General features: G+C 43.2%; 2 protein-coding genes across 2 annotated transcripts; one reads left to right on the top strand and one right to left on the bottom strand.

Annotated features, from left to right (window-relative positions):
* Positions 1-67,403: 67,403 nt before the first annotated feature.
* Positions 67,404-101,305, bottom strand: Slc18a1 (solute carrier family 18 member A1). Its single transcript, XM_057752837.1, has 15 exons — positions 101,182-101,305; positions 99,683-100,037; positions 98,472-98,530; positions 94,149-94,232; positions 93,235-93,327; positions 91,657-91,746; positions 91,391-91,434; positions 89,197-89,257; positions 89,022-89,117; positions 78,989-79,067; positions 77,732-77,783; positions 76,038-76,101; positions 75,658-75,777; positions 75,310-75,443; positions 67,404-67,514 (listed from the first exon to the last, which is right to left on the bottom strand). Exons 1-15 carry the CDS (start codon positions 101,303-101,305, stop codon positions 67,404-67,406), a joined length of 1,566 nt encoding a protein of 521 aa, XP_057608820.1.
* Positions 101,306-112,349: 11,044 nt separating this feature from the next.
* Positions 112,350-136,781, top strand: Atp6v1b2 (ATPase H+ transporting V1 subunit B2). Its single transcript, XM_057752872.1, has 14 exons — positions 112,350-112,526; positions 119,555-119,610; positions 124,075-124,173; positions 124,608-124,701; positions 124,835-124,912; positions 125,504-125,643; positions 125,894-125,995; positions 126,310-126,407; positions 126,968-127,091; positions 129,210-129,360; positions 131,072-131,154; positions 131,978-132,082; positions 133,434-133,563; positions 135,507-136,781. The coding sequence occupies exons 1-14, from the start codon at positions 112,391-112,393 to the stop codon at positions 135,644-135,646; spliced, it is 1,536 nt and encodes a 511-aa protein (XP_057608855.1). The 5' UTR covers positions 112,350-112,390; the 3' UTR covers positions 135,647-136,781.
* The last annotated feature ends 7,398 nt before the right edge of the window (positions 136,782-144,179 follow it).

The following is a 144,179-nucleotide window of genomic DNA, read 5'->3' as shown; positions in this document are numbered from 1 at the left end:
TGAGTTTGTGACCAGCGGAGGCGGAAGCAGCCCTGGACAGGGAACTCTGAAGTTCCTCATCCCCCTCCCTATACTCCCTGGGCTCCCTGCAGGGGCTCTACCCCCCCATACTGCCTCTCTCTTCTTGTCCCACCCAGCTTGCATCCAGAACCCTTCTTCCTTCTGCCCCCTTTCCTCTTTGGGCACATAACACCATCCAGCTCAGTCTGTCTGGCGCTGGGGGCAAATCCTCAGGGCAAGCAGGCAGGCGAGACCTCCTTTGTCTCACTGGCCCGCCTGCACCAACCAAGGTAGGCGCTTTGTTTACGAACTACCCAACCTGCACGGAGATCTGATCTCGGCACCAGGAGAGACAGCAGTGAGGTGAGTTTGTGACCAGCGGAGGCGGAAGCAGCCCTGGAAAGGGAACTCTGAAGTTCCTCATCCCCCTCCCTATACTCCCTGGGCTCCCTGCAGGGGCTCTATACCCCGCATACTGCCTCTCTCTTCTTGTCCCACCCAGCTTGCATCCAGAACCCTTCTTCCTTCTGCCCCCTTTCCTCTTTGGGCACATAACACCATCCAGCTCAGTCTGTCTGGCGCTGGGGGCAAATCCTCAGGGCAAGTAGGCAGGCGAGACTTCCTTTGTTTCACTGGCCTGCCTGCAACAAGCAAGGAGAGACATCACTAGAACACCAGGAGAGCTAGCACTGCAGAGAGCCATCACTGGGAAGGTACATCAGTAGGCAAGGAGACCTGATCCGGTAAAAGAACATCCAGAGGGGAGCATTCGGAGAAAGAGATGGGCAGGCGCCAATGCAAGAATTCACCTAACAATCTGAAAAACTATATGAAACCACCAGAACCCAGCAACCTCCCAACAGGTGGACATGAACACCTTAATCATGAAGAGGTAGATAAAATTGACTTTATGAAAGTGATTGACGCCCTTAAACAACATGTAAAAAAATGCCCTTATAGAAATGGATGAGAAGTATAACAGAAAGTTTGAAGAATTGAGTAAATCAGTGAATGATACCCTAGGAAACCAAGGAAAAACAATCAAACAGATAATGGAAACAGTTCAAGACTTAAAAACTGAAATGGAGGCAAAGAAGAAAACACAAACAGAAGGCCAGCTGGACAGGGAAAATCTAGGTAAACGAATAGAGACTACAGAAGCAAGCATAACCAACAGAATACAAGAGATAGAAGAAAGAATCTCAGATTCTGAAGATACCATAGAGAAAATAAACACGCTGATCAAAGAAAACAGCAAGGCCAACAAATTCTCATCACAAAACATTCAGGAAATATGGGACACAATAAAAAGACCAAACCTAAGAATAATAGGAATAGAAGAAGGAGAAGAAGCGCAGCTCAACGGTCCAGAAAATATATTTAATAAAAATTATAGAAGAAAACTTTCCCAACCTAAAGAAAGATATACCTATGAAGGTTCAAGAAGCATACAGAACACCGAATAGGCTGGATCAAAAAAAAACATCCTCTCGCCATATAATAATCAAAACACAAAGCATACAGAATAAAGAAAGAATACTAAGAGCAGCAAAGGAAAAAGGCCAAGTTACTTATAAAGGTAAACCTATCAGACTTACACCTGACTTCTCTATGGAAACCATGAAAGCCAGAAGGTCCTGGATAGATGTACTGCAGAAACTAAGAGACCATGGATGCAAGCCCAGACTACTATACCCAGCCAAGCTTTCGTTCACTATAAATGGAGAAAACAAAATTTTCCAGGATAAAAACAAATTTAAACAATACGTAACCACAAATCCAGCCTTACAGAAAGTAATAGAAGGAAAATCACTAACCAAGGAGTCCAACAATGACCACAATATCTCAGACAACTAGAGACCCTTCACCAGCGCAACACAAAGAAGGGGAACACACAAAATTTACAACTTAAAAAATGACCGGAGTTAACAACCACTGGTCATTAATATCACTTAATGTCAATGGACTCAACTCTCCTATAAAAAGGCACAGACTAAGAGACTGGATACGAAAACAGGATCCAACATTCTGCTGTTTACAAGAAACACACCTCAACCACAAAGACAGGCACTTACTCAGAGTAAAGGGTTGGGATAAGGCTTATCAAGTAAATGGACCTAAGAAACAAGCAGGGGTGGCCATACTAATTTCTAACAAAGTTGACTTCAAACTTAAATCAATCAGGAGAGATGGAGAGGGACATTTTCTACTCATAACAGGAACAATTCATCAGGATGAAGTCTCAATCCTGAATATCTATGCCCCTAATATAAAAGCACCCACGTACGTAAAAGAAACATTGTTAAAACTCAAGGCAGCCATCAAACCGCACACATTAATAGTAGGAGACTTTAATACTCCTCTCTCACCAATGGACAGGTCAAGTAGACAGAAACCTAACAGAGAAATAAGAGAATTAATGGAGGTAATGAATCAAATGGACTTAACAGACATCTATAGAATATTCCACCCAAATAGGAAAGAATATACCTTCTTCTCTGCAGCTCATGGAACCTTCTCAAAAATCGACCACATACTCGGTAACAAAGCAAACATCCACAGTTACAAAAAAATATTAATAACCACCTGTATCTTATCAGATCACCATGGATTAAAGCTAGAATTCAGCAACAATGCTACCCCCAGAAAGCCTACAAACTCATGGAAACTGAATAGTCAACTACTGAACCATACCTGGATTAAGGAAGAAATAAAGAAAGAAATTAAACTCTTCCGTGAAGACAATGAAAATAAAGAAACAACATACTCAAACCTATGGGACACTATGAAAGCAGTTCTGAGAGGAAAGTTCATAGCACTAACTGCCCACTTAAGGAAAACAGAGAAAGCACACATTGGAGACTTAACAGCCCACCTGAAAGCTCTAGAAAAAAAAGAAGCAGACTCACCTAGAAGGGGTAGAAGACTGGAAATAATCAAACTGAGGGCTGAAATCAACAAAATAGAAACACAGAAAACAATTGAAAGAATCAATGAATCAAAAAGCTGGTTCCTGGAGAAAATCAACAAGATTGATAAACCCCTATCCAAACTAATCAAACGGCAGAGAGAGAATTTGCAAATTAATAAGATCAGAAATGAAAAGGGAGACATAACCACAGACACAGAGGAAATTCAGAGAATCATTAGATCTTACTACAAAAGCCTGTATGCCACAAAACTGGAAAATGTAAAAGAAATGGACGCTTTTTTAGATAAATACCATTTACCAAAGTTAAACCAGGACCAGGTGAACAACCTAAATAGACCTGTTAGTCGTGAAGAATTAGAAGCTGTTATCAAAAACCTCCCTTCCAAAAAAAGTCCAGGACCAGATGGTTTCAATGCGGAATTCTACCAGAACTTCCAAGAAGACCTAATACCTATTCTCCTTAATGTATTTCACAATATAGAAACAGAAGAGTCATTGCCAAATTCCTTTTATGAAGCTACAGTAACTCTGATACCAAAACCACACAAAGACCCAACCAAGAAAGAGAATTACAGGCAAATCTCACTCATGAACATCGACGCAAAAATCCTCAACAAAATTCTGGCAAACCGAATCCAAGAACACATTAGAAAAATTATCCATTATGATCAAGTAGGCTTCATACCAGAGATGCAGGGCTGGTTTAACATACGCAAATCTATCAATGTAATCCATCATATAAATAAACTGAAAGAAAAAAACCATATGATCGTTTCATTAGATGCTGAAAAAGCATTTGACAAAATTCAACATCCCTTTATGATAAAAGTCTTAGAGAGATTAGGGATACAAGGGTCATACCTAAATATAATTAAAGCTATATACAGCAAGCCGACAGCTAATATCAAATTAAATGGAGAGAAACTTAAAGCCATTCCACTAAAATCAGGAACACGCCAAGGCTGTCCACTCTCTCCATACCTCTTCAATATAGTTCTCGAAGTTTTAGCAATAGCAATAAGACAACATAAGGGGATAAAGGGGATTCAAATTGGAAAGGAAGAAGTTAAACTTGCATTATTTGCAGATGATATGATAGTGTACATGAGCGACCCCAAAAACTCATCCAAAGAACTCCTACAGCTGATAAACGCCTTTAGTAATGTGGCAGGATACAAGATCAACTCCAAAAAATCAGTCGCCCTCTTATACACAAAGGATCTGGAAGCAGAGAGAGAAATAAGAGAATCATCACCTTTCACGATAGCCACAAACAGCATAAAATATCTTGGGGTAACTCTAACCAAGGAAGTGAAAGATCTATTTGACAAAAACTTTAAGGCATTGAAGAAAGAAATTGAAGAGGATACCAGAAAATGGAAGGATCTCCCTTGCTCTTGGATTGGGAGAATCAACATAGTAAAAATGGCAATTCTACCAAGGGCAATTTATAGATTCAATGAAATCCCCATTAAAATCCCATCAAAATTCTTCACAGATCTTGAAAGGACAATAATCAACTTTATATGGAGAAACAAAAAACCCAGGATAGCCAAAACAATCTTATACAATAAAGGAACTTCTGGAGGCATTACCATCCCTGACTTCAAACTCTATTACAGAGCTACAGTAATGAAAACAGCGTGGTACTGGCATAAAAACAGAGAAGTCGACCAATGGAATCGTATAGAAGACCAGGATTTTAACCCACAAACCTATGAACAACTGATTTTTGATAAAGGAGCTAAAAGTATACAATGGAAGAAAGAAAGCATCTTCAACAAATGGTGCTGGCACAATTGGATGTCAACCTGTAGAAGAATGAAAATAGACCCATATCTATCACCATGCACAAAACTCAAGTCCAAATGAATCAAAGACCTCAATATCAATCTGAACACACTGAACCTGATAGAAGAGAAAATGGGAAGTACCCTACAACATATGGGCACTGGAGATCGCTTCCTATGTATAACCCCAGCAGCACAGACATTAAGGGCAACATTGAATAAATGGGACCTCCTGAAACTGAGAAGCTTCTGTAAAGCAAAGGACACTGTCATTAAGACAAAAAGGCAGCCTACTGACTGGGAGAAGATCTTCACCAACCCCGCAACAGACAAAGGTCTGATCTCCAAAATATATAAAGAACTCAAGAAACTAGACTTTAAAAGGATAATTAACCCAATTAAAAAATGGGGCACTGAACTGAACAGAGAATTCTCAACAGAAGAAGTTAAAATGGCCAAAAGATACTTAAGGTCATGCTCAACCTCCTTAGCGATCAGAGAAATGCAAATCAAAACAACTTTGAGATATCATCTTACACCTGTCAGAATGGCTAAAATCAAAAACACCAAGGATAGCCTTTGCTGGAGAGGTTGTGGAGAAAGGGGTACCCTCATCCATTGCTGGTGGGACTGCAAACTTGTGCAAACACTTTGGAAATCAGTGTGGCGGTTTCTCAGAAAAATTGGGATCAACCTACCCCTGGACCCAGCAATACCACTCTTGGGAATATACCCAAGAGATGCCCTATCATATGACAAAAGCATTTGTCCAACTATGTTCATAGCAGCATTATTTGTAATAGCCAGAACCTGGAAGCAACCTAGATGCCCTTCAATGGAAGAATGGATGAAGAAATTGTGGAATATATACACATTAGAGTACTACTCTGCGGTAAAAAACAATGACTTCTCGAATTTTGCATGCAAATGGATGGAAATAGAAAATACGATCCTTAGTGAGGTAACCCAGACCCAAAAAGAAGAACATGGGGTGTACTCACTCATAATTGGTTTCTAGCCATGGATAGGGGCCACTGAGTCTATAATTTGTGATCCTAAAGAAGCTAAACAAGAGGGTAAACCCAAGGAAAAACATATAGATATCCTCCCAGCTATGGGAAATAGACATGACTGATGGGCAAAAAATTGGAATCTTGGGGGTGGGGTGGGATGGGGATGAGGGGTGATGGGGAGAGAAAAGTGTGAAGGAGAGGATGAGGGGAACTGGGGGAATCGGGGTGATTGGGGATAAAGGAAGGTTGGATAGGGGAGCAGGGAAACTCATACCTTAGGTAAGGGAGCCACCTAAGGGGTGGCAAGAGACTTGAACTTGGAATGGCTACCAGATGCCCAGGGCAATGTCCCCAGTTAGTTCATTGGGGCACCTGAGGATAGGGAACCTGAAATGAACCTATCCTATAATCATACTGATGAATATCTTGCATATCGCCATAGAACCTTCATCTAGCGATGGATGGAGATAGAGCCAGAGACCCACACTGGAGCACCGGACTGAGCTCCCAAGGTTATAATGAGGAGCAGAAGGAGAGAGAACATGAACAAGGAAGTCAGGACCATGAGGGGTGCACCCAACCACTGAGACAGTGGGGCTGATCTATTGGGAGCTCACCAAGGTCAGCTGGACTGCTACTGAAAAAACATGGGATAAAACCGGACTCTCGGAATGTGACGGACAATGAGAGCTGACGAGAGGCCAAGGAGAATGGCACAGGAACTTTCAACTGGCGATAGATCGAGAGAGAGACAGAGACCCAAATTGGAGCAATGGTCTGAGCTCTTAAGGTCCAAATGAGGAGCAGAAGGAGGGAGAACATGACCAAGGAAATCAGGACCACGAGGCGTGCACCCACCCACTGTGACAGTGGAACTGATCTATTGGGAGCTCTTCAAGGCCAGCTGGACTGGGACTGAATAAGCATGGGTTGAAACTGGACTCTCTGAACATGGCGGACAATGAAGGCTGATGAGAAGCCAAGGACAATGGCACTAGGTTTCGATCCTAATACATGAACTGGCTTTGTGGGAGCTTAGCCTGTTTTGATGCTCACCTTCCTGGGCCTGGATGGAAGTGGGAGGACCTTGGTCTTCCTGTAGGGCAGGGAATTTGGACTGCTCTTCAGTATCGAGAGGGAGGGGGAACGGACTGGGGGGAGGAGAAGAGGAGTGGGGATGGGGGGAGGGGAGTGGGGGGAGGGGGCAATGTGTGGGAGGAGGGGAGGGAAATGGGAAACGGGGAGCAGTTGGAAATTTTAATTAAAAAAGAATAAAAAAAAAAAAGAATAAAAAAAAAAAAAGAAACCTTGTCTCGAAAAACCAAAAAGAAAAAGAGATTCATTCTATAAGTTCTGCTACTCTAGAGAACCCTAATAGAGTGACCACTAAAATTTAGTTCAATTTAGTAAATGTTGGATGCTTATCAAGTTATATATTTAACATTGTAGTTGGTGTTGTAATGCATGGACCACTACTGATTGTATGCATGTTCTTCCACATTTTTGGAGTATTTTATACGGGGAAGGAAAAGGAGAAAAGATAAATATCAATGTAATCCCATTGCGAATAATTGGATGAGACAGTTCATAAGTCCATCTGGGTACATGACAAAGGGGGCGAGAAGTTTAGCTGAAGGATTTCATGACATTTTTTGGATCTTCAAAAACAAACTATTTGAAAACAGATCATAACTTCTATATAATAAGAATTTGACTGCATTTGACTATAAAATGTAGTTCGTGTGATTCTTATCTAAAATTTTGTTGGAAGTGTCTTAACCAAACTATACCCAGATTCATTCTGGTCCCTTTCTCCACATCTTGGCCCAGTTTTGCTTTGTTAATAGTTTCTTTTAAAGTATTTTAAAATGTCTTCTTGAGACTGAACTCAAGGCAAGACACAAGCTATGGGGATAAATGAAGAAAAAAGAAGCTAAATGAACACTAAGAAGACATAGCCTGCACATTGTAGCGTGCATCTCTGATAAAGGTCTTGATATTTCATGTGCTCATAAGTTGACACCTTATATTTCATAAATTAAGGGATGAAGTTTACCTCTTGGTCCTCCACAAAAAGCGTAATGGCTGAGGCTTAAGTAGAATAATGAGCAAGAAGAATCCAGGACCACAGAATCAGAGGAGGTAAGAAGCAACTTCATTGAGAAAGGACCGAGCATCCTCAGTGAATGGCTTTAAAGTTTGATGAAGTGGCAGAAACACAGATTCACGGTAGCATAGGAAACAAACAATCTGTCTCCAAAGTCTTGGTTCTGTGGTTTCAAAGATTCTCACATTCCCCCTGCAAAGCTAGGAGTAGGAGGGAGGGCATGGGAAAGTCATGACTGCAGTCACCCTTCTGTAAACTGAAGCAACGGCAGGGACACAAAGGCCCCTGAGAAAGCAGCTGTTTTCCTCCCTAACACTTCTGACCGCCACGAGGAAGAAGTCTGTGAGAGGAAACGTGCTTTTTCCATAACCAGGTTTATTAGTTTAGCAGATCTGTTTGTTCAATAGATGACCATTCCTGAAGACTCCATTCATCGTACTGGCTAAGAGCAGTGATCTGTGGAAACACTACTGAAGGCTCTACAAAGACAGTGCATATAAAAACCGTGCAGCCCACAGTTTTGGAGAATTTGATATAAACACAAGAATCAAAGATCAGTGCTCACTGCCTGAGACTATGAACTGACTTCCTTGAAACTACATAGGGTGGGACACTGGACATATCATGAAGACTGAGATGACTTCCAGACAAGCTATGTTCTATGTAGGGGATACCAAAAGTTAAAACTGGAAGAAGGGGGCTGGAGAGATGGCTTAGTGGTTAAAAGCACTGGCTGCTCTTCCAGAGGACCCAGGTTCAATTCCCAATGCCTACATGGCAGTTTATGACTGTCTGTAACTAGTTCCAGGCATCTGACAGCATCATGCAGACATACATGCAGGCAAAACACCAATGAATATATAGCAAAATAAATATTAAAAACCTGGAAGATGGAATTCTCCCATTGAGGTCAGAGATCAAGAGAGGATCTGTATAAATGATGTTCAGTCAAAGATATATATATAACCAGTACTCCTCTGAGTCTATAGACAGTAACGTAAAATTTTAAATGAGATAATCCTTTTACAAAAGGATGGAAGATATTGTCGTTTGAGCTTGTCTCCTTAAAGCTCATGATTCAGAAACTATCATCAAAAAAGTGAGGTCCACATTGCTGGAATAGTCTTGCTATGCTTGACCCATCTCACTGCCCAATACCTTCCTCCACACTGTGATACCAGCACAATAGTCTTAGGTTTCCCAGCCTCTAGAACTGTCAGTTAAACAAATCTGTGTTCTTTATAAATTACCAGTTTGTTATGTTCAGTAATAATAAAAGAAAATACGCTGAGGTATGGAATAATTATTAAAAATAAGACTAACATTTTCTCTCCTTATTGACTATTTCTTTATAAACTTTATTATTTTATTCATTATATTACTATTAGCATTATTGTGTGATATGTGCTTGTGTAGATATGCATATGCCACAGTGCACATAGGTAGCTCAGAAGACAGCTTAATGAAATCAATTATCTCCTTTCCATGGGCTTCAGAGCAAGGAGAGCAGCTAAATGAGCTGAGAGAAGGAAGAAGGGTTGGTAGGTAAGAGAGGTAGGAAAAAGAGAGAAAGAGGGACCCTTTGTGACCTTGGAGACCATACGGACTTGTGGGCAGCTTCATCTGTCACTTAGCTGGTCCCCTTGCCATTTCTCCAGCACTTTATCCAGGTACTAGAATTGTTAGAGCCAGAGCCCAGGTGATGGCAGCTCCAACAAGCCAGGTTCAGCCCCCTATTTCCAGTAGGTGTCTTAGTTAGGGTTTTTATTGCTGTGAAGAGACACTATGACCATGACAATTCTTATAAAGGAAACAGTTAATTGGGAGGCTGGCTTACAGTTTCAGAGGTTCAGTCCATTATCATCATGACAGGGAACATGGTGGTATGCAGGCAGATGTGCTGGAAATATAGCTGAGAGTCCTACATCTCGCAGTCAACAGGAAGTCAACTAACAGTTATACTGAGGGAAGTTTGATCAAAGGGGACATCAAAGCCCACCCCCACAGTGACACACTTCTGATGTAGGAGGGTCATCTGTCTATGTGTTACTTTCATTGGTTAATAAAGAAACTGCCTTGGCTTTTTGATAGGGCAGAATTTAGATAGGTGGAGTAGACTGAACAGAATGCTGGGAGAAAGAAAGCAGAGTCAGGCAGATGCCATGATTCTCCTACCCAGGACAGACGGTAGTTAGACTCATGCCGGTAAGCAACAGTCAAGAGGCGATACACATTAATAGAAATGGGTTAATCAAGATGTGAGAGTTAGCCAGTAAGGGGTTAGAGCTAATGGGACAGGCAGTGTTTAAATGAATACAATTTGTGTGTTGTTATTTCAGGTGTAAAGCTAGTCGTCGTGCGGGAACCAGGCAGGACAAAAAGCAGGCCTGCCTGCAGCTCCTCCTACACACTTCCTCCAACAAGGCCACACCTCCTAATAGTGCCACTCCCAGTGAGGCCATGTCTTCCAAACTTCCAGTCAGTCAATTTAGAGAGACAAATGAGAGTGGGGAGCAGAAGAAGGAGTTTTATCCAATGTAGCCACCCTGGGAAGAAGGACAGAGAGGTCCATTGTACCCTCTCAGTCCACCGTCAAGATTTCGATGATAGAAAGTTTAGGTTTAAACAGAAGGCAAGAGGATGCACACCTCAGTCTGACCAAGTGTGGTCCTGCCCGCCATTGTTGCCTCAGTGTCTCCTGCAAAGAAGTCTGAGAAGTTGTTAGAACTGTGTGGTATTTCTTTTCAAGAGTCAAAAATCTCCCTCTGTTTGGCACCAGGGTTTAGTTTCTACCTTCTCCCAGCAGGATATTCCTAGGGAAATTTCACTTTCTTGGATTCTATTATCTCAAAACTCTGATAAGTAAGGGAGGATACAAACGTCTCCCTAGAATGGTTGTAACCATCCTTTCCAGAGCGGCTATATTCCTTCAGTCCCACCACACAGCTATATTCCCCCAGTCCGGGCGCCACTCCTGTGTTTTAACACAGTCTCCCCTCTGCCTAGGCATCTGCTGTAGTCTGTCAGGTTGTGTATCTCTCCCCTTCCTCTATCTTATTCAGTGTCAAAATTTCAGTGAAACTTGCCATAATGTGTGCTATTTAAAACTGCCCACTTCCTAGCCTTCCTAACCATGCACCCTAGTTTATTTTCTTTTTTTTTTTTTAACCTGAATTCATCTGTAGTTATGCTTATATCCCATTCTCTACCAATGTTTGGAAAGTATGGATTTTTGTCTGCTTTGGATTCTGAGAGGAGAATAAAGCTTAGGAAGTTGGTAGGCACTTGAGAATGTCAGATGCGTGAAAGGGGGAACTGTGAAGACACAGATTCTCCTCCTTGGCAGGAAGCCTTTTGCAATTCAGTTGCAATGCCCACAGCCAGCAAAGGATCTGGTCAGCACTTGGCTATCCACCCACCTAACTTTTGCTCTGTTTCCTTTGGAGACTGCATGGTACTTTATTAAAATTTTGATTTGTGCCCATTGGCTGCTGCCCAGGAAAGAAGATCAGGAGAAGCAAGGTCAGATGTCCGTGTTCGCTTACCTACTGGTGAAAAAAGAGACTTCAGGAGATTGGAGTTGGTTGACTGGTGTGGGATGGGCTGGCTGTGGTTGTACAGGGGAGGTGAAAAAAAAAAAAAGAAAGAAAAGAAAAAGAAAAAAACAAGGATTCCCTTCTGTGCAGATAGAGCAGAGTGTTTCCTTGGCTTCCAGTAAAACGTGTCTTGTTCATTGAAAGGAGATAACAAAGTCCACTCCCTTAGGCTTCTTTTTTTTGCTTATGGAATAGGTTGTTTGGACTCAGTGGCCTAAGGAAAGCTGTGATTGTGGCTCTGCTGTGAAGAAGATCTAGAGTTCTGCCAGCAAGAACTCTGTTTCCCACTGGGAGTCATGTTCTTGTTTGGAATTATATTCTCTTGGCCTAGTACAGCGCTAAATTGCTCTCAAATGGCTCGCTTCTAGGTCAGGTTTTACGTAAGGACGTGGTTACCTCAGCAGTTCTTGTCCAAGCCAGGCTGTGTCCACTGGGAATAAGAGGGTGATGGAACTGGGCTCTTGGGGAGCTTAAGGTCTCTAGCCTGGTGAACATGGTTTAGTCAGGGTTGGAATGCTCCCACCACATGAAATTATGTATAGGATTCAGAGGATATTCAGAGGAGCAATAAACCAGGCTTTAGAGTCAAATGGCCCTAAGGCTCATCACTGCTTGCTAGCTGCCTGACAGAGCAAATGCGCTAAACCAGGGAAGACTCCACCTCCTTCTCTCTACAGTGGGAGCAAGGCTGCCCAGGCTAGCACGCTCTGTGATGGCCACGCATGATGACCGACTCATGCAGATTCTTCTTGTTCTTGTGGTCTTCCAAGAACCCTAATGGGCCCATGCAGCCTCTACTCTCCGTCACTAAAGACTTGCCCTTCTGGTCTTTTCATATGAACTGGTTCATATCCTGTGCAGTCTTTTATGTCTGACTGCTTTCACCACCAGAAGCAGCTAATTCTCACTTACATTGGATTCACAATGAGCATGAGACAGGAGACCCGACCCTGAGTTGTTCTTGTTCCAGAATTCCTGTTCCCTCACATTTACTTGCAGGAACAACGAAAACTACCTATGTAGATTAATCTGGCCTCAAAGAGTTGTGCCTGCCTCTGCCTCCCAAGTGCTAAGATTAATGGCAAAAACCACCATGTGGGGCTGCTGCTCACGCTGGGGCCTGAGGTTTATGCTCTCTAGCAATTGGCTGGACCTGAAAGGGGAGTATGTTGTTAATAGGGTGTCAGGTTGCTGACCAATTAAAACAACTAGCTGGCCTTGTAGCTCCAGTTTCAGCTCACGCGTGGATCCTCTAATTTGACCAATTATTATGGGCTTTTTGTCTCATTTGGTTTGATTGATCTTGGTCACTTAGTGTTGCTGAAATAGAATAGCACAGACTCAGAGACTTGTAGGAACAAAAATTTAAGTTTTCTCCACGATTAAAACATTCCATCCTCCAGAGAACTTCTTTAAAGAAAAAGGTAAACAATGCAAGACAGCTTCAAGAGGTCCCCGAAACTGATGGGATCCCTTAGGCCCCTCCCTGCCAGATGGAAGAAAGAGCTGCAAAGAAGACTCTCAGACCAGACCAGCTGCCTGGAAGAATCCAAAATCAGCTGAGCTGCCTGGAAGGGCTTCAACCAACGAGGCACTGGGAAAGGGCACTCCAACCCAGGGAGCTACCTGCGGGCTGTTCAGTGTGCCCAAATTGCCAGGCTTGTCAGCTGTCATCTCTTCTGGGCTTTGGCGATGCAGCTGCCTTTGAGTCACACCTGCTCCTGTAAGTAACCCTTCATCCACATCCCTTTAAGCAATTCCAATAAAATTCATTAGTTCATCAAGTTGGACTTTGGTGGTTTCTGTACTTTGGTCTGCCATTGGTTTCCCATCTGGGGCGAGCGGACGTGTGTGTTCCATCTCCCCAGGAAAAGTTGTGCCACACGACAGTCACTCACAGATCTATCTCTGTGAGTTCAAGGCCAGCTCAGTCTACATAGTGAGTTTCAGGACAGCCAGGGCTATGCAGCGAGACCCTTTCTCAAAAAAATAACAATGAAGAATGTACAAAATTCAAGTTAGGCATCCTGGCCCATCCCAACACTCAAGAGGCTGAGAAAGGAGGACAGCAATTTCAAGGGCAGCCTGCACTACACAGCAATTGTCAGGACAGCAGGACAGGGAGGGGGCACATGAATAAAGAAATGGAAACCTGAGAGGTTACAATCGGATAAAATGACTGATGGAAGCAGAAGTGATTTGCTCAGTGTCTGTGTTTAAGAGGCCAGTGATGGGGGACAGAAACTTTCAGTGGCCCTCCTCTGATCCAGTCTCCCCCGCTTTCTCCTCTGAGGGCACTGCAACCTGATGGCGCACGTTTGCCCAGCTACCAGGCTCCAGCCAAGAATAGGCACAGTTCTTAGAACTCGCTACTTCCATATGACTCTCGCCTTATCACTTACTGCTAATCACCAACTTCCCTGCTGGCTGAACTTGCCTCCTGCCTGTGCTTTTCTGAACTCCACCTGACCTTGACGTCCATCTGAACAGCCTGGCTCCTTGTCTGGCACTGCGCCTGCAGGCAACATTCATTTCCAGCTGTTGACCAGCCCCAAGTCCCTCACATGGACTGCTCTGCCGCTACCGGGCTCTAATCTCCTCGGCCCTTCACCTGTGCCACGGTATGGGCCCGACGAGAGCCAAACTCCTCCTTGGTCCCATGCCCAGCCAACCTCACGTGTTTCCCCCCCCCCCACAGATGGCCCAGGACTGGCTGTCCCTCTCCTCAGGACGACCTGCATGCCCTAGGTCATCTGTCTTCCCTGGAAGCTTCCTCCACAGCTTGGATTGATGCATGGGGGACAGCTGGGTCAGGGCAGGAATAGACAAATGATTGTACATGCTCATTTCCTTTTCCCTGTCCTGCAGCAAGCCAGCAGCTCAGGCCGTCACTGCTACCATGGTCCTCAATCTTACCAACAAATTTTTTCTCTGATTTTTTTTCAATCTGTTGTGTCTATTTTCAGTTGCTACTGTAACAGATCACCACAAACCAGGTGGCACAGAACAACAGAAATTTACTCTTTGCTAGTTCCTGAAGCCAAGAACCTAAACTGAAGTTCAGCAGGCTTGGCTCAGCTCCGAAGCCTCTGGGGGACAATGTGTTCCAGGCCTCTCTCCCACTTTTTGGAGGCTGTTGAAAGCCTTGGCATTCCTTGGCTCCCGGAATCATATTTGTAATCTTTGCCTCTATTTTAGCATAGACCTTTCTGTGGACTGTCCTCCTCCCTCTGTGCACTGTCCTCCTCCTCCTCCCTCTGTGCACTGTCCTCCTCCTCCTCCCTCTGTGCACTGTCCTCCTCCTCCCTCTGTGCACTGTCCTCCTCCTCCCTCTGTACACTGTCCTCCTCCTCCCTCGGTGCACTGTCCTCCTCCTCCCTCTGTGCACTGTCCTCCTCCTCTCTCTGTGCACTGTCCTCCTCCCTCTGTGCACTGTCCTCCTCCTCCCTCTGTACACTGTCCTCCTCCTCCCTCGGTGCACTGTCCTCCTCCTCCCTCTGTGCACTGTCCTCCTCCTCTCTCTGTGCACTGTCCTCCTCCCTCTGTGCACTGTCCTCCTCCTCCCTCTGTGCACTGTCCTCCTCCTCTCTCTGTGCACTGTCCTCCTCCTCTCTCTGTGCACTGTCCTCCTCCTCTCTCTGTGCACTGTCCTCCTCCTCTCTCTGTGCACTGTCCTCCTCCCTCTGTGCACTGTCCTCCTCCTCCCTCTGTGCACTGTCCTCCTCCTCTCTCTGTGCACTGTCCTCCTCCTCCCTCTGTGCACTGTCCTCCTCCTCTCTCTGTGCACTGTCCTCCTCCTCCCTCTGTGCACTGTCCTCCTCCTCCTCCCTCTGTGCACTGTCCTCCTCCTCCCTCTGTGCACTGTCCTCCTCCTCCCTCGGTGCACTGTCCTCCTCCCTCTGTGTACTGTCCTCCTCCTCCCTCTGTGCACTGTCCTCCTCCTCCCTCTGTGCACTGTCCTCCTCCCTCTGTGCACTGTCCTCCTCCTCTCTCTGTGCACTGTCCTCCTCCCTCTGTGCACTGTCCTCCTCCTCCCTCTGTGCACTGTCCTCCTCCTCCCTCGGTGCACTGTCCTCCTCCTCTCTCTGTGCACTGTCCTCCTCCCTCTGTGCACTGTCCTCCTCCTCCCTCTGTGCACTGTCCTCCTCCTCTCTCTGTGCACTGTCCTCCTCCTCCCTCTGTGCACTGTCCTCCTCCCTCTGTGCACTGTCCTCCTCCTCCCTCTGTGCACTGTCCTCCTCCTCCCTCAGTGCACTGTCCTCCTCCCTCTGTGTACTGTCCTCCTCCTTCCTCTGTGCACTGTCCTCCTCCTCCCTCTGTGCACTGTCCTCCTCCCTCTGTGTACTGTCCTCCTCCCTCTGTGCACTGTCTTCCTCCCTCTGTGCACTGTCCTCCTCCTATCTCTGTGCACTGTCCTCCTCTCTCTGTGCACTGTCCTCCTCCCTCTGTGCACTGTCCTCCTCCTCCCTCTGTGCACTGTCCTCCTCCTCCCTCAGTGCACTGTCCTCCTCCTTCCTCTGTGCACTGTCCTCCTCCTTCCTCTGTGCACTGTCCTCCTCCTCCCTCTGTGTACTGTCCTCCTCCCTCTGTGCACTGTCTTCCTCCCTCTGTGCACTGTCCTCCTCCTATCTCTGTGCACTGTCCTCCTCCCTCTGTGCACTGTCCTCCTCCTCCCTCTGTGCACTGTCCTCCTCCTCCCTCTGTGCACTGTCCTCCTCCCTCTGTGTACTGTCCTCCTCCCTCTGTGCACTGTCCTCCTCCCTCTGTGCACTGTCCTCCTCCCTCTGTGCACTGTCCTCCTCCCTCTGTGTACTGTCCTCCTCTCTCTGTGCACTGTCCTCCTCCTCCCTCTGTGTACTGTCCTCCTCTCTCTGTGCACTGTCCTCCTCCCTCTGTGCACTGTCCTCCTCCCTCTGTGTACTGTCCTTATGTCTAGGTTCTGTCCAGCCCTTATATTTAGATTCTGTCCTAGTCTAATAAAAACTTATTTCTATCATTCTTACCTAATTAAACACACAAACACCCTATTTCCAAATATGAGTATATTCCTGCACATCCATATATACCCATATACCAGGGTTAGGGAGATGTGAATTCCGACAGTACACATGTTAATTTTGATCATCATGACAAATACTTCAGAATAAAAAACAACTTAGATGGAGGAAGTATTTACTTGGCTAATGATTTTAAAGTTTGTAAGCCACGGACACTTGGTCCTGTTGTTTCTAGGTCCCTGGTAAGGCACAATTAAGGAATAGTTTGCTCACCTCCTGGCAGCTGGAAAGTAAAGAGACAAACAAAGAGGAAGGGATGGAAGCAATACATACTTTCCACTGGACTGCTTACAACTAGGTCCAACCTCCTGTCATCTCTATTGCCTTCCAATAATGTCATCAAATTATGAATCAATTAACAGACTATTCCATTAGTGAAGTCAGAGCCCACAATACCCACTCTCTTCCCTAAGGCCCCTCCTCTGGACCACTGCGTGCTTCAAGGACCAAACCTTTAATACATACGCCTTTTAGAGGAGCACTTAACTTCCAGGCCATAAACTGGCCAACCCACCGACTCTTCAGAACATCTAACAAGCTGCATCCTTTCCCTTTCTCTCACCTTTCTGTCCAGGCCAGATTTCTGCTGTCTGTGGGACATGCATTGAAAAATAGCTGGGCTTTCACACTCCTTGGCTTCCACCTTAAGTGGACAGCTGGCCTTTCTTTGGGGCTTGTCTGATCCAAGAACATCTGAAGTGTTCACTTCATTCCAGTAGATTGTACTGTATTGTGGAATTCACTGATGTGGAATAACAGAATAAAATGGTTTTGATCAAATTCTGTGTTTGTATGTTTTTGCTGATATAGAATCTTGCTGTGTTGCTCAGCTGATCTCAAACACAGTATTACTATAGCATGTAGGAATATTCTAGAGTCTGAAAGCAGGAGGCAGAGCAGCAGAGAATCCTTTCAGCCACCCTAACGAATTGTGTGTTTGCCCTGAGAGCAATGGGAACAAATTAGCATATGTCTGATGAAATATTTACTCTCTGTAGAATTGTCTTATATAAATAAACTGTTGTCCTGAGACAGGAGGCGTGGCTCATTGGTTGAAGCACTTGCTGTTTGTGCTGGATAGTTTTTTTTGTTTGTTTTTGTTTGTTTTGTTTTGTTTTGTTTTTTTGGTTTTTTGGTTTTTTTTTTTTTTTTTTTTTTTTTTGGTTTTTCCAGACAGGGTTTCTCTGTGGTTTTGGAGCCTGTCCTGGAACTAGCTCTTGTAGACCAGGCTGGTCTCGAACTCACAGAGATCCGCCTGCCTCTGCCTCCCGAGTGCTGGGATTAAAGGCGTGCGCCACCACCACCCAGCATGCTGGATAGTTTTATGTCAACTTGATACAAGCGAAAATTGTCTGAGCGGAGGGAACCTCAATTAAGAAAGTGTCACCATCAGATCTGGCTGCAGGCAAGCTACAGGGCACTTTTTAAATTAGCGATTTGTGGAGGAGGGTGGAGAGCACTGTGGGTGGTGCCATCCATGGGCTGGCGACCCTGGGTTCTATAAGAAAGCAAGCTGAGCAAACCATAAGAAGCAAGCCAGTAAGTAGCATTCCTCCATGTCCTCTGTAAAAGGCTCCTGACTCAGGGTTCCCACCCTGTTTGAGTTCCTGTCTGGACTTCCTTCAATGATGAACAGTGATGTGGAAGTGTGAGCCAAATAAACCCTTTTTTCTCCAGCTTGCTTTGGTCGTGGCGTTCCACCGCAGCTATAGAAACTCTAAGGCACTGTTCTTGGAGAGGAGCCTAGTTTAGCTTCTAGGGCCCATACAAGGTGGCTCACAGCTGCCTGAAACCAGAGTTCCGGGAGATTTGACCTCCACAGGTACCCGCACCCATGTGGCAGACAAACAGACTTGTACAATACACATAAGTCAAGATAAATTTTAAAAATTGTAAAGAATTTTATTCTGCATGTGGTGTGGGAGGTCCTTCTATAGATATGTTGCTTTTATTGGTTAATGGATAAAGAAACTGCCTTGGTCTGTGATAGGGTAGAGTAGAGCTAGGTGGGGAAAACTAAACTGAATGCTGGGAGAAAAAAGGCAGAGTAAGGAGATGCCATGTAGCCACCAGAGGGGAAGGACGGGAGCTGCTAGCTGGAACCTTGCCGGGAGGCCATGAACCTCATGGTAAAATATAGAATAATGGAAATGGGTTAAATTGAGATGTAACAGCTAGCCAATAAGCCAAGCAGTGATTTAACTAATATTTTCTGTGTAATTATTTTGGGAGTCTGGGTGGCCGGGAAACAAACAAGCAGCCTCTTACAACATGTATGCAACATGGAAAAAAATTAGAGTAGGGGATTGGGGTAACTCCTAGCTGTAGAGAGCTTTGGGAGATGGTATCCTTGGATTTGGCACTCTGGGAAGAAGGAAAGAAGTATACAAAGTAAAGAAGTATGGATTCTTTAGGACGTGTTAAATTTGGTTTACTAACGAGACTGTCAAAAGAAGGTGTTGAGTCTAGCAATGTGGGTCTAGAGCTCAGGATAGAAAATTGGATTAAATAGGACAACATGTAAAACATTTACTTCAGCATTTGCACCTAGGTGCTAAGCCCATGTTGTATTTTCTCATACATAAAGCCTGTGACGCGATCAAAGTAAATTTGTAAGGCTGTCTTAGTACATTTTGAAGTACAGCCCCAAAACATTGTGAGAAGCTAATAAAGATTGGGGGGAAATAAGGAGATCAGTATAAAAAAAATGACTTTGAGAACTTCATTACAAAGGGGTGAGAATCTCCACCTGTTCTTTTTTTTTTTTTTTTTTTTTTTTTTTGATTTTTCGAGACAGGGTTTCTCTGTAGCTTTGGTGCCTGTCCTGGAACTAGCTCTTGTAGACCAGGCTGGCCTCGAACTCACAGAGATACGCCTGCCTCTGCCTGTTCTTTACAAAAGCTTGCTTGGCTTTTTTTTTCCCCCAGGTAACCGTTAACCGTTAACTGTTCAAGATATGGCCTTCTATACCGTTGGCAGTAAGAGCAGTAACTAAAGAGACAAGAGCACTGGCTCCAGCACATAGCCTGACATAGCCCCCACCCCCTTTTCAGACTGCCTTTGGGTGCCCTGGGTGAACTGTTTTAGATGACTCCCTTCAGAGTTAAATTTTTACAGCTTATTGCAAAAGTCTCAGCAGAAGCTGGGCTCTTGTCACTCAGACAGAAGGGTTCACAAAAGAGCCACCAAGGAGCCCAGGCCTGCTCAATATATCCTCCATCGCAGAGCATGGGACATCTCGGAGATGCTCCATCATCTGATAGACGGGCACCCATGTTTGCTGTGGTTACTTTTCCAGTGTTTCCTTTTCAGTCAAAGGTCGGTGGTTTCCCCACTTCCTGCCCTGAAGACTGACAGAGGAAGAAGAGAATTGCAGAAAGAGCTGGCTGAAGAGCCTGGCGCCAGGAGATAATCAGTCTATGGGCAAGGACTGAGTAAACTGGGGCACCACTCTGGGGTTCAAAACCCCTGGGACCCTAGAGTCTTGAGAAACAAGAAAGGCAGCTGACTTGAACTGCTGATGTCAGAGGTCACTTAAGTCCACACCCACCCCTGTCCCCCTCCAAGAGGAAGTAAACACTCTGAAGGAGCCTAGGTGAAGCAGAGGAACACTGTGCTCTGGTCCCAGAATTTCAGGTGGAGGGAAGGTCTGTCGGGGAGCTAGGGAGTTTACATTTCAGTTCTGCTAATGGACTCCATGGCCATAGTTGTCTTACTTGTGTAGCTTTTATTACTCCCCTGACATACCTCACCGCCTGTCTAGAAGTAGTAAGCTCACAGACAGGGGCAAAGCACAGGCCCTAACATGCAGCAAGGACTATTTCCCGACGTGCACCTGAGATTATCTCCAAAGCAAACTGTTATGATCTGAATCTGGAATGTTGCTAACAGGTTCATGTTTTCAGTGCTTATTTTCCAGCTTGTGATGTTACTTTGAAGGCTGTGGAGCCCTTAGGAGGTGAGCCCCGGTTTGCAGAAATAGGTCACTAGAAATCCTAGCCCAGTGAGGTGTGCTGGCAATCCCTGTATTAGGGAGGAGAGTCAGTAGGGTCAGAAGTTCAAGGTGAAGCTCAACTATATAAGAAGTTTGAGACCAGCCTGGGCTGTAGAGACTTTGCCTCAATAAGCAAAAACAAGAAGAAGGTCATTGGAGATTGGTCTTTTGAAAGTCCCCTCCACTCCTGGTCTTTCTGCTCAGTAGCCGTGTGATGAGCCATTGGTGAAGTTCCTCCCACCCTGCTTCTTTCATTTTGATAAACTGACATCCCTCTGAAACCGTGAACTTCTTTAAGGTATCTGACCATATCAGAAAGAATGTAACCAATGCAGAGTCATAAACTTGACCTTACCGTGTAGATCTCAACAAGAAACTTCAATGTGAGGTGTGCACTAGGGCAAAGGAAGGTTGTACTCTCTTCCTCATCCTCATTCTCACACACATGCAGTGAATCTCTTGCAGAACTCTGGTGAGATCAATTAAGGAAAAGGAGAAAGAGATACCGAGACAGAGACAGACAGACAGACAGACAGACAGACAGACAGGACTACTCTGGACTGGAACCACCAAGCTCCAGGGAGAATCATCCCTATGGAATGTTCCTTCATCAGCCACCCACAGCCCCAGAAATGTGTTTTGGATCACTGGTCCTTAGCATCGTCAATGCCGGAAGTGGTTTTGCAGCAAACAACTATCAGAACATGTGCCAGGTCATGGAATCTCCCCCAGGTCCAGTTGTTCTAGGAATTAGATCCAACCAGAGAACCAAGCTTCCTCGGCTTCGTCAAGCCTTTGGGCAAGGGACTGTCATTCCCAGAAAGAAAACGTGTCCAAGCGTTTTCAGACACTTCTTTAATTTCCCCCTTAGTGTTTACTGCTCTTTCATTATGCACCGGGCAACTGACAAACACTCTAAACCCGTGAGTACGTTTGCATCTGAAGCTAGTCAGATCGTGTGTGGCCAGACACAGAAGATCTTTCCATAACCACACTTGCACGCTCCTTAAAGAACGTGGCGGGCTATTTCCTCTTTGCTTGTTTCTCACGCTTGTGGATCTAAGAGAGTTCCCAGTATGCGCCTTGCTAACAGTACAGCTAGCAGAGCCGCTCGCGGAAAGACCCACAAGCTGTGTCCTGTGAAGACCATGGCCATGTCCAACACTCAGTTCTACCACGACAGGCTGCCTGTATCTCCAAGGCTTGTGTTGTGGAAAGATGAAGGCTCTCTGGATGACCTGTCACTAGCCCTTCCCATGCTCAGATGACCTGCACACCCCATCTGGTCCAGTTCCCTCCACGGCCTATTGCCATCCTTTAGAAAATGTCCACTTTGTTTTAAACACATCAATTTGGCCTCGGCTTCCTTAATCTAACACGGTGTTTTTCAACCCTGGTTACATGCTGCTTATTAAAATCACCTGTAAATCAAAAATGTTATTTAATAAAATATAATCTGGAGAGCATGGAAATGATACATCGATGCTTTTAAGAATTTTAAACAAGAAAAGAGGTTATTGAAGATATTGATTCATGAGTTTTTCAAGGAGAGCTGGGAGCCTGACTGGGGGGCTGAGCAGCTAGGAGGAATATTCAGCACTCCTTCTGGTAGGCTCTCCAGCAAAGGAGGTGTCTCCATTCCCACCTTCACCTGAGAACAAAGGCTGCCCCACATGTCCTCCTGCATCTTTTCCATGAAAGACCAAATATTAGCGTTACAGCAACACTGACTGCTTAGGTGACGTCAATTACATGAGTTTGAACACTGAACACGGACATCCCCACTGTCCCACACAACTCTCTTGAATTCCTGCCTCCTCACCACACACCCCTTCCCCTGTTTCTCCATCCACAACCAGTCTGCTCTGCAGCGCTGTGACCTTGTCTTCTTGACAGCAGGATATAAATGGAATGGCACGGTGCGCAACATTTGAGACCAGATTCTTCCCCCTGCCATCGTGTCCTTGAGATCACTCCTTGCTGAGGCGTGTAGCAAGTCTCTCCTTTCCACTGCAGCAGCGCAGTGTGCCCTTGTGTGCATGTTTATTCTTCAGTTCCTGTGCTGATGGATGTCTGGCTAGCTTCTGGCTCCTGCTTAGTAGTAACAGCACTGTAAACATTCACGTCTAGGTGAATCTAAGTTTTCACTTCTCTTTGTTTAATATTTTAGAGTAGGATTTCTTGTTCCTAAAGTAAGAAATTACCAGGATGTTTCTCAAAGTGGCACACCATTTCCGACTCGCCATGTGTGATAGCTATAGCTCACACCCTTGCCAGAGTTGGTTATTGTCAACGCTTTTCAGTTTGGACATGCTCATATATGTGTGGTCTTAATGTGAATTCTCTTTGCCACTTTTTAATAATCCCGTAGGATTTTATGGCGTAGATCACAAAAGAATGACAAAAACTGGATCTTGACTGACGCTGCCAAATTTACTGATGCTCCTGCCACAAATGTGCTATTTTGACCTGTTATTGTGGGTGTCCTGTCTGTTCCCACCAACTGTCCAACACTCTACCTAGATGCTGGATTTTATCTGCTCTCACACAACACAGAAGCTCTCTCTCAATTTTCTCTCTCTCTCTCTCTCTTTCTCTCTCTCTCTCTCATCATCATCATCATCGTTGTCGTCATCATTTACCCTATTAGCAGATCATTATTATCAAAAACATACAAAATTCTGTAACCCTAAACCCCCAAGTCCTGCAAAGAATGTCTCTGCTGTAAACCAGTTTTTTTTTTTTAAGGTATCATTTCAGAGAAGGAATACCAGTTTGGAGAACACTGAGAAGGGAAATTAACCATTTATGTAATGTGTTGGGTCCAAGGGTTCACACACAGAAAGGTACGCATAAATAAACACATTCTCACACACGCATGATCCCACACTCATACATAAACAATCTGGCCTTGAGATAAATACTGTTTGGTTTCCAAGTCAAAATAAATAAATAAATTGTGTTATATTTATCCTCTGGAACAAATCTTTGGCTTTTAAAATGATTTCAATTTAAAAAAAATAACAATTCAACTCCATAGGGATGTTCTTACAGAAATCAGTTGGCCAGTCCAACTTTTAAAACTGGGTCATTCGCAGTTGAGAAATAACTAAACATAGAGCACAATGGGATGGGACCAAGCACTCAAAACAAACAAACTTGTAGTTTTAAGATAACAGTTCATAAAATTCTCATGTTGATTTCTTTGTCATTTTCAAAATTTTACAATTAGATCATAACAATTTTAGAAAATTCACATTAACAGCAAATATGTTGTCCCTAGCTAAAAGTTCTATAACTCACCCCATACTAAGGTTTTTAAATCTCTCTAATATAGAGTTTACACTTCTGAGTTCAGTTCTCCTTGGAATTCTGCATAATTACACTGCTTAGGCTCTCAGAACTAATCCACAGATGTATCTGTAGGATCGTGTTTTATAGGAACAAGGTTTATAAAAGCAAACTGTTTATAAATTTTTACATTTTGCTGGGGTTTGCTTTCTTATTATTTTTTTATTAATTTGCTTACTAAATTGTTCAAATATCCTTAGGACCTTGATACCATTAGAGAAGCCCTGTTTCTTCCTCTATCCCTTTCACAAATACTGGAGCCCTGCTGTGCTATCCTCACAGAATGCTTGCCAGGTTCAAGACTATGCATGCACGTGTGCTCTTTTTTTCTTATACTTATTCTGTGTATTGCATCCATTGCCTTTCTCCATTTGACAATAAGAAAATGAGTTCCGGAGAGTTTGATACAGTTTTTCTGGTCATGTGAGTCTTTAGTCCAAAAACTATTTTTTTACTCATTGTTACACATCAATGAATAAAAACAAAGATTAATTTATAAAACAAAAAAAATCATAGAGAGTAACCAAAATTTCCTCTTTAACTCATGCTAGTTAAAAGACCCTGAGTAGATGCTATCTTCATTATGAAGCCTGACACCAAAGGACATAACACAAAATGGCAGCCTACAGAATGGGGAAAGAGCTTCACCAACCCCACATCTGACAAAGGATTGATCTCCAAAATATAAAAAGAACTCAAGAAACTAGACATCAAAACACCAAATAATCCAATTAAAAAATGGGGTACAGATTTAAACAAAATTCTCAACAGAAGAAATTCAAATGGTCGCGAGAATTGCTCAACAACTTAGTCATCAGAGAAAAGAAAATCAAGACAACCCTGAGATACCATCTTACACCTGTCAGAATGGCTAAGATCAAAAACACTGATAACAGTCTATGCTGGACAGGATGTGGAGTAACAGGAACACTCCTCAATTGTTGGTGGGAATGCAAACTTGTACAGCCACTTTGGACATCAGTGTGGCGGTTTTTCAGAAAACTGGGAATCAATCTACCTCAAGACCCAGCAATAACACTCTAGGGCAAATCTCCAAAGGATGCTCCATCCTACCAAGGACACATGCTCAAGTATGTTCTTAGCAGCATTCATAGTAGCCAGAATGTGGGAAAAAACCTAGATGCCCCTCAACCAAAGAATGGATAAAGAAAATGTGGTACGTTGTAAAGTATTACAAAAAGGAAATTTGCAGGATGGAAGTAGAAAAAAAGTCATCCTGAGTGAGGTAACCCAGACCCAGAAAGACAAACATGGTATGAACTCACTCATAAGTAGACATTAGATATAGAGCAAAAGATAAGCAGTCTACAATTCTCAGCCCCAGAGAAGCTAAGCACCAAGGAGAACACTAAGAGGGACACACGTGGATCGCCCACGGAAAGTGACATACATAGATCTCCTGCATAAACTGGGAGTGGGACGATGAGTGAAGGGGCTTGGGGTGAGAACATGAGGGAATGGGATGGTCAGTTAGGGGAGGTACTGAAAAAGGGAGAACAATGAAAGAGACATCTTGATAGGAGGAGAGTATGGTGCTAGGGAGAAACCTGATGGTAGGGAAGTTCCCAAAAATCCACAAGGATGATCCCAACTGAGATTCCTAGCAATAGTGGAGAGGGTACATGAACTGGCCTTCTTCTGTAATCACATTGTTGACTACCCTAATTGTCATCACAGAACCTTCATCCAGTAACTGATTGGAGCGGATGCAGAGGTCCTGGAGTCCAGTTGAAGAGAAGGAGGAGAGATAACATGAGCAAAGGGGTCAGTACCATGATGAGGAAACCCACAGAGACAGCTGGCCTGAGCTAGTGGGAGCTCATTGACGGAACTGACAGCTGGGGAGCCTGCATGAGACCCAACTAGGCCCTCTGAATGTGGGTGACAGCTATGAGGCTTGGTCTGTTTCTGGGACCCCTTGCAGTTGGACCAGGATTTATCCCTGGTGCATAAACTGACTTTTTGGAACCCATTCCTTATGGTGGGATATCTTACTCAGGCTAGATACAGGGGAAGGGGGGACTTGGTCCTGTGTCAACTTGATATGCCAGGCTTGGTTGACTACTCATAGGAGGCCTTACCCTCTCTGAGGAGTGGATGGGTGGGGGGAGAGGTGGGGTTCAGGAGGAGGAGAGCTAGAAGAAACTGTGATTGAGATGTAAAATGAATAAAAATTTAAAAAGAAAGTTGCTAGCTGGGCGGTGGTGGTGCACAGCTTTAATCCCAGTACTTTGGAGGCAGAGGCAGAAAGATCTCCATAAGTTTGAGGCCAACCTGGTCTACAGAGTGAGTTCCAGGATAGGAATCAAAACTACACAGAGAGACCCTGTCGAAGAAGGAGAAGAAGAAGAAGGAGGAGGAGGAGGAGGAGGAGGAGGAGGAGGAGGAGGAGGAGGAGGAGGAGGAGGAAGAGGAAGAAGAAGAAGAAGAAGAAGAAGAAGAAGAAGAAGAAGAAGAAGAAGAAGAAGAAGAAGAAGAAGAAGAAGAAGAAGAAGAAGAAGAAGGTAGAGATCTGAGGAAGAGGTGTTGTGGCTGAAGAATCCAGGCCTTGGCCTTGACAGGTGATGGATGCCAGTGTTGCTGGGAAAGTCCCAAGGATGTGGGGTGGGAGGGAAATGAGGAACATGCTGGTGAGAGGCAGAGCTCACGGGGCCATCTCGACTTTGCAAAGGATTTCAGATTTCTCTGTTTATAATTGGAAGTCACTGGGAGGGTGAATGAGATGCTGGGCTCTGACTCAGGCATTAGGAAAATCCCCCCACGGATGGTGAATTATTGAAAGCGTTAAGAGTAGAGCAGGGAAATCAGTTACAGTTGGGAGGTAACCTGTGTGAGAATTGATGATGGCAGCTTGGATGAAGACCCTCAGCAGCAGAAGTAAGAGAAATATTCAGACACAGTGCTCTTGAAGGCACATGAGACATTCACTAATATATCAATGTGTGTGGTTGCAAGAGAGCAAAGCTGTAGGTCTGAACATCCAGATACGGTGTGGTGAAATATTGGCTGGGGCAGCTATTCTATTTAACTCCTGTTTCAGGACTTGTCTAGAAGATGTCACGATGTTTCTAATTTGAGGACTTGCTTTGCACCTCCCCCAGCACCATGTAATTATTAATAATCACTCATAGCGCTGCATTTAGCTCTCTTCCATTTATTCACTTGTGCAGTCACCAGTTTCTCAGATGTGTGTGTATGTGTGATGAATGTACATGTATATGTGTGTGAATGGTGGCACACACGCCCCAGCACACCTCTGACAACCTCCATGTCTGCCTCACCTTTCACCTTGTAGAAGACATGGTCTCTCTTGTTTGCTGAGGCATAGCTAGGCTAGTTTGCCCATGGTCTTCTGGGAATTCTCTATTCTCTGCCTCCTATCTTTGTTAAGAGCATTGGGATCACACACACACACACACACACACACACACACACACTACTGCACTCAGCTTTACATGGGTCTTCTCACTTGCACAGGAAACCCTTTACCCATGGATCCCACCCCCAGCCCTATGTTCTCTGATTTTTATTACTGTCTAATATTCTGGAGTGGATATGCTTTATCCTCTCACGGAATGTGGTCAAGGGGAGCGTGGACTTTAGAATCTCTTATGCGGCATTGTGAACCATTAAAATTATGGATGGATTTGCTATTCAGCTGAACTGGCAGTGAAGAAATTCACTCCAAGCGGGGTTGGTGTGGTTATCAGGGCCCTGGGAGGAATAGAATGTGTGTCAGTGAAAGACTGAGTCAGGCAGTCGTCAGACAGACTTGAGCAAGGGTCGAGGATCATGGGTAGTTCTATAAGATTCTTCCCACAGCCTTCAGGTATGGGGATCTCCTGGCATGCTGGCATTGGCCCAGCGGAACTCTGTTTGGATATCTGACTTAGTCTAGATATGTGAGTGGATAAACCTGTGTTGTTTTAATCCATCAAGTTTGCAGTAATTTGTTAGAGTTGGGGGCATTTTGATGCTTCTTGTCTTCTGGTTTACCAGAATACAGGACTATCTCTGGACTGTATGATCAGGACTGGGTAGTTGACTTCTTGATTTTGGAAAACAGACTTTTATATGTGAAACTGAACATCTATATGATGGTGAAGTCTCTATCTCTGAAAAAGGAACTATTGCCATAATACATTTCTCTGGCCATTTATTTTGTTTCTTTTAATATACTTTTTTTCAGAAATCATATTTACTGAGCAAACATGAAGGGAATATTCGACTTTATTTTCCCATTCATTCCTTTGTTAAGCAGTTAGTGCCCATCTTCTGTGTGTCAGGTACCAGTAAGCTCCCAGGAATATGCAGAAGATCAAAGCACAGACCTCATCCCGCTTTGGTAAGGGGTTCCCACTCCTCCAAGAGACACCTGAAAACAAAATTCATGGATGTCATGTTCAGGGAGCAAAAATCAATGAAGAAAATCAAAATGCTTCAGTGATGAGGTGGGCACAGGAAAAAGCAGCATCCAAAGGAAAGCCTGCCCATCCTCAAGCTGACTCAAAATGAGCTTCAGCTTGCCAAAACCCTCCAGCGAATCATTCACTTTTTCCTGCCTCCCATGCAATCTGAGGACTTACAGTGGTTCTAGAGGATTCTGACCTCTCACTCTTTAAAGAAAATACATTTATTTTTTAAGAGGGTGTTGCATGTGCCGTGCTGCATGTGTAGACATCCAGTGGACAATCTGTAGCTCTACCTCAAGTGTGGAAGGAACCTGGGGATTAACCTGAATTGTCAGGATTGTTAGCAAGTCCTTTTACCCTCTGCGTTGTTTAGCCATCCCTGAGAGCTCACTCTGGCCAGCAAGTATTTGACAAGTCCCAGATTTGTGGTAGACAATGTGTAATGGGTGGTACCCACAAGCAGTGCATAGTCCCTGCTTCTACATAGCTTTTCATTAGGGACAGAAAAGAGGTGGTGAAAAACTTACTAGCAATTCAAGACATTAGATACTTAAAGCTTTAAATACGGCTTTTTATAAAAGATACATCAATGTAAGATTATTCCATTTTAGTCCAGAGACTAGAGAATTATGTCTATAATTTCAAATGTGTTTCCTCAGGCCCTGACAGGAATCCATGTTGTTATAGCAACTAAGAAGGACTGGTATTTCTAGCCATGACCTTAATCATTATGAAAAAGACTGTTCAATGTGGTCTATGCAAGAGGCTTTAAAGATGTATTTTAAATTGACTGACATTTAAAAGAACTAGGGTGTTTATAGTTTAGTGTTTAAATAAAATATCCTTGGAAACATCTAACTACCCCACAGATACTGAGTATATTTTGAGTATATTTGGTATACTTTGGGGGAGAGAAGGCCAAAGAAGGTTCCCCGGGAGATGGTCAAGCATTTCTGCTACTCTGGGTAACCTGACCAAGTTTAGCCCATAACCTCTGCCCTGTTGTGTAGGCTCAAGGCTCTGCTTCCCTTAAATTGTTTCCCTTGTTCGTTCCCTTTTTATTTATTATTTTTTTATTTTGGGTTTTTTTTGTTGTTGTTGCTGTTGTTGTTGCTGTTTTTCCAAGACAGGGTTTCTCTGTAGCTTTGGAGCCTATCTCAAAACTAGATCTTGTAGACCAGGCTGGCCTTGAACTCACAGAGATCTGCCTGCCTCTACCTCCTGAATGCTGGGATTAAAGGCGTGCGCCACCACCACCCGGTCCTTGTTCCCTTTTTTGTCTATCTGGAAGCAGAGTCTTACACTTCCTCCCTCACAGCCTCTAATTCCCAGCAAAGGCCTTGGGGTTGAAAGCAGGACTGAGTGGCAGGTCTAGACGAGCTTTGAGAAACGCCCCTTTCTCCTTTTCATTTTGTGTTTTCACTCAAAAGCAGAAAGACTTGGGTGGAATCTATGTACGTATCTCATTCTTGCTCATACCCACCCTTAGTGGCCTTTATTACTCATCATCTAAAGAATGGTGCTCCATTACTTCAGTGTGTGGATATTCCAGCATTTACAAGAAATTTTTTTCTTTCTAATTACTAAAACGAACTGCTATTACAAATCAGGCAACTAAAGAACAAGGGTCCATTAACCAGAGGAACATTGGGGTTTGGAGACACCCTGTGATAAAGGGGAGCTCATACCTGGCAAGCCTCAGTTTACCCTTCTGTAGAAACATAGATGGTTCATGTTTTACCTGACCCACCAGCTTGTATTGAGAATGGAGTTAAAGCAAAATTTCTATTCTTAAAAATATTTGTTCTGTGTGCATGTTGTGGAGGGTGCATATCTCTGTCACAATGTGTGTGTGAGGGTCAGAGACAACATTCGAAGAAGTTGGTTGTCTCCTTCCACCATCTATAGAGACTGAATTCAGGGCACTAGGCTCAGTGGCAAGCTCCTTTACACGCAGGCCATCCCACTGTCCCTGGAGCAGGATTTCTAAGGATTGCTTCGTTGTAAGATTTACTTCGTTGCCTGTTTTAGAAAACGCAGATTCCCCAGACTCTAATACTTCCCAAGAAACGGGTAATTCTTACCACCAGTTAAATCTGAGACCCATGAAGAAAAAGAAGGGTACAGTGTGTAGGATGAGGAATCTTTTAGGAATTTAGATTTTTCTGAATGTGCACTGTAAAATGCTACAGATCCCCAAGTGGCAGAAACACAGCAGGTCAAGAGGTGGCAGTGGGAAGCAGTCGGAGAGCAGCCAGTCCCAGGCAGGGATGGCACATGAGACCACACCTCACACTGCAGGTCTCCAAAGGCGCTTGGTCCCAGGCAGGGAACCACGCTGTGGGCAAGGGACAGAGACATGGATAGGCACGCCAAGCAAGGTGAGGTTGAATATTTATTTAGTAGGTTATGGAAGGGGAAAGGAGAGGGGGAGAAGAGCAGAGTGGCAGAGAGAGAGGGGAGGGGAGAAAGGGAGGGAGAGAGAGGGAGGGAGAGGGAGAGACAGAAGCTGCCTCTTCGAGAGTGAGATGGGAAAGAAAGAGCCTCAGGCTACAAACAGGAAGGAAGATCTGCCTGCCTCAGCAGACCAAGAGAGGGAAGAGTGGGTGTGGCTTGTCTCTTAAAGAGACAGAACAGATCATTACATGCACATGTATGGAAAACTTCTAAAATTATTTTACATGTGAGTCCTTCTCTTGACTTTGGTGTGGCTCTTGTTTGGAACCCTGGTTCTGGTATCCATCCTAATGCAAGCAAGTTGGGGAACAGTGGCTTCTCTTCTGATGACCTTGATTTCATACCTGCATGGTGACTGAATGGCTCCCTCCTGTGAGATTCTGCGCCCCCCCCACCCCCGGTAATTCCTTCCTCAGTTCCCAGGCTCTGCTGAGTAGTGTTTGACCAGTTCAGACTTCAGTCCATCACCCTTAGGAAGGAGTCATAATCCAAGCCATATAAACATGAGCAATTATTACTTATGAGACTCTGCATCCATATAAAAATCATCAAAAAACAAAGGCGCTAAAAATACTCAATAGCCTATTTGGGAGGATGAGAATTCATGAATAAGCGCGTATAAACTCACAAGAAGTCACTTGATAATTTAAAATGAGATCTATGAGTGGCATATGTTGTGGACACGGATGAGGTGGTGGCCCTGTGGACAGAGAGGCCAAAAACACTGCAGGAAACCTTCATTTGAATCATTGTCTGTGACAAAGGTTTAGTTGCTTTAAGTAAAAATTAAAAGCATGTATATTTTTTAAATCTAAAAATATTTGTATACTATACACAATATTTGATATATTTTATATATAAGAATGTAGTAAGTCATATAGCTAACATGCTTTATATGTTCACTATATAAATATAATTATATACAATGTGTTTTATCTATTTTATTATGTATATTATATACAATCTACTTTTAAAATCTAAATGACAGTAATGAAAAAGAAACTCTCTTCCCCAATTAAAGTCCTAGTCATTTCTACTTAGTAGCCAAACTGGTGGTATCAGCTTGTCATTTTCAAGAAACCTCCTCCAGGGTCTGGAGAGATTGTCCAGTGGCTACAGCACTCACACATGATTCCTAGCACCCACATGCTGGCTCACAACCATCTGTAACCTCAGCATCAGGAACCCCCATTTCCTATTCTGCCCTGAGCAGGACCAGGCATGCATCGGTACACAGACATATATGCAGCCATAACATCCATACACATAAAATAATAAAAATAAAATTAAAAAAATAGCCCGCAGTGCCCATACATATCCACAGACACGTTTTCACACATGCAGCTTTGCTTTATCTCCCTTAGTGTGTCTTATAAAGCAGTCCACACTGGCCCATATAAGCTGGCCATGTATTTCATTCCCATTGAGCTTCACCTATAATTGTACAATCAGTCATTCTGCCATTTCTCATGTTAAAAAGCATATGGAGAGGTCTCAGAAAGTTGGTATTATTTACTAAATGATAATTTAGTGACAATCATCACAAGTCCCTTGTGACATACATCCCATGTGCACCTATAAGATTCCTATAAATAGAGTGGCTGGATGCTATGGCATTATGAAGGGTACTGTGGACGCCCTTTCTTCAAAGCATAGCCAGAGTGCGCTGCCTCCCTGTATTCACTAAAACACCCTTCACATCCTTTACATACTGACAGGTAATAGTGGAGCCGGGCCATTCTGCAATGAGGCTGATCTCAAGAGCTTTGTTACAAGTTCATTTGTCCCTTGGCAATTCTTACCTGTTTGTATCACTTCTTTCTCTATTTCATTAGACTGACATGAATCTTACAGAAAGAATGAGGTTGTTGAGTGTTGCACTAAAAAAGAAAAAAAATATGGATTTCTGTCAAGGCTTGTTTCTTGAAATTTCTTGAGGACTGCAATTTGGTTCCCAGCCAGGTGTTACCTTATAATCTCATCCCTGAGGACTTGGCAGCTCAATGGAGGGAGACGTTCTACTGGCATCTAGAAGATGGCACTCTCATGCCTTGCAATGCAAGGATAGACCCCACACACAAAGCTTACCCAGCCCTCGGTGTTGACAGTGCATGAGTGTGTAGTCCCTGACTAGAAAGTTTGAGTAGCAAAGAGACCACACATGGAGGAGGCGTTTTGAGAGGCCAGCGCTGTCTGTGTGCCTCTGCTCATACCCTGATGTGGATCCAATAGCATCTCCTCCCTCATCTGCAGGACAAGAGCAAGCGGCGGCCATCGCAACCCTGATGGTCTGCGCTGACTCCCATCCCCACTTCTTTTTTTTTTAACTTACTTATTTATTATGTATACAATATTCTGTCTGTGTGTATGCCCACAGGCCAGAAGAGGGCACCAGACCCCATTACAGATGGTTGTGAGCCACCACGTGGTTGCTGGGAATTGAACTCAGGACGTTTGGAAGAGCAGGCAATGCTCTTAACCTCTGAGCCATCTCTCCAGCCCCCCCCCCCCCCATCCCCACTTCTTACAAATGAATTGTTACTTGCAAAGGTCTTGTTTAGTTACATTAAAACAAACACATGGAGAAACCTCAATCTTTTTCTTCCAGAAAAATGTCTTGAGAAATTCTGACCATAAAACTTCTTCAAAAGAGAAAACTTCTTTGTGGTGTGAAGGTTCATAACCACAAACAGTGAACTGTAGGGTGGTGGGAGCAGAGGGGAACCACGCTGGACTGATTAGAGAATGGCCTAATGTTAGGGAGCTTTTCTGGTCTTGAAAAAAAATATACAATGTTTCTTTCTGAAAAACCACATCTCTGAATGCATTGTGGCCCTCCCTTCTCAAAGTGAGCTCTATTCTGGGATCCTATGCAACCCTCAGCACATCACAGTAGGGAGTTAACAAACAAGTGACTACACATTAAGAGAAAAATAAACATACCAATGCATCCACAGGAGTGCATCAGAGTCGCTAGTGCTTACTTATAACGTTTATTTTGTGCTTTATACGGGCCACATGTAAAGTGAGTTTTCTCATAGATTCTTCACATAGCATGCTGCATCTGTGACACACCAGGAAACAAGGTGTGCAAAGGGTTTGCTGACTGACACACAGCTCCTGAGTGGGCAGACTGCAGGAAGGAGTTTGTCACCAGCACATAAGACATGGCGCTGCATCTCCACTGCGGCTTCTGCTCCTCCTGTTACACAGCTCCTGTCCTCCATCTTTTTCTAAAATGTTTCTTTCATTTTTTAAATTTTATGTGCATAAGTGCTTCACTTGCTTGTATGTGTGTGTGTATACCACATTCATGCTTGGTGTCCATGGAGGTCAAAAGAAAGATTCAAATTCCCTAAAGATTTTTCCAAACCACCATGTGGCCACTGGGAACAAAACCGTATTCCTCTGCAAGAACAGCAAATGTTCTTAACCACTGAAATATCTTTTCAACCACCCAAACATCTTTTTGCGCACCCCATCCTCTTATTCAATCTCCATTATACCGTTTTATAACCATGAACGTTTATAGATATTCATACATTTTTAATTTGCATGTAGTGATTGCACGTATGTGATAAAATACAATGTGGCTCAGATAGTGTGTGATGATCAGGTCAGGGTAATTGAAATATGCACTGCCTTGAATATTTGCCATATTTCTGCTATGCTAAAAATGGAGAAAAGCCTCTGTAGCCACAGGAGTTGGGCTCAGAGTGCCGGGGCCAGGGTCCTTGTTCCCTGTAAAATATCACATGGTGTACAATAGTTGTGACTTCATTGTCTCAGCCACCGCGTTCCCTCTCTGTGTGGGGCTGGATCATCTCCTCTCTTCTGTAGGTTGGCATTGTAGGGCTTTGTTGACAAAGGATAGCAGAAGGCACTGCCACAGGAATCTCCCTCTTCCAAATTCTGCAGTACCCCTTTCTCCTGACTCTTCCAGGGCATGATCTGGCAGACGTCTGAAAGAAGTGAGTGTCCACTTCCACAGCTCGCTCCTTCGGGGCCTAAGGTCAAGCAGCTGCCCTAGGCGCCTTCTCAGGACGCTTTGCAGCAGGCTCTGAGGCGCGCCACCTCCCCTTGTGGAGCCCTCCCTGGCACCGCAGAGGGCAGAGCTCCAGCAAGCTCTGCTAGCTTGTTGCCTATCAGCTTTATGGCTGAGTGGTGAGCCTGGTGAGCCGTGCCTGGGCTCTGAAAGCAGCCAGCATCTCAAACGTAAGAATCTAAACTGCTTTCTCAGCATATAGTCTAGAGGATTCTTTTTCTTCATTGCTGATTCCTCATGACTACAATATTTTGTTATGAGTGATAACTCTATCGTAAGGAAACTTTCTGTGTTCAGATGTCTGTATGTGGTTGGTTCCTGAATAAGCTACTTGCTGCTTTGACCGCATGGGCATTAGAGATATTTATCCAAACCGTACAGAGATGAAACACCTATGAAAGATACAAAGATTGCTTCACAAAATAGAAAAATAGAACCACCTCAAACCTTTTTTTAAAACCTATGCTTCAATTACACCTTTGAGTGTGCTAGTAAATTTTTTTTTTGTTTTTTGTTTGTTTGTTTGTTTGTTTGGGTTTTTTTGTTTTTTTGTTGTTGTTGTTGTTTTGGTTTTTTTTTTTTTTTTTGTCACTTGACATATGCTAGAATCATTTGGGAAAAGAGAACCTCAACTGAGAAATTACCTCCAACAGACTGACAGTGTGGGATATTTTCTTGTTTAATGATTGATGTGGAAGAGCCCAGCTCATTGGGGCAGTGACGCTGCTGGGCACATGGTTCTGGGTCATAGAAGAAAGCAAGCTATGCTGAGCAGACCAGTAAGAACCCTGTTATGGTCCCTGCCTCTGCTCCTTCTTAATTTCCAAACCTGAATTCCCTCAATAACGGGCTGTGATTGGGATGTGTACACCAAATACACTCTTAACTCAGCAAGTTGCTTGTGGTCGTGATGTCTATCACAGCAATAGAAAGGACACTAGCAAGGGTCCAACTCCCTGTCCTATCGGGCTGATTGCTTCCGTCATCTCTGCATCTCAGCATACCCTTCTTCTAGGATCAGAGGATCAGGAGCTATCATGACAGCGAGGCCACAGAACACGCGGATGGCATTTCACATGGGTGAAGTTTACCAACCGTGAAACTTCTCCTGGGACAGTCAGGGCAAGCTTCCTGGCCTCTTCCCGAAGAAAGAAAAGCTTGTCACTGGGAAGGTTAAATGACTCCCAAGGGCAAGTGGTGGAAGCTAAAATCTAAGACTAAGGCGGATGCTTTTTCAATTCCTCCCCACATTCCCGTTTCCTCAGCAAAGGCACTTCCCGTGCTGAGGAAGGACAGAACTCAGCAAATGGAAGTGAAGGGTGTTCTTTAGGAAGGGGCTGTAGGCTTCTTGGCACCCTCTGTCATCTTAAGCAGAAGTTGTTTTAAGTGCTGGAGCAGTTCCAACTAAGCCACAAAGGGAGAAGCAAGAACTGAGGCGAGGCCAGGACTGGGGCAGGAGGACAGTGGGGTGGATTACACATTCTGGCTGTGTCTGATAAGTCCATCCTCAGCAGGAGCTAAGTCTGTGCAGAGGAAGGAGCTGAGGTGGGTGGGTGGTAGTGGCTTTGCCCACCCTGTCCCATGGGAGATTTCCTCTTGCCATCTGAGACTGCGTTCTTGGTTTCCCTCACATAACAGCGGGGAAACAACTGCATACATCCGTGCTGAACTGGGTGAGGTATATTCTTCATCACACTAGGCTCTCTTAGGATGTGTTGACTCTTGAGAAAATGCATCTGAAATTGTTCCTTTAAAAGTAAAAGTTTGTGGACAGCCTATTAAGTGTACTCCAGGGAGCAGAATCAGAAGAAAAGGACAGGCGCTGTGTAACGGCCCCCTCCCCCATGCACGCCCACCCCCTCCCTGCCTGATGTGAACATTTGTCCTCTCTAGTCAAGCACTAGGGAGAATGATTAACTGTTCCTTGAGTCACCTTCCCATCATGGAAAACATGTTTCCTCTTCTCTCTTCCCCTAATGATTCAGCTCTTACTTCCTCCACCCACGACTTAGCAAAGCAACTAAATTCCTTCTCTAAATCTGGGCTCCTTAGATAATGAGAACGATGCACAAAAGCACATAAATAAACCTCATTTTTAATTTTTTAACAAATTGTGCTAAGAGTCAGACTCAGAGAGAAGCTGGTCACTGGGGTAAACATGTGACGATAAGAACATACTGTGCGCACCCACAGCCTCTTTCCTGTCACCAGCTTCTAACGCCCTTGATGTCCACGCTTGCGATAATCATGACAATGACTGGCAATTGTTATTAGCAGGGGCCAAATTGTTCTGTGTTTATGTGCTATTACATTTGAGTCCCAAATAGAACACAAAACACACGTGGATAAAACATGCTGCATTTGCCCAAACTGAGCAGGTCTGAGCTTCTCCCTGGAGACCTTCATCTCCAGTGTGCCACAAGCTCTGCACGGCTTCCTACCTCACTTCAGTTTAATCCCTCAAACCCGGACAAATAGTCCTCACATCTCAGAAATATTTGTGGTTTTCTTTTTTAATTATATCTTTTACTCTTTCAAACCTTTTATTGTGATATTGATTTTATTCTTTGATAAAAACTGCAAAAAATAGTATACAGATTCTGTTATAATTTGCTGGGGAGTTTAGCTCAGCTAATAAGGTTCTTGTCTTGGATGTATGAGGACCTAAGTTGAAGCCTGAGAAATCACATGATATTGTTGACCATGATGATATGTACTAGAAATCCCCGCACTGGAGGCAGAGAAGAAGGATCCCTGGAGATGGCTGGCCAGCTGGTCAGCTAGCATGATTAATGAACTCAAGGCCAATGACTCTGCTTCAAAAGATGTGGAGAACATTCCTGAGGATAGCGCCTGAAGTCTTCATGCACACACATACACACATGTGTACCAGTACATATATGAACACACACACACGAAGCCTGTTGTACACTAGAAGATTCCTCAAAGTAGCCACAGAATAGTGATAGATCATTTTGTCCCCTCCACCAATTTGTGATATGCCTCAGATGAATAACCAAATATATCGGGCCACGCTGCCCATCAGGCCGCTCTCCTTGCTGCTCTCCTCTTCTGTGCACAGCTCCTATTGGATGAGGACATGTTTATTCTGATATTTGAAAACTAAGGAGAGGGTTGCTCTTTTGCTTGATTTGGTTTTTAAGTTTGTTTTTGTAGTGGTTCTTTATTTCTCAATTAATTTTGAAGCAGGTTATGAGAGCATTATTTTTGTGAAAGAGAATAGGAACAGGAGACACCAAGGGCATCATTTCGATCACCCAACCCTACCCCACTAGCTTACTGACGTACTGATACCCTGATACCACCAAAGCTTGCATCTGAATATTTTGACCCACACTGTCAACAACTCTCAGAAATAATTTCTGGGTTTTATCTTCTAAATGTTTACACACACACACACACACACACTATAAGTGTACTAACATACCTCAAGAAAGGTAGATAAATGTTCTAAGAAGGAATCTGGTTAATCCAAAGGTAAGAGAATTACATGAAGACTGTGTAAGACAATTCCCAAATGCCACTGTGACAGGCCTGTCACATCTACACCTCCACTTGGTAGGAGTACATTCTAAGGAATGGATTGCTAGAACATGGGTCTCTAGACTGTTCAGGGCTGGGAAGAGAGACGGGTCCTGTGAACTTGATAAAATCCTATTAGATTTGTATCAGCTAGTTACATATTTTATTCATAGTCTTTTGTGAATCATGGTTTTTTGTTTTTAAAGATGGCCTATTTTGAGCCTTTGTACATTCCTGTTTTTGTGACAAAAGAAAAACTTTAACGTTATCCCAAACAGAAAAATAATGGCTATCAGGAGTATGCTTTGTTTTAACCTGAGTTACCGTTACTGTATTTGTTTATTGTAAAGGTGGACATTTAGCGTTCACTGCAGTTTTCAATAAGAAGCAGTTGAGAAAGAAAACAGAGAAATCCAAAGCCTGGCAGCACCTCCTTGCCTGCATCTGCGCCCTCTGACGTCTTGGGAATGGAGCAAAGCCCGAGTCTGCGTGATGTGTCTGAGGCAAAAGTGGGAGTTTAAGGATGGTTTTTGTTTAAAAGTAGAACAGTAAGTGAGGGAAAGTTCGCTGCTATGTGGTTTGCACGTCCAACCCCCACACCCCCATCCCTGTCCCTTTCTCCCAGTTGCTTCAGAAGTTGGAGCTAAGCAACTTTAGACTTTAATCACAAACAATGATTTTTCCACCATATAAAAACCCAGGTAAGACCATTTTTATGAATGACCGTTTTCATGGGTCAGTTACTCAGAGGAGGAAGTGGCTTCCTTTAATGGAGCCTTGTTTTTATCTTCTTTAATTTTGTATGTGTGTGCTCCTGTGTGTATGGTTGCATATCTGTATACCGCGCATGTATGTGTGTACTCCTGTGTGTATGGTTGCATATCTATATGCATACGCATGTATGTGTGTGCTCCTGTGTGTATGGTTGCATATCTGTATGCATACGCATGTATGTGTGTGCTCCTGTGTGTATGGTTGCATATCTGTATGCATACGCATGTAGGTGTGTGCTCCTGTGTGTACGGCTGCATATCTGTATGCATACACATGAATGTGTGTGCAGGTGAATGTCAGAAGTCAACCGTGGGTGTCATCACTCAAGTGCCGTTCACCTTAGTTTCTGAGACAGTCTCTCACTAACATGAAGCTTACTGACTAGGCTAGATTAACAACCCGCTGAGCCCCAAGCATTCCCCGGTCTCTGTCTCCCAAGCACCAGGACTAAGAGTGTGCACCACATCTGCTGTTCTTACATGGGTTCTGCGAATCAAACTCAGGTTCTCACATTTATGAGAGAGTGCTTTACCAATTGTGCTCTCTCCAGCCCACAGGGCTTCCTTTTTATAATGTTGGGGAAATACTGTGGATAAAGTCAGAAGACTTAGATTAACATTCTGGATCTGCCCCTCATGAACTGTGTGACCTGAGCACAACACAGAACCTTCTAGAATGTCTGTATATCTACTTACAGAGTGAATGTAAGTAGTAGATCAAATAAGATGTCTATGCTGTGAGGTACCACATACATGAAAGATTAGGCATGTCTCATTAGCAGCTTCCATCTGCATATCTTGAACTAAATCTATCTTTCTCTTAAGACCCATGAGGAATTCAGAAGAACCATAATACACTCCCTAGAGGACTTTGGATATCCCTTAAGATTCTTCCTTAGAAGCATGTAGAAATAGAACTCTTGGTCTCTACGAACACAGCTCACCACATTAAGACATGATGCTGCATCTCTGTTTCTCAGAGACCCAAGGTCTAACCAAGATGGCTGCTTGGCCATCTTCCTATCTGGAATTCATCTGAATAAGAACCACATATGAAGAGCCATCAGCTTGAGTGTTAGAAGCAAGGACATTTTTACCATATGTAGGCTGACAAGATAACAGGTTCTGGTGGAAAAATCAAGGCAAATACTTTTTGCTGTTTGATTACATATTTAATTCTTCATTTTTCTTTCCTTCTTTTTTAAAAAAAAAAATGTGTAAGGAACTTGGCTAATGAAGCTTTATCAGGTCCTCTTTCACCTAAAGGATGTGTTTAGCTGTTCTTGCCAAATAGAATGAAATTCTTTACCAGAATTCTCAGGGGGCAATTAGTCACATATTTTAGGAGCATCTGGCCCAGGGATGTGAATTGTGAAATGCTTTTCAGAGAATTATCCAGCGAGATCTAGTTTCGATGGAAAGTGAGAGTTATGTTGTTGTTGTCCTGGAGAGGAGGAACTCACACACTGTAGCATCTTAACATGTGACTTGGTGGCTCAACACTCAAATTCAGCCCAGTCTTCTGATCAGGAGAGGAGCAACCTCTCTACTTTTGTAGAAGAATGGCTTTAAAAATAGCTTAAGCTAGCCACTGTGGTATGTGTCTGTAATTTCAGCACATGGGAGGCAGAAGCAGGAGGATTGTTGTTAGCCTGAGGCCAGCCAGAACTGCATAGCAAGACCTTGTGAGAAGAAAATGATGATGGTGATGATGGTGGTGGTGATGATGAAGATGAGGATGATTCTGGCCAAGCTCTGTGCTATAGGCCTATAAATCCCAGCAATTTGGAAGGAAAGGCAGCAGGATCATGAGCATAAGTCCAGCCTGAGCTGCATAGAAAGACCCTCTCTTAAGACAGAAACAAAAGCAAGCATACAAGCATAGCTCAATGGTGCAATATTTGCCCGTCTAGAATGCTCAAGTTCAATGGCCAACACTTTAGGGAAACAATGAATAAATAAGTTCAAGGTAGCTTTTGTATTTTGAAGATTGTGTCCTAACTAGAATAGTGCTTCCTAAAAGTAGTGACTTGAGAGGCTGAAGAGATGGTTCAGGAGTTAAGGGCACTTGTTGCTCTTGCGGAAAACCCAGGTTTCATTCCCAGCATCTACACAGCGGTTCACAACTAGCTGTGGCTCAAGTTCCAGGGGATCCAATGCCCTCTTCTGGCTTCCCCAGGGCACCAGGCACACATATAGACATACACACAAGCAAAACACTCATACATATAAAATAAAATAATAACTAATAAAATCATATTATTATACTTAAGACTTCAGTGTCTGTGTTAAGATTTTTGGTTGATTTTCTCAGCAGTTGAATGTTATCCAGCCTTCCTTGCTGTTGATGATATTTTAAATTAGTTTCTCATCTCTCTGACTCATGTGAGCCCACAGCCTACCGTCTCTACATCCTGCACATGTTTCTTCCCAGCAAGAGCCTTTTCTCTATTATCATGAGGGCCAGTGCCAGCCTTTCTTTCAACTGAGCCGCTGAGATTTCCCAGGAAGCTAAGCCAGAATTCGTGAAGTTTAACACTGCAGAATTAAGTTCTTAACCCAGTCACTTTCTACAAAAGCTTTATCTGTTTTGTTTGTTTTCAATACAACCTGTCCTGCAGTTTCTCCTCCCTCCACTCCTCCCCCTCCTCCTCTCTCCTTCAGATCCATTCCTCCATTTCCCTTCAGAAATGAGCAGACTTCCTAGGAATATCCACCGAACACAGCACAAGATACAATAAAACTAGGCACATACCCTGATATCAAGCCTGGGTAGGGCAACCCAGTAGGAGAAAAAGAGTCTTTTTATATATATATATATAAAGAAAACAAACTATCCTTTTTTTAATTTATTTATTTATTACATATACTATATTCTGCACCAGATCCCATTACAGATGGTTGTGAGCCACCATGTGGTTGCTGGGAATTGAACTCAGGACCTTTGGAAGAACAGGCAGTGCTCCTAACCTCTGAGCCATCTCTCCAGCCCCCCAAACTATCCTTTTTTATTTTACATACCAATCCCAGTTCCCACTGCCTCCCCTTCTCTCATTTCCTCCACCTTACTTTCAACCCACCCACCCCCATCCACTTCTCAGAGATAATGCACATTGATTTGAGGACCAAGGCCGTCCCTATTATATCTAAGATGAGCAAGGTATCCATCTAAAGAGAATGGGCTCCCAGAAATCCAGTACAAGCAAAAGGGATAAATCCTGGTGCCCCTGCCAGTGTCTCCACAGTCTTCCCCAGCCACACAACTGTCACCCACATTCAGAGGAGCATGTTTGAACCTAAGCTGGTTCTATCCTTGTCTGGCTAAAGTTGGTGAGCTCCTATTAGCTCTGGTAAACTGTTTCAGTAGGTGAACTCATCATGGTCTTGACCTCTTTGCTCATATTCTCATTCCTCCCGCTCTTCAACTGGACTTTGGGAACTCAGCCCAGTGCTCTGCTGCAGGTCTCTGCCTCTGGGAAAAGGGTCTTAAGAGCAAACTAAAGAATCAGAGACACCCCCAATCCAACTGTTAGGGGTCCCACAAAAGTATCAAGCTAACAACCATAACATTTGATTGCTGCTTCAGTGTCTGTGAACCTTTACGAGGTCCGCTTAGTTGAAGTCTGTAGTCTGTGTTCTGCGGTTCTCAGCCCCTCTGACTCCTACAGTTCTTTCTCCCCTTCTTCCACAGAGCTCTCCAAGCTCCAAGGGGAGGGAGTTACAAGCTCCTGTGGAGAGCTTCAATTTGGGCTCTCCCTCAACCTAATGTTCGGCCGTGGGTCTCTGCATCTGTTCCCATCAGCTACCTTCAGGTAACCTCTCTGGTAACAACTAGGGTAGGTGCCCATCTATGACTATATAAGGATACTGTTAGGAATCATTCCATTGACTTTTTTTTCTATCATAGGTCTCTGGACTATCAAGCCATTGATTTCTGGGCCTTGGCTCCTTCTCATGGCATGGGCCTCAAGTCAGACCAGTCACTGAGTGGTCACTCTTAGAAGTCCTATGCCTTCATCACCCTAGTATATCTTGTGGGCAGGGTAGATCATAGGTTGGAGGTTTTATGGCTGGGTCATTGTCCCAGTCCCACTTCTGAAAGCCTTGTCTGGTTACAAAGGATGGCTCGTTCAGGCTCTGAAAAGAAAGTGGTCTGACCAAGGAGTAACCAGCACTATTTTTGTCTGCATGATGCCTTGTCCTGTCACGGTGATAATGGACTGAACCTCTGAAATGTAAACCAGCCCCAATTGAATGTTTTCCTTTATAATAGTTGCTGTGGTCATGATGTCTCTTCACAGTGATAGAAACCCGAACTAAGACATTAGTCCTCTTTCTGATGTGGATTAAGTGAAAATCTTTTCCCATTCTGTAAGGCTGCAGTTTCATGCTGTTGATGGTATCGTTTGCCTTACAGAAGTTTCTCAGTTTAATGATGTCTCATTTACTGATTGTTGATCTTAGTTCCTATGCTATGAGTGTTCTTTTCAGGAAGTTGTCTTCTTTGTCAATGCATTCGAATAGGTATAGATTATTTGCTTTCTTCTACATGCAGATATCCAGTTATACCAGCACTATTTGTGGAAGATGCTTTATTTTTTCTGTTATGTATTTCTGGCTCTTTTATTGTAAATCAGGTGTTCTTGGGTCTGTGAATTTGTGTCTGGGACTTCTATTTGATTCTATTGGTCAACATTTGATACATGGATCAATGTGTCTGTTTTTCTGTAAATACCATGTAGTTTTAATTACTATACCTCTGTGGTACAGCTTGAAATCTGGGATGTGCTACATCTGGAAGTTCTTTTATTATACAATATTTTTTGCTGTCCTGGGTTTCTTATTTTTCCATATGATATTGAATATTGTTCTTTTAAGGTGTATAAAAAATTGTGTTGGAATTTTTATAAGGATTGCATTAAATCTGTAGATTGTTTTGAATAGCATAGCCATTTTCACTATGTTGATCTTACTGATCTGTGAGCATGGGAGATCTTTCAGTCCTCTGATGTCTTCTTCAAATTCTTTCTTCAAAGACTTGAAGTTTTTATCATACAGGTCTTTTGCTTGGTTGGTTAGAGTTAAGATATGTTGTATTGTTTGTATTGTTTGTAACTATTGTGAAAGGTGTGGTTTCCCTGATTTCTTTCTCAGTTCATTTGTCATTTGTATATAGGAGGACTAATGATTTTTTTTAGTTAATCTTTTATCCATGCACTTCACTGAAGGTGTGCAGCAGCTATAGGAATACCTTACTAGAATATTTTGGGGTTGCTTGTATATATATATATATATATATATATATATATATATATATTAGCATATCATCTGTGAATAGCAATACTTTGACTTCTTTTTTCCCAATCTCTATCCCTTGACTCCCCAGTTGTCTTATTTCTCTAGCTAGGACTTCAAGTCTATATTGGATAGATAGAGAGTGGACAGCCTACTTTGTTTCTGATTTTAGTGGAACTACTTTGAGTGTTCCTCTCTATTTAATTTGATGTTAGCTGTCGGCTTGCTGTAAACAGCCTTCAATATGTTCAGGTATTTTCCTTGTATCCCTATCATGAAGGGGTGCTGGATTTTGTGAAAGACTTTTTCAGCATTCAATGAGATTATCATTTGGGTTTTTTTCATTCAGTTTGTTTATATGATAGATATTTATATTGTACATTATATTTTATATCATATTATATATTCTTATATTATACATTGACTAATTTCCATATGTTGAAACATTCTGTATCTCTGGGATGAAGCCTAAGTTGGTCATAAGGGATGATCTTTTTGATGTGTTCTTAGATTTGTTTTTTGAATATTCTTGCATCTATGTTCATAAAGGAAGTTGGTCTGTTATTCTTTTTGTTGTTGTTGTTGAGTCTTTGGGTGGTTTGGGTATCAGGGTGACTTTGGCCTCATAAATGAATATGGCAATATTCCTTCTATTTATATTTTGTAGAATAGTTTGAGGAAGGTTGGCATTTCTTTGAATTCTTTGACACTTCTCTTTTTTGAAAGTCTGGTAGAATTCTGCACTAAAACTGTCTGACTATGGGCCTTTTTGGTTGGGAAACTTTTAATGACTGCTTCTATTTCTGAAAGATCACAGGTCTATTTAAATTGTTTACCTGATCTTGGTAAGTGGTATCTATTGAGAAAATTTATCCATTTCCTTTAGATTGTCCAATTCTGTGTATAGGTTTTTAAAGTATGACCTAATGATTCTTTTGATTTTCTCAGTGTCTGTTATTATGTCCCCTTTTTACTTCTTATTTTCTTAATTTGGATAGTCTCTCTCTGTATGTGTGTCTTATAGTTAGTTTGGATCAAGGCTTATTATCTTGTTAATTTTTTCAAAGAATCATTTCTTTGTATTTTTCTCTTTGTTTCTATTTTATTGATTTCAGCCCTCAGTTTGATTATTTCCTGACATCTACTTCTGTTGGGTGTGCTTGCTACTTTTTTTTCTAGAACTTTCAGGTGTGCTGTTACGTTGCTAGATGAGATCTCTTGAATTTCTTTATGTAGGCACTTAGTGGTAAGAACTTTCCTCTTAGCATCTCTTCCCCCCCCCCCACTTCTCTTTTTTCTTTGTTTTTTGGTTTTTTGAGACAAGGTTTCTCTGTGACTTTGAAGCATTCCTGGAACTTGCTCTGTAGAGCACTTTCATTGTGTCCCAAAAGTTTGGGTATATTGTGCATTCTTTTTCACTGAATCCTGGGAAGTCTTTAATTTATTTATTTATTTCTTCCTTGACCCAGTAGTCATTAAGTAGAGAGTTGTTCAGTTTCCGTGGGTTTGTAGGCTTTCTTTTGTTTCTTTTGTTGAGATCCAGTTTTAGTCTGTGGCGGTCTGATAGGATGAAGGGGATTATTTCATTTCTTGTGTCTGTTGAGACTTAACTTATGACTGAGTATGTGGTCAACTTTGGAGAAAGTTCCATGAGGTGCTGAGAAGAACGTATACTCTTTTGTGTTTGGCTGAAATGGATCTGTTAGCCATTTTGTTTATAATGTCTGTTAGCTCCAGCATTTCTCTGTTTAATTTTATCTTGATGACCTGTCTGCTGGTGATAGTTGTTGTGAAATAATCTTTTTGTACACTGTGAAGACGTATTTCTCTCATCAGTTTAATAAGGAGCTAAATGGCCAAGAGCTAGGCAGGAAGAGGTTTGGAGGGACTTGCAGATAGAGAGAGAACTCTGGAAAGAAGGTTGGAGTTGCCAAGAGATGTAGGGAGAAGCAAAATGTAAAAAGGCACTGAGCCACGTGATAGAATGTAGATAAAATATATGGGTTAATTTAAGTTGTAAGAACTAGCTAGTAACAAGCCTAAGCTGAATATTTGTAGCTAATAGTATGTCTCTGTATGGTTTTCTGGGAGCTAGCTGGTGGGACAGAAACTTCTGCCTACGGAAAGTTGGATATTGAAGTCTCCCACTGTCAATGTGTGAGGGCCAGTGTGTGATTTAAGCTTTAGTAATATTTCTTTTACAAATGTAGGTGCCCTTGAGTTCAGGGCATAGACATTTGAAAGTGCCTTTCTCAAAGTTCTAGGGACACTAGTTTGAAAGTGACCCATACATGGAGGCCCGAATATAGACCAACAGTATTGAAATCCTTCAGAGTGCCCTCTTACTTACTCCTTTACTGCTCCTTTTCAATGGACCTCTTGCGTCTTTCCCTGTTTAGAGTCCAAGATGAGCCCCTTCTTTGAATGACAACCCAGAGTCCTAGTGGTTTATACTATGGAACTGGAGATGGTGTTCGATGTTCAGAAGATCTCCCCCCTCCTCCCCCTTTTCCCTTCAAACCCTCTTTCTCCTTCCTGCCTCTCTCTCTCTCTCTCTCCAGGCTACATCTCTCCTCTCTAGGTCATAGGTTCAGTAGATGACTGGGGCAAAAGGAACACCCCAGGGTTTTCTTACTGAGGTCCACCAAGCTTCTGCCCTGCAGGTTCCTCTGCCACACAATGACACTGGAATGAACTCAGGGTCTCCATGGCCCAACTGTCCCTGGGTAACGACATTTCTACATATACTTAATATCCTCAGCATGTGTGTTTAAATCAAGTTGCTGAATGCAACAACAAAGGCAACTCAGAGCAGCAAAGAAGAAACATTTTAAAAGGAGAATGAATTGGCAGCTAAAATTGTCAAAAGCGAAGAAGCCTTGGTAATGTGTCTATCCCACCCCTATATTTAAATACTCCCAGAACATAGAGGAAGAAAGGAAATAGAAAATAAACTCTGCTGTCTGCTGTACTGGAAGTTTGCTAGCCTGCTTCTGAAAATATGTCCGTGGATCCAGGCCATAGAGAAATAAAATTTGGAACAAATTCCCTGTAATCAAGAACCCCAAAGGACCTAATGGTGCCAGAGTCCAACAAGCTTGCTGGATGGTTATAAGTCAGTAGCCAGCTTGCCACTCCCTGCTACAGAGAGCCTTGGTTCTGGGACACAGCTTCCTGGTGGCCTTGATGATCCTGTCACCAAACATGCAGCCCAAAGGTGTGGAAGAGATTCTGGAATTTGAAGACCAGTTCGAACCTATTCCTCAGGCCTGCTGAGCTTTGCGGCCACAGATGCAGCGCAGCGTTCATCCTGCCCTGGTACCAGCACTCGTGCCGATCCAAGCCCATTTCACAGCCCCTCCATGTGCCTACAAAGTGAAAAAGACAAACCTTTCCTAGGTCCATCCAGTTCTGGAAAACCATATTCATGTCCAAATCCCCGGACAAACGCTGTTCAGAACTCAGAGACACAGACAGCACCAAAGAGTCCTACCTCCATTGCTGTTACTTTCCCCACTCTCCGCCAGCTCTACACACTACCAGCATTGCATAAAGTGTGGGTTTTGGAACCAGAGGTATAAAATGAGGATGTGACTGCTTCAAGATATGGTTGAGGGGAAGGTTTTCTTTCAGATATGAGGGGGAGTATAGTCAGAGGCATCTGGAAGAATCCAGAGCAGGGAGAGAAAGTAACAGACTAAATATGGCCAGGGGACTGCACGGGACCATGAAAGGAGCGACAGTAAGAGAGGACGGTCAAGAGAAAGGGGCCCAAAAGAGGTCGAGAGAGAGGACCACAAGGACACGTGGCTGAAATGATGGGGTTATATAGGATGAGAAGCTGGGGGGAAGGAAAGTTCATGAACGGGAGAAGTTTAGGGAAGAGAGAGGCGAGAAGAGCTGAGTAGCGCCACGGGTACTGAAAGCCAGCTTGCACTTTGACATACTAGAAGGCACCAGTTTCTTTTGGACCTGACAAGCATCTTGGAAGTTCAAGCCTCCCTGTGCTTGCTGGTTAGCTTCCTATCAACTTGGCATGAACTAGAGTCATCTGGGAAGAGGGAACCTCAACTGAAAAAATACCTCCATAAGATCACCACTGGGCAAGTCTAGTTCTTAATTGGTTAAGACTGATGTGGGAGTGTCCAGTTCACTGTGAGTGGTGCCACCTCTGGACAGGTGCTCCTGAGTGGCATAAGAAAGTAAGCTAAACATGCTAGTCAGAAACTTACTCCATGGCTTCTAGCTCAGTTCCCTCCTCAAGCCCTGCCCTGACTTTCCTTCATGATAGACTGTAAGATGAAACAAACCCTTTACTCCCCAAGTCACTTTGGGTCATAGTGTTTACCACAGCAATAGAAAGCAAACTATGACACTCCCCTTGCCCCATCCATAATTTCCTGGAAGAATTTCTGCTGCTCTCCTCACTAGGAAAAACTTGTGAGACATCACCCTCGCAGAAAGATTAAAACCACAGTTCCTAAAACTAGCAACATGTCGTTTATTGCAAGCATATGTGCTAAACCTCAGTGAATGTTGCTAGGTAGCAAGAGCTGTGTGAAGGCTGTCCAACTGTCTGCAGGGGCCTGGGCCAGTCATCTGATGTTAGGGTCCTCTTAGGTCAGTGAATCACACGGAGGACTTTGTTTCCCTCCTAATGGGAAATGCTTGATTTGCTTGCACCTAGTCTCTCTCCCCTGGCTTTCCTCTTGCCAAGCCAATAAAACGAGAGCATTCCTCAGCTTTGGTATGAGGAGATCAGGTTGTCTAGCAGTGTACTAAAGAGAGACCAAGCTAGCCACGGTGAGGAAACTTGGCCTCGATGAACCCAGCCAGAGCCACAGGTACACAAAGCAGAACCCATCTCCCCAAGCTAAAGAAACCTTGTCATCAGGAACCCCCTTCTCAGGAGAGAGGATGAAAATAAAAAATAAACATAAACTTAAGCACCACATCTCGGGTAGTACAGAGTAGGAGACTTCATGCAGCCACACGCACCTTCGTTTTCCCTGAAAAAAAGCTGAGACTCAGAGGTGACCCTGCCCTGATGTGATTACAGGCAAGGCTGGAACTGGCCCCCAGGTCTGTTTACCTCTTCCCCAGGACTCAAAGCCTTCATGCAATGCCTGTCCAAGGCTACATACGAAGCACAGGGTCATTCAGAAAAGGGGGGGGGGAGTGGCCCACGGGACAGGATTTGGGAGTTGCAACCGACTGAAGTAGCTCACAAACAACACCTGGAGCTCCGCCGCCATTTCTCCTTTGTTTAATTTGTAAATACATTTGTCTTTATTCTGTCTCTTCCCACCCACTGGTTCCTTCTCCACAGTCAGGAAAGCATTCGATCTTCACCACCTCAAAAGAACAAATTCAGTTCCCACATCTCCACCTGACTCCCTTCACAGCCTTTTTGAGGATGCAACACCTTAGAAACGGGAATGGGGACCACTGCACATTCTAAATCCTCTTTCATCCTCATCATGACTGAAGCAGGCTTTCAAGACACTCCCAAATGTGGCCAGACATGGATCTTGTCAGTCTTCTTTCTTCTTGGCCCTTTGTTCAGTGTGACTGGTCACTGCTTCCCTGAACTGTCTTCTCTGCCCCCAGCGCCTCCCTTTCTTCCTCATTTATCCTTGCTGCTCTGATTCATTCTGCTTTGTGACTTGTGCAGCACCCTGGTCTCTTAAAATCTCTCCTCTCCTGGACCAGCAGCATCAGCATAGGGCCCATCATTCAGCTGGAGGCAGGAGGCTGAACACTTTGACACCTCTTCCTGTTCCTCCTCCATATTCAATCTACAAAGTTTTACAAATCCTGCCTTCTTTTGGTCACCTCCTCTCTTACCCTTGAATGTCTCTTTTTGTTATTTACATTAAGATACCTAACTGGTCTTCCTGATCTCAAAATGAGAGATCTTTATAAAAAACACAAAGTCAGCTGTGGTGGCTCATATCTGTAACCCCAGCACTCAGGAAACTGAGACGTGAGAATTGCTGTGAATTCAAGATCAGCCTGGAATTCTACACAGTGAATTCTAAGCTATTGAGTAGTCAGTTTTAGGCTCTGTCTTTAATCCAAAAATAAAATAAAAGTATAAATATACACATTAAGGCAAAAGTAAAGCATTTAATTCAACCTTTGAAGGTGGTTCTAGGGCTCCTCTTGGCACACCAACATCCTCTGGTTCTTGAGATTCTTAAATAAAATAATATTTCCACATAACCCACAAGTATCCTCCTGCCTTCTTTGAGCTATCTCTAGATTATGGTGGTGATTAGTGTGGAGGGTGAACCAAACAGAATACAAAATTACTGAGGATACAAGCCTCTGGGCACACCTGTGAGGGAGTTTTTACATGGAGTTAGCTGAGATGAGAAGACCTACCCTAAGGGGACACAGTGCCATTCCGAGGGCTGTAACCCAAGGCTGCGTAGGAAGCAGAAAGCTGGTTAAGCACCCCAATCGTCTCCCCCTGCTTTCTGACAGCTGGTGTCATGAGACCAGCTGCTATGATGGACTGTGTCCTCAAACTGAAACAAAGTAAACTCTTCCTTGTTTACTTTGCTTTTGTCACGTATTCTAGCAGAGCAGCAGACAGGTAACAATGTAGGTATTTACACTAATACAATGTAAACAATGTGAAATCAGTGTTAGACTGTATTGCTTAGAGAAAATAACAAGAAAAAAAAAAAAAGAAAGAAAATAAGCATCTGCATGTCCAGTACAAATAGAAATCTCACAAGCTCTAACTCCCTGGCGCTCTGCTGTTGGTTGAGCTGGTGAGTGGGTTGCACAGGGCTCTATATGGGGGTTTAACTACCATCCCAACTGACCGTAAATTTAGGCCTGAACTTCCTGGGTTAGAGGCAAGCCTTTTTGGAAAGGAAATTTGCTGCTTCCCACATCTAAAGTAGCTCTAGGTGCAATGACCTGACGCCCCACCTCACCCCCACAGTCTTTGCTCCTCACCTTTCCTATCATCATACACCTATTTCATGGTGAAATATCCCTCTATCTGGGTGTCTCCCCGCCCCCGCCACATTCCTCCCAGATCAACCACTGGTCTTATGTTGGAATGCCAGGGGCTGCTATGTGTGCACATGTATAGAGGGCAGAAGATAACCTTGGTCTTCTCCACTTAGTTTTTGAGATAGGGTTTCTCAGTGGCCAAGGAGGCTCAGCTAGCTGGAGAGCAAGGCCCAGGGATCCTCCTGTCTTTCTCTCCAGTGGTGAAATTACAAACACACATACTCCACCACCACCACCACCACCATCATCATATCTCTGAATTTTTACATGGATTCTGATGATCAGACTCAGGTCCATAAGCACTTCATGACAGGACTATAATCTCCTCAGCTCTTCTTGTTCTTCTAGAGTACAGCTGTGTCTAGCATGGTAACGGATACACCCTAAGAGCTTCATAAATGATAATGGTGACCATGGAAGTAACCAAATAAGTGAGTTAGTGAGTGTAAACTGCTCTTTCCAGGATTTTCTCAAAGGAACGAAGGCAAGAGATGGGAGAAGGCCAAGGCAGAGCACACAATAGCCTACTTAAGTAAGGGAATCATCCATTGAACTCAAATGGCAGGACCTGTCAAATACTGGCCTCCTTGGGTATATCCCAGGAGGTCAGAAGTTACAGCAAGTAAATGACAGGGCCTGGACGATCAGTAAGGTCTAAACTGAAAAGTGACAGCTGATAAAATCAGCAGCCACTTCATAAATTTCCCTCAGGCCCTTTGTGAAATAACTGTCTCACAGGGTTGGTGGATTGGGATTATGAAGAGAGGAGAGGAAATCTCTGAAAGTCAGAAAGCTTTGTCCAAGAAGCTTCAACAGTGTGGTTAGGGCTCCCCCTGATGGATTTACACAGAATGATTAAAGCCTCCCACTGCATGTAATCCCAGCCTTCTCAAACTAAGTTCCAGGCCAGTCTGAACTATAACAGAAAAACAAACAAACAACAAAACTGCCAAACAAAACCACAGTATATCTAAAACAATCCCGAAGAGTCAAAGAAGTGAGGGGCTAGTACTATCCCTTATTCCATGCTGTACTACAGAGCTATTTCAAGTTGTGCTACAAATAAAAATAGCATGGCATTGACAGGAAAACAGACATGCTGATCCATGGAGTCAAACAGAAAACCCAAACATAAATCTACACACCTATGGACACCTAATTTTTCTATAAAGAAGCTAGAAACACACACTGGGAAAAAAACACAGTGTTGTTAACAAACTGTACAGCTGCATGCAGAAGAATGCAAATCGATCCACCCTTATCACCTTGCACAAAACTCAGCTTCAAATGGATCAAAGACCTTGACATAAAACCAGATACATGGGCCTGATAGAAGAGAAAGAAAGGAATAGCCTTGGCTGCATCAGCACAGGAAAAGACTTATTGAACAGAACACTGTTAACATAGGCTCTAAGATCAACCATCAATAAAAGGGACCTCATGGAATTGAGAAGCTTCTGCACAGCAAAGGACATCACCATCCAGACAAAGTGGCAGCCTACAGAGTGGAAAAAGATGTTTACCAACTACATATGTGATAGAGGACTCATATTCAAATACATAGAGAGCACAAAAAAATAGATATTAAAAAAATAACCCAATTAAAAAATGGAATACAGATCTAAAAAGAGAATTCTCAAAGGAGTAAACTCAAATAGCTAGAAAACACTTAAAGAAATTCCAGCATTTTTAGCCATCAGCAAAATTCAAATCAAAATTACTTTGAGATATCAGAATGGCTAAGATCAATAAAAACAAGTGGCATCTCACGCTATTGAGGATGTGGACTAAGGGGAACACTCATTCATTGCTGGTAGGAGTGTAAACTTGTACAGCCACTGTGGCAATCAGTTCCCCAGAAAGATGGGAATTGATCCACAAGATCCAGCTATACCACTCCTGGACATATACCCAAAAGATGCTTCATCCTTGAGACACTTGCTCAACCATGGTCATTACCGCTTCAGACATAATAGCCAGAAACTGAAAACAATCTACATGTCCCTCAACAGACTAATGGATAAAGAAAATGTGGTACATTTATGAAAAGTAGGATTACTTAGCTGTTAAAAAAAAATCATCATGAAATTTGCAGGTAAATGGATGGAACTAGAAAAAAATCACCCTGAGTGACATATCCCTGACCCAGTAAGACAAATACATGTATTTGTTTATATATGGACGTTAGCTGTGAAGTCGATGGTAAGCAAGCTTTATCCAAAGAACTACGAGGTTAAGCATAGAGTAAGCAATGGGAAATAGAATGGATGGTTATGGATGAGTGAGGGGAGTGGAATAAGAAGATCAAGTGGGGAGGGGCAGGAGAAAAGGGGATGAGGGAGGGAGTTGGGGAAGAGACAGATATATTAGAGGGCATATAAGGGGTACTATGGAAACATAATACAGTAGAAAGTTTTATGTGTGTGTATATATGTATATAGACTATCTAGATGAGATAACCAAGTAATGGGGGAGACAGAGTCCCAACTGATCATCTTTTGTCACCAAAGGATGCTTCCAGTACCAGGATTGGGTTACATTTAGATGAGTGGTTGGCCAAAGAGGTCTCATGGGAACCTCAAACAACCCAGGCTGTTGCCAATACTATCGGTTACTCTCCTCATACAAAGGCAAGGTTCCATTGCTGAAGGCAACACCTATACAGCTCATTGAACATAGAGAAATCAAGCTGATACCTACACAAAGTCTTCACCCCTATATATAGTCTAGCTTCTTTGGTATGGTAAATTACTCTTCATACTACTACAAAAAAATAAATAAATAAACACCAAACCATTGACCTACAGTGGTCTCTTGCCTGCAACATACGCTAGGGCAATGGTGGCACAAGACTTGTGGGACTAACCAGCCTGATTTGAATTAAGACCCAGTCCAGGACATGCAACTCATACCCAACACTGTCTGGGTGAGCAAGAAACTGAGACTAGACAGCCCAGAAACCTAGAGTAAAACCAAATACTATTGTTGCAGAAAAAATGTAGCAATTAAATGACTCCTGGTGATATTCTGGTATACTGAGAGATCTGTATCCTACATAGCCATCATCAGAGAAGTTTCTTCCTGCAGAAAATAGGGAAAACCAAAAACCAAACCAGAGACCCACAGACAGACATTATGAGGACAGAGACCTTGGAACACTCAGTCCTAAAGGGAAAATCTGTCAGACCCCCCACTTAGGGATCAGAGAACCCTCAGAAGAGGTGACAGAAAGACGGGATGAAGGACACCAAGAAAACAAGGCCCTCTAAAGGAGCACATGAGCTCACAGAGACTGAAGCAGCAACCACAGGGCCTGCCAGCATGGCTCTGCACCAGATGGGGTTCTAGAGCTAAAAGGAGAAATGGACACATCACCCCAGCCCAAACTCAAAAGCTATCTCTAATCGATAACCACTTGCAAATGAAAATGAAAATGTAGTTTCCGACAAGGGAGTCTCACTGGGAAAAGTAACCTCTCTTAAGGGTAGGCCGCATACCCCACAGAAGATGATCAGCAGAAAATGAATGCAAAGGCATCTTTGGAGGTTCCTTGTCTCATAATGGCATGTATAAGGTTTTCCTTTTTTTAAAAAAAAAATTATTTATTTTTTTATTTTTATTTTATTTATATTTATTTCTCTTTTTTTTATCTTACAGGTCCTTTGCACATATATTATGGCTTCCAGTTTAGTGGGTTTTGTTTTGGGTTTTTTCTTTGTTTTTGTTGTTTTGTTGGTTTTTTGGGCGGGGGGCTTTAGGAGGTGAGGCAGGCTTTCTCTGTGTAGCTCATACTGTCCTGGAATTTGCTATGTGGACCAGGCTGGCAGGTCCAGCTGCCTCTGCCTCCTGTGCACCCCCACACCTGGCCAGTTCAGTGTTTTATGGAATTCCTGAGTGTGCAAATAAAAAATGAGGACAGAGACCTTGAAACACTCAGCCCTAAAGGGAAAATCCGTCAGATGCCCCCTTAGGGATCAGAGAACCCTCAGAAGAAGTGACGGAAAGACTATGGAGGACACCAAGAAAACAAGACCCTCCAAATAAGCACATGAGCTCCTGTGCTTTTCCTCTTTTCCTTCTGTGTGTTTATTTTGTCTTGTTGTTGCACCAATGTATTAGTTTTTGTTTTAATCTTATATTTTATTATTGTCCCTTAAAAGCCTATTTGTTTTCTAATGAGGAGCGGAATGGGAGTAGATCCATCTGGGAGGGGATGTGGGGAGGAACTGAGAGGAATAAAGGGAGGGAAAACCATAATCAAGATTTATTATGTAAGAAAATAATCTATTTTCAATAAAAGAAAAATGCCAAAAATAAATATAATAAAACCAAAACAAAAAGTAAAAGTTTCTAACTCTCTGATTTTTTTTCTTATTTACGTGTGTATGTGTACCTGTATTCATTTTCTGTTGCTACCATAACAAATTGTAGAAATCTGGTAGCTTAAAACAATACTTTTTAAAAGGAAATTCTTATTGTTCTGTAGAATATAAACTCAAAATAAATATCACTGAGCTAAAATTCAAGAGAAGGCAGGAGGCGTTCTTCTGCAGGATGAGAGTTTGGGGGAATTGGTGTCCTCACATTTTCCAGCTTCTTGAGACCTCCATGCTCCACAGCTTCAGAGTCCTCGGACCCTTCCTTCTCTGGCTACACTTTCAGACTCTACCTCAGCTGGAATAGGTTCTTCTTCCATTAAAGAGTCCACCCCCAAAAAACCCAGGATAATAGTCCCACCCTACAACTCATAAACACCCCTCCAAAATCTCTTTTACCACAAAAATGTACTATATTCTCAACTTCTAAAGATTTTGATGTTGTTGGGGCTCAGGCAAGGACACCCCGGAATGGTGTTCTGACTCATGGGGGGAAGTAGCTCAGAATTTAGGCTCCTCCCATCTTGTCTGCCTTCTCTGCTGAGCACAGAAACAGGCTCACTCTGGAACTCACTTATCTGACCAAGAGGAGATAACCCCACCACCACCACCACCAAGAATCTCATCAAATAACCAGGAAAGTTTAACTACCCGGGAAAAGAGACGCTAACTTCTCCACACCTAGGACACCTGCCTAGACAGTTTTTCCAGTTTTTCTTCTCCAGACAAATGGTTGTACTCTGCCGCTGAGCTACACCTCCGTCCTCCTCACCCCTTTGACTTGTGTCTATTCTTCTGAGGGCAATTCCTGGAGATTGCTTAAGAGGCTTTATCTACCTACCTGGCCAACCTTTGTTCCTCCCTACATTCCTTTCCCTTCCTCTCCCACAGCTTGCTGACAACACCCTCCAGGGAATTCCAAGCCTCTTCCTAGCCAGTCCCCTTTCTTCTCTTTAGAAGAGGAATTATAAAAGCCACAAGCCTCAGAGTCTTTAGGAGAGATTTATCCTTTGTTCTGGTCTCGCCCAGTGCACGCACTGCCTCTTCTCCTCCTCGCAGCAACTCGGGCCAGCCAGGGAAGTTTGGTTACCCAGTCTTATGCGTAAAGGCATCTGCTCAGGCTCTTCCGGGGCCTAGGTCCTCCTAAAAGGAATTCCTCCTAAAGGGAATGTGCATTTGCTATCCCGTGGTGTGACCTAGCCAAATCTGTATCCTCAGCCTGAGATCAGGATTTCTCCTGAAATGAAAACCCAAAGGTAAGCTAACAAAAAAACACCTGGATCCTAGATGGTTGTTAGAGGGGCCAACAGAAAACCTACAAATTCATTGTAATCTAATTTCCATACTAAGTAACATACAGGGGGCATTTGTTTGAAAAACTCTGGTGCAGCAAATGTTCGCTGTTATTTTCTGCTTTGCTGTGCTTGTTTAACTCCTTTGGATCTGGCGAGCTCTGAGCGGATGGAAGCAGTATTTGCTGCACAGCCGACTCCAGGTCTCACACAAAGCTATGGCCTTCAAACACCCAGTCAGCTCCTTTTTTGGAATTGCCCCGGGAGAAGACAGACTCTGTGGAAAATAAAACCCCACCCATTTATTTGGAGAGCTGGGAGGAGGGCAGGACAAGGGCTTCAGTGGACAAAGTAGGGGCAAAGAAAATCTACAGAAAACTGCTCTAAGGACAGGAGCTGGCTTCTGCCTGTAACCCCAGCATTGGTAGAAGCAGGAAGTCTGAAAGTTTGAGGCCACCCTGAGCTGTACAGTGAGATCCAGACTGTACTGATCTACATGACAAATACCACCACTCAAAAAGTACTTTCTTACTTAAAACTTGTAGTATATAAAAAAAAATCAAGCATGTGCATACTCCACAATAATCATAATAAACAATAAACCTTCAATAAATGACCTAGTCAAGTTGATCAGAGGGATTTGTCTGGCTTCCTATTTGGTATTGCCTTTTTCAGTTTAGTGTGGAGTCTACTGTCCTCTTCTGGAAAGAATGGAAATTGAACCTTACTTGTGATTGTCACTTGGAAATCTGAGGCCAAGTTCACTGTGAGAGTGAGCTAGAACAGGCAGGCGGCTGCAGACGAAGGAGAAGCAAGATGAAAACTGATAAAGGTTGCAGTATCATGTCATAGTCCTTGAAATATAAAGGAAGATGTCTAAGGCCCATTTAAACTTGAATAATAACTCATTTAAAACATGGAACTGGCATGATGACTTGGTTCATAAAGTATAAGATGTGCAGACATGGGATCTGAGTTAAGATGTCCAGAACCCAAAAGTTGGTGTAGCTGCACAGCTGTAGTCACTGTGTTGGGGAGGCACAAAAGGAGGACTCCTGGGGTTTGCTGGTCAGACAGTCCACAGTGTCCTCCAAAAAACAAGATGGAAAGCAATGAAGAAGGTCTACCTTGCACAAACATGTGTATACACGTGTGCATGCAACTGTACACATATATATCGGGAAAACCTCTATGCATACTATTCATGAGCAGACAGCCTTTATAAGAATTCTGGCTGAACAAGGAAGGGACGCAGACTCCGGAGTCACGCTGGCCTGGGTACAATACAGGCTCTGCTCTTTGTTGTATGAGAAGTGAGGATCTGAAATCAAGTTCATCTTTTAACATCTCAGACTCAGTTTTTCGTCTGCAAAATGGTGCCGTCATGCCAAACCCAGTGGGATAATGTGAGAGGCCATTTAAGAGACCCACACATCATGAATTTCCTCTTGAGATATGTAGTTAAGGAAAATTATTAAAACCCGCAGGAAAAAAATAAAAAGGTATCTAAGTTGAAAAATGCGTGAGGTCTTTGAAAGTCAGCACAGTTAGTGGGGATAGAACAGGATTAAGGTGCTTGTAGGAGTGGTGAGTAACTGGGATAAAACAGGAAGGAAAATGTTTTCTTTCATCAGAATATATAGAATATATATATATATATATATTTATCTCCAAATTTATCAAGTACACACTTAAAACTTATACATGTTGGATGTTGTACTCCAATTTTTTTTTAAAAAGTGATGAGGAGAGAAGATGAGAAGGAGAAAAGAAAGGAAAGAAAACCATTGGGGTGGGGTGGGGAAACCTTAACTGTGCTGTCAAGACAAGGATCTCAGATCTGTAACCCTGCCCCACCACACCCCTCTAAGTGTCCTTGCACCACCTGTGGACTCTGGAGCCTAAGGAGGAGAGAGCCTCTCGCAGGAGGAATTCCTGCTGGTGCAGCCCTGGGCAGAGACAAAACGCATGAGCCTGTCACTTACTCAAGAAAAGGGAAAGTTGGTGGAGAGAGAAGGAGGCCTCTAGAGGAAACAGATTCCAGAAAAACAAAATGTGTTAGAAAAAATCTGGGGGCTGGAGAGATGGCTCAGACGTTAAGAGCACTGACTGCTCTTCCAGAGGTCCTGAGTTCAATTCCCAGCTACCACATGGTGGCTCACAACCATCTGTAATGAGGTCTGGTGCCCTCTTCTGGCATACATGGAGGCTGAACACTGTGTACATAATAAATAAATAAATCTAAAAAAAAAAATTAAATCTGGTTCTACCCCCAATTCAGCAGTTTGACATAATCATGCAACTCCCATAATATAATAATCCTTCTATAATGATAATATAATAATAATAATAAAGAATATGAAAATAGAGATTACAACAGCTATGAAAGTAGATACAGAGACCCCCCAGCCAAACATTAGGTGAATCCCTCAGAACTGGGGGAAGTAGGATTGCAGGAGCCAGAGGGGTCAAGAACACCACAAGAAAACCAACAGGATCTACTAAGCAGGGCTTGTAGGCTCAGAGACTGCGGTAACAATCAGGGAGTGTGCGCTAGGTCCTCTGCATATATGTTCATGGCTGTAGAGCTTGCTGTTCTTGTGGGACTCCTAACAGTGGGAATGGGGAGTGTCTCTATCTCACCTGCTCTTGGGACCCTTTTCCTCCTACTGCGGTACTTAGTCCAGGCTCGATATGAGGGTTTATGCCTGGTCTTATTGTAACTTGTTATCCAGTTCAGTAGATTATTCCCGGGAGGCCTGCTCTTTTCTGAAGGAAAATGGAGGAGAAGTGGATCTGGAGGAGAGGAGAGGTGGTGGTGAGGGACGGGAAGGAGTGTGGGGAGGGAAATGATGTATGAAAGACAAATAAATTTTTTTAAAAAGAAAGAAAAATAATGAAAGAAAATAGAGATGGGATCCATTAACCATAAAAAGAGGCTTAAAAACTTCTAAAATTTTGAAAGATTTTTTTAAAAATTATTTATTGTATGTATACACATCTATGTATGCTATAGGCATGCATGCAGGTGGCCATGGAGATCAAAAGCAATTGCTGAGCCTGGTGGGGGTGGTGCATGCTTTTAATTCCAGCACTTGGGAGTCAGAAGGAGGCAGATCTTTGTGAGTTCGAGGTCAGCCCGGTCTACAAGAGCTACAGAGAAACCTGTCTTAAACAAAACCAAAGAAGAAAAAAGGAAAAAAAAAAAAAAAGAGCAGATGCTGAAGTTACAGATGGTTGTGAAAACTGCCCAGGGTGGGTGCTGGGAACTGAACTTGGAATAGTGACACACTGTTATAGTATAACTAACTGCTTTCTGGTTAGATTTGAGGCCTGTTCCACAAGACGGTATCCATGCCTACTATTGTAAACCCAGTCAAAAACCCATGACTGAGGAGGTCTTGGAGGCTTAAAAATTGACATGCCCTCAAACCATCTTCTAAATATCTGTGCTCATATGAAAAACAAAGGCTCCTCTCAGCTTTAACTGAAGACAACTTCTCTTTGCTATGAGTGGAGGTGAACATGGGAACCCATGGCTGCACAAGATGCTAAGAATTAGGCTGTTGAGGTATCAGCCCTTAACAACACATCTATAACATCTCCATAAGGCTTGGTGATCATCTTGGAAGAGGAGGCAGAGAGTCTCTAAGATCTGGGAGACAGAGAGAAGGCTCTGAATTCCATCTTGTAGGCATGACAGGGCCTTGACAATCATGAACTAACAGCAGCTGTGCTTACTGGCATGAGGCTTACACAAGATTGTCATGGTCAACAGTCAGCTATTGACTGAGAAGGGCCTCATGGACCTCTACCTCTTGCTGTCGAACTACTGACAACTAACAGATTCTAGACGGGGAGGCATAGTGTCTAATTGCATACCAACTGATGCACCCATCATCCTACCCATGGTCACACAGATGGCCCTAGTTAAACTCAGCCCAAAACAAAACAAAAAGTCATGAATGAAAAGATGACATCTGTAAGTGATGGAGGAGGGTCATCTTTCTATCTGTTGCTTTCATTGGTTAATTAATAAAGAAACTGCTTGGCCTCTGATAGGGTAGAATTTAGATAGGTAGAGTAAACAGAACAGAATGCTGGGAGAAAGAAGCCAAGTCAGTGAGTCGCCATGATTCTCTCACTCCACACAGACTCAGGTTAAGATCTCCCTGGTAAGCCACCTCGTGGGGCTACACAGAATATCAGAAATGGGTTAGATCAATATGTAAGAGCTAGCCAATAAGAGGCTGGAACTAATGGGCCAAGCACCGTTTAAATGAATACAGTTTCCGTGTAATTATTCTGGGTAAAGCTAACCGGGTGGCGGGACACAGCCCCGCCGCTCCCACTTCAACATGTAAGGAAGTGGGATTCACATGGGTGGGAGTGAGATAAGAGAGACTCTGGGAGAAAATAACTATATACCATATAACATACATGAAATTGTCAAGAAACAGAAGTTATTAATAAAAATCTGGTGTATTTTTATGTGGGAGGCATTTTCTTTTTAACTCTGGTCATGCATTACTTAATAATTACAGTCTATCAATCCATTATGACAAAGGGATGTTTAGGTATTTTCCTGGCTGTGTGAACATGAACTTAGATAGAGCCTAGCCTGGTGGTATGGGCCTGTCATCTAGCTTCACAGGGTAGAGGCCGGAGGATCATAAGTTCAAGGGATGTGTAGGATATAGGATGAATTCAAGACAAGCCTGGGTAACTGAAACAAAACAAAAAGGAAGTAATAAGGACTGGAGGGACTCAGTGTATGAGTACTGAGTACTGGCTTACAAATCCTGGGTGTGGCCCAGCAGACACCCGGCAAAGCCTTCTCTGTTCCCAAGCCACAGATCTGCAGAGATCATTTCTGTAACTGAATACTGGAGACAATGGCAGAACAAGTCAAGTAACTTCAAAAGTGGTTAAACATTTGCGTACCTAAATGTACCCAAATAAACAAAATGTAGAATGCCTGTGCAGTACGAAAGCCGCAACGGCACTGCCGTAGGGGCGCTTCCCTTAATGGGGCTTACAGGGTTAGAAAATGCTCTGGGAGTCAGGGACTGGGTGAGAAGGAACTTGGAAGATGTCACCATACCGTGCTGAAGACTTGGTGAGCATTATACACATGGGCTTCACTACATTCATTTTTTAAATTATTTTAAATAATAAACTAATTTAGGGTTCTCTGATATTTTTACTTTAAAAAGATTCTAAACTTTGCCGGATTTTAAAAATATTTTTATCAAAAAATACGTAGCTAAAAACCAAGTGGCCTGTACAAGTATACAAATATGTTTTTCTAGATGAGCACAGTCATGCGTGACTGTGATTGCAGCACTCAGAAGACTGGGGCAGGACTGTTGTGAGGTCAAGGTAAACCTATGTCACTTAGGAAAACCATCTACAACGTGCCTCCAACAAACAAAAATAAGTTCTGTCTTTATGCATTTATTATATAAATTTGTTACTACTTTCAAATTTAAATTTTTATTTTAAAATCTAAACCTTTTAAAATAAAAAAATGAAGACAAAAATATATGCATTAGCCAGGCCTATGGAGGGTCAGGATCACCATATCACTGTCTTCTACCTTTTTCTCCCTGGAAGGTCTCCAGATGTAAAAACTTGGTACGGAGCTGACGTCACCACTACAATAACAATGCCTGAACCCTTCTGAACTTATCCTAAAGGACCTACCTGGAGCTGTTTTAAATATTTTAAGTAGGGGCTGCAGATGGAGTTCATATCAGATGCACAAAGCTAAGGGTCCCATCCCAGGCACCACTATAAACAAAGTGTGGTACCACGTGCCTGCAATTCCAGCACTCACTCTGGAGATTAAGGAAGGAGGATCAGAAGTTCAAGGCCAGCCTGGCTACGGGAGACCCTGTCTCAAATGTGCGTGACTGAGTGTGTGTGTGTCTGTCTGTCTCTCTCTCTCTCTCTCTGTGTGTGTGTGTGGTCTGTGTGTGGGTCTGTGTGTATCTGTGTTGGGCCCAGATTATCTCAAGGCCTGTACCTGGAGGCCTGTAGGATGGAGAAAAGCCTGGCTCGAGTTTGAAGAATAGTCTCAAAGCTACCAAGTGAGGATGAGACAGCAAAATCTAGGTAGACGCCCCTCCAGCCAGAGGGAGGGCTTGACTGACTCTCATTGGCTGGAGGTACCACCACATCACACGATGTCACTTAACCTATACAAACTGACGCTCACAGTAATAAACTGAGTTCCTGCTTTGACGTGACTCCCTATCACGTCTGATTGTCCTGTGTTGTGGGGCTGCTGAACGGGCAGATTGTGCACTCACTTTTCCCTGGGGAATAAGGCTAAGAAGGGCTGGCAAGTCTGTGTGTGTTTGTGTGTATATAATCATTATAAAAGATATACCACAGGGGCTAGAGAGATGGCTCAGTGGTTAAGAAAGGCTGCTCTTCCAGAGGACCTGAGTTGTTTTCCTTGCAACCACAAGAAGGCTCACAACCTTCTGTAACTCCAGTTTCAGAGGCTCTGATGTTCTCTTCTGGCCTCTAAGGACATCAGATGTACACATGGTACGCAGTCATACATGCAGGCAAAATAGCCATACACACAAAAATAAATAAATAAATCTTTTAAAAGTGCAACATGGTACATACATAAACCCACTAACATAGCTGTTTATTGTCATTATTAAATATCACACACATTAACTGTGCTCAACTTTGATATGGCTGGCATGGAAGCTTTATATGAACAGTATCTCCACAAACAAGTGTGACATTAAGACAGATCAAAATCACTGGGAGATGGGAATATTTGAACTTTATTATAATCTCATGGACCCACTATCATGTTGAATCCACCACTGACTAAAGTATCTTCATTCGGGGGACTGTGTAATGATTCAACCTGGAGGACAAATCTGAACAGACCGTGATCACTGTCTGCCTCTGTTGACACTGTGTTCCTCATTCTCTAGAACAAGAATAAAAGGAGGAGGAAGAGAAAGGAGAGCAGGGAGAACCAAGGGAAGGCAGGTAAGAGCAGAGGAAGAAGGAAAAGGAGACATGGAAGTACAGAGGAAGGAGAGGAGAGAAGAAAATGGGGTGGGGGTCACAACTGTGGTTCTGAGGCCTTGGTGCAGTGCTGGCTGCCTCTCAGCTTCGTTAAAGGCTCTTTCTTCACCAAGGCCCTGTCCCTGACTGTCTGAAAACCATCCCGAAAAATGACACACAGAGTAAACAGAGAAGGCCGTCTGCAGAAGGGGGTGCTTCGGCACAGAGATGGGAAAGGACAATGTCCGGGAACAGAGACAGGTAGGACAGGGAGATGTGTGAATTAGTCAACTCTCTTACACTGTGACTAACCCCTGCAAGGACCACTGAAAGTTCCTGGTCTCAGAGGGTCCCAGCCTGTGGCTAACGGCCCTACAAATGGGGCATAATGTCAGGATGGCACATGGCAGAGGTCCTGATTCATCTAAAGGTGGGCATGAAGCAGAAGATCAGGAAGGAACCAGTACAAGAAAGACGCCCTCACCCCTGTGACGTACTTCCTCCAACTGGGCCTCACTTTACCGTTTATGCAACCTCCTAAAATAACGCCATGAAGTGGGACCAAGCGTTCAACACATGAGCCCCAAGGGGAGATTTCATATTCAAACCTAACACTGTGTTTACTCCTACCTAACTGGAGAATTGTCTGGCTGTACTCTCCCATGATCCAGAGGGTGTTTGTCTTGTACACAAGGTTGTATGGTGAATTCCAGAGACCCGAATTGCTTAATCTATATGGGTCGTGGTGATGGCCCATGAAGTTCTGCCCACCCAGCTACAATGAACAAGTACCCCTAAGATTTCCCGCTGCATGCCATCTGTCTGCATCTGAAGTGCTATGTGGACAGGTTACATTGCCCTTCCTTCATGTTAGCCTCAGAGGACTTATACACACGCGTGACAGAGTGCAATGTTTTTCTAACAGTCACTTCTGCTGCTCACGCCTTACCATGGAAGGATGAACGTCATGAGTGAGACAACACACTGAGAGAGGATGTTCTTCACGTCACACCAGCCCCAGCTCACTGACACTGTAGGGCGACTCCACTGTGAAGCATCCTGAGGTTCTGAGGCCACTATAGCCAGACCTTTCTGGAAGGTGTATGCCACGTTAACTTGGCTTCCTAGACTTGGGTTCCTCCCCACATGGAGACTTTCCCTGCCATCACCCCACTTAGCTGCTCTGTATTCTCCAGCTCCTCCTGTCTGCCTCTCCTCCCCATGAGATACAGACGTGCTACACCTTTGCACTGGAGAATGAAGCCTTTCAGGCTGTCTCCACCCTGAGACTCTCCAACATCTCTCTGGCATTTTCTTCTGCCTTCTTTGTTTGAACACCTTGTTTGTGTGTTCTTTGAGCTACCTCCTTTTCTGAGGAGAAAAGTACGTTTCAGTTGTTCCGTGGGGCAGATCATCTGCTGCTTGGAACAGCTGCTGCTTTTACAGAAAAAGCCTCGGGTCTCGTTCTCACTGGGTTGACATTTTCAGCTTTTGAAGATTGTCATGACCTGCCAATGTCTGATCCTTACCATGAATTCTTCTCTGGTTCCTTACAGGGCCACTAATAAACACTAAGTTTATCCTCAAGATAACGCCTGTTAATCCTTCCTTTGTTTCGAAATGCACATTAGCTGTCCCTGTAACAAGCATGACTTTTATTACAAACCCCACCCACATGAATGTGCTCCCTCCCTTTCCTCTTTAAAGCTCTAGTGGCTTGCATGTTCTCTCTCTCTCTCTCTCTCTCTCTCTCTCTCTCTCTCTCTCTCTCTTCCCTCCCTCCCTCCCTTCATCAGGAACTATGGCTTAGACATTCAGGTAAATAATTTGCTAATTTGACCTTAGACGTCTTCGTAATGTGAGAAACATGTCATCTGCACTAAATGATACAAGTCTATCTGGTTCTGCAAACCAAGAAAGTCTAAGTTTAAAGCCAGACTCCCCCAAACACATCTACTAATCACATACTTATTGTCCAAGTGACACAGATTCCCTGAGAGCCAGCCAACATGTGTTCTAATAAATCAGGGTTTGTCCTGAACCTGTCCAGCTCCCAGGGAAGAACATAGCAATGCAGGTGTCACTCCAGGTCAAGTCTGAACACCCCTGTCGAACATCAAGGCACTCCACAGCATCCTTTCTCCACCTACATCTCTGCATTTATCTCCCACCTAGACCTGAGCATGCATAAATAGCATATACTAACTTGGGTTGTTTGTAAATTTTATTCTGTTTGCTTAAACAAATGGGAACTACTTAGGGTGAGTGCCGTGGCTCCCATATCCTTGAGGCTCTATCGCCCAATAACCATTTCAAAAACGTACAAAATTTCATGCGACTTACAACACCCACTGTATTTTCCCACGCACCCTCTCTGCCACAAAGAGGTTCTGGCTTATCATGTCTGAGTTGGATGCTGACTTACTCATTGACACGTGTGAACAATGAACGACTTATTCTATTCCTAGTGTTAGGGAACACACATTGGGAGACATTTCAAGTTTCTTTTTGCTTCACACAGAGAACTCTTGAGTCTAATAATGGGGTTAGTTTTGGTTTGTTTGTTTGTTTTGTTTCCTGTCCTTCAACTAGTTTTATTTTTAAGAGTTTAAGTGGTTCGGGAAAGATACAAATATACATGAGAAATCACAAAAACGGATGTAACTCAAGCCTAAGAAAGCTGCTTATTTTCTTTTGATTACGTAATGAAAACATTAGTAAGACCTCATTTAATGAGGGTGAGGTCATTTTAGCACATACACCTACATGTAAATATATATATGAGTATATATACTCATATATAGATATATAATTTCTTAAATAAGTAAAAGACTATATATTGAAGCTTAACTGGGAAAATTGGAAGGGGAATATCACAGGACAGAGATCAAATCTCATGACCTGTTGGAAATATGTCAGAGAATACCAAGGAGCAAAGCAAGGCTTGCCATTGTTCAGTACTGCCTGCAGGAAGTGAGTCAGCCCTTGCAGAACTTGTCACAACTCAACTTTAATCAGCCTCACTTTGGTCTGGCAGGAAGCAGCACTGTCCTCCCACAAAAAGTGGGCCACCTAAGCTATCAAAGCACAGAGGGAGAGTGGTAGGTGGCACAGGTGAGTACGGGCAAGCCATCAATGAGAAGGGAGGAAGAGAGACAACCAGATGAAAGGAAAAATAAAATCCGTTGAATGTTCCACAGTGGTCTGGTCCCTGGCGAACAGGTGGTCACTGAAATCCAAGCCTACGGAGTCATCTGGATGGGATTCAGGTATCAGCTACTCCTCACTGCCAGAATAATCGCTGTTCTCCCCCAAAGGAAACTCCTTTGTGGGCTTCTGGGTTGCATACAGCTGGGTCTCCATGGGACATTCCTGGCTGAGAATAGCCTACAGCAAGAGAGAAGTATAGATATTACTGCATATCTTTACCCATCCATTTCTTGGAAAAGAAACTAGCATATCCAAGCTTAGTGTCAGAAGAACTCAAGATGTAAGTATAGCATTCTCTTTCTGCCTCATGGGTAGGCTTGGGCCTTTCAAGGTCCTGGGCATTATTGAGTCTCATTAGGACAAATATCTGATACACTTGTGCTTGAATCAAAGCATAGCAAGAAGCTGGATGTGATGGGCACTCCTCTCTCTAAGCCTCTCTGCCTACTCCTGTTTCTTTGAGCAACTATATCCTTCCTGAATATATGAGGCCCCAAAGGGCTGCTGGGGTATTCATGCTACAAGAAGTACTAAATACCACTAAATACCATATTAACTAAGTAATACAGTGTGCAGGATCTTTTTACCTGGAGACTATTTTTTTCTAACTTTAAAAGACATAACCTCGACATTTACGGAAACAGGACTGAATGAGTGACCTAGGAAAAAGCAAGCCTGAGACAGCAAACTCCATGACTGAGCCAGCAACCAAGGCCAGAGCAGGCCTGAGACAGTGAACTCCACAGGAGCAGGCACAGATCCAGACCAGAGACATTTACAGAAACAGGACTGAGTCAGTGACCTAAACTGGAGCAGGCTTCAACAGCAAACTCCACAGAAGCAGAGCAAACCCCAGGAACACAGAGTGACCAACAGGGTGACTGGAACCATTGCACTGACTGCACCACAGGAGCAACCATCTGAGTCTTGGATCCACTGGTGCTGTGGGACAATGGTCTGTACCCTGTCACTTGTATTTTAAATAAATGCTGATTGGCCAGTAATCAGACAGGAAGTATAGGCAGGGTGACCAGGCAGAAGTAGAGTCGAGGCAATGAGAATTCTGGGAAGAGGGAAGTTTCAGTCTGTGTCAAAACCCAAAAACAGAGGAAGCCAGATACAGAGCAAGCAAGATGTGACTGCCTCACTGGAAAGGTACCAAGCCATGTGGCTAACACAGATAAGAATTATGGGCTAATATAAGTTATAAAAGTTAATAAGAAGCCTGAGCTAATAGGCCAATCAGTTTATAAATTAATGTAGACCTCTGTGTGTTTCTTTGGTCCTAAATAGCTGTGGGACCGGGTGAGACAGAAAACTTGGTCAGCACACTGGCTCCTGCAAGATTGATCACCAGAGTCACAGACAGCCCCAACTATGCCAATCAGAGGAAAAGATGGATAGACAAGTTAAGGACACACTCAACACCACAAAGTACAAATGACACCAGTAAAAACTAGTGACCTTACAACAGCAAGACTTGAACAACCAAATATAGATGAACCAGAAGAAAATGACCTAAAAAATAGCTTTAGGAGAATGTTTGAGGCCCTTAAAGAGGAAATGAAAAATTCCCCCAAAGAAATGGAGGAAAAGAGAAACAAAAAATTGGAAGACATCAACAAGAAAACCAAGAAAAAACAATCAAAAATATGAAAGAAACTACTCAAGACTTGAAAATTGAAATAGAGACAATTAAAAAGAACACAAGCCGAGGGAATTATAGAAAGAGAAATCATGAGAAAACAATTAGAAACCACAAATGCAAGCATAATCAGCAGAATACAAGTGGTGTAAAAAAGAATCTCAAGCGCTGAAGATATAATAGAGGAAATAGACTCATCAGTCAAAGAAAATATTAAATCTAACAAAAGCTTAGCACAAAATATCCAGGAAATATGGTACACCATGAAAAGACCAAATGTAAGAATAATAGGGATAAAAGGATGAAAAGAAGTTCAATTCCCAGCAACCACATGGTGGCTCACAACCATCTGTAATAGGGTCTGGTGCCCTCTTCTGGCCTGCAGGCGTACACACAGACAGAATATTGTATAATAGATAGATAGATAGATAGATAGATAGATAGATAGATAGATAGATAGATATTTTTAAAAAAGAATGAAAAGAAGTTCAACTGAAAAGTAAAGAAAATATATTTAACAAAATCATAGAAGAAAACTTTCTCAACATAAAGAAAGACATCCTATGAAGATACAAGAAGCTTACAGAACACCAAATAGATTGGATTATAAAAAAGTCCCCTTGCTACATAATAATCAAAACACTAAACATACAGAATAAAAAAAGAATATTAAGAGCTGCAAAGGAAAAAGGTCAAGGAACATATAAAAGCAGGCCTTTCAGAATTACACCTGACTTCTCAGTGGAGACAATGAAAGTTAGACGGTCCTGGTCAAGCATTATGCAGACATTAAGAGACCACAGATGTCAGCCCAGACAACTATACCCAGCAAAACTTTCAATCACCATAGAAGGACAAATCAAAATATTCCATGAAAAAAACAGATTTCACCAATACCTAGTCACAAACTCAGCCCTACACAAAGTACTAGAAGGAAAACTCCAACCCAAGAAAGTTGGCTACATCAACAAAAACACAGACAATTGATGATCTCACAGCAAGCAGCAAATTCCAAAGAAGGGAAAAACACACAAATTAATATCACCAACAACAAAAACTAAATTATCAGGAGATAGCAATCACTGGTCATTAATACACCTTAATATAAATGGACTCAACTCACCTATAAAAAGACACAGGCTAACAGATTGGATATGAAAACAGAATCCATCCTTCTGCTGCAAACAAGAAACACATCTCAACCTCAAAGACAGACATCGCCTCAGAGTAAAGGGTTGGGGAAAAAAAATTTCCAATCAAATGGACCTAAGAAACAAGCACGTGTAGCTATCCTAATATCTAACAAAATAGACTTCAAGCTAAAACCAGTCCAAAGAGACAAAGAAGGACATTTCATATTAGTCACAAAAAAATCCATCAAGAGGAAATTTCAGTTCTGAACATAGAAGGGCACCCTCATATGTCAAAGAAACACTTCTAAAGCTAAATCATACATTAAACCCCACACACTAATAGTGGGAGACTTCAACACTACCCTCTTACCACTAGACAGGTCAGTCAGACAAAATATTAACAGAGAAATAAGGGAACTAACAGATATTATGATTCAAATGAACTTAACAAACAATTATAGACATTCCATTCAAACATAAAAGAATATACCTTCTTCTCAGCACCTCATGGAATCTTTGCAAAATTTCACCACATGCTTGGTAACAAAACAAATCTCAACAGATACAAAAGAATTGGAATAACCCCATTTATCTTATTGGATTACCATGGCTTAAAATTAGAATTCAACAGCAACACTAATTCCAAAAGGACGATAAACACATGGAAATTAAACAATGCTCACCTGAAGCATGAATGGGTCAAGGAAGAAATAAAGGGGGAAATTAAAGACTTCCTAAAATTCAATGAAAATGACCACAAAACATACCCAAAATTATGGGATACAGTGAAAGCAGTGTTAAGAGGAAAGTTCATAGCACTAAATGCCTACATAAAGAAGCTGAAAAAAATCCTATACTAGTGAACAAACAGAACATTTGAAAACATTAGAACAAAAAGAAGGAAACTCACCCGAGAACTAGACAGCAGGAAATAATCAAATTAAGAGCTGAAATCAACAAAATAGAAACAAACAAAACAATACAAAGAATCAAGGAGACAAAGAGTTGATTCTTCAAGAAAATCAACAAAATAGACAAAACCTTTATCCAAACTAACCAAAAGGCAGAGAGAGAATATTCAAATTAACAAAGTCAGAAATGAAAAGGGGGCATAATATCAGACATGGAGGAAATCCAGAGAATCATCAGGTCATATTTCAAAAACCTGTAATCTACAAAATTAGAAAACTTACAGGAAATGGACAACTTTCTGGATAAAACTCACTTACCAAAATTAAATCAAGACCAGGTAAACAAATTAAATAGACCAATAACTGCTAAAGATATAGAAACAGTCATCAAAAGTCTCCCAACCAAAAATGCCCAGGACCAGATGGTTTCACCTCAGAATTCTCCAAGATTTTCAAAGAAGAACTAATACCAATACTACTCAAATCGTTCCACACAATAGAAACAGAAGGAACATTGCCAAACTCCTTTTATGAGGTTGAGATTACCCTGATACCCAAACCACATAAAGACATTACTAAGAAAGAGAATTACAGACCAATCTCACTTATGAGCATTGATGCAAAAATACTAAATAAAATACTGGCAAATTGAATCCAAGAACACATCAGAGCCATCATCTATCATGACCAAGTCAACTTGATCCCAGAGATGCACGGATGGTTCAACATATGAAAATCTGTCAACATAATTCACCAAATAAACAAACTGAAAAATAAAACCCACATGATCATCTCATTAGATGCTGAAAAAGCCTTTGATAAAAATACAACAACTCTTCATGATAAAGGTCTTGGAGAGAACAGGGATACAAGGAACAGACCCAAGCATAATAAAGGCAATATACAGCAAGTCACCAGCCAACATCAAACTAAATGAGAAAAAGTCACAGCGATCCCACTAAAGTCGGGAATAAGACATGGTTGTCCACTATCTCCATATCTATTCAATATAGTTCTTGATGCTCTAGCTAGAGCAGTAAGACAACAAAAAGAGATCAAGGGAATACAAATTGGAAAAGAAGTCAAACTCTCACTATTTGCTGATGATATGATAGTTTACATAAGTGAGCCCAAAATTCTACCAAAGAACTTCTACAACTCATAAACACTTTCAGTAATGTAGCAGGATACAAGATTAACCCAAAAAACTCAGTAGCCCTACTTTACACAGATGATAAATGGGCTGAGAACAAAATCAGAAAAACATCACCCTTCACAATAACCACAAATAGCATAAAATATCTCAGAGTAACTCTAACCAAACTTGTATGACAAGACTTTAAATCTTTGAAGAAAGAAACTGAAGAAGACATCAGAAAGTGGAAAGATCTCCCATGTTCTTGGGTAGGTAGCATTACCATAGCAATGGCAATCTTACCAAAAGCAATATACAGATTCAATGCAATGCCCACCAAAATTCCAGAAAAATTCTTCACATACATTGAAAGAACAATACTCAACTTCATATGGAAAAACAAGAAACTGAAGATAGCCAAAACAATCCTGTACAATAAAAGAGGCATCACAATACCTGACTTCAAACTCTACTACAGAGCTACAGTACTGAAAACAGCCTGGTATTGGCATAAAAGCAGACAAGAAAACCTATGGAACCAAATCGAGACCCAGATATTAATCCACACACCTACAAACACCTGATTTTTGACAAAGAAGCAAAAAATATAAAATGGAAAAAGAAAGCATATTTAACAAATGGTGCTGGCATAATTGAATATCAATATGTAGAAGAATGAAAATAGATTCATATCTATCACCACGCACAAAACTCAAGTCAAAATGGATCAAAGACCTCAACATAAAGCCAGTCACACTGAACCTCATAGAAGAGAAAGTGGGAAGTACACTTAAATGCATTGGCACAGGAGACCACTTCCTAAATATAACCCTAGTAGCACAGACACTGAGAGAAACAATTAATAAATGGGACCTCCTGAAACTGAAAAGCTTCTGTAAAGCAAAGGGCGTGGTCAACAAGACAAAATGGCAGCCTACAGAATGGAAAAAGATCTTCACTAACCCCACATCAAACAGAGGTCTGATTTCCAAAATATACAAAGAACTCAAGAAATTGGTCATCAAAAGAACAAATAATCTAATTTTAAAAATGGAGTAAAGACCTAAACAGAGAACTCTCAACAGAGGAATCTAAAATGGCTGAAAGACACTTAAGGAAATGTTCAAAATCCTTAGTCATCAGAGATATGCAAATCAAAACAACTCTGAGATTCCACCTTATACCTGTAAGAATGGCCAAGATAAAAAACACTGATGACAACTTATGCTGGAGTGGTTCTGGGGAAAAGGGAACACTTCTGCATTGCTGGTGGGAATGTAAGCTGGTACAACCCCTTTGAATGTCAGTGTGGCGATTTCTCAGATAATTAGGAAACAACCTTCCTCAAGAGCCAGCAATACCACTTTTGAGTATATATCCAAAGGATGCTCAATCATGCCACAAGGACATGTGCCCAACTATGTTCATAGCAACTTTCAGCCAGAACCTGAAAACAACCTAAATGCCCCTCGACCGAAGAATGGATAAGGAAATGTGGTACATTTACACAATGGAGTACTACACAGCAGAAAAAAATAACATCTTGAAATTTGCAGGCAAATGAATGGATCTAGAAAACATCATACTGAGTGAGGTAACCCAGAACCAGATAGACAAATATAATAAGTACTCACTCATAAGTGGTTTTAAATATAAAGCAAAAAAATAATCACAATCCCAGAGAACCTAGATAACAATGATGATGCTAAGAGAGACATACATAGATCTAATCTACATGGAAAGTAGAAAAAGACAAGATCTCCTGAGTAAATTGGGAGCATGGGGACCATGGGAGAGGGCTGAAGGAGAGGGGAGAGAAAGGGAAGGGAGGAGAGAAAAATGTAGAGCTCAATAAAAATCAATAAAAAAATGGAAAAAGTAAGGGGAAAAGTTATAACCTGAGCTGAGTAGGTATGAGCTCTTAACTCTGCAAGCATAAGGACTGAGCTTGCGTGCCCAGCGCCCATATAAATGAGTGTGTGTGGTCATAAGCCTGTAACCCTAGGGCTGGGCACAGAGATGGGCAGGCCTTGGGAGCTCTCTAGACAGCCCAGACCAAAGGGCAAGGCTCTAGGACACTGAGAGAGCGCCTGTCTCACGGCAAAGAATAAGAGAAGACAACATCTTCCTCTTATATGTTGTAATAAGAGTGGCGGGGCTGCGTCCCCGGCACCCGGCCGCCCGGATGGCTTAGCTTATGCCCCAAAATAATTACACGGAAACTGTATTCTTTTAAACACTGCCTGGCCCATTAGTTCCAGCCTCTTATTGACTAGCTCTTACATATTGATCTAACCCATTTTTAATATTCTGTGTAGTACCATGAGCTGGCTTACCAGGAAAGATCTTAACCTGCGTCTGTCTGGAGTGGGAGAATCATGGCGACTCACTGAGTCTGTTCCTTTCTCCCAGCATTCTATCTGTTTATTCCACCCACCTAAGGGCTGGCCTATAAATGGGCCAAGGCAGTTTCTTTATTAAATGAAAGTAACTCCTCCATCATTTATACACTAACTTCCATGCACCACACACAGACAAAAATAAATCAAATAAAATTAATTTTTTAAAAAATACATCATCAGATAAGGATAAAGGCAGACTGAAACACATGAGCGTGTGAGTGAGTGAGTGAGTGAGTGAGTGAGTGAGTGAGTGAGTTGAATGCACTCGATGGAATGCTGCAGTTCCAGAAGAGACGGCTTAGTAAACTGAATCCTGCCGTAGGAAGCATGAATGCCTTTTACAGCCGCTATCCCTAACTCTTAGAAAGGGTCTCACTTTTTTCCTTTTCTTTTCTTTTTAGTTTAGTTTACTTTTGTTTTGATTTTTCTGTATGAGTAGGTCTTATGAAGGCCAGGCTAACCTTTAATCCATATGTAATTGGGGATGACTTCAGCTTCTATCCTACTATCTCTATTTCTCAATGTGTGTGACCATGCCTTCTCCCCATTTTCCTTCTTAAAATCCAGATAATAGGGGACCTAATTGCCTGGAGAAAGACGGGAAGGTGAAGGACGAAAGGAAGGATAGTGTGTTAGGAAGAACAGAAATGCTACAAAAGAGAGAAGAAATAAGGTCAAAGGGAAGGGTCAGGGGAACCAAAAGAAGAAACAGACATGCATATCATTCAGCCCTCAGGGTGCCTTACTAGCTTCTCCTCCTTAGCTGGGGGATTCTGCAGGAAGCAGCAGAGAGGGGCATAGACGATATTGATGACACCAATGATGACCATGAGCCAAGGGAAGCCGATGACCTGTACAATGGCACCCCCGGTAGACGGACCTGAAGAAAAATAAAATCCCAAGTGTTTGTTGAATCAGTCACCTGAAAAACACTATGCTGGGGATAGTGGATAGCAACACCAGCTGTAGATTCCACTAATTTCAGATCCCTAGGGGAATAAGACCCCTGGTTCTACACCCAGGTAAGCTACAATGGAGAGGGCAAAGTAGGCCACTTGGGCCCGGGAGCTCTCATCTGCTCCCAACCAACATACCAATAGCAAAGCCCATGCAGAAAGCCACATCAGCGATGGCGTAGACACTCCCATACACAGAGGTGTGGCGTAGGTCCACCAGGTATCCCATGATGGGCATCAAAGAGGAATCCACCATGCCTGTGGCCAGAACAAGCAGGAATGTGTAGTCAGCTTACCCAAAGCTACAGCATCTCCCTCCACTCTGCTTCCCTGGCCTGCTGTCCCCACACTCAGCACCAACACAGGCCCAGGAACCACACGCCCAGCTCTGTTCGTCTGCCAGCCTCCCTCCATTCCTGCCTTTTCTACTTCCCTCTTCTGATGGGAAAATGGGGAGGAAAGGAGTTTTCAAGGGCTTTTTTGTTTTGTTTTGTTTTTTACTTTGAGGGACTACTTACCTATGGCAAAGCCAAGGCCTGCATTGGGGCCAATGAGACCATAAATGTTGTGAGCCAGAGGCACCTGGAAAGGAACAGAAGAAGAGTTCCTCAGAATGCCACTGGGATTGTGGAACAGGGGCCAGGGTTTTCATATGACATGTGTTTGTGACGTGTGCCGCATGCATTAGCTCTGATTTCTCACACCTTCTTTTGAAGAATAATCTTGCTCTCTACTTCGACCACATGCAAACTGGACTGGCACCATCCAAAGTTATGAAGCCAATAAGTAGCAAGATCAAGTTTGAACCTCAGACTCCACTCTGTTATATCTTAGGCAGGGATTCTCTTCTTGCTCATCATCTGCCTCTCTCTACCAAACACACACTGCCGTCCTCACCCATCATTGGAATAGTCATCTTTCTCATCATCTGATATCATCGAATTTGCTTGTTAATTATTTTACAGAACCTAAGGCCTTGTTCAGGATTGACAAATGCTCTTACCTGCCCCTCTTTTTATTTCTTTTGAGATGGGATCTCATTAACTTTCTCAACATAGTTTTGAACTTACTCTGTAGCCCAGGCAAGCCCTGAACTTCTGATCCTCTTATCTTGGCCTCCTGGGGTAGTTGGCATTAAAGGCCTGCACCACCAAATTAAGTCCCCACATTTTATTTGAAACCCCAACTTGATAGGCATTGCAGCAAAAAGACAAAATATAAGCCCAACAGTTAACAGCTCAGCAACTGGAGAGACTGGTGGCATCATTTGGGTGCCACAAAGGCAAGCTACGGCATGCATTCACCCTACCAAAGCCTGTCCTTCCCTTTTAAGCCATGTCCCTACTCTTTCCTTGGTACCAGTTACCCAACCTCACGATTCCATTGCACAGTTCTCAAAGGTTTATAATGCCATTTAGCATTGATAGCTCCGTATAGGGCAACATCTCAAGAGGAGCTCATCGCGGTCAATGGCAGGGCTGACTTAGTGAGGGCTTGTCATGTGCGCTCTCCACGCTGCAGTCTATGTGACTACCTCAAACATCCTGTGACATGCAAGCAGAATCCTGAGCAGGGAGGTAACATGAGTGGCTCAGAGCCACACGAATGGCAAGTGACGAAGCTGGGATGGAGGCCTGAGCCCATGCCTGTCACCAGGGGTTCCGGCTCATCCTGGGTATAGTGCTCAAAGATCTACAGCTCTGGTCTCATACCCCTGAGCCTAGAGATGAATGAACTGATGGGCTGATGGTCTCCACTGAGAATATGAGACAGTAAAGACCTGGGCTCTTAAAGATAAAATGCCTGCTATCTTTCTTCTATCACATTTTCTGGTTCTAGAGACTGAGCCATTGATGGTACCTGCCCTGGTGGCTGGTGGGAACTGTCACAGGAAATTGGATAAATGGACTCACAAAACAGCATTGACTGGCTGGCTCCTGAAATAGATACCAGCATGTTTCATTTCAAGTGTCTACGTGCACAGCCTCAGACCTCTGGATCCTCCCACCCATAACCCTGTTCCTCTCCTTTTCCACCTCCTTTTGATGACTTGCCATTTCAGTTGGTGGCATCTTCTCCAGCACCAATTTCTTCTGTTTATGTAGAAACAGTTTTCTAGAAGTTCCTACCAAGTCAGCCTGCTGCCCATTTGAAGGAAAATGATCTTAAAATGTCTAGTGCACTTCCTTTGCCAACTGGGTCTTGTACTTACGCAGAGCAAGCTGATACCTACTGCCACCATTCCCACAAGGGAGCACAGCCACCTGGAAGAAAAGAACCATCATGGCACACTGTCTGCAGGGAGATGGCTACTGCTTGTCACCTTGGCCAGTCCCCAGACCCTAATTCCAGCAATCCCTTAGATTAGGTGAGGGGACTGCATAGAGACTACAGCAGCAGGGGGAAGCCTTTCTGTCCCTGTCCTCTCTTGACCTCATCTCCTCCTTGCCCTCCCAGCTCTTCTCATAGCAGAGTCAGGAGTAGCACTGTGGGACGCATGCTCGTTTCAGGAGTAGCACCGTGGGACGCATGCTCGTTTCAGGAGTAGCACTGTGGGACGCATGCTCGTTTCAGGAGTAGCACCGTGGGACGCATGCTCGTTTCAGGAGTAGCACCGTGGGACGCATGCTCGTTTCAGGAGTAGCTTACCCACTGATCCATCTCTATAGCCCAGTTCAGAATCTACCTACTCGTATTATATGTGGTCTTACAAATCCATCTCAAAAACTCAAATGGAAATATGCATACCTCTTCATAGCTATAACAGTGCTTTCAAATTTATTTATCAAATCTTTGAGCTGACTGATTCAGTGGAGAGGGTCTTGGTCCTGCCTCAACTTGGTATCCCAGATTTTAGTGAATCCCTAAGAGAGGCTTTATCCCCTCTGAGGAGTGGATGGTGGGGTAGAATAGGGAGAGGTGGGGAGGCAGGAAAAGAGGAGGGAGGGGGAACTAGAGTTGGAATGTAAAATGAAAAAAAATATTAATTAAATAAAAAAATCTTTGTGCTGAGCTACAACGATAAAATTAAAACCAACGTGATTTCGTCATTGTAGTAGGGGAAGAGAATCTAGACTCACACTTTCTGCACCCCCCCCCTCCCACTGTGGGCTTCTGTCGTTCCTGTCTAGAATTCCCTAGGGCTCCACAGAATAGAGTATGACAACTGTTGCCCCAAAATACATACCACCTTTTTGTTTCTTTTTGCATCTGTTGGGTAAGGGTGGCATTTCCTCTTTGGCTAGAAAGGAAGGGCTATTTCTCTGTAACCACTGCCTCTTCCAAAGCAGTCAGCGCAGGATAATCCATTATCTATACTTCTTCCATCACCTGCCCACCAATCTCCCTCCCAGCAATTTTTATCATTGTGTCCTAGATTGTCTCAAAGAACCTGTCCCAAGCACAGGGAGAAGCTCAAGGGACGTTAGGTGATAGTTCAATCACTCTTCCAGTTTCCCAGGCTACATACCGACCCATCTTGTTGGCCAACACACCAAAAAGGTTCGTGCCAATGAGGTAGGCCACACTGGCAGGCAAGAAGGCCAGACCTGTGGAGAACACAAAAGTTCGCCTTAGGATGTGCTCAACTGAATCTAAAGCACCTAATTTCCTACAGTTCAGCAAAGTACCCCTGATACCTCCAGGTCCCCAAACCACTTTGTTGTATGCTTTGGAGATCTTTGTAGCTCAAGAGCAGGGGTCTCAGGACCCCACAGCCCCACTTTCCTCAGGCGCAAGGCTGTTTTCAGCCTCAATACATTTAATATGCGCCCAGCTTTCAGACTCTGACAAGTAGTGACTCGGTGAGCCACTGGCATGCATGAGAGTCACTTGGTTATCACTACAAGTGACAAGTAGTGACTCGGTGAGCCACTGGCATGCATGAGAGTCACTTGGTTATCACTACAAGAGTAGGAGTGTTGTAATACGAGCGGCAGGGCTACGTCCCCGGCACCCAGCCGCCCGCATGGCTAGCTTATGCCCCGAAATAATTACACGGAAACTGTATTCTTTTAATCACTGCCTGGCCCATTAGCTCCAGCCTCTTATTGGCTAGCTTTTACATATTGATCTAACCCATTTCTAATATTTTGTGTAGTACCACGAGCTGGCTTACCAGGAAAGATCTTAACCTGCGTCTGTCTGGAGTGGGAGAATCATGGCGACTCCTCACTCGGCTTCTTTCTCCCAGCATTCTGTTCTGTCTACTCCGCCTACCTAATTTTCTGTCCTATTAAAGGGCTAAGGCAGTTTCTTTATTTAACCAATGAAATTAACTCTTCCATCATAGGAGCTTCCTAAGAAGTCAAGTTCCTCACTCTCATGTGACCTGCCATCTTGTTGCTTTGCCCGTGGTCTTTGCCTTTCTGGAACTTGGCTCCCACATCTGATCTGAACAAAGCCATTACTCTCTCCTGCCAGGTAACAACGGGAGCTAGCTGGAAATGTGTCATTACTGCTGTCCTGGTCACATGCCTTCATGACAGAGGGAGATGATCTGGAACGTGGATTTTGGAGCATGCATACATATTTGGAGCATTAAAACATATTTGAGATTCGGTATGTGGCTTGGCCACTTGTAGACTATGTGACTTGGACATTTTACTTATTATTTCTGAGTTCTCTCCATACCCCAATATTTTTCCTTCTTTCTTGTGTTCTTTCTGATGAGCTTTTACCATCTGTCAGGCATTCTTAAGGCCGGTAATTGAGCAGTAAATATGGAAGGACTAGCGAGATGACTCAGTGGTTAAGAGCACTGGCTGTTCTTACAGAGGACTCAGGTTTGACTCCCAGCACCCACATGGTGGCTCATGACTGTCTGTAAATCCAGTTTCGTGAGTACTGGGAACATATGTGGTCCATAAAACATATAGGCAAAACACCCATATACATAAAATATAAAATAAAATAGTTTTTAAAGCTAAACACAGAAACAAATACAGTGCAAGTCTATAATCCCAGTATAAGGTGGTCCTTAGGAAACACAGCAAATGTATTGCATTCTCAATGAAAACATTGAACAAGAGGAGGGAAGTTCTATTTTAATAGAAAATTATAAAAAAGAAATAGAAAAATGCAAATATTGCATTTTCTCCAAAATCAAAATATATGTTCAAATGGTTTAATGTTTCAATAGCTTATCAACTATGACAGGGTCCATTAACTGATTGGGTAAGAAGGCAAAGCTGAGTTCTAGGCACTGAGAGTGAGGCACAGGACCTTGTGGGGGTGTTTGCTTGATTAAGCAGTTAGCAGAGAAGCAATTTTCCACATTTTTGCCTTGCAGAAGCACTTGGGATTATGTGGCAATTTTCTTGAGACCATCAGTGACCTATCTACTAGGCTTAGTGGAGAGGTTGGTAAATTCAATATCTACACAGCAAGACACTGTCTTAAAACAAACAAGTACAAGCAAATGGACATAAAAGATGATCATAACTCAAAGGGAGCTCACGTTCAAGGAGAGAGTGATAGTTAATTCAAAAAAATAAATTGTTTGATTGTGTAAATAATTATACTAAAATAAATGCTAAAAATTTAAGCGAAGAAAATTATTTTGGACAAAAAAATGTGAAAGAAATTTCATGTAGCCATCTGTCAGAACGACTGGAGGAAAGGAAACCATGCATTTGGGAAGCCAAGGAAGGCCGGGGCGGGCGTGCCTGAGCTGAGAACTTGTTCATTATAAAAGAAAAGAGAGAAATGAGCAGCATCTAACACCAGCTCAGAGGCTTACAGGAGAGACCACCGCGTGCTGCAGGAGCAGGAAGCTGCCTGGATGCCTAGGACCCGTGACAGAGAGCCCAGGAGGAACTTCAGAGACAATTACACAGCCCAAGTTAGGTTCTTGAAAGTCTCTTAGATGAATGGGTTCACAGGACAAGAGTAAAACCAGCAACTGTTGCAGGCCCCTGGAAAATGTCAGAGTCTCAGAAGTATTTTTAGAGCCGAGCTGTAGAACTTTCTCTCACACATGTGGGGACAAAATGAGAGTGAGGAGAGAGGAACAATGACAACTAAAGTTTTTTGTTTCAATCAACTGGGTGATGAAGAGGGGATAGATTGGTGGGGAGGAAAAGTCAGGGGGCATGAAACAACCATGGGGAGGGGCCAGACAGGTAGATATACAAGGGCAGGACTCCAAGAAGAGATCATGAACATACAAGCTCAGGACTTGCTGGTCTCTCCTTTGTTTTTAACACCATGGAAGTGGGGACTGAAGAGATAGCTCATCGACTGGGAGCACTCACTGGTCTTGTAAAAGATCTGACTTCTGTCCCTAACAACCAGGCTGAGTGACTCCCAACTGCCGTGCTCCAGAAAGATCTGACCCTCTGGACCTTGTGAGTACCTGCACTTGTGTGCACATGCCCACTGCCACACACAATTATTTACAGTTACAGAGATTGTTTTAAGAGCACATACTCTTTTTGTTTTAATATTGGAAATGGGTAGGATTGCCTGCAAAATAGATAATGTACACACCACAATACAGGATTCCTTTATTTTTTTTTTTTTAAATAACCCTACCTATACTGAAACTCATTCTGTAGACAAAGCTTGATCTGAACTCACAGAGATCTGCCTGCCTCCTGAATGGCAAGATCAAAGGTATATGCCACCACACCCAGTTTAAAATTCTTTAAGTGGTATGTGTATCAGTGTGTGCCTGCTCGTCCATGTGTGGTATGTGTATCAGTGTGTGCCTGTTCGTCCATATTTGGTGTGTGTTTCAGTGTGTGCCTGCTCGTCCATATGTGGTGTGTGTATCAGTGTGTGCCTGCTCGTCCATATGTGGTGTGTGTATCAGTGTGTGCCTGCTCGTCCATATGTGGTGTGTGTATCAGTGTGTGCCTGCTCGTCCATATGTGGTGTGTGTATCAGTGTGTGCCTGCTCGTCCATATGTGGTATGTGTATCAGTGTGTGCCTGCTCGTCCATATGTGGTATGTGTATCAGTGTGTGCCTGCTCATCCGTATGTGGCATGTGTGTATCAGTGTGCGCCTGCTTGTCCATATGTGCACCATGTCTATATGTGCACTTTGTCCATGAAGTGCCCTCAGAGGGCATCAGGCCCTCTGGAACTGAAGTTACAGCTGATTGTGAGACACTATGCATCTGCTGGTGATGGTGATGAAATTCTGGAAGAAAAATCTTCTAAGAAAAATCAGTTAGCTGAGGATGGTGAGGGTGAAGACATGGCATATACAGAAGTGTATCTGGAGAAATATAAAAACAAAAGAGTTGTTTCAGAAGGAGAAAGCATATAACTAGCAGTATGCAGGAAGACCATTAGCAGAGAACATACCTTAGATTTGTGCCTGTATATATCTGGTGAGAGCTGGGTGTGGTTGCAGATGCTTTCAATCCCAGATACTCAGGAAGCTGAGGCAGGGAGACTGCAAGTTCAAAGCCAACCTGAGAAAGTTAATCTATCTCAAAATAAAATTTAAAAGGCTGGAAATTAACTCAGTGCCAGAGTGTTTATCTAGCATATGTGAGATTCTAGGTCTCTACTACTGCAAAGATAAAGAAAATAGGGATGGATTTCAAGGCCAGAGCAGTTGCCTAGTCTTCATGGGGCCCTGAGTTCAATTCTCAACAATTCAAAAATCAAAATAAGATAAGGATATCTTGGCCTATGTTATACAGTTGCCCTATTTGCTGTCTCTGACAGAGTCAGGATTAGAAGGTCTAACCAGGACTAGGTTCTTTTTGCCAGAAGAGAATCTTGGAATCAAAGAAAACATTGAAAGGAAGTGACGTCAGTATAGGACTCTAGAAACCAAACTGAAGTCTTTTTTTTTTTTTTTTTTTTTTTTTGGTTTTTCGAGACAGGGTTTCTCTGTGGCTTTGGAGCCTGTCCTGGAACTAGCTCTGTAGACCAGGCTGGTCTCGAACTCACAGAGATCCGCCTGTCTCTGCCTCCTGAGTGCTGGGATTAAGGGGGGGGGGAGGACGTGACTAGTGTCCTGAGGCCGGAGGAGGGTTAGTATAAGAGAGGTTAAAGTGCGCAGAGAATGTGGGAGGTGCAAACAAATTTGCCTGGAACAGAGATTCCAGAGGCGAGAGGATTAGCAGAGGTGTTAGCAGCAAGGGTGAACATAGGACTGTGTGGTTAAATCGAGGAAGAAAGGAGAGCATGCCGAGAAAGTGGGAGCCTTCGGTGTCCATGGCCTCATCCACCAGGACAGAGATGCCACTGTTTCAGGACAGGAAGAGCACTGGAAAGAGCAAGTGTGACCGTTTTTGTGGGAGAATGGGTAACAAAGAGGTCAGTGGATGGCAGCAAAAACTGCGTGGGCTTCAAAGGACTTGTGAGTCTTTGATAGAGAACAGGGGAGAAACTGTCTGGAAGCAGCAAAGGAAAGCAAAGCCTGGAGGAGCGGACTGTCGTCACGGGCTCTCGGAGATCCCATGATGCTCTCGGGCAAGTATCCAGCTTTTCAGTAAGGGTGAGAGGGGAGAAGAAGGAGGAGGAGGAGGAGGAGGAGGAGGAGGAGGAGGAGGAGGAGGAGGAGGAGGAGGAGGAGGAGGAAGAGGAGGAGGAGGAGGAGGAGGAGGAAGGAGGAGGAGGAGGAGGAGGAGAAGGAGAAGAAGAAGAAGAAGAAGAAGAAGAAGAAGAAGAAGAAGAAGAAGAAGAAGAAGAAGAAGAAGAAGAAGAAGAAGAAGAAGAAGAAGGCGTGCTGATACTTAACAAGGTTAGCCAGTCTCACAAAGTCCAGGATTTGGAAGGGCCGTGGCATACTGGGTCAGGGCAAAAGAATCTTTTAAATAAAGACTTATAAATGGTTTGTGTGTGGCACGCACTCCCACCCCTCACCACCACCACCCCCAAATGAAGATTCATGTAGATTCATGTGCTGGAAACTTGGTCCCCAGAGGTTTCTGTGGGTGGAGAAGAGACCTTTAAGAACAAGGCCTATGGTGCAGATGTGGCTCATTCAGTAAAGTGCCTGTCTGACGTGCACAAGTGGCCTTGGGTTCTATCCTTAGCCCCGTATAATCTCAACCTGGTCACACATACCTGTAATCCCACATTCTGGAGGTAGAGGCAGAAGGATCAGAAGGTCATTCTCAACCTCAGATACATAGTCAGTTTGAAGCCACAACATGAGACCCTGCTGGAGGCGGGAGCAGGTCCTTTGATCATCAGAGGGGTCTTCCTGGGGACAGACTAAGATGGGTCCCATGGGCCCCTAGAACTCTCTGAGAGTGAGTTGAAGGATGGCACTGCATCCTGAAATGTACATGCTGCTACGGTCCAACAAAGTTCTTGTTAAAACCAACACTGTGATATTTGGACCATTCACCTCGAAAACTTCCTAAATATTTGAAGTCAACCCACCTCGGATATTTTGGTATAAAAATAAAATCAATTAACACAGGAATAGGATGGTTGGGATTCACCAAAAAAGTATTACATAGGCTTTCAGCCCTCATCAAGAAATCTTCTTTCTGTAACAGATGGAGGCTATTACAAAGAACCACAACTGATCAAAATACAGAGAACAAGTGACTTTTAAGCCCATGCCCAAAGGGACAGAGTAAGAGAACCCTATACCCTAAGCTCGGGGAGCATTATGGAAGATTGTAAGAACCCGAGGACAAGGAGACTTTTGTCACATACTGTGTTCTGGATGTGACAGGAAGCTGCTTCATGAAAACTCAATAGTGTGGCTGTCTGCACAGGGCCACACCAGTCAGTATTTCAATGTACGTGGGAGAAGGACTCACAACACTCCACCCCTGGTTGAAGATCTACAGGCATGAGAAAGAAGGCGAATCAGTTTTCCACAGAGTGAGTCCCTCTGAAAAGATTCTGAGTCCAAGCAGTCAGTCCTATACCCATGAGCATATGGACAACAGTACTGGATTCACAAAACCCACACATAGGCATGTACACACATGTACACATGCATGAGCACATCCACACACACTAGAAAATCATTAAAGATAAGGGCATCATTCTAAAGGAAAGATAGGGGGCTGGAGAGACGGCTCAGAGGTTGAGAGCATTGCCTGCTCTACCAAAGGTCCTGAGTTCAATTCCCAGCCACCACAGAGTGCCTCACAACCATCTGTAATGGGATCTGGTGCCATCTTCTGGTCTGCAAGCATACACACAGACAGAATATTGTATACATAATAAATAAATAAATATTATAAAAAATAAAGGAAAGATAGGGTAACACGGGAAGAATTGGAAAGGCTGGGCTGGTTATGATAAAAACATATTGCAGTTTCAAAATCATTTTAAAAAATTAAAAATGTTTATAGAAAACAAAAAATGATAAAACAAAAAGTAAGAGCACACTACATATCTTTTCCGTTGTTTTGACACGGAAGCAGTGCCTTGTAAGTACTCGTCTTAATTATTGTCGTGCCTGCGATGGCCAGGGTTAACTCAGTCCATGGCCAAGAGTTCCCCCTAACCAAGTCCACCAGAGGGACTCATGGCCGACTCTGGCCTGAGGATCTGTTTGGAACCAGCAAGTGTGAGTCTCCGTGGGTCTCCCTAGTCCCTCCCTGTACCACTTTGGGCCTTGAGGAAACAATATAAGCCAACAGAAAGCATCATGACCCTGATCCCAAAGCCCAGTGTAAACAGTTGGCAGGGCCTGGCAGCAGCCTGTTTGATTTTCATATTGTCTTCTGTGCAGCAGAAGTGAGGCGTGCCTTCCCGTGTTTGCCTGCTTTATCTGCATGGGCTGGCAATCTGTTTCAGACTGGACCTGTTCATCTGTGTTTAACTGCTTCTGAAAGTTTACAGGTAATAACTACTAAACGGTTTAGCGATACATAGAAAGAGGAAGTTGGCTGCCTAGTTCCCTGTCTCCTTGACATCCTTGTAAACTGTGTGAAACTCCCTACCCTACATGAGGCTTTCCTCAGACATGCCCGTGTCCCATAGCACCTCACTCCAGGGGGTATTTCATGCCCGTGTCCCATAGCACCTCACTCCAGGGGGTATTTCAGCAGTGCTTTGTGTTCTAGGCTAATCAACACCCCCATGCCATTCACAGCCTGTCTTCAAGGTGGATCACACATAGCCAAGGCAAGATGAATTATTAGCTTAGAAAAGCCTATAACCCACACACTACACTAACCTCCCTCAAGTAAGTCCAAAGACCAAGACCATGAAAGTTTTATTTTACAAATGAAAATGAAGACAGATATGGGAGTGTCTCTGACTCATCTGGTTTTTGGGACCCTTTTCCTCCTACTGGGTTGCTTCACCCAGCCTTGATATGAGGGTCTGTCTTACTGTATCTTGTTATACCATGCTCACAGGATATCCCTGAGAGGCCAGCTTTTTTCTGAAGGAAAATGGAGGAGTGGATCTGGGGTAAACACAAAATGGGGGTGTGGGTGGGGTAGGAGGAGGAGGAGTAGGGGAAACTGCAGCTGGGATGTATTGAAAATAAAAAATAATTTTTAGAAAGAAATAATGACAACTTGAAATTTGCAGGCAAATGGATGGAGCTAGAAAACATCATATTGAGTGAGGTAACCCAGACCCTGAAAGACAGATATCATATGTACTCACTCATAAGGGCTTTTAGACATAGAACAAAGAAAAATTAGCCTACAATTCACAATCCCAGAGAACCTAGACAACAATGAGGACCCTAAGAGAGACACACATGGATCTAATCTACATGGGAAGTAGAAAAAGACAAGATCTTCTGAGTAAATTGGGAGCATGGGGACCATGCAAGAGGCTTGAAGGGGAGGGGAGGGGAGAGGAAGGGCAGGAAGCAGAGAAAAAAATGTAGAGCTCAATAAAAAATCAATAAAGTAAAAAAGAAAAGAAAAGAAAAGAAAAAGTGAATTTTAGAAAAGGAGTGGGGTGCAATGGACGTGTTTTTGCCACCTTGCTTAGAGGCCCCGTTATCCAGAGTGTATAGAGTTTATAGCGCAGACAGCACTGGGGAAAGTAGCATAAGATGCTGTACACCATAACCAAGAGACTTGTGAAGGCGGCCTCTAACTGGACGGCTGGGGGAGGGCTGCTCCAGGGTGTTGTACTCACTAGTACCGGGAGCCATGGCCAGAACCTCCTCAGAAGAGATGCTATCAGCACCGAGCACTGCCTAACTCAATTAATTGTCTTGGTCAGAGGCAGTTACAGCCAAAGAAATTCGATTTGAAGGTAAGTGTACAGCTGGAGCCCTGCTTAGACCTGGCCCCTTAAAATTAGATTCTGTATTTTTTACGGTACATTGAGCTATATCCGGTTATTATCAGCTTCCCCTCTGGCACCACTAACCTCTCCTGCCTGTAGTGACTGAGCCGTTTGCACGTAGCCTCTCCTGCCCCCTTGTCCTGGGGTTTCCTGAGGCCCAGGCATTTTCTCTACGCTCACTCAAATCCTCACTCAAGGCCTCTGTGGAGCAGAACACCCTAGGCCGCTCGTTCCTACAATCGCTCTGTGAAGCAGATAGCACACCCAAGCTCATTTCAGATGGTACTCAAGTGCTGCTCATTGTGAGACCAAATCACTTCAAAATAACATGGTCCAAAGTCATGGGAAAACATTCATAGGCACTGAGGATTAGGGTTTATATCTCAGGTCTCACTAAATAAAGTAGCAGGACTGGGGGGACTGAGGGGACTGGGGCTGTAGCTCAGTGGTAGAATGCTTGTCCGGTTTGCATGAGAGCCAGGGGATTTGTCATCAGAAGTAGTCAAAAAAAAAGAGCAGACAGCATGTGCCCAGTTGCCTGGAAACGGAGCTGATGGCCTCAGGCCCATCCTCATTGCTGGTTGGAACAACACAAAATTTTACTTTGTAATTTTATATAAACAAAAGATTCTTTAAAAGTGATGTTAGAAGGTGTGGTAGTTGATTTTATCAATTACTAGATGAGAATCGCTAGGAGACACGCCTCTGGGAAGTCTGGGAGGGGTGTGAAGAAAGGGTCACATGAAGAGGAAGACCCACACGGAGTGTGGGAGGCACCACCCGTAGGTTGTGCCTTAGACAACAACTTTTTAAAGTGCAGGCAGCCCCTGCTCTCCGCGTCTCGGTCCCTGCAGAGCTGAGGCAGTATTTAACTCTGCAGGCCTTCCCCTCCAAGATAGACTATACCCTCCCAACAGGAGCTCAGAGGTCCTTCCTCTGTGACGCTGCTTTGTCGGTATTTTGTCACAGCAGTGAGGAAAGTAATACAGAAAGGTTAAGTGGTTTTCACACGTTTGCATTGCCAGTCAATGCTCTGGGAACAAAACCAGGCCTTTGGCTGGAAACACCGAATAGTTTTACAGAGTACTAGGCCTGTGGCCTTTCCATGGCCCATCTTTCTCAAGGTGACTCTCTACACAGCCATTCAGACTCAGTGCATGGGTGTGGACATGGGGCTAAGTCTATGAAGGGCGTGTGCTGTCCCTATGAGAGACTGATGACATGGATTTGATGGCTACTGATCACCTTCAGAAAGGCCCAGCGCACCTGCACTGTGCCTCAGCCTTTGGTGGGGACCCAGGCCACTTACCTAGCTGCCACTCAGGAGAACACATGGTCTGCAGCATCCAGATGGGCAGTGTAGGCTCAAGCATCGCGACTCCCATGTTGGCCAGGCAGATGGAACCTGAGAGACAGTTCTGTGAGCCAGTGGGCTGCCTATATCCTGACTCTTCCCACACAGAGGGAAGCCATGCTCAGCTTACCTGCTGCCACCAGGATGTAAGGGTCTTTGAGAAGTGTCAGAAGTGGAGTCCCCATGACACTCTGGGAAAACAAAGAATAGGCACCTTCTAGTTCTTCAGACTTTACAGGCCTTCTGTTGCCACAAGATCTAAGCTAGGACCTTAGACATCATTGGCTCCTTTACTGTAGAGACCAAAAAACTCAGGTCTAGGGAAAGGAAGTGACCAGTCTGGTATCACAGTGGGGGACAGAATCCATCACGTGTACAAGTCCTGAGGCAATCAGAGCGGCATACCATGTATTGGATATAATTCCTACCTCCAGTGAATGGCAGCAAGGCCAGGATGGTCAGACGTATCCAGGGCCTTTCCACTATCTCTCTGGAAATGTTTGTCCCACGGGCAGCATTTGACAAAGGCATAGCACTTAACCCAAAAGGGAGAGCAGAAGGGCTACAGAAGCAGCTCCCCATGCTGTCCAGGTTTTTCCTTCCGTCCATTCTGAGTACGCTGTGCAGTTGGCGAGCCTAAACACCCATGTTCACATGCTGGTCCTAATGACCAATCTTGATTGTCCCTCTCTCATTGCCTTACACCAGCTACACCTGGACAACCCACCTTCCTTTTGGTGCCTTTAGCCAAATTACCACTCTTCTCATCTCCAGAGCTCTCCATCTTACCTGTTCTTCAAGATCAAGTTCAAATTTCCCTTTTGCCACAGTGTTCCCTGACTCAGTTGTTGGAACCAAAGAGTTCTAATCTCTGGTGTGCTGTCTACTCTGTCACATGTGAGATTTAATAGTCTGGATACAATGACCACATATGGGGCACACACAAGAATGGATAAATTTAGAGGTGCAGAAACCAAAATTATAATATTCTTATCCCATACACAAATCAAAGTAAAGAAATGGATATAAATAGCAAACATATACACAAAGAAGGAAGTAAGCATCACAGTTAAAGACAGGTAATGACTGCCAGAGCTGGGGTGTGCATAGCTTAGTGGTTGAGTGCTTGCCTGGGCTGTGTAAGGGCCTGTGTTCAATCCCTACTACAGACTGTCAGAGGTGAGGAGACAGAGAGAGACAGGCAAATGAAGTAAAAAACACGACTTCCAACCTTATAAAATGCATGTTCATGAGGTTATTAGCTGGAGTACTATTTGAGATGGCAACATACTGAAAACCACCTAAACGCACACACAGGAAACAAAATGAAGCATTTTCTTCCCTAATGTGATACATATAGCTGCAAAACAGCAAGGGGGTGTGTTTTTTTTTTTTTTTTTTTTTTTTTGGTATACATTATTAAGTGATGGGGGAAAACAGAATATAAAGAAGCCTATAGAGTATGTTACCTTTTAAGGAAGAAAAGGTGGTAACCATAAGAAAACATACATAAATCATTTGGGAGGAAAAACTCACAAACATAGAAAGGAATTAAAATGCTTGCTTTGGAGAAACAGAGGTGACAGAGGGAAGGGGAGAATAGCAATAGAAAGATTAATAGCCTTTGAATATATCTTTCTAGCTAGCTTTGGCTCCTAGGTGGTAATGGTCTACACACCCCAAAGATACTATACTAACATTATGAAGCGATTATGCCCTTACCAATTCACACAATAAAGTATTATGCTCAAGAATAACTGCTTTCTAGTGTTCCCACTGACACTCAGGCCACAGTATCATCCTCCGCAGTATGTTCTTCTTACCAGACTTTGTAGAGGATCTCACCCTCTTGCTCTTTGTATGTAGAAACTTCTCCAGCTCAGACACATCCTTGCCCTCCCAATAATGCCCAACCCAATGCTCCTGTCTCCCCAGCACTTTCCTGATCAGTGCCCCAACACTGGGCAACTTCTTGCTCAATGCTGTACCCATAGCCCTCATAACACAGCTCAATCTGAATTTCTCAAGCCATTTACTTGAAGTCAGAAAAACACAAACTCTGGTATTTCTTACCTATAAATGAATGATGTTCCTCTTGGTTGTCTGGAGGTCTCTGTCACCTTCTTCATTCCACAGAAAATATCTGATTCTTTCTACAGCCCCACTTCCATCTTTGTCCAATACCAAGCCAGAGTTCTTTGCAATTTCCTAAGTGTAGGCCTGCCTAGAATCCAAATCTGAGGTTCACTTTTCCTGACTTTCTCTTTCTCCTGTGCTTAGCCACACTATTTATCCCAGAGCAATGGAGTTTCATGTCCACTTACCTCAGAAGACACCTTGGAAGGCCATAGGATGCAGAGTTGGAGAGCTGAGGAAAAGGACAGAGGAAGAGTTCTGCTTACTCATCAATTATCCGGGGCTTTGCTAATGGCCGCATAGCTACCACCTTGACTCCCTCAGCTCCTTCCTCTTCTCCTAGAACGGGACAGTCCTTGACCCATCTAAACATGTCAAGATAGACACCACGGCACGATGCATTTTCAACCTGAGCTGAGCTATTATCTGTCTGGAGGCACCAGCGTTGACTGACCTCCATCCAGAAGTGCCAGAAAGGCCAAGATGAGGAACGGCGAGGACTTGCCCACGAATTCATACATCACACTTCCAAAAGGGGCTCCCACTGAAAGAGAAGACAGCATGGACACCTGCAGTGTGAGTCCTCCATATCGCCCTCTCAGCCTTTACTGAAGGCCTTGAGGGTCTGAGCTCCACTGAGGCTGGAGGTTCAGAGGTGAAGGTTCATTCTCCATCCTCAAGACATTCCTTTCTAGTGAATGAAATTTAGCAGAGCAGAGATTGGGGAAGCAATAGGACAAGTAATTGAAATGTGGTAAAATGCTCAGCAGTAAACGGTCTGTGCATAAAATACTGTGTAAGTCTGATGGAATGAATCAGAAAGGCCAGGAGGTCATTAACACTTTGCCGAGTCCACTGCATCTGGGGTGATGTGCAGGGTCAACAATGAAGAGACTGAATGAGGCACAAGTGGCAGTGAGTGCTGATGCTAATAAAACACGAGTGTTTTGAGGGAAGATGTGACAATGAAGATGGCTGGGGCAATGCCAATCAAGGGCTCCAGATATCCAGGTGAGTTATCTATTGATGTAACCAGCAATAGCCTTGTCGGTTATTGAGAAACAAATTACTTTTTAGCAGAGAAAAAACACCACCAAGAGATTCTTCTGGTAGTGTGTACCTTGAAGGCAGCAGGGGTTGTGAAAGAGAACCTGTAGTGGTACCAAGAAAGAGGGAGAGGCTAAGCTTGAAAGGATCTAGCACGTTTGTTCTTCTGAAAGTGTGATAAAGGAGTCTAGTATGACCCACATCCAAGACTAGGTATCCATATGACTGCTAACAAAGAACAGGGACTTCGTCCCTCTCTTCTCTACCATGGTGGCGGGTAGGCCAGGGAATACGAGAGCTGGGTCTTTCCCTTGGCAAGTTTGCAAACTCCCTGAGGGCAGAACATTGTCTGAAGTCTTTAACCTCTATGACAGCTGTGTCAGCATGGTGTTTGGCATGGAGAAAGTGCTCAGTGAAAAGGAAACAGCTTGTTGAATTAGTCAGTATGAAGTCTAAACATCAAGAAAAACAAAAATATATTGTTTGGAGCTGAGACTTCTGAGTACAGAAAATCTGAGTCCTTATCCCTGACCCTGGCAGTACTTTGGATAGCTCCTTAATCTTTCTAATTCTCATCGCTAGCCTGGGGACAGCTGTTCATCCTTCACTAATTGGCGGTAAGGATTAAAGGACATTACTTCTATGAAATCAGCAGAAACTCTGGCAAAAGCCCAGAGCGCCTGTGGGAAGCAGCAGCTGTGCCCAGAAGGAGAAGGAAGCAGGAGCCATGATGTAGAGACATTTGGACTGGATGAACTTCAGAGCTTCCCTGGGCTCTCCTGCATTTCACAGCTTCTTAAAGAGAGAGAAATGTGACCTCCCCCACGTGATCTGTCTGAAGGAGTCAACACAATTGGGCCAGGGAGGCAAAGAAAATACTTACTTGTCTTCCATGTCAGGGAAGTACCTGCCTCCTGGAGCCATTTTGTGGAGTTTGCAACACCCCCATCTCCTGAATTCAGACCTCCATTTAGGCACTACTTACCCAGAAGCCCCAAAGCCAGGCCCCCCAAAGCAATTCCCATGGCTCTCCCTCGTTCATAGTTGTCGGTGTAGACACTGGCCAGCATCCCAAGCCCTGCATAGAAAATGACAGCTGATGTTGGCGTATGGGAGGTTGCTGATTGCTTCTTACAGCCCTTGGTCCCCACCCTACAATATCTTGAGTGACTGTCTTTGCTGGATATTTCATGTGAGGGGTTTTATAAAACTTAGCTCACAGAATACTAGAAATACTTCCTCCCACAGTTGCTACTCTCTCCTCCCTTACACACAACTTATTATTTTGGTACTAATATTGTTAAAAATGAAAAGCCTTAGAGACCGGGCAATATAATAATACTACCATCTAATTATTTCCCGTTTCATAAGGGTTTGTCATTTCCTAATATCTCCTTGCATGAGGAGGATACGGACCAGGCCAGGAAAGGAAGATCTATGACCCGACTGTTGTATTCAGTATGATGATCAAGGAGGAACATGAAAACCCTAGGCCCCTGGGAGAGAGAACTGACCGGCAGCATCTAGCAACTGTGCCACCAAGCCATTCAGTTGTGTGAGGGGCAGAACACAGCAGCCTCACGGGATACTGTGGTACCTTTGCTTAGCCATACTTTAAAAACTATGATGACATCACTGAAATAACAAGTCCTATTAAATAAAAGCAGCGCAAAGGAAGGCCATGAAGTGGAGTAGATAAAAGTCTGACTTAGGGGACCTACGACCCCTCCCACAAGTTCACAATCACTCTATTCCTGAATGACAACTGCTACCTCCCTGGATGGTATTTTCCTTGGTTTCCTCATATAAATTTTATGTAGTACCTAAAGTAGTTAGGCAGTGGTAAGAGGTGTGTGTGTGTGTGTGTGTGTGTGTGTGTGTGTGGTTCTGCAGCATTACCTGCAACAGACGAAAATGAAGATCCGATGCCTTGAAGGGTCCGGGCCACAAATAGCAGGGCATAGGTGCCAGAGAAAGCAAACACTGGGAAAGATAAGAGTCGGAATGATCCAGGTTGGCGTGAGGAGAAACGTTTCCTTCAGTGGTGCGGCCACTAGTAGGGTGCTTGTGCTCCTGTAAATAGCCCCTCACCCATGCTTCTATAAGTAACCCTAATTAAATGTGTTGGGTCACCAGAAAAGACGTGAAAGTAGAAAGGGGCTCACTGGGACTAGAAAGATTATTGCTGAGAACGAGGGGGATGAAAGAGGGTGATTGGGAAGGAGGATGATCAAAGGTACCTACCAAAATGCAAGAAATGACCATAACAAAACCCATTAGTAGATATTAGGTTAATTAAGTTGTCACAGTCGGATTCAGCAATCAACTTGACATAGACCAGAGTCATCTGGGAAGAAGTAACCTCAGTTGAGGCATTACCTAGATCAGATTGGCCTGTGGCCATCGCTGTGAGGCATTTTCTTAATTGTTAATAGATATAGGAAGGCCCAGCCCAACATGTGCAGTGCGATTCCTAGGCAAGTGGTCCTGGATTGTACAAAAAAAAGGTAGCTAAGCATGCCATTAGAAGCAAGCTAGTGAGCATCTGTCTTCATAATCTCTGCATCAGTTTCTGCCTCTGGGTTTCAGCCTTGGTTTTCCCCAACCAGGAACTGTACACTGTAAGCCAAATAAACCCTTTTTTCCACCAAGTTTCTTCTGGTAAGAATATTTTATCAAAACAACAAAAACCAAAATAGGACATTAATAAAACAACATTTTGAAAAAAGAATAATTTTTAGGCCAAAGAGATGACTCAGTGAGTAAAGATACTTGCTGCCAAGACTGCAAGGTGAGTTTGAACCTGGAGCCCACATGGTAGGAGAGAAGCAACTCTCGTAAGTTGTCCTTTGACCTTGATGTACTCGGTGGCATACATATGCATGTGTAATAAATAAATAACACAATACACAAACATCAAAAAATTCTTTGGAAAAAAGAAAGAATTAGCAAGCTGACTCAAGTTCCATAGAGAGATGAGTCCCTGTTACATAGATTTTTAAGCATGCACAATGAGCTGAGACCCACTGTGTCATAGAATTAACATATTTAAATACAAAAGGAAGAAGAAAGCATGATGATGTTTGCCTTCTGTTCATGAAGTTAATTGCTTAACTGACGTCACTCCAGCTTTCAATTAGAACGGATTTAGAATTGGTAACAAAGCTAAGAGTCACAGGGCATAAATCACGTCAGTACTGGTGGAAGGAAGGCGAGGTCTCTGTACTTCTGGCTCAGAGTCTGATATTCTACCCACTGAAGTTGAGAGCTGGTACCTATCGCTACTCCTGGATCCAGTATTACATCACATTGACCCTTGCCATTGGTGGGTCATCCTGGGCCACCTGTTGTGTGCACCTCAAGGGCTATAGACATTGGGTAGAAGACATCTTACATTTGATCTGACCTTTCCCCTTGGTGGAAGATGCTTCCGCCAATCAAACTGGGGTTTACTACATGATATCAAGTGTGCTGCTCTGCTGGCCTGGGAGCCAACGTGAAAGAGAAAGAACACATCAGTTTATGCCCTTGAAGATGAACCATCTAGTAGAGACTCTAACACAAATGAAACTGCGAGGCAAACCAGAGAGTTCCGTCTCAAACTAAATTACAGGTTGTAAAGAATGTGTTGGTAGGCCCAGACATCGCTCATCCTTGACTCCCAAACAATTTCTCCAAAGAAAAAAAGAATCCTTCCCAAGGTGTCTGAGCCAGACAAACTTTAATCTTCCTGACCACTTATTATAGGTGTCTTGGGTTGTGTTTTATGAACTTCAGTTACAGCCCAGCATGACCACACCTAACTAATTGTCTCCCAAAAGCACACATTCTCAGTCCCTCCATGTTTAGCCTCCAATGCCCATCCTCAGACTTTCTAGTATCTAGCATGCTTAAACCCCACTATTGTTGTATCTTTAAAGAATGGAGTGGCCAATTTGTCTTTTGTTTCTTTTTTAGTTTCAGAACTGAAAGTCACATTGTGGAAAACCTCAGTCCTGGGAAAATCAGGACAGCTGGTCATACTATTGAGAAAAAGCAATCATTTTCATTTTTCTTTTTTATTTGTTCATTTGACTGGTTTGTATTTTTAAGACAGAGTTTCTCTTTGTAACAGCTCCAGGAGTCCTGAAACTTAATTTGTAGACCAGACTGGCCTCAAACGCACAGAGATCCACCTACCTCTGCCTCCCAAGTGCTGGGATTAAAGATGTGTGCCACCACCACCTGGCTTCTTTCCACTTTTCTAAATTAATATTGGTCATTATTTGTCTCCCATTTATGTTTAAAAAAAAATCCCAGATAGGGGCTTTGAGAGTAATGATAAGCACCAGCAACTTCTTAGTAATTTTGTTTTTTTGAGACAGGATCTCCTGTATCCTGGGCTGGCCTTGAACTTACTGTAGTCAAGGATGACTCTGACCTTCTAAGCCTCCTACTTCTAGCTCCCAAGTGCTAGGATTACGGGCCTGTGCCAGTATGCCCAGTTCTTACTTGTTTTATTCAGATAGCATGCCCAGTTCTTACTTGTTTTATTCAGATCCTAAGTAAGTCTTACACAGGCTACGCTAACAGCTAAATATATTTTCTTTTGTATAGAATTAGGCTAACTCCGTAGATCAACACTAGTGACCTCACATAAACCATAATTGTTATTCAACACATACAGTTAGGTAAATAGAAAAGGGTTTTAATTACTACTTCTTGGCAGAGAGGCAGGCAACGATTTTATACTAAAGAGCTTGGGCCACAGATACACTTCATGGTCTTATTATTTTGCAGGGTATGGTCATGATTCCAAAAGCAACCACCACACCCTCCTCTAGACAGCGAGAACATATTTTATCCTTTGTGTTGCAGAAAAAAAATAATGAATTTCCAAGTCACACTGGATGACCATATTCCTTAATTTGTTCTCTTACACAGGCTGAGTTTATGGAAATTAATGAACACTGCTACTGAACTTCCTAAGTTTCTTTTCTTATTGGTACATTTTCTTTCACCACTTCATGTGTGTACACTCTGGTCTCCACCTCACCACCTTCTCCCGTTTCCCTCTGGACCCAACCAGCCCCTCTACCCCCACAAATCCCTTGCCTTCATTAACTGGTTTTGGTTTTGTGTGGTGTCCCACAGAGTTTGATAAGGGCCTTTTCTGTGACCCTGAGTTTAGAACTAAGTCGCAGAGCCTGGTGACTGTTTTTTTTTTTTTTTTACTTTACTGACCCAAGTGTTTTTCCAGCTATCAGCAAGAACACCCCGTTTCAAGCTCTTGTACTTCAGCCTTCCTTTCACCCCTAAATTTAACTTTGGATTGGGTCAGTTCTTACTGTAGGGAAAAGAAAAGCTGAAGAGGAATAGAGAAGAGGATGCAAGATAGAAAACTAAGGGAAAAAATCAAGGGGGAGGGAGAAGCTGTGTAATTCGGAGCAGGTCTTAGCAAAGGCAGCAGGAAGCAACGGCAGGTCTACAGGCACCTTCCTGGCATTAACCCCTAGAAGTGGACACCCCCACCCTGTGTGCTTCCTCCTCATGCCTCAGAGTCAACATCAGGCTTATTCTCCTCACTGTTTTGATTCTGCCTCCATTCCATTAGGAACATGAAGCTGATACCGAATAGGTTTTGCCATTTACTCTCCTGTTTCTTTAGCAAATTTACTTCCCTAAAGTATTACCTTTAGTGCCCTCAGTTAGGAAACAGTAGGATTTGGGACTTTTCTAGTTACTAGCACGCAATATTCTTTTGCTGTTGTTATTAGTCATCCTTCACCATAGCATACCAAAAGAATACCTTTACCATAGCATACTGAAGTAATCCTATTTCTGTAAAAGATGGGAGGCTTGTAGGAAGCTTGCTCAAGAGATTAGTTACACACACACACACACACACACACACACACACACACACCCCTACCTGAACAAGTAAATATACATACACACATTCATATACGCCATGTTGTGTACATTCAAACAGCTCTCATGATTTTCACTGAAGTAAATTAAGAATCTGTTCTCCTGTAGAAGAGGAGAATAATTCCAATTAGGGGGAAGTGGTTACTTATGCTATCCCAGCCCCTGTTCAAAAGGCTACAAAACATTTCAGTCACTGTCCCAGTTGCTTGTTCGGATGTCTTACTTTTCTCTGGGTTACACAATCCTGCTCCCTTACACTACATTTATACAACAAAATCAAAGATGCTTAGTGAAGAGAAGCCAGTGACTTACTCAGTGTGGAGAGAAACATGATCATAAAGCCAGCAAACATGGGGATGTGATAACCAATCCTAAAACAGAAGTGAACAAAAAAGATAGCATTGCAGCAGGTATTCATATTCTCAGACAGTATTATTTTAATCTCAGTACGAACAGAGATGGGGTTAATATAAGGGCAATTTTTCATATGTGAATGCATACACATAAACAAACAAACATGCAGATCTACCCATAGACAAGGCCCAAATGATCCTTCCAGAGAAGGTGTCTCTCAAAACCTCAGGATCATCCTAGATGAGAATTCCAGAAGCCAGAGCGCAGATTGCATTCAGATTGTCCTAAGCTCTCCTCCATACCACTCAAACCTTGCTCACCGACTTCCAGCTGCTCACTGCTTCTGTTCTCAGTGCTCAGATTCATTCACATCTCTAAGAAAATGCGATGCCTGGAGCATGTCACCAACAACCTGCTCTCCTTTGGGATAACAAGCTGCCAAACTGCTGGCTCCCCTGGGGCCAGAGCATCCCTTCTTTCCTTTTCTAACCACCTGCATCAGGTTCTTAACCTGTGGGTCAGGACCTTTTGGGAGTTACATATTAGATATTCACATTACAATTTATAACAGCAAAATTACAATTATGAAGTAGCAATGAAATAATTTTATGGTGGGGGTCACCACAACAAGAGGAACTGTATTAAAGGGTCACAGCATTAGGAGGGCTGAGAACCACCGACCTATATGAGACCTGGGCCTCTGTGCTAAGGTAAGTATGTACTTGGCGGATGGAACACTGTGGCATTTGAATAAGAATGGCACCCATAGGCTCAAACATTTGAACACTTAGTCACCAGAGAGTGGTACATTGAAAGGATTAGAAGGAGTAAGATGTGTGGCCTTGTTGGAGCAAGCGTGTCACTGCGGGTAGACTTTGAGGTTTCAAAAGTCTGTGACAACTCCAGAGTCTCTGTCTCGTCTCTGTCTCTCTCTGTCTCTGTCTCTCTCTCTCTCTCTCACTGCTTATGAATCAGGATGCCGCTCTCAGCTATGCCTCCTATCTGCGTGCTGCTGTGCTTCCTGCCATGATGATAATAGACTAAAGTTCTGAGACTGTAAGCCAGCCCCAAATTTAAAGATTTTTTTCCTGCAATAATTACCTTGGTCATGGCGTGTCTTCACAGCAATAGGGCAATGACTAAGACAGACACTGTGGCTACTGAGTTACCTGTTGATAAGAGGTCCTACAAATGGGTTGACCAGAAGTTGCATCAAAGCCTTTGAAGCAAATAGAACCCCAACCCGGACGTTTTCTTCTTCCAAGAACTCTATCCCTTGCAAGCAGTTGTTTTGGGGTAGTGAGCCAGTTTCAGTGACCGGAGGAGGGATGGTGCCATTTGTCGATGCTACACGGAAGGGTATGCGCTCTTCTACAGTCACGGTGGTGTTGTCAAAGAGGGAGAATATGGTGGAGAAGGTAGGAGAGGTCAGAGCTTGCTGGGAGCTTACAGGAGGACTCCTATGCAAAGAAGAGTTGATGTCTCTGAACTCTGTTGCATACAAGAAGGTGGGCACAATGGGCACTGGAAATCAATGAGGATACGTGATGAAACTCAAGGTCAGAGGTCCTTTTACCACTACTAACTTCAAAAGCATTACTACAATGTCCAGTTTGATGCAGAAAGAAGACTCCTAAGAGACATCATTTAAAGCCTACTAAAGACCATGCCTGCTCAAGCCATCCTATTAACTAAATTAACTGTCAAATTCTAGCCATCAGACAGTTAGACTTGACGGATTTGTGACATCCTTTCAGCTTAATTCACCTACTTGTAAAGAATCATGTATAACCTAAGAATCAATACTTGATGATGATCTATAATGATTCTTCACAGATGGATGCAAAATGGGAAACATTCACCCAATACACATATCCCAGCTGAAGTAGAACCCAGCTGGCTCTGCCTCTTTGTATCAGTTTCCAGGTGACCAGAGGGCTGGAGAGGCTAAGGACCTCAGTGTGGTGTGAGAAGCTCTAACTCTGAGGCAGTTCACAGGAATCAAATACCAGCCCCAGGACTCACTAGGGAGCAGCTTGGACATGTCACTCAACATCTTTGAGTCTTGTTTTCCTTCTGTAAAAGAGACAGAACCTGCCAGGACCCACTGATATCCAGATTTAATAATTTCTATGGTGGAGTGGGTATACATATTTCCTTTTGATACTGAGATTTCTTATTTGCTATTTCAGTGTTTGTGAGAATTTTATGAATTATAGAAGCACAAGAAATGAGTATCGACTATATTGGATTATCTGTCAGCCAGAAAGTGCAGGACTGTGAGGCAATGAACTGCCAACAGGGCCAGGCTTGGTAAGGACTTGGTTATCCTATGTTTGTAAAGACAGGCAGGGAAATTTTCCCAGGTAAACAATGCCCAGTGCCCCACGTGTCTCTACAGTCATCAGCAACCATAGGAAGACATAATGGTGAAGAAGTAGGTCTTCTTTTCCTGCCAGGCACCTTTGAACCTGTTTTTGTTTGAACCTCTGAAGTTCAACAGCCTTCAGACCCTGAGGCCTACAGTTCCCTCCAACCCTCAACAACCTCCATGTCTTTTCCATATGACAAACTAAACAAGTCTGCTCACTGATGAAATCAAGCAGGGTATGCTGCCTGCTGTGACCCAAAGCAAATACATCCTCCACACAAAAAGCCCCAGACGTACCCACTACAGTGAGCAGCATGTTGTCCAGGAGCAGAGCCACAAACACCACCACCAGCACCAGCTTCCGAGATTCTCTCCCTTCCCTCAGCAACCGCCGAGGAGCACCCAGAACAACCTGGAACATGGCAGGGCTGCAGGAGGCTGGGCTATGTAGGGAGTGGGAGCGTAGGGGCCTTCTCTTCCAGGTGCTTAGGAAGGTCCCTTGACAGATGTGGGTCTTCTGGCACCTTTGTAGAAGAGGACGTCGGCCTGGTCCAGAACAGCTCACTGTACAAATCAACAGTGGAAATGCTTGCAAGCAGCGAAAGAGTTTGAATTTTCCACGCCGATCTGCTCATTCTTTATATAATCTCAATAATTCCATATTTCCCATAACACCTTGCAGAAAACTTTGCTTACCAGAGATTTGTGTCTGAAATTACAGCCACTGCATTAAGCAGCTTCCACCGGTGCCCAGCCTCCTTGTTTCTCAAACGAGAGGCATCAGCTTTCTCCCAGAATGGTGTGGGCATCACCTGAGACATTACAGACTCGTCTCCTCCAATTTTAAAATGGTTTTAATTATGGAATACTGTCTTTAAAGGTAGCTTTATGAGTCAGGCATGGTGGTGCACACCTGTAATCCCAAGACCCAGGAGGCGAAGCCAAGAGGGTCTTAAGACTGGGGTCAGCCTGGACTACATAGAGATTCAGGTCACAGCTACACAGCAAGACCTTGTCTCAAAAATAACATAAATACAAATAAAAGCAACTTTATTACTATGCCAAAAATGTTCATGTTTATCACCATTCAAAAATTGTAGTATAGAAGACTACATGTAGCCTGTAAACATATATATCAACTGACAACATTAACCAGAAAGAGAACAGTTTTAAAAAAAAGAACCAAAGACTCAGGAGCTGAAGAGATTTGTCCTGGGTCACACAGTTGGTGTCAAACAAAGATAAACCCCCAAGCTTCTCAACTTGTATATTTGCAGTCTACCTTTTCCTGTGGATATAGGTTCGAAGTATGTGTACTTTTTGTATTTAAGCTACAGGACCCTGTTCAGAAAAGCATGCTGCTATGTAAATAAGATACTAACTTTGACAATGAGTTTCCTAAGCAGGCTTCTCTATGAGTAGTTGCCTATTTAGGAACCTGTAACGTATATTATCATCAAGTTCCAGTCCCCTGCCTAAACTCAGGAAATTGAAATTTCTAGGAGGATTTCATTTGTTTTTTATGAGACTTCTGTTTGAGTGCCAACAATATCAATAACGTAACATTTAACAGTGGACTATTATCGTAAACTGTATGATACGTATATGACGTTACAGTCACAGCTTGACTTTGGTACGTTAAAAAAAAAAGGTGAGCTTCTTTATAACCGACTACAAAGATGCACATTTAAGGGTTGGTTACTTTAATCAGTGATTTTACTCTCTTCCTTGTTTATCATTTTAAAATATTCTATAATGAACCAGTTTCATGAAACAAGCAGTAAATAATTTTGAATGGTTATCTCTGGGATTAAATGTTAGGTAGAAGTACCGCAGGCACTGAGCTGGTGCCTTCTAAGCCCCGGGCTAGAATATCTTCCTCACTGCAGTTCAAGGAGCAAGAACCTAAGTGAAACAAATTAAGAGATAACTTTGAACCAGGGATCACATACTGTGACCTGGCAGCCTTCGCTTCTTTGCATAATAAGAAATTTCAAACTACAAACTTACTGAAGACACATACGAGAGAAAATAAGGAAAAGCTAAAAGAAAGCAGCAAAAATTAAACGATGTTAAATAGAGTAAAATAAGTAAGGAGAGATTAAACAATTCGATAAAAGAACACCAAGAAAATAAGAAATCTGTCAATCCATCAGTACTAAACTTCACAGTCAAAATCCTCTAATAAGAAACAGAACATTTAAGGAAGAATTAAACTCATCCAAAGGGGGAAAACAATCCTACCTTACAGTTCATCTTGATGTGAAGCACTCAGAGAGAAACTGGCAGCTTTGGCAAGACAGCAGAGGCTCTGCTCTCTGGACGTAGATGTGCTGATGGATTTATTGCTGCCTGTTATCTGAGGAAACCGTGTGTGTGTGTGTGTGTGTGTGTGTGTGTACGCGCTTTGTCCACAAAGACTTAATTGGAACCTCTAACAGGTTTTATTTAGACCCTTAGCTCCCTGTATCAAAAGCAGGCAGGGCCGCAGAGGATGGAGGGGGTGGATTTCTTCCAAAGCAAAGAGGCTCTGGGCTCTGTTGGTTTTCATCTGTGCTTATCTATCATATGCCGTTTGCTCGTTTAACTCTTGCCTGGATCTGAATACAAACCAGAATGCCAGATAGAACCAGGGTGCATCTCCTGTCCTTTGCTACTTCAAGATGCCTCCAATTCTTTCCTTAAAAGTAATAAATCTTGAAACATTTATGTGAAGAAAACTGATGTGCTTACTGCTCTTTTGCCATAAACTCTAACATCTGGGGCTGGGGAGATGACTCAATAAATGATCTGCCACACATGCGTAAAGAGCTGAGTTTGATTTCCAGCCCACATTTGCTGTAACGCAGCTCTGGAGGTCACAAGTCCACACAGCTGTGTCTAGGTTCAAATGAAGGTATCAGCGGGTCTTTGTCCTTCTGTTGACTCTGGGGACAATTCAATTCTTCCAGCTCCTAGAGGCCACCTGCGGATCTTGGCTCCTAGCTTCCACCTTCAAAACCAGCAGCATGTGTCTAATTCTCTCCCTCCTTCACACAGAAGAATTCCTGTGGTAACACTGAGCGTGCCCAAATATTTCAAGATTAACTTCCTATCCCCAGGACCTTAACATAGTCATACCTGAAACACATGTACCTTTTATTTTTTTTATTTTATTTTATTTTATTTTTTTTTTTGGATTTTGAGACAGGGTTTCTCTGTAGTTTTTGGTGCCTCTCCTGGAACTAGCTCTTGTAGACCAGGCTGGCTTTGAACTCACAGAGATCCTCCTGCCTCTGCCTCCCGAGTGCTAGGATTAAAGGCATGTGCCACCACCACCACCCGGAAACATCTGTACCTTTTAACATACAGAGAAACAGTCACAGGTTCATGACCAGATGTGAGCATCTCTGGGTACCATTGCCCATTATCACAGGGGGCAAAGCAAGTGGGTCCCCCAACATTCCCCTATACTTGTATCTCTAAAGAAAAAAAGGGATTATGGTCAAAAGCTGGGGGAGACTTATCAGTAAATGTAGTTTCTAGCTGTGGGCAAAAGACCTCTTTGGAATCCAGTTGGCACTTCTGGCACCACGTTCCCTGCCAAGTGCAGTTAGGTTCTCTGAGGGTTTAGGCATCTCCAGCAGAGTGCACCTATCTAGTAGAGAACACTCACATGCGGTTGAGGGAAGATAGAACAATCCCAAGTGAAGAAAATCTATTCGAAGATAGCACCAAAATAAGAGTCTCGCCCACAAGAGTTTATGAAGATGATGGCTTGGGGAACTGAGGCCTTCAGAGGGCAGGTGTGGATGAAGGATGATCATGCTTCACATTCGCAGAAATAATAGTAACGATGGCAACTGCTGTTAAACGCCTAGTCTATTTTCAGCACGTGATCATATGTAGCCGTATGTTATTTGTAATATATATTATATTTAAAACATGTAGATACATTGTTCAGCTGTGCAGTGCTTATGTTCATAGGCAGGCCAACTAGATCTTCACAGATACTGACGAGCACAGGAATGAGTGCTCATCTTCCTCTGGTTAATTTTTTCATTTATGTGGGGGGGAGGGGTCCGCATACGTGTGTGCCATAACACATGTGTCAGTGGACAACCTTGAATGTCATTCCTCACCTTCTACTTTGTTGAGACCTTTTTGGTTTGTCACTGTGCTCACCAGGCTGGCTGGTCAACAAGAAGGTCCAGTGAATGCAAGTCAAGTCATCAGGCTTGGCAACAAGCCCCTTACCAAGGAGCCATTCGATGTGCTCTAGAATAAATCTGTGTGCACATATGCAGACTTGCACACACTTCTCAGAAGCTGAAAGCCACCCTGATGCTCCCTGGTGGACGAATGGATAAGTAAATGTGATAAAAACTCGCAATGAGATGTTAGCCCATGTGGATTAATCCTGAGGATATTACGTTAAAAAATATGTCATTCACCACAGGTAAAGTTTTCTCTGATTTCATCTATATGAGGTTACTAGAACAGAAACTGCATGTTTGCTAGGGTCTTGGGAAAGGGGTAATGGGAAGTTGTTCTTCACTGAGTACAGAGTTTCATTTTCACAAGATGAAAAATCTTTAGAGATTGACTGGTTGAACAAATGTCAGTACACTTAACACTGAATTGTATATTTTAAATTGGTAAGATTGGGCTGGAGAGATGGCTCAGCTGTTAAAGGCTAGGCTCACAACCAAAAATATAAATTGGTTAAGATGATAGATCTTATGTCTTGTTTGAAATAACTAAACTTTTTAAAAACCTGTATGTACATCATGGTCATATACAATATATATTTGAATATATAATATATTTTCAAAAATATACAACATACTTTTTAAACTGAGTATAATGACTCGCATCTGTAATCTCAGCACTCTGGAAGCTAAGGGAAGATATCTCCACAAATCCAAAGCTGGACCACACATTGAGTTCTAAGACAATCAAGGCTACAGAGCCAATTTATGTCCACAAAAACAAACAAGACGGAAACTACATATTCCAGCTAGTCTCGAACTAGCAATCCTCCTACCTCGTCCTCCCAAGTACATGAATGCACATCTTAATTCTACGTATCTTCCACAGCATACTGGGAAAACTAAAGAAGATTAACTAGTAAAAAGCAATGATTGCATCTAGACACAGCTATGCCAGTGGCCTCAAAGTCCTCGCAAAGTCCTCTGTTTTTGGTCAGAGCAAAGTGGAAGTGTGAGGCTCTCCAACCACGGTTCTGTCCTTTCAGCTTAGATGACTGGCAAGTGGGCCCTTCAGACTGACCGCTCTTTCTCTATAGGCCCATAGTACAATGACTGGAACTGAGGTTTACATGTGGATCCCGTGACTCGAATCTGAGGGGTAGTTTTGATTCTCATTTCCTGTTTCTGTTTCCTTTAGCTGTTCAAATATTGAACAATCACTTCATAATTCCTCATGTTTAGCAGATGTCAGGGTTACAGGCCCAGCCTGCAGAGGCTTGCTTCCCAAATAAAGGACATTGGTTCAGAAGCAATGTGCAGGCTTCTGAAAAAGAACAGGACTACCTAGTGAGGGACTGCAACTTTCTACGGCTATGGTCTTCATGACACAGAAGATCCTTTGGAACAGAGATGTGACCAAAGGGTAAGGAGTTACCACGTGTGAACAAAAACAAGCGCTGGATTTAGATCCAGGGGAACAAGGCACTTTAAATGCCAAAAATCAAGCCACACATGATAACATACATCCATAATCTCAAAACTTGGGAAGCTAAGGCCGTTCCAGGAGACGCAACAATCTCTTCTGGATTCAGAGGACATGCACATGGTACATATACATCAACGCAGGCAAAGCACTCATACACATAAATGAAAATAAATAAATCTAAAACAAAACAAAGTCAAAGCCAGGAATATAGCTCAGCCATAGAGTTACTGGTCTAACACACACACATATACATGCCAACCCAACAAAAATCTATCAGTTTAAACAAAAGCCCTTAATATTTCCCATTTTACTTCTGCTTCAAAAGTATAATAGAAGCTCAGCAGGCAAAACCGACAAAAGTTGGGCTCAGTAGTAGCACACACCTGCAATCTCAACACTTGCAAACCTAGAACACGAGGATTATGAGTTTGAGGACAGTTTGAACTACATAACCAGATGTTATTCAAAAAGTTAAAGGGGGACCCCGAGGTCATAAAAGCAAGAGAGCTGTTCCTGCCCCTCATAGCTGCAGCCCTCGGGAGAGCAGCCCTTACCCATCTCCTAGGCAACACAGTAGAGCTGGCCCTGAAGGTATCGGTGTGGAAGAACCTACACTGGGGGTGGGAAAGCCCAGAAATGGGACCACCTTTGCTCATTGCTGCACGGAGTGAACTAGTTAGGGCAGTGCTGGAGAGCTCACCCTGGTGGAGAAGACAGGGGAGAGCTGGACGGCTGACCAACCCTGCAACTACCCAGGTCCAGAACCAGAGTTACACATTGCCCCACCCCAATATCCACTCCATTAGTGACTCCCGGAACATGGGGGTGGAGGGTGGGGGGCTGGTCCTGTGGACCCAGGGCTATAATATCTCCATGACACGAGGGCAGTAACGGAAGAGTCCCGGTGAGGACCCAGAGCTGATGGCATAGCAGAGACCAGGGCCTCAAACCAAACCAATAATCTTCGTGATGAACAACTGCATGTAAACATCCATGGGTAATGGGGTTACTGTGTGACTCACTGTGTCTCACACTGCAGCTTCCATGACGAGATTATGAGATTTTCCCTTTCTTCCTTTTTTTCTCTCCCTTCTTCTCTTAAAGTTTGTTTTATTTTAGGGGTGGAGGGGGGAGGGAGATTGATGTGGGAAGTTCATCTGTCTGTTGCTTTCATTGGTTAATTAATGAAGAAACTGTTTGGCTTGATAGGTCAGAACATAGGTGGGTGAAGTAGACAGAACAGAATGCTGGGAAGAAGGGAAGTGAGGTCAGATGGATGGAGCCAGCCACCAGGTCAGACATGCTGAATCTTTCCCGGTAAGCCACCACCTCGTGGTGCCACACACATTAATAGAAATGGGTTAATCAAGATGTGAGAGTTAGACAATAAGAGGCTAGAGCTAATGGGCCAGGCAGTGTTTAGATGAATACAATTTGTGTGTTGTTATTTCGGGGCATAAGCTAGCCAGGCGGCCAGGAGCTGGGCGCAGCAACACAGCCTGATGCTCCTTCTACAGGATATGGGTAAGATTGGGAAAGATGATGTGAAAGACATGAAGAATAAATAAAAAGAAAGTTTTTAAAAAGGCAGAAATGGAAGAAGGAGGAAGAAGAGGATCACATTTTATAATTCAGAAATAATCACTGTCAACATATCCTTTGGTATATGTTTTGAGCTTGTGTATTCATATATCAGTAATTCACAATGTTTTGTATATATTATTTTATATATTAGATTCTAACCAATACTGCACTGCGACTTTTTCTCAGTGTTTATAAGAGGATTCTATCTGGATTAGTGTCTGCAATGTTCCGTCAAACAGACATTCCGCATTTGTCAAACTAAGGAACGTGAGAGGACCATCTTGATCTGGCATGAGAAGAAAGCCTTGACAAACAGCATTTGAGTTTCCAGGACGTACACTTCCTCTACCAGGCTTCAGTGCGATACCACCTAGCGAGGGGACGGCAGCCACCCACCCTTTGAGATTTAGGTTAAACACTTGTGCCACTTTTTCTCAATCACCAATGTTCTGATAATAGGGGGCCCTCTGCTGTTCCTCCCTTTAGCACAACACATTCCTGACACAGTGATAGTGAAAGAAACATGGAATAGAATCAGACATCTCAGTTTTCAGGCCAAAGTCATTTCCAGCCGAAATCTGACTGTTTCTAATGATCAGAAAGAAAAAGAGGAGGAAGGGAAGGAGGAAGGGAAGGAGGGAGAGGAGGAGGAGGAGGAGAAGGAAAAATTAATCCAAGAATAAAGAAGTAATTTTTTAAATTTATCTTTTCTTCCACTTTATGCTGAAATATTTATACTGATAATTCTATGTTGTTTTATTCCATTTTACATAATATTTTCCTCGAATAGTATTTTCCAACAAATAAAGAAAGATTCACATTATATGGGAAAAATTAAGTCACTGGCATGAGGTCCTCTTCCTTATTTTTCTTCCTCAATAAATATCTGAAATAAAATATAATTTCACATTACTTCCAGAGTTGCTGAGTGCTACAAGCCTAGTTTTAAATTCTAAAAAAAAAAAAAAAAAAAAAAAAAAAAAACGAGACCTAGAGGTTCAGGGTTGGGATACCAGTTTTGGGAGGTGGAGACAGGAGGATACGAAGTTCAAGGCCATAGCAAGTTTGAGGCCAGCTGGATCTACAAGAAACTGTCCCAAAGAAACTAACTAAAAATTTCTTAAGAGATACACATAACATAAAATATTCCCTACTGACAGGTGGCAAGCGAGAGACAGAAGGAACTGAGAGCTGTCCTAAGGTCACATTGCATATTCAAAGAGACAGCCAACATTGAAGCTGGGCTTGCTGTCTCATGCTCTGACCACATTCTCTATGGCTGGGCCAGCTACTCTTGCATTCCTTGGGAGTAAAGAAAGGCACCTTAAAACCATTCCATGTAGAAGAGCAAAGGCGTGGCACATTTCATTCATCTGATGGACTATATTAAGTGCTAGCTGCAAATTAATTCCTTAGGTGCTTCCGATAAAAGAATCAAGAAAATGGCTGTTTAAAACAAATTGGTTAGAGTGACATGTCATTTAGTTTTTAGAAAAGAACTTCACACAGTGGTTCTCCACTTGTGGGCCATGACATTAGATAGTTGCATATGAGATATTTACATTATCATTCATATCATTAGCAAAATTACAGTTATGAAACAGCAACAAAATAATTTTAAGGTTTGGGGTCACCACAACATGAGGAACTGTTTTAATGGGTTGCAGCATTAGGAAGGTTGAGAACCACTTTTCTAACACATAGTAATTAATGCATAAAGGTTTATCAATCAATAAAAGTACACGAGTCATCTCAGCTGAGAAATATATAGATTTGCATGCATAAGATATATAAGATCAAGCTAACCAAAATCCCAGCACAGATGGGGAAGCAGCTCCTGAGGATGGCTGCTAAGGGGAAAGGAGAGTCAATTTTGTTCAGAAATTTGGTCCCTGCGAGACCACCAATGTAGATGGTCCTACACCCATGCACATACTGGGTACTCGGTAGGCAAAACAAACAAACAAACAAACAAAAACCATATATGATCTTGAGAGGGATAGAAATGCAGAAGATGGGGTAAGAATTGGAGGAGAGAAAAGTGGGGGGCTGGATTTGATCAAAATTTCATGCACACAAGATATTCTCGAACAATAAAAAGTTTAAAAGAAGCATATAGAATTTACCGTTTGTATTCTTGACCTTTTTTAAAACACTTCCAACAATTTTATGGAGAAGGATTGAAGGATTGTTATGCACAGAAATGAGGTGCACTCAGAGTAGACCCCAGGAACTTCTACTTCATTTGTAACACCAACTGACCAACTCTCAGCTGAAATACTTGGGGCCAGGAGAGCTTTAGATCTCACATGTCTGTTTTCATTTTGCAATATTTGCATTTACACAATGGTATGTATGTCTCGCATACAGGCTCTAAGACCAGAAATAAAACTCATTTATGTCCCAAACATACCTCACATGTGCAGTACACAGGAAATTTTCTAGGAGAACAGTAAGTTTGTGAATGAGGCAATGTTCCAAGTGGAATACTCCATCTGTGGCATCATTTTGGCACTCAGAGTTTTTGGATTTTCTAGCATTTCAGACTTTGGAACCTGCACACCACCATGATATAAATACAGTTCAGCTCTCAATCCCCTCTTCCAGGTTTAAAAAGGGGGGGGGAGATTAATTTTCTTGATCATGTTCCTCTTTATAGTTGAGACAGGTTCCCATGTAATACAGGTCTTCCTCAAACTCCTGTGTAACTGAAGATGACCAAGAATGAGCTGATTCTCTGGGGTTACTGTGTGTACCACTATGTCCCCCTTCATAGTGGTCTTCTAGTGTCCAAAGAAATTGGACTCTTTTGCTCCTCCTCTTATTAGCTTTCTCTTATGTTTTTTGGCAACCGTCTCAATGTTGCCACATTTTTTCTTCTTTTGGCTTCTTGAACATGAAGTTGAGTGTCCAGTCCCCTAATCCTAATGATTCCTTCAACATCTCTCCATTCTATACACATTCTCAGGCTTCGTTCTTTTTCCTCCATATTCCCAAATTGATGATAAATTACAAATCTTACCCCAGGTCAGTCTAGATATCTTCTTGTGTATTTATCAACAATCTGTGGAAAGCTAACAGTTTTTTTCCTTGCCTTGTCCTATCACAGCAAAGTTCTTGCCAATTTTCTTTTTTGGGATTATAAACAGAACCATAATCGATTTCTAGGTTTTTCTTTTCCCTCAAACAACAAGTTTTTTCAGATTTTTTTATTTCTTTTTTCCCTTCCTTCCTTCCTTCCTTCCTTCTTTCTTTTTTTGAAACATGTTCTCACTATGTGACTCTGACTGTCCTAGAACTCATTATGTAGACCAGGATGCCCTGGAACTCGCAGAGACCTTCCTGCTTCTGCCTCCTGAGTGCTGGGATTAAAGGCGTGCGCCACCACACCAGACCACCTGCTAATTTTATCACAGCCACAGAAAACAAACTAGAACACCCTATGTAAGTTCCACCTCCTCAGGAAGTTTTCAAGTCTGTTCCTAAGGTGGTCTTCCACACGGATATGCAAGCAAGCCAAGGTCTGCTGAACAGATCCAGGAGAGAATGAAGTCGATAGAAGGATAAACTGAAATAAATTATAACACAAAGCACTCCATGCTAGATAGGTTTTCTATCTTCTGCTTTTTAAGGCGGTTTTCATAGTTTAACAATAAACATCAGTAGTGGGGCGGGGGGGGGGGGTGCATGCCTTTAATCCCAGCACTCGGGAGGCAGAGGCAGGTGGATCTCTGTGAGTTCGAGACCAGCCTGGTCTACAAGAGCTAGTTCCAGGACAGGTTCCAAAGCTACAGAGAAACCCTGTCTCGAAAAACAAGAACAAAAACAACAAGAACAAACAACAACAAAAAATAGACATCAGTTGCATGTATTTTCTTGGGCATATTTCCCTAACTCCTCTTTCCCTGCTTTCCATTCAATCTTTTCTTCTTTTTTGTGTGTGCCGTCTCTCCTTTGCACACATCTTGCCTTTCTGGCCCCCGTGGCTTCTTTTCCCGCTCCCGGCCTCGGGGCCGCGGTCCCAGCACTCTGGTCAGCTCCCTTATCGCTCGCTTGCACGCGCGCGCACCCTGCGCCACCCCCGCAGAGCTCGAGTCACGAGGCTGGGGGCGGGACGCCGCCGAGAAGGCGGGGCCTCTGCCGCAGCTTCGCAGCGCGCATGGGCGGAGCCGGCCGCACGGGCCTCCCTGCTATATCTGCGCCTGCGCCGCGCCGCTGCGGGGCCAGTCGGGACGGAGGAGACAAGATGGCGTTGCGAGCGATGCGGGGAATCGTGAACGGGGCCGCGCCCGAGCTGCCCGTGCCCACCGGTGGGCCGATGGCCGGAGCTCGGGAGCAGGCTCTGGCAGTGAGCCGGAACTACCTCTCCCAGCCTCGTCTCAGTGAGTACGGGAAAGGGAGCGGGTCTGCCTGGCTTGTGCTCACCTGTTCAGCCAGCGGGGAGGGGATGGGATTCATTTCCCTCATCGCGCGGCTCGCACGCACCTCTCCAGCTTTGCGTGAGCATTGCCGTGACTTAGGTGGGCCGAGGGCGGGAGCACTGACTGGAATCGCCCCATGGGCTAGTGGACTCCTGGCGATAGCCCCACCCTCCCCGGGTTCCCCGCACTGGAGTATTCTTAGGCACTCGTCTGTCTCTGAGGGCCACTCCGTGTCCCTCGGATCGTGGTCTGCTCCTGGCCTCATTTAAATGCCTGTGAGTTGGGAGAACGCCCACTCCCGTCCCCCCTGCCCCGAGGACCTCTGGGCAGGTGGACTTGGCAGGAGGTGTAGTGTCATCGCTGACGTGGGCAGGCCCGCGACTAGAGGGAGATCTGGCTTATTCTGCAGGGACCGCTCACAGGAGGACACCTAGATACCTGAGAACCTTAGAACTGAAAGGTACCCTAGTCGTGCAGTTCCTCCCTCTCATTTTACTAGCGAGACGCCAAAGGTTCTGGAAAGGAGAGGCCATGCCAGGTTTCAGACGTCTGATTATTGGCAAAGGAGGAACCAAAAATTGGGATATAATCCTTGCTTGCTCTTGTGTCGTTTCTTCTTTTACTCACCAGTCAACCAAATTCAGTTGACTGGAAGGTTCCTTGGCAAGGCCGAAAAGCTTTCCCCCATATCTGGTGTTATGTGCATAGGCTTACGTGTGGTGATTATAAAAGACCATAACAAGCGATGTTTAAACAGACAAGACGGTCAGTCGTTCCCAAAGAGATGGCTCTTGTTGGCTGCAGATTTCAGTTGTATAGCACCAAACCTCTTCACGGCCCCATTGATACCAGGGAGAGAGCTTTGGAAAGAGACTTCTTCAATTAAGTGTCTGTTGTTTTCCAGGTAATATGACAGCATTAGCACTGGTTAATTGCCAGCCTGGCTCTGTGGGTGGCTCATTGGTTAAGAAGAATTTCAGATGGAGGGTTTTAGCAAGTCGCCCTCCAGTCTGACTAATCCTGTCCTGAGCTGTCAGTGGGTCATGTGATAACACTGCAGTGTGGGGAAGGGAGAAAACACAGTGGAGACTGACTGGATTGCCGAGATGTGCCTTTTAGGCTTTTTTTTTTTTTTTTTTTTAAAGAATAATTGTTGGAGTTAACCAGTTAGGGGCTCATAGGAGCAGAAGGAAACATTGAAAAGCCTGACAGATTTATATCTAAGAATTAGATTCTTGTGAATTGCATTTGGTGTTCATGCTTTGCCCTGGGCAGAACCCATGGACATTGGTGTGTCTTCTAGTAAAAATGTTATAAGGCTACAGTAGTCTCGTTTGTGTGTAATGAATCACTTCGTGTCAATCTGAGAGCATAGAATACTCTGGCTAATGTGGTAAGCCCTTCAGAGATAGGAATAGTGTTTCCCCACCATCTGCATGTCCTGGCTGGTGGTTGAAGAGTTTGCCCAGAGCGGGATCCTGCTGACGAAGCTGTCGCTGAAAGGGCCGTAAGTTGCCCTCTTTGTATCCCACGCTCACAGTGTCTGACCTCTGAAGTGCTCTGTAAATTCTGTAACTTGCAGTTCATTGTCCTAGTCGTGTAGTGGCTAGATTTTAAATATGGATGGAGTTTTCCTGGAGTTGAAATACTGTAGAACTAAGTGAATTTAAGTATCGTCTTTTAATATTTTTTGACACATTTTTATTTTAATCAGTTTTAAATGCTTTCAGATAAATATTAACATTTTAATTTTTATTATTAAAGTGTCAGAGTACCACCTAAAGTGGTAAATAATTATAGTTATTTGATATATACCCTTTGAACAGAGGAATGGAGTAATAATATCTGCAGTTCCCCTGTGAAAACTAGGTCCTGTTTTAAAATAACTTCAGGTTTATTGGGCTGGTAAAAAGAAATGGAAAGTAAAATATTCAGGCTTGGAATTAGCACCTACTCTTGAACACGTTATTTGACTTTCTGACATCACTATACACATGCTTTTAAAGCAAAATATTTGAGCGTGTTGGTTGGCTCCACTTTTCTTGACTCGTGTCAGCTAACCTTAAGTGTCTTGTATCATAAAGCAGAGCCCCAGCAAAAGCATAAGGACCTCTGCTTGCGGTTCCCCTAGGACTTCTTTCAGGTGGCCAATCCTCAGGTTAGTTCTCTGCTCTTGCACAATAGAAGGGATTGCTTTCTGAGTTTTGGTGGTGCCTAAAGAGCTAGGGCTTATTGTGCAATGGCTATTCCTTTAAATATGTCACAATCCTTGAGGCTGTTAGTGGTGTTGAACAGCCTCTTTCCCTGCAAGAGGAAGAGCCAGTCACCTGACGGAATGTGTGTTCCTTAAAATCTTTGTAGTTCATGAAGTTTTGTTTTTTTAATGGGTTAGTTGTTGAGCAAGTTGTTTGTTTTGTTTGTTTAAGAAAAGGGACTGTAGATACTGGAATTCACTGTGAAGACAATGCTGGCCTTGAGCTCAAAGAGATCTGCCTGCCTCTTCCTCCCAGTTGGTGCATTTAAAGTCATTCACCACCAAACCCAGCTGTTTGTTTTACCCGGTATCCCTGGTAGGACTCGAACTTGCTGTGCTGTAGCGGCTGTCTTCCTCAGCTTCCAAATAAGTCATGGCTTTTAAATGCTACTCTATAAATGTTTTTGTATAGTATAGCCATGTATCTGCTGTCGCCATAAGGGAAATAATTTGTCAGTGACTGCTGTGTGATGCTCTTGGATGCCATACTCAGAACTGATATCCAACTGCTAGTGGTTATTCTGGCGAAGGCTGGATATATTGAGGACTAAAAGTGGTATCTGATGTTGTCTGTCCATCATCCTCCCCCACTCCTGTCCCCCCCCACCCCCCCCCCACACAGTTTTCTTTTTGAATACTTTCATTGTCATGGAAAGGGCTGACCTTCTTATTTAAACTCTCTTCTTGTACCAGTTTCTAGTATAAATGCTAGGAACTGTGTGTTCTCTGTTTTAAGTTATACTGTAGTCAGTCAGAGTTTCAGGACCATAGAGGAGCAACTGTAAAGGAAAGCAGCACAAAACTTCGAGTAAGACAAACCTCAGGTCCTCCATATGTAGGGAGATTACACTGGCCTTGCTCACCTTCTAGTGTTTATAAAGATAAAATCAGATGATCTGAAAATGCTCAATAAAGTGTGCTTGCTCTCCATGGTTTGGTGTATTTCCACTTAGTTCAGGTGATGGGGTCCACGCTCAGTCTCTGTGTCTGTCTGTTCACATTACAGTTACGTGCCTCTGTCTTGCTTGTACCACACTAGGTAGCCTGTGAGGGAAAACTGTGGCTTCTCTGTCGCATCTCTCATTCCCTGCTTGCCGAGCTTGCATTTGCTTGGTTTATCATGGGTTCAGTAGCCACCGTAGACCGAGCTGGGCTGCTGTTCTAACAGCAGCTGGAGAAGGGTAGGTAGCTTTGCAGCAGCAATAGAATATAGAAACCAGGAGAACTGCCTGGCCCACCAAACTGTAACTTATCCTGCACTTTTCATAGCTCAAATTGTGGGTACTCTTGCTACATAACTCATTGTTCGAGACAGGGACTCCTAGCACATAGCCTAGGCTGGCCCTGAAATCACAATCAAAGTGCTAAAATTACTGGAATGTGCTGCCGTGCCCAGCCTCGGGGTGTAGTTCTTAGAAATAGAGGGTACTGCTCTACAAAGACTTCCAGACACGGCTAGTTGAGTTTTAGGATTTGGCTCAAGTGCCTAGAGACAGGCTTCATTCGGGTTGACAGGCTTCAGGTGTGTGGGCTAGCTCCTCCTCTCTGAAAATGATTTTGCTCTTGGAAAGCCAGGAATAATGGGGCTGTTGGTATTCAGTAAATTGGTAGTGTTTGTTTATTGGCTTTTCAAAGGTCATATATTCATTGTTGCAAATTTAGAATTCTTTTTTTCAATTAAATTTTATTTTTTTCCTGTTTGTCGTTCTGGGGATTGAACTCAAGACTTTTAAGCCTTGTCTTCTATAGTGGACTCAACTCTGCTGTTTCCTGGAAAAACCGTGACTAATGCTTTTTCTTGGTCATGTGTTTTGCTTGTGACTGGCAAAACTTCATCGTGTGTGATGAGTTTGAATTTTAACCATGATATTCTTAGCCATAGTTATCAATACTCTAAATTCAAAGAAAGTACTGTCTTTTTTGAAGTAGAAGAATTTTAAAAATTGGAGGGATTTTAATGAAGTATTTTGAGAGTTTCTTATCAATCCCATTATCCCCTTCCCTGTGCTGTAAGGCTTAGGGAAAGTTTGAGGAAAATTCAAGCTTCTGTATCTTTAAAAGTGGGTTTCAGGAAGCAATGTAGCTCACGACAGTTCTAGAAAGTCTTTGAAGAACAGTATTTGGGGTTTTTAAAATGAAAACAATTTTTTTAAAGGTTGAAATTACATGTTTTTTTTAAATAGATTACCTTAAAGCAGTAAGAGTGTTTTACTAAAATTGGTTGAAATGCAGCAAATCTTTTTTTTAATTTTTAATTTTTTTTTTTTTTATTTTTCGAGACAGGGTTTCTCCGTAGCTTTTGGTTCTTGTCCTGGAACTAGCTCTTGTAGACCAGGTTGGCCTCGAACTCACAGAGATCCGCCTGTCTCTGCCTCCCGAGTGCTGGGATTAAAGGCGTGCGCCACCACCGCCCGGCCCTAAGGCAGCAAATCTTAACGCCCTCATCCAAGATAGTAAGAGATGTCTCAGTTTGGGGGCCGCTATTGAGACTGACGTGACACAGGTATTTGCCGTCTGTGTTTAAAGGTCTCCGTATGGAATGGGCTTGCCTTTTCTGTCCTAGTCTGTAGCAAGACACTTATTTCCTGACTTTGAGTGAGAGGGATTGGAAGCCCCTGCAGTGGACAGACTGGTTAGTAAGTGGTTTCTTCATTCTTGGGAAGATGGTATTTGTTCCAGGAATCTTTATCCAAGCTGATTAGAAGATCTCAAATCAGACAAGTGAAGCATTCCTGACCAGTTAATAGTTTCGCATAAATTATTTTAGGCTTTATCATGTATTTTCCTAAGAAATGTTTTTTTTTTAGCTGTTGTAATTATGAGATTTAGCAAATTTTGAAGTTGTCTGCTAAAGTTGCTATTTTCTAACTATCTTGTGGTCTAATCAACGTGAACTTTGCCAGCAAGAATAGCTAACTCCTTTCTAGAATGAGTGAGGGGCTGGAGCCATCAGTTTTGAGCATTTTCTGCTTTTGCAGAGGACTTGGACTCCATCCATTTCCGCTCACATCAAACACTTCTCAACCTGTGGAGATCAGTGCAGTTTGGTTTTAGCAGGCACCTGCTGGCCTGTAATATACATAAAATTTGGACAACCATGCATAATAAATACAAATAAAATAAATAAATATTTAAAGTATATATTAAAATGAATGAAAGTAGACTAGGTGTTTCTTTCTAGGGCATACATTGCATTTAACCTTATAGTAATATTTATAGTAATATTTGATCCTTTTGTTCCTTTCTGCCTGGAACTTAACTGTCCTACCCTTCCTGGTTCATAGACAGGGGCACTGTGCCTTGCTTTTAAGTATTTTTTATTGTATATATATCTAAATTTGTTTATGTTCATTTATTTATTGTATGTGTGTTTGTAAGTGTTTGGGCAAGTGCATATGTATGGATTAGGAGAACAACTTTTGGGACACATTTCTTTTTGCTGTAACTTGAACTCAGGTTGTGTCAGTCTTGATGGCATGTGCCTTTACTTGCTGAGCCATCTTAACACTCTCCTTTGTCTCCTCCCACCCCTGCTTGCACAGCTATAAGCCTATTTATTGGTGGGGAGGGGCTGGAGAGATTGCTCAGTGGTTAAGAGCACTGGTTGCTTTTCCAGAAGATTCCCAGTACCGTATGGCAGTACTCATTGACCTTAGCTCCAGTTCCAAGAGATCCAACACACTCTTCTGACCTCCATGGGCACTGCACATACATGATACACAGATATGCGTGCAGGCCAAACATCCATACACATAAAAATAAAGGTTAAAAGAAAAAAAAATTAAAGAATATGTTCCTTGACTGGTTGGTCACTCATGCCTACAATCCCCAGCACCCGAGAAGCTGAGGCGGGACAGTTGCTGCAAGTTCAAGATCAGACTGGGCCATAGAGTGAGACCCTGACTCAAAAACAAGTAAAGAGTATTTATCTCACTGGGTGAGATGGTACACACCGTTAATCCCAGCTCTCAGGGAAGGGAGAGACAGAGATTTCTGTAAGTTCAAGGCCAGCCAGAGCTACACCCTGACACCCTGTTTTAAAAAGCAACCAGAATACTTAGCTTCCTTGACCCCTGCTGGTTTTCCATTGCCTGCCTCCTCCTTGATGGTGTCTTTCCCTGTTGTTCATAGTCATATTATTCTGTATGACTTTACCTTCCACAGTTTCCTCAGATTTTCTCCGTGAGTTTTTTCACTACTTTTTTTTTTGAGACAGGGTTTCTCTATAGCTTTGGTGCCTGTCCTGGAACTAACTCTTGTAGACTAGGCTGGCCTCAAACTCACAGAGATCCGCCTGCCTCTGCCTCCCGAGTGCTGGGATTAAAGGCGTGTGCTACTACTGCCTGGCTTGTCGCTACTTTTTAAAGTTGTTAGGGGTTCCTTGTCTGTTTAGCTAAGTGCCTCCGCCTCTGCTGGGATCTTGCCTGGAGGCCTCTGTGCGACTGCCGTCACGTGGACACCCCCACACCCCACGTGAAAAGGGAACTTTTCAAGGGCAGCAGCCTCAGTGCTTCCTTAGTACCCTGGGCTCTGAGAACAGAGGCTTACTTGGAGCAAGAGGCAAATGTTTTTGAAGATGGGCATTGAAAAGTTGTACAGGAGCAGCTGTATTGTAAAACTCATTGAAAAATTTGTGAAGCTTTTTGTGTTCTAATAGGCAGATGCGGTGGGAAGTTAAAACCAGAGCGCCATGTCAGCTCGTGCTGTGTCACTAAACACAACTCTTTCTTTCCAGCCTACAAGACTGTCTCAGGAGTGAATGGTCCACTAGTAATCTTAGATCACGTGAAGGTACGGACGTCCATTGTGCTCTGACTGCTGTACTTCACATTTCACTTCTACTCTTTAAATGTGTGTTCTCAATTGTAAAGCAGTTTTCGGCGTGACTGTAAGTATTCTCTGTAGGAAAGAGACCGAAAGTCAGAAGACTGCGTTCCAGTACTAGGTTTTAGTGTGGATTCCATTTCACAGCCTCAAGTCCCTTGTCTTCAAAGGTAGAGGAGAGAGTTTAACTTTATATAGATTTATAGGGGGAAAACAGAAATAGAGTGTGTTTTATTTTATAACCTGAAGGATATTATACAAAGGTGTGACATTTTGTATCCTTTGTTAAAACCTGACGTGTTAGGCTTTTTAAAGTAGTATTTTCCCTCTGTACTAAATGTTAAACACTTGAATAACTAAGTGTAATTTACTTTTGAGAACCTGATGTGGACTTGCAAGTAATGAACATACAAGAACAGATTATCTCAGTGGTGGCTGAAAACTGTCAACAGAATAGTTTGTCCTGCCTTGGTCATAGGGATCATTGGTTTACGTGTTCTTCTGTGTCTGTTAGGAACTTACTGCTAACTTTAGGAAAGGAGTCCTGGAATCTAGTTTCTCATTCCACGAGATTCTTACAATCAGAGTATCGTCAGAAAAATATACAATATTACAAACAAAAGGTATTTTAGAAAGACAAAAGGAAACGTATCAGAGAAAGTTTATCTAGTGTGCTTTCCAGGGTTTCTGTTGGTGGCTGTAGCAACAAGGCTGGGAGAGGCACACAGTTATTATTTTGTTGACAGATATCAGTGATGATCATGTATGTTTCTAGCATGTCACCCTCTGGAAGCAGAAAATAAATTGAGAAACATTTTTTTAAAGAGAAAGTGCATATTTCCTTTAACTTCATCACAATGATAATATTTTTTATGACAAGGGAGTCTTACAGAGTAATCTTGAGAGTAAACCTAGTGCACATCCCTCTGTCCCAGGAGGAGGCATCGGGTGTCCTCTGTCACTCTCTGCCTCGTTCTTTGATGCTGGGTCTTTCCCAGTTGGAAATCTTGTAAAGAGTTTTCTCAGTTGGACTGGAAACCTCAAGCCCCACCCATCCTCCTGGCTCCAACCCTCGTAATTGGATGTTTGTACTACGATTTATAACAGTAGCAAAATTACAATTATGAGGTAGCAATGAAACCATTTTATGGTTGGGGTCACCACACCTTGAGGAATTCTATTAAAGGGTTGCAGCATTAGGAAGATTGAGAACCAGTGCCCTAGTAACACTGTGTTTTCAATTAGTGAAGGCTGCTCTGTTTCCTTCTGACTTCTACCCTCAGTACTTCTAACACCAGATGTACAGCTTCTTCCTTCACAGCAACTGAGTTCAGGTTTTCCACAGACCAGGAATTTGACTCATTTCTTACCCCACTAACTTGCTTATATACATGTGGGGTACCCACTTCATTCGTACAGCATGGGTATCTAGGTAGACACAGCTACTGTCGGGCTTGGCTGTAAATCAGAAGGTCTCTATTCATTTTCCGTAATCTGCTAGAATGGCGCATCCAAGGCAGGAGCAGTTAGTTTACTGACTTACTTAAAAAGGTTATAAAAAGTATAAATGAATAGCCAGATGAGTAAATATATAGATCCTGAGTACAGGGCCTCTGCCCTGAGGAGCTGAGGGCCGTGTGTGTCTGCCACAGCTGCACTCTCCATCAGTAGAACTCCCAGCTCATTCTCTATGTTACTGCTGTTGATCGCATTACTGGCCGTATTGACCATGTCAGTCTCAGACATCAGAGGATGGGTGTTTGAAACATCCAGCTCTCTAATTGGGTGCTTGGTTCCCTTGACAGTGGACACCATCCATGGTCTCCTGAAGTGCAGGCCCAAGTGTGGTTGAAGGACTTGCAGTGAATTCCTTTCCTCTTGATTGTTCCTGATACCTAGGAAATTACAGGGGTTTTAGGAGCTCTGGCCAAGACCTGAACTAAAGTTAAAAATGACCGGGAGTAAGATGAGAACGCTCGCCACCATTGCTGCCATCCTTGTGTTTGACCTTAGCAAGCAGTGGGAGAAGAGCAAGAGGGGAAGGGTGGGAATAATAGCAGCTGTTATTCCCATGAGATTACACAGACGCTTAAGTCGTCAGTACTATTTATTAGACACGGTAGTGAAGAGTCAGTTTACGGAAACCAATGTAGCCACTGTGCTAGACATAGCGTTGTATAGAGAACACCGTGAGACTCACAGAAAGGCCTGCAAGACTCCAAATACCCAGAAATTTTATTTGTTTTCAGTGATTCCACTTAACTTTGACGGGGTGAGTAGAGTCAAATTTGTAAAAGAATTGTTTCTGACCAGCTAGAACGGTCAGAGAAAGGGTGAGGAAGCATGGGTAATTAGAAAAGGGATAAACCTGTCCATGTCATAAGGATATGGGACTCAAACAACTGTACATGTATGATCTTTGGTTGTCTTGCCTTTCATGAGACACAGACTCATACACCTCCCCTGCACCCAGGCAGGGTTTCTATGTACCCTGGCTGTCCTGTAACTCACCCTGTAGACCAGTCTGGCCTTGAACTCAGAGACCCACCTACCTGCCTCTGCCACCTGAGTGCTGGGATTAAAGGTGTGAATCCCAATCCTCTGCCCAAGACATATTCTCATTACTTAGCCAGCTCTGGCCTGGAACTGCATTCCTTCTGTCTCAGCAATTATATCTGGCACATAGGATTTTTTGGCATGGTGAATTGGGCATTGTGAGAAACATTCTAGTCAAATGTTGTTAGAGCATTCATTTCCCAAATAAAAATGGAAAAAATAAGTAGAAAATTAAATCCAGGTGGACTTAAGTGAGACATCAGCCTATTAGAAGCCTATCAGAAGACAGCACTGAACCCCCCTTTATGACTATCAGATTGAAGGTTTTCCTAAATAAAAGATAAAAGAATAACAACAATACTTTTATTCTGTAAAACTTTACATACTTTTGTGAGATAGAACATGCCATAAACAGAATTAAGACATTGTTTATAAGAGGATTAATATCCACATTTTATAAAACCACAAATGAGTAAGAAAGTAGAAGATTGGCAAAATTAGAGGGAGAAGCATATTGGTTTTGTTTTGTTTTGTTTTTTTCTTTTTTGTGTGCTAATAAGGGAACTGTGAGTTAATCTGGTACCTTTGCAAAATAATTGGGCAGAAAATGGTGCAATTTGCCAGTTACATGTACACACATTTACCATAGTACATAGCTTGCTGACTTTTGTGAAGCATTATCTGCACAAACAAGGATTATATGATTATTGTAGTAGTGTAATATGGGACAGCTCTGTATTTCATCAGGTGAACAGCTAAATTAAATATGACATGGTCATTAGATTTTTTTTTTTCTTTTTGATACAGGGCCTCAGTGTATACCTTGGTTGGTCTATAACTATGTAGACCAGACCCGCTTCTGCCTCTAAGTGCTAGGGTTAAAGGCATGTGCTACCACACCTAGCTTGGTCATTAGATTTTTAACTGTGTTAGTTGTGCAAACATTAATTTTAAAATGTTCATTTATTAACATTTTAATGTCTTCAAAATCCAAAGGTCATGTAACCCCTAATGTACAATAATTTGATTGAAGAGATTTTCCCCTATCAAAGCACATAGAATGATATGTCTCTCAATAAATCATGTTGGTAGATTATGACTAATACCATGACAAGGTATTGTGTTAAACATGGGTCAATACAGTAAGGCAGGTTGCCCAATGATGCGTCAGATGCTTTACCAGTTAAGTGTATAAAGCAACATCTTATCTAGATATGGTAGTTCAGGAACTTGTAATTCCAGCCCTAAGGAGGTACAGACAGTAGGCTTGGGAGTTTGAGATCATCTTCAATAATATATATATAGTGAGTTCAGGGCCAGCTCAGGTTATATTATATCCCATCTCAAAAATGAGCAGTATAAGGCTAGATGGGTATGTGGAGTAGGAGGGAATCTTTCAGAGATATACATTCTTACATAGAATGATATATATGTTTAGACTAGATTGAGTTTATACTTTACACATTATCTTAGTCTGATGGTAACATTACATAGTAGCATTTTCTCTTTTTCCTTTCATGTGAGGCCTAGGTGATTACAGGTATACATAGCCCAGAAAATGAACATCACTTGGAGTGGAAGAGACATTGTTATTGGTAATCTTTCTGGAGTCTCAAAGCCTTAAGATATACACCCAGAGGAAAATTAATAAATGTAATTGCTGTGTTTTTGCAAGATAATGCCCTCCTCTCTACAGCTTGTACTAGTGTGCCACTTTGTGTGCCAGTAAATATAAGTTGTAGGGACCCAGACTCCACTCCCTGTGTATTGTTGGAAGGTGAGAAAGTGAACAGACAAGGTGAGGTAGAGAAGCATAGAGTGTCTTGGGTAATGTATAGAATGCTGATTCTTAATCCTTCACTGTTTCCTGCTTAGTTTCCCAGATATGCTGAGATTGTCCACTTGACGTTACCGGATGGCACAAAAAGAAGTGGGCAAGTTCTAGAAGTTAGTGGCTCCAAAGCAGTGGTTCAGGTGAGCATCCAATGAGCCATTTCCTAATCAAAAACACATCATGTTCCATAACTACATGGTGATGAAAAGCCACATTCACTGATGATTGGATGCTATCAAAATGATACCCAACTCAGTTCTTTGGAATTTTTTCCTTACATTTCCTAGTTCTTAATATTATTACAAGAAAAGAGAGGTTTCTTAACGTGTTTCCTAAAAAACAACCTATAGCCAGGGTAGGTGAAATTTCTAAAAGTGGTCAGATCTTAAGTTTTCTTTAGATATTATAAGATGACCAAAAATCCTCAATTTTTTTTTCTTTTTCATTGTTCTTTCTTTCAACCACCACTTTTATGCAAAACTGACACCCGTAGCTCACAAGCAAGACCCTGGGCCTACTAAGTGTCCCTGACCTAAATTCTATTTCCTTTCTGGTTGATTCTTTCTCTTCGTAGGTATTTGAAGGGACATCAGGTATAGACGCCAAGAAGACATCCTGTGAGTTTACTGGGGATATTCTCCGGACACCAGTGTCAGAGGATATGCTTGGTAAGTGGGCATCGCTCTTTATTCTGCACACAGATCTGTTTCCTTTTAAACACATTTATATAATATCTGGAAACATAAAATATGGATTTGGAAGTCAGGATCTACTCTCTTTTCTCTTTTTGCTGTTGCGTAGGTCGGGTATTCAATGGATCAGGAAAACCCATTGACCGAGGTCCTGTGGTGCTGGCTGAAGACTTCCTTGACATCATGGGTAGGGGCAGTAGATGGATTTCAGTGCTGGAGAAAACAACTTTTGACTATTGGGAGCCTTGCTAGAGAAAGAATAATTGTTATGGTATCATATCAAGTAAATAATTTTTTAAGTACAGAGAAATTCATTGTATAGTTTGTTGACAGAGATTTCTGTCCTGCCCAGTCCTGCAGCCATTCAGTCCCAAAGAAACACACAGAGGCTTGCATTAATTATAAACTGCTTGGCCTATTAGCTTAGGATTTTCATTAACTAACTCTTATATCTTAAATTAACCCATAATTCTTTTCTGTGTTAGCTACCTGGCTTGGTACCTTTTATAAGTGAGGCATTCTCATCCTGCTTCCTCTGTGTCTGGTGAAGACTGCAGACTGACGGAGCCTTTCTTCTTCCCAGAATTCTCCTGTTCTGGTCGCCCTGTCTGTACTTCCTGCCTGGCTACTGGCCAATCAGCATTTTATTAAACCAGTACAAGTGACAAATCTGTACAGGGTACAAGAGCGTTGTCCCACAGCACAGCTCAGGCCTTTTTATTTTATCCACAAGTAATATGTAGACATTCTGACGCCTTCCCTTTTTGGAATACATCAGGTCAGCCAATCAACCCTCAGTGTCGGATCTACCCAGAGGAGATGATTCAGACGGGCATTTCTGCCATTGATGGCATGAACAGTATTGCTAGGGGACAGAAAATTCCCATCTTTTCTGCTGCTGGATTGCCGCACAATGAGGTGAGAGCTAGGGTACTTGCTGTGTCATGTCACGGGGAAAATCTGTAGATGCATTGGCTTACCTGGCAAATAGTTGGTATTAACTAGTCACCCAATTCAGGCTTGTATGTCTGCTCTCTCACTTCTTCTGTATCTTTATAAAAATAACAGAGACTTTCGAGTATTTAAAGTATTCAAGAGTTAAGGATAAGTTGCTTTGCTGTCAGAATATGATTGTAGTTTACTGCTTGTTTCTTTTTATCTTCAACAGATTGCCGCTCAGATCTGTCGCCAGGCTGGTTTGGTAAAGAAATCCAAAGATGTAGTGGACTACAGTGAAGAAAATTTTGCCATTGTGTTTGCTGCTATGGGGGTAAGTGTGGTATTCTGTTTGGGAATAACATAAGATTATAAACTACACATACATCGTTGACTTTGTTCCTAGGTAGAGACAGTGCATCTTGGCATTCTAGCAAAATGAAGGAATAAAATTTCACATGTGACAGAAAATTAGTAATACTCTGTATACCTAAAGTGCTTTACTCCAATTTACATTTTAAAAAGGAATAAAATGGATGCTTGAATTTTTAAAAGAAGGAACAATTTAGATTCATTGCTTAGCCTTCATCAAAGCTAGACGATGAGAATTTTCTTGCTCCCAGCCCTGATGAAGTCATTGGTGTCTAGGTAAACATGGAAACAGCCCGGTTCTTCAAGTCTGACTTTGAAGAAAATGGCTCAATGGACAATGTCTGCCTCTTTTTGAACTTGGCTAATGACCCAACGTAAGTAAATATGGTCACTTCTTTCTGTTTGAGAAGATGGGGATCAAAGGAATTAAGGAAGTCAACGTCACAGTGAGATCCCCTTCACTTATGAAACCCTATATTTGAATTCCAGTCTGCTTCTTGATTCGCTTTGCAATCAAGACGGAGTTAATGTAGACACTGAAGCTCATAAAGTGACCAGTAATACTTGACTGGATTGTTAAATGACATCAGACATCATAGATGATCAATAAATAACCTTTTCTTCTTACACGGGAAATATGTCACCTGTTTCTTCCTTCCTGCCCCTCATCTCACCACCCCTTGTCAGTTTTGAGAAACGATAGCTCTGAGAAATGACAAGCATTTGTAAAATGATTTAACGTTGTGGTACTTACTGTTCCGTGAGTACACAGAGTAATTGCCTACAGAGGCATCTTCAAAGTAAGAAGTGTTCTCTCCCCACCCCACCCCACCCTACCCCCGGATTTATAGGACTTTCAAAGGAGAAATTGCTGTTGTGTCCAGAACTCTTTTGGTTCTGGCTTTTGAGTGACCTGGGACTTGTTTCATTTCAGCATCGAGAGAATCATCACTCCCCGCCTGGCTCTGACCACCGCTGAGTTTCTGGCTTACCAGTGTGAGAAGCATGTCCTGGTCATTCTGACAGATATGAGCTCTTACGCTGAAGCGCTTCGAGAGGTAACTTTTCCTTCCTTCATTTTTTTTTCCCCTCAGTCAAACAAAATGAGTCAATTTGTAGGATTATCTTGACCCTTTGTAAGTTTTTGTTTTTCTTTAGTCATGTTTTTGAGCTTGTTCCTGAATGATTTGTAGATTATCTTTATTAGAAAAGACAGTTTTTTTTCTTTCTGTGAACCTGGGAATCTTGGAAGGTAAGATTAAAATTAATAGGCTGTCTAGCACATTGTTACTATCCCAAGGGTCTTAGAAGTAAGAAAGCCCCACAAACTGGTGACGATTCCCCAGTTTTAGAAAATTTTGTCTGTTGGCTTGTCTTGAGTATATGTATTTGCTCATGGAGGCCAGAAGAGGGCATCAGATCCCCTGGAAGTGGAGTTATAGATGGCTGGGGGCTTCCCAGTGTGGGTGCTAGGAACTGAACGCAGGACCTCAGCAAATGCTCTTAACCTTCAGATCTCTGTTTTTAATGATTATATATTTTTTGTTTTGTTTTTTTGTTTTGTCTTTCGAGACAGGGCTTCTTTGTAACTTTGGAGCCTGTCCTGGCACTAGCTCTATGTAGACCAGGCTGGCCTTGAACTCAAAGAGATCCACCTGCCTTTGCCACAGAGTGCTGGGATTAAAGGCGTGTGCCTGGCCTTGATTATAATATTTTAATAAGTGGTTTGGTCATACTGTGTTGGATTTTCTTCTTCAGAAAACCAAATGTTTGTTTAATAACAGTTATAACGCTATCATTTTACAGAAATTTAGGGGTATTTTAAGACAAGTTCCTGGTATCTTTAATAAGTTACTCTTTTGACTACATAAAAAGACTTCTAAGGAAACCTGCTCTCAAACAACCTAGATTTTAAAATACCCAAAATTAATCAGCACACTGTCACAATGTTCACGTTGAGTCTGGGAAAGACTAGAGCCTTCCCTCATGGAAACAGATCAATACTTTTGTTAAGGACAACAAAAAGAGTTATGAGAAAAGATTTTTTTTAAAGATAAGCAGTTACCAACCTAGATTTGCTTCACATTAGATTGGCAGAATTGAAGTGTCCTGCCAGATCTCCACGGCAGTGTCGTTGTGCATCGCCGACTGCTAGTCTCTAGGTCACACTTTGGGAAACATTTCCAGAGCCTACATTAGTAAGGCTCTGAGGGGCTTGTGATGGTGGAGTAATGCAGGTACCCACATTCCCATACGTGTGTCCCTAAGAAGACAGGAGTAGACTCCTGGCTCTGTGGTCAGGGTCATAGGTAGCCCAGTCTAGCCGTGACTGACTGTGTAGCTGAGATATTCACCTTGACCGTTGGAGTTCTAGACATACGTCCCTAAGCTGGGCTTTGGTTTTTTGATCATGGGAAACTTATCTGAGACTCAATTCTGACTGTAAATTTGGGATGCACTTTTTTGTTTGGTTGTTGTGAAGTTTGACTAATATGTGAGTCATGTGGCAAGCAATTGATGTGTTCCTTTTTAATTTTTACCTTTTTTATTTATAGCCACTTAAATTAGTATTTAAGTGGTTATAAATAAAATATAACCAGTCAGATTAATATTTTGTTGAATACTGAAGGCAACTTTTTTTTTTTTTTTTTTGGTTTTTTGAGACAGGGTTTCTCTGTGGTTTTGGAGCCTGTCCTGGAACTAGCTCTTGTAGACCAGGCTGGTCTCGAACTCACAGCGATCCGCCTGCCTCTGCCTCCCAAGTGCTGGGATTAAAGGCGTGCGCCACCACCGCCCGGCCTGAAGGCAACATTTTTTAACTTTTCTTCTAATCTCATACTTTATCTCCTGACCGCAGTTTCCACTCCCTCCCTCTGTGCCACCCAGTCCTTCTCCTCTTCACCCACATCAACTTTTCTTTTGTTTCTCTTTAAAAAAAAAAAAGGCAGACCGATATCCATTGAACATGGCCTAACAAGATACAATAAGACTGGTCACATACCTTCTTATCAAGGCTGAATGAGGCAACCTAGTTGGAGGAAAAGGGCAGAGACACCCCCAACTCCCAGTTAGGAGTTGCATAGAAAGATCGATGCAGACGGTCTGTCTCTGACCCACGCAGACGTTTTTCTTACTCTGATGTGACATGGTCTTCTGCGTGCTTCATTTGCTGTCAGGTTTCAGCAGCCAGGGAAGAGGTTCCTGGTCGGCGAGGTTTCCCAGGCTACATGTACACCGATTTAGCCACGATCTATGAACGTGCTGGTCGAGTGGAGGGTAGAAATGGCTCCATTACTCAAATCCCTATTCTCACCATGCCCAATGATGGTAAGTTTGCATATTTGATTGTACCAGACTAAATGACTTTTGATCTGTGTGTGTGCATGTGTGAGAGAGAGATGTGGGCCAGGGGAGGTCAGAAGACAGCTTGGCCAGGGTTAGTTTGCTCCTACTAAACAACACTGTCATTTGAAGAGCATTCCTAATTACCCTTACTTCTTTCTGTAAGAAAGGCGGTTTTCTTTGTAAATTGAATTTCAGATTTTCATTCATGATGTTCTATTTCAAATGCCTGCTGTTTTCAGAGCACTGTTTTAGTTATGAAGAATTTGTCTCTGTTTAATGTAAGCTGCTTGGATTTTCCTGTGAAACAGTCATTTCAACAGTTAAACATGCAGTGAAGATCATAGACGTAAAGATTTTTGAGATGTTTGACCCCAGTTTGGGCAAGAAGCAGCTTGCTTGTCCCGGGCCTGTGCAAGCCTACCGTACCGTACAGCAGGGCTGCGTGTGCTTAGACTGGGGCTGTTGAGAGTCCTCTGCCGCCGTGCTTTTTTGTCCATATTTCGTTTTTAACAGCTACTTGTATGAGGCAGTTTGGGAACTAACTCACCCTAGTGAGCACTGTTGGATGCCCTAGAGTGTCTCTGGTCTGTTGAGCACAGAGGAGCGGAGTGGACTGTTAGGTTAGGAATTGGTACTCTACACTCAGTCTGGATTCGGAAGCCACAGCAGCTATTGTGCTGCATTGCTTGGGACACAAGGGGGCGTCTTCCTTCAAGGGGTTAAACGCTTACTGCTTGTCGAGTCTTTGGGTGCTGCTTGAGCACCACTGCCATGCTTGTGTCTACATTTGCCTAGAGCTGTGTGCTTAGGATGGGACTTTATGTTTGCAGAAGAAGGCACGTAACTAGGAGCAAGTGTTTACTTCATAGTGTGCAGCACATGTTGGTACCGTTGTAACTGGACAAGGGAAATGGCCATTTACTACAGTAACTGCTAGGCTCCTTGTCCAATGTTTAAACTTCATGAAAATGAAATTTGAGAGTAAACCCTTTAGTTTTATTAGCCATACTCAGGTACTCAGCAGCCATGTGTAGCAAATGCCTTTCCATTCTGCTTCCATATCTTGCTGTGATAAAACACCATGATAAACCGGACAGTGATGGAGCATGCCTTTTATCCCAGCACTCAGGAGGCAAAAGCAGGTGGATCTCTGTGAGTTCAAGGTTAACCTGGTCTACAAAGTGAGTTCCAGGACAGCCAGAGCTGTTACACAGAGAAACCCTGTCTCAAAGAAGCATAACAACAAAATCCTGTGAAAAAAGCACCTTAAAGGAGAAGGCCGTGTTTGAACTTATGATTCCAGGTTGCAGTCCATTGTTGTAGAAAGGTCAAGGCAGGAACTTCAAACAGACGAGGGTGCTCAGTACCTCCACTGTTTCCCTGTATGGGACACCCTGGCTAGGGAATGGTTCCGTCCATGGTGGGCTGTCTTCACATCAGTTAATTAGCTAAGATAATTCCCCACAGATACGCTCACAAACCAACCCAACCAAGACTCTCTTCCCTTGTATTTGTTGACAATTAAAGCTAACCATCTCACTACTGTGTTAGACAACACAAATAACATCATCCCAGAGATGGATTCTCTGGAGTTCTTATAGGCAGAGCTGTGTAGGTAATATAGAATCTCTTCTTGTGAGATTGGCCATATGAGATAGCCATGTGCTTAATACCTGATGTCTTTCTCCTGCAGATATCACTCATCCCATCCCTGACTTGACTGGGTATATTACTGAGGGGCAGATCTATGTGGACAGACAGCTGTACAACAGACAGGTACTGACTGACACTTGAACAGTGCTGTGGGCTTGAAGCCACTTGTTACAGTCTGCTTTTTGCTTCCTAAGTATCAGCTTGATGTTTTAATGTGGCTGTAAAAAAAATGTCATTTCTGCCGGACGGTGGTGGCGCACGCCTTTAATCCCAGCACTTGGGAGGCAGAGGCAGGTGGATCTCTGTGAGTTCGAGACCAGCCTGGTCTACAGAGCTAGTTCCAGGAAAGGCTCCAAAGCTACAGAGAAACCCTGTCTCAGAAAAAAAACAAACAACAAAAAAAAAAAATGTCATTTCTGTAAGCTAAAATCATGTAGTAGGCAAAATGCCAGAATTAAGAATTACCATTTTTATTTATTGTACCTTTAAATGGGATCAGCTGTCTCAAGGAACTTTTTTTTCAGGGAATTCTGTACTAACAGCAGTATATGGTGTCAATCTTATTAACAAAAAAGCAGGATTTTTGCTGCCTTTGTAACATTTCCAAAATCAATTCTTATAGGAAATTATTATACTGTTTTTATTTTGCTCGTATAATTTTTGAGTTCATGCACAAGATTGTTTAGATAGATACTGTGGTATCCTAGGCAGTTGTAACTGTAGATTTAAAAAAAAAAAGTGCTCTCTTTATGTTTTTCTTTCTTGGATCTGATTCTCTGTGGAATACTGTGTCCCAAGTGTTTCTCACCACCGTTTCTTCCCTCATCTATGAAAAGGTGTCTTTAGATTGTGTGATATGAGGGCTGCTTGTGACTTTAAAATGCCTCTGTGCAGCAAAGTTGGAATTTTTGTGTACAGTTGTTTTTTTTTTCCTTTTCCACCCAAGATTTACCCACCTATCAATGTGCTGCCCTCGCTTTCCCGGTTGATGAAATCGGCTATTGGAGAAGGAATGACCAGAAAGGACCATGCTGATGTCTCTAACCAGCTGGTACGTGCTTCTCTGGGGATGAGGGCTGAGACTGCCTTTCTCTGTCTTCTGCTGTCCTGCCCGTAGCTCTTCTAGCTCTCATTTTTGTCTTCCCTTCCAAGTAGAATTTCACTGTTGGTTTAATACAGAATAATACCTCATTGGAACAAAGCAACTCTTTTCACACGAATAAATGATACCAATCAAGATTAAAATACCAGACTTGGGGGCTGGAGAGATGAGTTGGTGGTTAAGAGTATTTGTTGTTCTTGTAAGAGGACCCACATGATGGCTCAGAAACATGTGTAACTCCAGGTCTAGGGAAGTGACACCTTCTTCCAACCTCTGAGGATACCAGGCTTGTATGTGGTTTGCATCAATGCATGCATGTAAAACACTCATGCCTATAAAATAAAATCCTTGAAAAATAAAACCAAACAACCCACTAGGTTTGGGCAGCTTGTGGTGTCAGACCTGTAATCCCAGTATTCAGGAGGCTAAGGAATTACAGATTGGAAGTCAGCGTGGGCTTCATAGTGACACTATCTCAGAAAGCAGTAATAGCAACAAGAAAATTACCAAGCTTGTAACTCATTTCTAAAATTTTAAATTTATTTTATTGAATATTCTGTCCCTATTTATTTATCTATTTTATTTATTTATCTATTTTTATGTGTGTTGGTATTTTACCTCCATGAATATCTGTTTACTACATGCATGCAGTACCCAAGACCAGAAGAAGGTTTAGAATCTTCCTGGACCTGGAGTTACAGAAACTGCTTAGCTGCTGTCTGGGTGCTGGGAATCGAACCTGGATCCTCTACAAGAATAGCCATCTGGGCTGGGCCATCTTTGTAGGCCACAGTTTTAAATTGTAAAGGGGGGGAGCAGGTGGCAACAAGGCTCAATGGATACAGGCACTTGCTACTGAATCATCCAGTTCAGTCATTTCTGCCTGGATACCCTCACATTTGTTACTTAACATATGTTAAGTAAACAACCAACAGAATACTGAAGCTAACAGTTGAATTTATTCTATGAACTCCTTAAGGTCCATATAGGTTGTGCATCAAAAAGAAAGAAAAATATCTGACTCTGCAGTAGAAATGGCAGGCCTGTGAAATCACAGGAATTTGAATAAGGCCTATAGAAATTTCTTTGGTTCTTGTGTATTCTCTATCCACTGTAAATTCATTGGCATACTGAGGAAGTATATATTTGCAGTGTGGATGATGTCCGTATATTGCATGTCTTTTGGCCCCTTTCTTGGGGTACTATAATAAATACGAGCATACTTTGTTGGGGGCTTTCTGTGAGTAGAGCAGGACTGTGTATCCTGAGCTGTTGTTGACATGTCCTCTCTCCTCTTCAGTATGCATGCTACGCTATTGGTAAGGATGTGCAGGCCATGAAAGCTGTGGTGGGAGAAGAAGCCCTGACCTCAGATGACCTTCTTTACTTGGAATTTCTGCAGAAATTTGAGAAAAACTTCATTTCTCAGGGTAAGATGATTCCCTTCAAACACAAACAATTCAGAATTGTTAAACACCTAAGTGCTCACGTTGGTATCTGCATTTTCTCCTCTAATGAGACACTCCTCCAGGTCTTAAGGCCTGACTTCCTTCTGCCTTCTGCACACACTCAGGGAACTTCTAATTATTATCTCACAAAGCCCAGCCACCTTCTTCGCTGTTTGTGTTTTCTTCCTGACCTTTGACTGTTACTGTACTGTAGGCTCTAGTTTGCTGTCTGTGGCCCTGCCTTCTCTCAAGCTCCCACAACTCACCTGCTATAAGCATGTCTTTTCATGTTCCAATGCCTAGGACCCAGTGACCAGAATGAGACTTTCCCCAGCTGACCACCTTCCTACCTGCCAACACTCTGGCCTGTGTGCTCTCAATGTCTGCTGGGGTCATTTTTCCAGCAGTTTATCTCAGTTGCTGGGCCTCAGCATGTTGTGTTTTTGTTTTTGAGAATCTCCTGTGTGAGGTGAACTAAGATCATACATATCTACCACCTCTGTTCTCCTCCAAATCCCCCATAGAGTTACCCCAACATGTCCCACTGGTTGTGTGTCTGTTTGTGTTCTGTCACTCGCTAGTCCACTTGGCTGGGCAGCATTCTTAGCCTTGCTTATCCTCTACTGATCAGATAGTGTTCATTTGTGGTATTCTTCCTAATCTATTTTGTATTCTCACTACAATATTTTGTTCAGTAGTTCTCTCAAACTTTGATTTGCTTTTGTATCAGCCAAGCTTCTTAAAAGTGCTGATTCTGACCCAGTAGATAGGTGTGGGACTGGAGACAGTGAAGCTGCAGGTCTGTAGCGGAGGCTAAGGTTTCAGGCCCTCCTCCAAAGCCTTGTCCCATCATCCTTGGCCATATTGGTACCAGCTTTCCACCACTCACAGCTCAGGGAACTATTGATCATTTTATTGGTTGTCTCTTCTACAAGAGTTTTCTTACATGGCTCATGTGGGTTAAGGCTAGAAATACTCTGTCCTTGAGGGGTAGTTAAAATAATGTATGCTACTTTGAGATAACACCTCAGGTGATACATGTGTAGGATTTGTGCACTCTTACTTGCATTATGCATTCATTATTTTTGAAATCACCTCACACAATGGCATAATTGTTTGAGGGTTATAAGTGGAACCAACATATGGTTGCAAGTGCACTGAACTACACCATTGGTCTTGTTGGAACTCTTCCTTCCTTCCTTCCTTCCTTCCTTCCTTCCTTCCTTCCTTCCTTCCTTCCTTCCTTCCTTCCTCCCTCCCTCCCTCCCTCCCTCCCTCCCTCCTTTCCTCCCTCCCTCCTTCCTTCCTAATACAAAAGTTCTATGGTAAAGTTCTATAGAGAAAGGAACCCAGAACTCCAGCCACTCTTAATCTTGTGGTTGAAGATTTTTTTTTGGGGGGGGGGCAGAATTTAATTCTACTATATTAAACAAAATAATTCGGTTAGCTTATAATTTCAGCACTTAAGAGGTGGAGTTTGAAGCTAACCTGGGCCACTCAATGAGAGTCTGTTTCAAAATAAAGTTTTGAAAAATCTCTGAACTGTAATATATCTACTTTGTGGCATTGAGACTTTCTCATATCTGTAAATTCCTGAAAACCTAGCTTTTCTCCTGTGTCCTGGTTTGCTTTTTGCTGACCTTTCAACAAAATGTTGGGTCATCGCATTCGTTGTTTAAGGATCTTACTTGTCTGTCTCTGTCTACCTCAACCCTTTACACCAGCATGCACACTGCCCTTGGGCCTCTCCTTTCCTCTCATCTCTGGGGTACTTTCTATCCTCATTTCTATATCCAGTCTCGAGTCTAACTCATATTTTCTTTGTTGTATTTTATGCCTGCCTGATTGCTAGTTCGTAGACAGAATACTGAGTAATGCTGGCCAATTGGAAGTGCTTTGCCATTAATTCAGTGTCAATATTTTAGGTCCCTATGAAAACCGCACTGTCTATGAGACTTTGGACATTGGCTGGCAGTTGCTTCGAATCTTCCCCAAAGAAATGCTGAAGAGAATCCCTCAGAGCACCCTGAACGAATTTTACCCTCGAGACTCTGCAAAACACTAGCTACTGCTGCTCATGTGGCGTGATTGGCGTGACCCTCTTGTGAAGTGCTGGTTCTGTTTCCTGATTCCTTTTGCACTCCTCCGTCCCCACCTTGTGCGGGAGTTACTTACCTGTTACTCTGTAATTAGAAACAAAGGCTAGGTAACTATTGTGCCAGTGTTGCAAGGTTTAAACTGGTATCAGAATGGAAGATCCCTGCCTGGAAAACCTCACCTTCAGTGTGTTCTTTAAAGGAGCCGAGGGGTGGCATGAAGTTTGTTCTGATGTATGTATTTGTACATAGTGGAGAGCTAGTTGCTAATAATGTCTTGTTTGGGTCTCCCAAACCCTACCTCTCAACTCCCTTAAGAGTATCACTGTTTTGAAGTTAAAATGCTTCCGTCTCAAACTTAGGGGCAAGGTGGAGACTGGAAGAATTCTCCGTTCAGAAAAACCATGAGGCTCTTGACTGAGCCTTCCCTCTGGAGTGCTGGTGTGCCTGTGGGTCTGTCCTCTGCTCTGCAGATGGGTTTTACTGTCTGCTTGTGCTTTCCTATGAGACTAGTTTCTTTCTGCCAGTGCTGTGAGTTGGAATTCCTGTGTGGCATCTTTTTTTGTGGCTCACCCAGAATCATGCAACATTGCACAGTTGGTACCACCCTGGCAGTGGTAACGTGTCTTGTGCTGGTGATTCCCACTGGGCTACAGTCATAGAATTGAGACTTAGAAAAAGCTGGGATACGGTTCAGAGAAACCCTACATCCCATCCTCATCCTGTGTTTATGGTGGTTCAGGTCTCTGTTGCCTCCTAGATCCTGGGATGGGGCGTGAAGATGGTGATGACTTGCCCTTGGGTTTGCTGTTATTTTCAACTCTGTTCAATCCCCAGGCTCTCTGACCCAAATCTGCCTTTCTTTCATTCCTGCTCCTTCCTGGTGTGGGGCGTTAGCTATAGTCTGTGCGCCTCTGCCATGTCTGCTGTTGAGTCTCTGTGCTGTGTGTTCTCAGGTACAGCAGTAACATCCCCATTCTGTGCATTCCGTCTTCCAGTTGTTTTTCTCTGAGGGGGTGGGGAGTCAGCATGATTATATTTTAATGTAGAAAATGTGACATCTCGTTATAAATGAAAATAAATGCTAAATTAAATGGAAGTTACCTGAAATGACTGTCTTCTCATCAGAAGGGGGGACCATCAGCAAACAAGTGGGTAACTTGAGTCTTCATGGTTGTGACCTTTGTATGAGTGTGGTCTGTTTGGTGTGTGTAAGAAATATGAAATACTTCATGTTCCTGAGGGCTCGAGTGAGAAGGCATCCGTGTGTACAACTATAGAGTCTTATCCATGGCAGCACTTAGCCTGCATTTATTAGTGAATCTTTATCAAGACAGATTGGCTCAGGCTGGGCCTGGAGAGATCCTTCAGTAGTTCAGAGAACTTGACTACTCTTCCAGAGTCCTGGGTTCAATTCCCAGCAACCGCAAGGTGGCTCACAACCATCTGTAATGGATCTGATTCCCTCTCTTGGTGTGTATGAAGACAAAACACTCATACATAAAATACACGAATAAATAAATAAAGACAGATTCACTCTTCTGTAGCAGTTAGGGCTGGGTGGTTAAGTAGCACTCTTTCTAGTTGGTTTCTTTTTTTTGATCTTCTAGGCCAGCCTGGTCTAGAAGAGCTAGTTCCAGGACAGGAACCAAAAGCTACGGAGAAACCCTGTCTCAAAAAAAAAAAAAAAAAAAAATCTAAGAGAACCTTCTCTTTCAATTTTTAAATTTAAATCAGATTTAAATGATGGGTATCTTCAAACAGTTGACTGCTGCTCAATGGAGACATCGTGTGAATGAAAGATCATTTGTAGATTATTGTCATTGGTACCTCACTGAGGCGCTACTTTCCTGTGCAAGTGGGTAGTTAAAGTGTCTGGTCCGCAGGGCAGTCTGCTTTTGAAGTCTTCCAAGGCTGATTGCGGGCGGTGGCCTCCGTTCAATAGGAAGAAAACATCAAAACAGTGTAGTATGCAGGTCTGGTGGATCAAGCGTGAAGTCCTGACAGGCAGGAGAATCAGGTATCCAAGGTCATCCTCAAATACATGTATTCAAGACTAATATAAGGGGCGATGTCATGTCAATAAAACAGGAACAATAAAGAACAGAGGCACTTCTTGAAGGAAGTTGTGTAAGAATGTAAGTATGAGGAAATGGTTTTATTTGCTGCCATTTTAAAACAACAAAAGTGGCCATTGCATAGCCAAAGTGATTTAGACCGAACCGTTTTTTCCAGTTCAGGGTTGAACACCCGCCTCACGCTCAGGGAGCACTGATGCCCTTCCTGGCAGCAAGGGCCTTCATGACTCATGTGTGGGTCAGTGAGAAGTGTCTTCCAGTCAGTCTCTCACCACAGCTCTGTGCCCTCCAGCATTTATTTGCACACGCGGGCTACTAGGAATCCGGTCCTCCTAATCAGTCTCCCAAACATCTGACCAGCTACCCCTAAGACTGGAGGCCCAGGGGAACATGGTCTATAGGAGTCTGAGTTTTGCCAGCCTTGGTTGAATATGCGTGGTCCTGCTTGCCCCAGTGAGTCACAGTAAGTGAGTGATACACCTGTCACATTGCTTTTCTCCAAAAGGGTTTCATCTCCAGATGACGAGAGCATTTCATAAACTGAGTAACTGTTGGGTTTCACATAGCAATGGTCTTGTTCCGTATCAGCAATTTCGTTTTTTTCCTTGACGCTCATCATCACCCAGAACGGCAGAGCAAGTGCTGGAGGCTAGCCCTTCAAACTGAGCTCGGTGTCCTTGCATAGCTGTGTGTCTCCCTCCGCATGCCCTCCTTAAGTAGCTGGGAGTGAGTTCCAGCGCTCTAGAGCCTAGAATTTTTATTTCTGCCTGAAGTCCCAGGCTTTAGTAGGAGACAGAAGTCTGTTGTGGGTATGCAGTGGGGTCTCTGGAAGTCTAGAGTCACCAACATAGATGATCACATCAGATTTGTTTGGGAAGTGAAGTAAGGGAAGAACCTTAAAATGCATATCCTTGCCTGTGGCTACATTTACGTCCACAAAGCAAAACAAGCCACACACTGAGTTCTGGAGGGGCTGGGAACAGCTCTGAGTGACCATGCTAGGCAGATGGTGGCTCGCCAAACCAGAAGGTGCCTTCTGTGGAGCTCCACGTGTTGACCCAATGCTGTAAAGGATATACTCTAATTGATTTAAAAAATTTTAAACATTTATAAGCCAAACAGGATGGGGAGATGATTCCGTAGGTAGTTCTGTAGGCTTGTGCATAGGCCCGAAGACCTGAGTTCAAGCCCCAGGTCCACAAAGTGGCAGAAGAGACCAGCTCCTAGGAGTTTTCCTCTGACCACGTGTGCTGCGGCACACTCCTGCCTGCAAACAGTCCCTCGTTTCCTGGGTAAGGGAGGCTTTTGCCTCTTGTAGCTGAGCAGTTTGGACCCAGATCTTCCCTTGCATAGTGCTCTTGGTGCACTGCTCTATTGTGCGTCTACCTGTGCATCTTCTGGAAGACAAGTGGGATGCAGAGGCTCATCGCTGAGAATCCAAGCCTTGCCCATGTCCATGGCCTTGAGACCAAGCCAGTGAGGGCTGGACTGTGGTCCAAGTTGAAATGACTGGAAACCTCACTGCTTCGAGCTAAGACATTGTGTTCCTGGGTCCTGCTGAGCTTTTCCCAGGACCTTCTCTTCAACAGCGCTCAGGCATAGCCCTAGCGCTAGACTGATCTCATTCAAGATTTACTCATCAGATACGCATTGTACCTGTAACTGCATTTTATCATACAGGATAGCTTAGCGGTCATGCCTCTGTCCTCCGCCATGTTAAACAGCATTCATTTCTGTAATCCCTCCTCCCACACACCGTGTACGTGAAATGATAGTTATGTCCAGGAAGAGAAATTCCGTGTGATGGCACATGCACTTGAGAGGCTGATGCAGACAGATCTATGAGTCCTAGGCCAGCCTGATCCACATAGCTACTTTTAGGATAGCCAAACTGCCTACATACACTTAAGAGATCAGTGTCCTGTGTACTTCAGACAGTACAACTAGGTAACAGCTCATCTAACAAAAATGGACGTTAGATCACAGTTCTTGTGGTTAACTATGCTGGAGACCTTACCTAGTTAGTATACTTGAGGTCCTGGGTAACAGTTCTTGTGGCTAGGGGTGTGGGTCAATGCTGGAGAACTTGCCTAGTTAGTATACGTGAGGCCCTGGGTTCAACCCCAAAGCAGCAGCAAAGGAAAGGTTCTAATAAACAGCTACGATCTAAGCATGGTTCTGAATACCCGTTGTCCAGGAGGCTTAAGCAGGAAAATGATAATTTTTAAGTCAGCCTAGCCTACGTAACAAAGCCCCACAGAAAAGGGAGTACAAGAAAACGGGTATTTCCCTAGCATTCCTCGAGCCGCCCCTCCAGGACCCAGAGGAACTTCAAAAGCCTCTTCTTAGGAGTCCGCTGCTCTGTCTTCTTTTGGTTCATTCAAGCCTCAGTAAGTTCAGCAAACACTATTCTCCCTTGTATTTTCTGTACTTGACTGAGGTGACAGAATCCAAATGGAGCATGGGGATATTATTGGAGAAGCAAGTCCAGACGCAGAGGGTCTAGATATGAGGTGCAGGGCCCACTGTGGAGTTGAAGAGGTAGCTGACAGGAAGACATGCCAGCAGTTTCCCTTGGAGTCCTCTCATGAAGATAGGGGATTCAGTCTTCACTGGTCAGTGTCTGAGTTCATAGAAGCAGCTAATTCTTCAGCTCTGACTACTGAAGGAGGCTGGACCCAGGGTACCATCTAGAGGACATGCTTGCAGATGGGTTTTTAACTCCAAGCCTATATAGCCCTGGGTCCTCACTTTGACCCTTGTTTGCCTTCACTACAATCAAAACAGGCATGACCTCTGGCAAGCGCTTTCCAACATCTGTTTTATCCCTATTTGGGCTTGTCCCATGGGTCATGTAACTCTTGTTTTATTTTGTAGCAATGACAAGATCGGATTGCTTTATTGCGGTATAATTGGCACGTAAGTTATAGAATGTTCAATATGGTACATATGATGAAAGTATTATGAACAAAACTGAAAATGGTCATCATCCCAGTTTCATTCATTCATTCATTCATTTATTTATTTATTTATTTATTTATTTATTTATTTATTTATTATGTTACAATGTTCTGTCTGCATGTATGCCTGCCCACCAGAAGAGGGCACCAGATCTCATCGATGGTTGTGAGCCACCATGTGGTTGCTGGGAATTGAACTCAGGACCTCGGGAAGAGCAGCCAGTGTTCTTAACCTCTGAGCCATCTCTCCCACCCCCAGGTTTCATTTTTTAACTTAATTTCTTAATTGATTCTTAGGAATTTCACATGTGCCCCAGTTATGCTCATTTCCCAGTCCCCCCATATCTGCTCTTCACCCTTACAGTATCCCCCCCAAAAGGAAAATTAAAAAATTAAAACCAGCTGGGCGGTGGTGGTGCACGCCTTTAATCCCAGCACTCGGGAGGCAGAGGCAGGCGGATCTCTGTGAGTTCGAGGCCAGCCTGGTCTTCAAAGGGAGTTCCAGGACAGGCTCCAAAGCTACAGAGAAACCCTGTCTCGAAAAAAAACAAAACAAAACAAAAAAATTAAAACCAAACAAACAACAACAACAAACCCCTCTTCTCTCCGTCTTTTCTGCCTCTCCAACAACTCTCCATTCATCTTGCGGTGTCACCCAGTAAACCTTTTGTCCAGTCAGTTTTACTTGCAAGTCTGCTTCAAGGCTTCTGGTCTCTAGTCCATCATCACTGGGCCCTCACCAAAACTCTCGGGTATCCCATGGCCTCCCCAAGTCATGGTGTTCCTGCGGGTACTGTCCACAGGACCCATTCCTTCCTGTACTCCAGGTCAGGACGGGGTAGTTGTTAGGGTGGATCAACCCAAGGCATCGGATGTGGGCCTGGGTGATAGCCGAGTTGGTCAGTCCAGACCACTGGGGCTGCCCACCTCAGGTGAGGACAGAGCCAGCTCTCCTGCATCCATGCATCAGGCAGTTCCCCCATGCCCACGGTGAGGGGTGTGGCCATCTCTCCAGAGTGTTTGGGGGGCAGCTCTCTCGCTGCGGTGTCCAGACATGACCCTCTGCAGCAGCTTGGACCTGGATGACATCATGACTTCTGGCGGCAGCGCAGGCCACTTAGATCAGTTTGGTTCCTGTGGCAAATCAGCCCTCAGACACCAACAAGGCCACAGTTGCAGCCCAGACCCGTGTGGCCTTTGGTGGCAACACTGACCTCAAACTTCAACACAGACATGCCCAGCTGCAGTAGGATCACGGACCCAGACATGGCCTTCAGCAAAGAGCTAGGCCTGAATGTCACCATTGCTCCAGGTGGCAACGCAGGCCACTTAGATCAGCATGGCCCAGTAGCAGCAGCATGGCCATTGGACACCAACATGACCCCAGATGGTGGCCCAGACCTCAGACATCAGCATGGTCCTCAGTGGACATCAATACAGACTCTGAGCGCAGTAGGGCCACAAGACCTTTTAACTCTTAAGTGCCTGAACACCTAGTCAAAATATACCATAGTTCCCTGTGCATTTTGCTAGGGATTCTGAACTGTGCAATGCATGCTTTAAACGATGAAGGAGTTTAATAAAGGTGCAGGTTGGTGTACTCACAGGAGGACATGGAGTACGGAATGTGCCCTGAACCACTGAAGGAGATGCAGGTGTACACCACATACTGTACAGTCTACTTATTTAAGCACCATCCAGTGGCCTTTAGCATTATCTTAGACTCTCATTTCTGTGTTCCCTTAGAGTGCTGTGCCCACCAGAAGCCATCCCATTCCCCCCAACATTGCCTGTCCCAGGCAACTGCTACTGATCATCCTGTGCGGATTGCCTAGTCTATTTTGGGATCATAGTATGTTCTTTGTGTCTGTCTCATTTCACTAAGTTTCTTTCTTTTTTTTTTTCTTTAAAAAAAAATATCCAAGTTTAATGGGAGATCTGCTTTCTCGGGTGGCCCCGAGGGGGAAACCAGGAAGCCGCAGGAACGCAACACCCAGGAGGAAGAAAGGGAGACCACCTTCACTAAGTTTCTTAATGTTAAAACATATTACACTTCATTTAGCTTTATTTATGAGTAACATCCATTACATAGCTATGTTCCATTGCATATATCAGGTCATTGACTGGTGGACATTTGGGTAGTTTACACTTTGGGATCACCATGAATGAGGTTTGAATAGGTGTGCTTTTGTGTGGGCGTGTTTCATTTGCTTTACATATATCTAATGTAAAGAAGAGAATCTATCTTCTCCCTTAAGGGTTAATCCAGTATGTCAGGCCAGGAACCTGACTAGGATCCATCCTAGGAAGACAGATTCCCTTGAATATACTACTTTTCCTTCCCAGAATTCCCTCCCCGGTGCAGCGCCTAAGAGCCACAATAGGTTCTTCAGGGTCTGCCGACTTTCTTAAAGAAGAGCTCTCCTTCTCTTACCTTTGCTGTTCCCTTCTAGATGCTGGTCAGAGCTTCAGCATGCTCCTACACTCTACACTTCCTAAAGCTCTCCTGCCCTGCTGCCAGTGACCGGACTCTTCCAAGTCCTTTCTCCATTCTCCGTGTTCTGGCAGCTGCCTGCCTGCCCTGGGGTTTTCCTCAAACTTTGGGGCCCATCCCCTGTCTTCAAGATTCCATTTGTGTCTATTCTTAAAGTCTTTTATTAATGAGACTCGGAGCCCCAAGAGCTGACACAATTCCCAGGCGTCATGCAATGGCTCTGCTGGGACTCCCCAGTACTGCTGAGTCGCATAGGAACTATGTGTTTAATATTTTGAAGAAGTACCAAACCACTTCCTATAGGTCCTGCTGGTGGTGTGTGGGACTGCTTGGCTGTTGTTTTAATGCCAAAGAATCTGGTTTGTTTGGGAAACAAGTAACTTCTAGAACTCTTTCTGGGGTTTTAAAGATATACTTAATGTCATTTAAAACAACACCAACAAAAAAACCCCAGATCTTTATGACACTCCCCAAGTGCAGTTAAAACTGAAGATACTAAATTTTGCATTCTAATCTTTTACTTAATTGCATGGGAAACTGCATTTCATAGTAAGTGTTCTAATAGTTTAATGACTGCATTATACTATTATTATACTATACTGAAATATAGCATATTTTTTCTCATGTTAAACATTTAGCATTTTTTCAAATTTTCATTTATTCTCTAACAAATTTGTTCATTGATAAATATTTTTATTCTGGAATATTTACTTAAGAGTTTTGAAAGTATAGTACAAAGAATATGAACAACAAGAAAACTTACTTATATCTGTGAACTTTTTTAAAATGTATGAGAGTTTGGAACTAGAGAGATGACTCCGTGGTAATATTTCATTTGTATTTTAATAGATAAAGCTTGCCTGAAGATCAAAGAGTAAAACAGCTGCACTGATTAGCCTTACAGACTAGGCAGTGGTGGCACACAATTTTTATCCCAGGAGCCACATTAGTTTGCCATAGAAACCAGGCA

This window comes from Chionomys nivalis, chromosome 20 (assembly GCF_950005125.1).
Source record: "Chionomys nivalis chromosome 20, mChiNiv1.1, whole genome shotgun sequence".
Taxonomy (NCBI): Eukaryota; Metazoa; Chordata; class Mammalia; order Rodentia; family Cricetidae; genus Chionomys; species Chionomys nivalis.
This window is presented reverse-complemented; position numbering and strand designations above follow the sequence as displayed.

Bases quoted from the DNA above. Each gene is read 5' to 3' on its own strand.
- Slc18a1 (XM_057752837.1), bottom strand. From the start codon at position 101,305: ATGTTCCAGGTTGTTCTGGGTGCTCCTCGGCGGTTGCTGAGGGAAGGG. The intron at 91,435-91,656 runs GTCAGTCAACGC...CCTTTTCCTCAG, and splicing joins TCTGGCACTTCTGGATGGAG to CTCTCCAACTCTGCATCCTA. The intron at 77,784-78,988 runs GTATGTAGCCTG...CTTTTCTTCCAG, and splicing joins TTGGCCAACAAGATGGGTCG to GTGGCTGTGCTCCCTTGTGG.
- Atp6v1b2 (XM_057752872.1), top strand. From the start codon at position 112,391: ATGGCGTTGCGAGCGATGCGGGGAATCGTGAACGGGGCCGCGCCCGAG. The intron at 124,702-124,834 runs GTAAGTGGGCAT...GCTGTTGCGTAG, and splicing joins AGTGTCAGAGGATATGCTTG to GTCGGGTATTCAATGGATCA. The intron at 132,083-133,433 runs GTACGTGCTTCT...TCTCCTCTTCAG, and splicing joins CTGATGTCTCTAACCAGCTG to TATGCATGCTACGCTATTGG.